A 122,354-nucleotide genomic window follows, 5' to 3' on the forward strand; every position below is an offset into this window, starting at 1 on the left:
TTCTAAACATATATATATAATTTCATGAGTCTCGCGGTGAGATTGTGTTACAATTCAGATAATACAAAATCATAATTAATAATAACCAGATGCATTTAGTGCTTTTCCAGTGTCGCAAATGTCAAATGAAATTTATTTCGTCTCATGACCAGGTAAAGAGATTTTACATTGGGAATGAAGAGATATTTGCTTAAAAGAACGTTTTCGTTATTTTGTATATTCAATGACATAGACACTTTAATTTTAACTATGGTTTAGAGTTTGTTGGAAACTATTGTTATTTTTTATAATACTTTTTATTCAATTTTACTGAAAAATATATGTATTTATCTGGTGTCATTTAGGCCAGAACTGGCCAGGTGTTTGTATAAGGTAAATTGCCAAAATGTATTACTACATGTAACATATGACACAGTAATAAACTATTGTTGTTGTTGTTGTTGTTGTTGTTGTTGTTGTTGTTGTTGTTGTGCATCTAAAGATTTCCTCTACCACGCTGCTGCAGGTACAGAAGCTGCATGATGAAGATTAGACGGCAGATGTCGGAGGGTCGATGAACACATCGATAGTTGTGAATGTTACAATGGATACGTATTGGTCTGGGTGGTATTTAGACTGATAATAAGCAACTTGATTGCCACTCGGAGTGTAGGGAATGCATGTTAATAGACATGCATTCTAACGCCCACATGTGTCTATGACACAGAGGGTAGTCCGGTGGTCGTCAAAGGCACGGGTTCGGGCTCGAGTAGAATGTGTGAAGCCCATTTCATGTGTCCCCCCCTCCGTGATATTGCTGGAACATTGCTAAAACTCACTACCTGCCGTGGGAGCACTGAACACTTGATAGGTGAGTGAGTGAGTTCGGTTTGATGCTGCTAGGACAGTATATAGACTGAATCACGGTTTGGTGGCTTGGAGTCAGAAATGATGCAGCAATTTGTTTAAACCTCGGAGAGCGGTTCTGGTGCCAACAAACATAAAATCATTGGTATTTTCTATTTCTGAACTGATGGCCGTATACCGAGAATACTAACGTTACATAATATCAGTGTTGAAGCTTGTCATATACCCCATGCCTGATGAACAAGACACACACATACACACACAGGCACACACACATACACAGATAGAGGGACAGAGGCCCACATACAGAGATAGAGACAGACAGACACAGAGAGACGGAGACAGAGAGAGACACAGACAGACACATACAGAGATTGAGACAGACAGACACAGAGAGACGGAGACAGACAGAGAGACACAGACAGAGATTGAGACAGACAGACACAGAGAGACGGAGACAGAGAGAGACAGACTGACACATACAGAGATAGAGACAGACAGACACGGAGAGACGGAGACAGACAGAGAGACACAGACAGACAGAGAGACACAGACAGACACATACAGAGATAGAGACAGACAGACACAGAGAGACGGAGACAGAGAGAGACACAGACAGACACATACAGAGATTGAGACAGACAGACACGGAGAGACGGAGACAGACAGAGAGACACAGACAGACACATACAGAGATAGAGACAGACAGACACAGAGAGACGGAGACAGACAGAGAGACACAGACAGACACATACAGAGATAGAGACAGAGAGACACAGAGAGACGGAGACAGACAGAGAGACACAGTCAGACACATACAGAGATAGAGACAGACAGACACAGAGAGACGGAGACAGAGAGAGACACAGACAGACACATACAGAGATAGAGACAGACAGACAGAGACAGACAGAGAGACAGAGACATACACGGAGACAGAGAGAGACAGACACACACATAGACACAGGAGACAGAGAGAGAGGAGACAGACACACAGAGACAGACAGAGAGAGAGACAGACACACAGAGACAGAGAGACAGAGACAGACACAGAGAGAGAGAGAGGGGCAGACAGAGACACACAGACGAGAGAGAGACAGAGACACACACAGACAGAGACAGACAGAGAGACAGACACACACACAGAGAGAGAGAGAGACAGGAGAGACACAGAGAGACAGACAGAGCACGGAGAGAGAGACAGACACACTGAGAGACACATACACAGAGAGAGACAGACAGAGAGAGACAGAGAGACACAGAGAGAGCACACATACACAGAGAGAGACAGGACAGAGAGACACACAGAGAGAGAGAGAGACAGAGAGACAGAGAGAGACACACATACACAGAGAGAGAGACAGACACACAGAGAGGAGGACAGAGACACACACACAGAGAGAGACAGAGGGGAGAGGACACACACACACTGGAGAGGAGACCTGGCTGGACACACACAGGGACAGAGGGAGACCTGATACCTGAGAGGACACCACACACACAGAGAGGGACAGACACACATACATCACAGAGAGGAGACACATGGGGAGAGAGACAGACACATACACTGAGAGGAGGACACATACACAGGAGGACAGAGAGGACACACACATACACTGGGAGAGGGGACAGAGGGACACACATGCCTGAGAGAGGGACAGACCTGGGGACAGGGAGACAGAGGAGACAGAGAGAGGGACACACATGCCTGGAGAGGGACACACAGGACAGACACATGCCTGGAGGGGACACACACTGAGGGGGAGGACAGGAGAGACCACATGCCCTGGGAGGAGACACACATGTCCCTGGGGAGGGGACAGAGGAGGACACATCACCTGGGGAGGACAGGACGGAGGACATCTGGAGGAGGGGAGGAGGGACCTGCCTGGGGGGACAAGGGGGAGGACAGGGAGAGGAGGACACCACATGGTTTCTGGAGGAGGGGACAGGGGGGGAGGACCACATGCAGGAGGAGGGGACCTGGGGAGGGGGACAGAGGACACATGCCTGGGGGAGACAGAGGAGGACAGAGGAGGACACATGCCTGGGGGAGGGGACACAGAGGGGACCATACCTGGGGGAGGAGGAGGACCACATGCAGGGGAGGACAGGAGGGACACACATGCCTGGGGGACAGAGGGAGGACACATGCCTGGGGAGGGGAGGGGAGGAGGGACCTGCCTGGGGAGGGACAGGAGGAGGACACATGCCTGGGGGGGGACAGAGGGGGACCACATGCCTGGGGGAGGGACAGGAGGGAACCACATGCTGGGGGGACGGACAGAGGAGGGGGACAGGACCTGGGGAGGGACAGAGGAGGACCATGGGGGGAGGACAGGAGGGTCACATGCTCCTGGGGAGGGAGAAGGAGGACACCTGTCCTGGAGGAGGACGGACAGGGGACAGACCTGGGGAGGAGGACAGAGGGAGGGACATGCTCTGGAGGGACACAGGAGGACACATGCCTGGAGGAGGGGACAGGGGAGGGGACATGCCTGGGAGAGGAGGGGGACAGGAGGACTCTGCTCTGTAGGGGAGGAGGGAGGACGGGACAGGAGACATGCCTGGGGAGGGACAGGAGGACCTGTCCTGGAGGAGGGGGACAGGAGGACAGGTTTCATGCTGGGGAGGACAGACCTGGACAGGGGGGAGGACCTGGCTCTGGAGGGGACAGGAGGAGGACACATGCCCTGGGGAGGACAGACACCTGGGATGGATGGAGGGGACAGGGAGGACACACCTGGGAGGACAGAGGGACCATGCACATGAGGACACAAGGACAGACAGGGGACAGGAGGGACACATGCTCTGGAGGACAGATGGAGGAGACACATGCCTGGGGAGGACAGGAGGGAACACACATGCCTGGAGGACAGGACAGGAGGGACACATGCCTGGGGGGGACAGACAGGGGACACATGCTGGGGGACAGACCTGTCCTGATGGAGGGAGGACAGAGGACACCAGAGGAGGAGGACATGACAGGGGGAGGGGGAGGACACACAGAGCCCTGGAGGGGACAGAGGAGGAGACCATGCACAGGGAGGGACAGGACAGGGGGGACACATGCCTGGAGGGACAGGGGGACACATGCCTGGGGAGGACAGAGACCACAGACCACAGGGGGAGGAGAGGGAGGGACACATGCAGGAGACGGACAGGAGGAGGACAGGACAGACAGGACAGGAGGGACCACATGCCTGGAGAGGAGGGGACAGAGAGGGGAGCCTGCATGCCTGGGAGAGGAGACAGAGGAGGACACATGTCCTGGGGGGAGGACAGGACACACATGCCTGGAGAGAGACAGAGAGGACACCTGGGGAGGACAGAGACAGACCACCTGGGGAGGGAGAGAGAGAGACACATGCCCTGGAGGAGGAGGAGACAGAGGAGGACATACACAGAGAGAGGGACAGAGGGGACACACATGCCTGGACAGAGGGAGAGGACAGACATGCCTGGGGGAGGGGACAGGGAGACCACACCTGGAGGAGGGGACAGAGGAGACACACACACCTGAGGGGAGAGGAGGGACCACACACTGGGGGAGGGGACAGAGGGACACATGCCTGGGGAGACAGACCAGACCACAGAGGACAGGAGAGGGGACACATGCCTGGGGACAAGAGGGGACACACATGCCTGGAGGGGACAGTGGAGGGGACACATACTGGAGGGAGGACAGACCTGGGAGGAGGAGGAGGGACCACACATGCACTGGGAGAGGACACATGGGACAGACCTGGAGGGAGGAGGGAGGAGACCACACATGGAGGAGGAGGGGACATGCAGGGAGACAGACACACATGCACAGGGGAGGACAGGAGGAGAGACACATGCACTGGAGGGAGGGACAGGAGGAGACACATACAAGAGGAGGGGACAGGAGGGACACTATGCCTGGAGGACAGACACCTGAGGACAGGAGGGGATGCCTGGGGAGGACAGGACGGAGGACACATGCCTGGGAGGAGGGGACAGGACCATGCCTGGAGAGGGGACAGGGACACATGCACAGAGGACAGGAGGGGGACAGGAGAGGAGACCACACATGCCTGGAGGGGGACAGAGGAGACACATGCCTGGAGGAGGACACATGCACGGAGGAGGACAGACACACCTGGGGGGACAGGGAGGGAGGACACATGCCTGGGGAGGAGGACAGACCTGGAGAGGACACACATGGACAGAGGAGGGAGGACAGGAGGAGGGACATACATGCCTGGAGTGGGACACATACCTGGAGAGGGACACACACCTGGAGGACAGACCATGGGAGGAGGGGACAGGGAGAGAGGGACATGCCTGGGGGAGGGGACAGGAGGACACATGCACTGGAGAGGGACAGGAGGGGGGACATGTCTGGGGAGGGACAGACAGGGAGAGACACATACACAGAAGGAGAGGGGACAGGAGGGGACACATGCCTGGGGAGGGGACAGAGGGGACACACATGCCTGGGGAGGAGACAGAGAGGGAGGGCACATACACCTGGAGAGGGGACAGACCACCATGTCCTGGGGAGACACACACACACAGGAGGGGACAGAGGAGGACACATGCCTGGGGAGGGGACAGAGGAGACACATGCACTGGAGGAGGGACAGACACACAGGGGACAGAGAGAGACACACATACACAGGAGGAGGAGGGGGACAGAGAGGACACACATACACAGAGGGGACAGAGGAGAGACACACATACACAGAGAGGACAGACACACATGCAGAGAGGAGACACACATGCACAGAGAGAGACAGAGAGAGGACACATGCACTGGAGGGAGACAGAGAGAGGGACACATGCACAGGGAGGAGACAGACCTGGATGGACGGACGGACAGGAGGACAGACAGAGAGAGGAGACAGAGGAGACACATACAGAGAGAGGAGACAGACACACACAGGGGACAGAGAGACAGACAGAGAGACACATACACAGAGACAGACAGACACACAGAGACAGAGAGAGACACATACACAGAGAGAGACAGAGAGAGAGACACATACACAGAGAGAGACAGAGAGAGACACATACACAGAGAGAGACAGACACACAGAGACAGAGAGAGGCACACATACACAGAGAGAGACAGAGAGAGACACATACACAGAAAGAGACACATACACAGAGAGAGACACATACACAGAGAGAGACACATACACAGAGAGAGACACACATACACAGAGAGAGACAGAGAGAGACACATACACAGAGAGAGACAGACAGAGAGAGACAGACAGACAGACATACAGAGATAGACACGTACACAGAGAGAGGGAGACACAGAGAGAGACAGACAGACAGAGAGAGACACTACACAGAGAGAGAGGGAGACAGAGAGAGACAGACAGACATACAGAGATAGACACATACACAGAGAGAGACAGACACAGATAGACAGACAGACAGAGAGAGACAGACAGACAGACATACAGAGATAGACACGTACACAGATAGAGGGAGACACAGAGAGAGACAGACAGACATACAGAGATAGACACAGAGAGAGGGAGACACAGAGAGAGACAGACAGACATACAGAGATAGACACAGAGAGAGGGAGACACAGAGAGAGACAGACAGACAGACACACACAGACAGAGAGAGAAAGTTACTGGATCTGGTATCTGGTTTTCAAAATGACTAAACAGAAACATATGGCGAGTGACAGTTATGTGTAAAACAGAGGTTGGCTCTTGAAGCGCTCATAAAATGCCCATCAGGGGACACCACAAGTTTTATACACATGTCGTGCACAGAACCACAGATCGATTAAGTCTGCATTTATTTTGGATTGTAAAATATTAATAAGTGTTTGTTGACAACTGATGATAGGTTATTGCATCCCACCAGAGAATATGTTTTCACATTTGAACGTAACATTTCAATTTCTCCAAAATTTCAGTTGCTACAAGGTACAACCGGATTACATTTTGTTTTTTGTACGATATATTTCGTGAAGATATGGAGTCATGTTCTGGTGAACATAGTGTCCTTGTTATCTTTCTACCCTGTAGCTGACTGATATATAATACTGGTGTGCCATTAAAAAGCATATAAAAAACCTTTTATTTGCATGTTATATAAAGACGATTATTAAAGGCTATATATGTTACTTCTAAATGTTTAACGAGTACAACAAAGACGAGTGTTAAAGATCGTATATATTACTTCATGGCTGCAACAAAGACGAGTGTTATATCGTATATGGAATGCTTTTGAATGTTTGACAAATACAACAGATACGATGTTAAATAATGTATGTATAAATAAATCCTACTTGTTTAACAACTGGAACTACGCTTTCATCATTTCTGAACTAATCGCCTCCGTGGTGTAGTGGTTAGAGCGTCCGCCCGGAGTGCGGTAGGTCGCGGGTTCGATCCCCGACCGCGTCATACCAAAAGACGTTAACATATGGTACTTGTTGGTCCCTGCCTGGCGCTCGGCATTAATGGGTACAACAAGGACTGGTCGGCTCGGAGTCAGTATAATGTGTCTGAGTGGGGTATTCATGCTTCACTGCGGCATGGTATTTCAGTGGGCTAGAACTATAAAACCAGTTTAAGTCTGGGCTAGTACAAGCAGCCGCACATACACACGCATGCACGTCGTCATATGAGCGAAATATTCTCAAGCACGACGTTAAACCCAATTTCACCTCACCTCATTTCTGAACTAATGCTTCTGACAGTAGCCATCCGTACACCAGAAGCAGAGCGTTTGGGTAACATTTTAAGGACGCTTTGTTCACTGTGCATCATCATCATCATCATCATCATTCATCACGCCCCATTTGACAATGAATAACACTCTTTAGATGTCAGATCAGCGAGTGGTAGAGAGAAACGTTAAACTGGTGGACCTGTTCGGTGAAAGTTAAATACGCACCACCCCACCCAACCCCTTCCCCCCAAAATTTGTGTACGAGAAAAGGGATACATAGCGGAAAGAAGAATGCGGAATATAGTTAATCCAACTTCAACATCAGATGTGTGTAGAATGCACAACGGTCAACGATCGAGCAACACTTTTTGATTACCCAGGCCAGCTGGTATTGATTTGGAAGAAAACACGTGCTTAAGGAGTGGGGAAAACACTTATCATACACAAACACGCACGTATACGCACACGCACACGGGCACACTAACACAGACATACATACACGCACGTTATCTCTCTCTCTCAAACACACACACACTCTCTCTCTCGCTCTGTCGTTCTCTCAGTGGGTGGGTGGCTGAGCAGGTGGCCGATCATGCGAGCATGTGTGTGCTGTCGCTATGACGCAGTCAGGATCGTTCCAGCTACGGCACTTACTGAGTCGTATTACACCGCAATCATCCCCACACACCGACCGTTGATCAACACACATTTACCTGTTCTTAAAACGTTGAGGAACATATATGTTTTCGGATGTTTAAAATCATTATCTGGATGTGCTGGACGGTCGGGATGAAACGTTGTCATGGTAACAGACATTGTTGGTACCACGTTCCTGACTTGAAGGTTCTATGCAGTTTTCTTTAGTTAACGCGCCAAGGATGGAGGGCGAAATCTCAATGTTAATGTTTATTTTGAGTGCAATCTAGAAAGTGGTCATATGTAGCATCTGTTATATTTGAGATTGCGGTATCTCAGTAAAGTAGAGGTTCTATAGCTGGTACTTTTAATAGACTGAGTCCCATCCGGGATTCGAATACGCAGTCTCAGAGTCAGGCATATGATCGCCAGAACACAATGTCAGCGATCTAACCCACTCAGCCACTGCCAGGTATCAAATAATTAAACACGAGTATCAAATCCTTAAACATGAGTATCAATTACTCAAACACCAGTATCGAATTCTTAACACGGGTATCAAATACTTAAGATGACTATCGAATTCCTAAACAGGGATGAATTATCGAAACACCAGTATCGAAGTTCACACACGGTACTATTTGCTAGTGTTGGGGATTGGTTAAAATCTCATAATTGATGACAACCGATCAATCATCAAAAATAATTGGTTAGCGTCATTTATAAAATTTTCCTGTTTGCACAAAGGCATGAAGAAAAAACTTGTAGTTCTTTGGTTGGTTTTCCGCAAATTTCACATCTTAAAGGGATGACTAGTATGTCAGGAACATAAATTTCTTGGGGTCTTGAAGATAAATTTAATCATGACTTGGACCGAGCTTGTAGTGCTCATGAACTGTAACAGACAAAATTGTTAATGCAAAAGGTGTTCCAGAATTGTTTGTATTCGATTATGAGAAAATATGATCGATTGCTTGGTCGTTTAGTCACTGTGTCCAATCTTCGATTATTTCAATTAATCGGACCACCACTACTAGTTGCATAAAGACCATTATCCAATTCTAAAACATGGTACCAATCCCTTAAACACCAGTATTGAATTCGTAAGCACTTGTGTCAATTACTTAAGCACCAGAAGTTTGAATATTTGAGCGCAAAGTTCCTTTTCGCCGCGAAGTGCATATTGCATGCGAGCAGGAAGGAATATGACACTTCCTGCACTACACATTGTTTCTTCCTTGTCTGCTGGACTTCCAAAATAACACCCTCGATGTACAACGATGATGGAACGCCAACTAGACTGTGTAACCTTACAACGTTGTGACAATGCTATGTCCCGTTGGGTGTTGCTTTGAAAGTTCAAAAGCTTGCAATTACATTCGTTCTGAATACATGGCGCACTTGGGACAAGACATTTGTAAACCTGGCGCGTCCACTGCTGAGTCTCATAGTGAGTGAGTGTGTGACGGGCCAAATACTGTTTCAGTGAGTAATGTATTGTCTTTAAATATATCGAATACACAATTTCAAACGCATTTATAAACATTGAACATGCTTCCTCTTATTAACCCATAATATACTGGATTGTCTGGTCCAAACTCGATTTTTTTACAGACCGCCACCATATAGCTGGAGTCCTGTTGAACGCGGAGTTAAACAACCAACCAACCAACCAATCAACCAACCAACCAACCAACAAATACTCAACAAATTGTGTTTTTGCTTATGTAATACTGCAATGAAGTCAATAAGTCAATACAGTTTTATTTCATATTCCGGTGAGTCTTAAATTATGTACGAAAGCATCATTGTCCAATCATAAAGTTAAATACTCAAATGATTCACGAATTGTGGCCTTTCAAAGTGTCTTATAATGTGCAAGAATTGAATCCACATTGGCCTTTTCGCAGCCATCTTCCTCTGCATCATCTGTCTGGTTTGAAGGGTGCAATGGTTCAAAACCATGCAGTTATCAGCGGTGGTACGCTTAGTAGCTTGTTGTTGAGGCTGCTGTCGGCTTGTCTACAGCATTAAAAACGTCATCATTTTGATATAAAATGACATATCTAAGACTTTTGTACTGCCTGGAATTTGAAGAGTTAAAGATATGCCTCAAGGACTGCCCGGCCTGTGGTCAGTGTGATGTGTCTGAATGAGATGACTATGTGGAATCATACCATTATTATGTCGATACATAGACAAAACCTGTTCAAAATATTGATAATACTACCTAAAATTTTGATTAACGTTTCCTACTGACTGACTGATGTTCTCATTCTGACGAGAAGCATGAATTCGCCCAGCGCACCTAATTGGATCTGTACAACGTTAAATTTGATACATATGAAGTTCATCAATGTTATTAGAAGCAATCAGAAAGTTATTATTTTAGATTGACTTTATTACCTTACGACTGTGCTTGAGTGCTTGACTCGGATGTTATTAAATCGAGAGAGTAGTCCCTATTGGATTAGTATTATGAGTTTCAGCGAACACCTCTAGTGTCATGTTAACGCAGGCCGTGTGTGTTTTCAGTCTTCGATTTCATCCAAAACCTTCTTGGATGCTGAACAGCGAGGACATCCATAACAAAACAAAACAATGCTATACGGAGATATATAGTAATCTTGCTGGCTTCAGGCCGTAGTGAACCTTTAATACAGCTGACATCACATCTGTGTCTGGACATTATACTATTGATTACTACAAGCCTTTATATTGTAGGTTACCATTGTTGAGTAAAGGCCTCCCTGCTGAAGGTGCACCATTGTTGAGTACAGGCCTTCCTACTGAAGGTGCACTATTGTTGAGTACAGGCCTTCCTATGTTAGGTGCACAATTGCTCACTACAGGTCTTCCTATTGAAGGTGCACTGTTGCTCACTACAGGCCTTCCTATTGAAGGTACACTATTGCTGAGTACGGGCCTTCCTATTAAAGGAGTACTATTTCTCACTACAGGTCTTCCTATTGAAGGTGCACTATTGCTCACTACAGGCCTTCCTATTGAAGGTGCACTATTGCTCACTACAGGCCTTCCTATTGAAGGAGCACTATTGCTCACTACAGGCCTTCCTATTGAAGGTGCACTATTACTCACTACAGGTCTTCCTATTGAAGGTGCACAATTGCTCACTACAGGTCTTCCTATTGAAGGTGCACTGTTGCTCACTACAGGCCTTCCTATTGAAGGTACACTATTGCTGAGTACGGGCCTTCCTATTAAAGGAGTACTATTTCTCACTACAGGCCTTCCTATTGAAGGTGCACTATTGCTCACTACAGGCCTTCCTATGTTAGGTGCACAGTTTCTCACTACAGGTCTTCCTATTGAAGGTGCACTATTGCTCACTACAGGCCTTCCTATTGAAGGTGCACTATTGCAAACTACAGGTCTTCCTATTGAAGGTGCACTATTGCTCACTACAGGCCTTCCTATTGAAGGTGCAACATTGCTCACTACAGGCCTTCCTATTGAAGGTGCACTATTGCTCACTACAGGCCTTCCTATTGAAGGTGCACTATTGCTCACTACAGGCCTTCCTATTGAAGGTGCACTATTGCTCACTACAGGCCTTCCTATTGAAGGAGCACTATTGCTCACTACAGGCCTTCCTATTGAAGGTGCACTATTACTCACTACAGGTCTTCCTATTAAAGAGTACCATTGCTCACTACAGGCCTTCCTATTGAAGGTGCACTATTGCTCACTACAGGCCTTCCTATTGAAGGAGCACTATTGCTCACTACAGGCCTTCCTATTGAAGGTGCACTATTACTCACTACAGGTCTTCCTATTAAAGAGTACCATTGCTCACTACAGGCCTTCCTATTGAAGGTGCACAATTGCTCACTACAGGTCTTCCTATTGAAGGTGCACTGTTGCTGAGTACGGGCCTTCCTATTAAAGGAGTACTATTTCTCACTACAGGCCTTCCTATTGAAGGTGCACTATTGCTCACTACAGGCCTTCCTATGTTAGGTGCACAGTTTCTCACTACAGGTCTTCCTATTGAAGGTGCACTATTACTCACTACAGGCCTTCCTCTTGAAGGTGCACTATTGCAAACTACAGGTCTTCCTATTGAAGGTGCACTATTGCTCACTACAGGCCTTCCTATTGAAGGTGCACCATTGCTCACTACAGGCCTTCCTATTGAAGGTGCACTATTGCTCACTACAGGCCTTCCTATTGAAGGTGCACTATTGCAAACTACAGGTCTTCCTATTGAAGGTGCACTATTGCTCACTACAGGCCTTCCTATTGAAGGTGCACTATTGCTCACTACAGGCCTACCTATTGAAGGTGCACCATTGCTCACTACAGGCCTTCCTATTGAAGGTGCACCATTGCTCACTACAGGCCTTCCTATTGAAGGTGCACTATTGCTCACTACAGGCCTTCCTACTGAAGGAGCACTATCGCTCCCTACAGGCCTTCCTATTGAAGGAGCACTATTGCTCACTACAGGCCTTCCTATTGAAGGAGAACCATCGCTCACTACAGGCCTTCCTATTGAAGGTGCACTATTGCTCACTACAGGCCTTCCTATTGAAGGTGCACTATTGCTCACTACAGGCCTTCCTATTGAAGGTGCACTATTGCTCACTACGGGCCTTCCTATTGAAGGTGCACTATTGCTCCCTACAGGCCTTCCTATTGAAGGTGCACTATTGCTCACTACGGGCCTTCCTATTGAAGGTGCACTATTGCTCACTACAGGCCTTCCTATTGAAGGTGCACTATTGCTCCCTACAGGCCTTCCTATTGAAGGAGCAATATTGCTCACTACAGGCCTTCCTATTGAAGGAGCACTATCGCTCACTACAGGCCTTCCTATTGAAGGCGTACTATTGCTCACTATAGGCCTTACTACTGTAGGTGCACTATTGCTGACTGTAGACTTTTCTACTGTATGTGCATTTTGCAGACTTCAACAAATAATATGTCTGCCATTTTCTAATTCATCTAACACCAGGCTGCTGGATATATTTGTCTGGAAAAAGTATGTCTACCTGGTGATATTAATAGTCGAAATCATGGCAACATTGTCACTGACAGAAAACAGTATAGACTTAGAGACAATCTGAACAATGTGATATCTTATTATGCAGACACTCAATTCTCAATTGTAGACCCCACAAGAACATAGCTAATGACATGACATTCAATTTTCCACTTGGCTTACATTATATAAGGTATATATATCCTATCTAATCATAATTGTCAGTAATGTCCCCATCTTCTGAGACCACGCTCCCATTTTTATTGATATGATTAACTGCCTACATATGTAAACAACTGCCGATCATCTGTACAAGTAACGGTAAATGAAGAAATGAAACGAAACACGTGACGTGCTTATTACAGCGCTAACCTAATATCGTAGGCACTTGGGCGGGATATCGGTTTAGACAGGGCGTTTAGACATGTTGGTATATTCCATGAGTTAAGTTAAAGGTGTTGATCTAAATCATCACAGTTGTTATTGGAACTAATTAAAGACAGCCATCGTCCAAATATTTAAAAAGTCCAAAAACTATGTAGTCGAGACACGTGAGACTTTATTGTAATTATTTATATGACGCTAATCTGTATTCTATGTAATCCATATCACTTCCGCATTGTACATTGACTTGTCAAGCAATTAATCACTGTATATGACATTTACAACCTAATTGGTCATCCCCCTAGGCTGTGTCTGCCATCACATCAACTGGTCAAGGAAGTGCTATTGTTTTCTATCTGTCCATTGTTGAGTCGTCGCCTGTCCATTGTTGTCAAAAATTGTATATATATATATATGCTCACATATACACTGTGAAAGGGGACGAGTACGGTATTCCGACTGTCTGTTGGGACGACCGCGAGCAGGATAATGCCGCTCGTAGGAAACGCCCTGGGGTTGAGCAGGTACTCCGCTCACCTTATTTATGTCTTGTGTATTTGTTTGTCATGTAACTAATGAGGTTGGGCTCAGCGTATTCCTTCGTCTTGTCAACATATTGTATGTACACTTCATCTTAAACACGAGCTAATTCCCCAATCGACCATATATACGACGCGTTGGCAAAATAATGAAATACCAGCAGGTTATCAGGACCATCAGCACAGCCATGGACAGGTCAGCTGGTGTAAGTAACCTTTGGGTATGGTCGGTTGGCCACTGAAGTTTAACATTGTGGAGACCGCCTCCGTGGTGTAGTGGTTACAGCGTCTGCCCGGAGAGCGGAAGGTCGCGGGTTCGATCCCCGACCGCGTCATACCAAAAGACGTTAAAATATGGTACGTGTTGGTCCCTGCCTGGCGCTTGGCATTAATGGGTACAACAAGGACTGGTCAGCTCGGAGTCAGTATAATGTGTCTGAGTGGGGTATTCATGCTTCACTGCGGCTTGATATCTCAGTGGGCTAGCACTATAAAACCAGCTTCAGTCTGGGCTAGTACAAGCAGCCGCACTTACACATACACACGCATGCACGTCGTCATATGAGCGGAATATTCTCCAGCACGACGTTAACGCCGCACTCATCAATATGGCGGCAGTCTGTAAATAATCGGGCCAGGATTCCAGTGTTTGACATCACAAGCAACGATCTCCACACCTGGAACACGATGACACAGATCAACCAAGCTAGTGATTGTACCAACAACTTCACCCGATGACATATTTAATAAGATATTTCTGAGCATATGACTCGGTTCGCATCGCTATTGGAAATATTCCAAATTTGATACCGCCTCTGAAAAGTAGACACATTAACTCTCAATTCAAATTTTAATGTTTACAGACCTTATTTGTTGAAATGGTATTATGGATTACTTCACAGAATAGTTACGACAAAACTTGTCACATATATAACTTCTTGTATTTATGTATCAAGAAATTAGATTTACGTTTGACAAAATCTTCACAAATCAGTTTTGTATTGTGTGTGAACTGTCATTAATACTGCCAATAAAGAGGGTGTAAGTTTACAAATGCCAGTGCTGGCATCATTATCGCTATCCTGATGGGTTTCGGAGAAATAATTATGCCTCCCTCGTTTAGGAAATACCTGTGTTCGTGCTCCTATGTCGTACTCATATTAATATTCTTCTAATTTCATTTGGAAGAAACAGATATTTCAAATCTGAAACTCTAGCTCTGTGATTACTTATTTCATTACATATATTACTGATACAAAATATACGTCAATATTTGGTGACTAGTAAACACTTATATATCCGTATATTTGATGAGATTTGATTCAGACAGGATCTAATTTGGGCGACAGGACAGAAGCAGCATGGCGTCAAGTATTCGAATGTTGCTGTCACAGTGTATGCGGTCACTGGGATTATCATGTGGCGTTTGCTGCTATATCAAGCGGTTTGAGTGAGTGAGTTAAGTTTTACGCCGCACTCAGCAATATTCCGGCTATATGGCGGCGGTCTGTAAATAATCCAGTCTGGACCAGATAATCCAGGGGTCACCAGCATGACCATCGATCTACGCAACTTGGATACGATGACATGTGTCAACCACGTCAGCGAGCCTGACCACCCGATCCCGTTAGTCGCCTCTTACGACAAACATGGGTTACTGAAGATCAAATCTAACCCGGATCTTCACAGGTCATGATCAGGGTCAGCAGTATGACAGTTCTTGAGTACTGCTTGTCTTTTATCACCCATCCATTTACTCACAAACATCCCCCAACCCCTTTCACCGCCCCCCCTCTCTCTGTCTCTCTGCCTCTCTTCCTTGCTCCTGTTCCTCTCTCTCTTTCTTTCTCTCTCTCTCCCTTGCTTTCTCTCTTTCTTTCTCTCTGTCTTCTCCTTGCTCTCTCTCTTTCTTTCTCTCTCTTTCTCTTCTCTTCCTTTCTTTCTCTCTCTCTCTCTCTTCTTGCTTTTTCTCTCTCTCTTTCTTTCTCTCTCTCTTTCTCTCTCTCTCTTCTCTCTTCTCTTTGCTTTCTCTCTTTCTTTCTCTCTCTCTCTCTCTTCTCTTCTCCTTGCTTTCTCTCTCTTTCTTTCTCTCTCTCTCTCTTCTCTTCTCCTCCTTGCTTTCTCTCTTTCTTTCTCTCTCTCTCTCTTCTCTTCTCCTCCTTGCTTTCTCTCTCTTTCTTTCTCTCTCTCTCTCTTCTCTTCTCCTCCTTGCTTTCTCTCTCTTTCTTTCTCTCTCTCTCTCTCTTCTCTTCTCCTCCTTGCTTTCTCTCACTCTCTCGATTTGTTTTTCCCCATCAGTGTTGTTATCTTGTCTCTCATTTTCGTGGGCCCTCTATCCCTTTCAACATTATGTTAATGTTTCTAATTCGATATCTCTGTCTCTATCTGTTTATCTGTGAAACTCTGTAATAGTCGCTCTGCCTCTGTACTTCTCTCTGTGACTGTCTCTCTCTATCTCTCTCGCGCTTTCTGTTTCTTCCGGGGGCCGTGGGGTAGCCTAATGGTTAAAGCGTCGGCTCGTCACGCTGACGACCCGGGTTCGAATCCCCACATGGGTACAATGTGTGAAGCCCATTTATGGTGTCCCCCGCCGTGATATTGCTGGAATATTGCTAAAAGCGGCGTAAAACCCAACTCACTCACTCACTGTTTCTTCCACTTTTCCCAATTATATTTCACTCCTAAACGTCTCACATGCCTCACTTCGTACCTCAATTTTACATCGTACCCTTTTCACCATTATAGTATAAATTATTACATTTGTGGCATATCTGCACTCCGAATTCATCGTTCATTCTCCTTTTTCTTCCTCCCTTTTCCGTCGTTCTCCGTCATGCGTTGGCGTCCTTAACCACTCCTGTTAATGAAGTCAAGTCCCAGGCTCAGGTTCTACCGTTACTTTCGAATATACAAGTATACTAGAATCAATGTCAGGCAGAGGGCAAGACACCAACACGCGGGTGATTTAGACGACAGATTGGAGGTTCTTCACCGGGTAATACTATCTATCTGCACTTATTTCTTTCATCCATTCCGAGCTGAACCACCTGAAACATATCACTGACAGATGCCAAATGCCAAACATATTTGATGTCAAAACCTCAGACGTTTCTTCCGATCAAAAGAGTCCATATTTTGTAATTCTATTGAAAACCAGGTACAAAAATTACAACTTGTCTAGTAGCGTCGGATGTCGTTAATTCGTGTCAATCTCTAACATTTTAGAACGGACAGAAGTGTTTCCAAATATAATTACAAGACTGTTAGAGAGTACCGTCTTCCCTCGCATGGGCTATTCGGATCCGCTCTTGCCGATATAACAGAGAACACAAACTATCCCAACAGTATCTGGCATTAACACTTTCAGGTTTCATTAAACCTAGTTATCTCCCTTTGTATAACCTGTGAAGATCCGGGTTAGAATTGGTCTTCAGGTGAGGTGAGGTGAAATTGGGTTTTACGTCGTGCTTGAGAATATTTCGCTCATATGACGACGTGCATGCGTGTGTATGTGTATGTGCGGCTGCTTGTACTAGCCCAGACTGAAGCTGGTTTTATAGTTCTAGCCCACTGAGATACCATGCCGCAGTGAAGCATGAATACCCCACTCAGACACATTATACTGACTCCGAGCCGACCAGTCCTTGTTGTACCCATTAATGCCGAGCGCCAGGCAGGGACCAACAAGTACCATATTTTAACGTCTTTTGGTATGACGCGGTCGGGGGGTCTTAGGGAACCCATGCTTGCCTGTATACCTTATACAAAGGGATTGCTGGATTGTTTGTTGTTTAACGCCGCATGTGTCCGAGTCCAACCCAGTGATTAACAGCATGAACATCGATATATGCAATTCGGTGTCAACCATGTCAGCGAGCTTGACCACCCGAACCCGTTACTCGCCTCTTACGGCAAGCATGGGTTGCTGAAGATCAATTCTAACCCGGATCTTCACGGGTACAAGATGTATGATACGCTGGAGCATGTTGATAATACTCTTGTGCATGTATGTTGTTTTGAGCAGATGGTAAAGCATTTCATGATCTTCCATAGTCATGAAAATCAACACAACACGTTCATATGATCTCATCCTATACCTTAGAACAGCCTGTAAAACATATAATGTTGCCCTATCGTCGGCAACATCAACGTAATACAACACCTCATTGTATAGGTCTTATGTCTTGAAGTCTAAGATAAGAACGGGTCCAAAATAGACAGCAGAAGATTGGCGTGGTACCGAGAACATGGAAAGAGACCACTGTTGGTATCCATGTGATAAAGAATTGTTTCAGAAATAAAAGCCATGGCATCGCGTCCAATATGTCGCAAAAATTCTTCACGGTGGAAACAAGAAAACTTCTGTTTAAAGAACGTTAATTATCTGTGAAACGCTTTCGTATTAATATTGATATGGGAAATAAACGGAACTGTTTGTTTTTCAGTATTTATTGCAGATGCTGTTTGGAAAACAGACAGTTGGAACTGACTATTCTTCTCACTTTTGTGTTTCCTGTTGGCGATGGCTGCAGGAGGCAAAACTTTCGGCCTCGGTGTACTTGTCTTACTGTACGCCCCCGAGTTCTTCCCACAGGCACTTTGTCTTTTTCATACCATGCTTTTCAGCTGTTGGGTAGAGGAGTAGAGCCTTGGGCAAGTTGGCAGAACCAACAGAATCTATTTGTGTTGTTCACTCACTAACTCACTTGTCTGTCTGCCGTGCAACCGTATTGCATTTAATATCAACCCGTTTATGGTTAAACGAAATATATGGAAACATTTCACACTAATTACAAATTACGAGATTGGAAATAGGTTTGGCACCGGCGTTCATACATGGCCCTGTTAAGGTATTGTCGTTTTGATTTGTGGAGTCTTCAGAACATTCCAGTTGTTTTGAAGGCAATCCAGAAAACATGTGTGGCTTCAGAAGCTGATGGTGAGTTTTGTTTGTTTTTAACGCCATAATCAGCAACATAATGGTCTGTAATTAAACAAGTCTGCACCAGACAATCCATTGATTGACATCCCGAGCACCGACACATACAACTGGGAAAAATGATGCGTGTGAATCGAGTTTGCACCAGAAAAATCCAGTGATCAACAGCATGAGCACCGACTCATACAACTGGGAAACAATGCTGTGCATCAACTAAGTAGACGAGCCAGACCACCGACTCCGTTAGCTACCTCCTGCGACAAGTATGGATTGCTGAAGACGAACTCAAACCGGGCGAACTCTTCACAAGAAATGGGGTATTCTGAAGCAGAGACAAAGTCAGGCTGCCCTTAAATCTATTGACCCTAAGGGTCCAAGCCTTGCTGAGCGTGTATAAAACTGCGACCCGGATTTCGCAGCCTACTCATCGTAAAAGAGTCAACGATATAGCCAGGATACGTTTACAACGACTTGGATTCAAATCCAATCTCATATGTCCCCTTTGAATATCGTTTTTATGATTTTTCAGCTAATTAGATATATATAGAGAAGTGTCCATAATGTGGCACTTCAAAATAATTGCCACAATGTCCTCTGTGGATATGAAGAAATCACGTTACCAAAAAGAGCGATGCCAACTTCTTTATTCTATCATATGAGACGTTTCTGTATAGATCTTGACAACCATATAAGATTTACCGAAACGTCACAATCCTGTAGAATAAACGGTTTGCAAGCCAAGTTACTCGGTAACGTCTAAAATGCCAATCAAACAGATCAAACTATACTATGGCGTCATATTCCATACAATGTTTCTCATATAATCAAACATGACGTCATGTTTCGGGTTAATAGTTAGTGCAATCCATTGAAACTATACACGTATTTTCGGATGCCTCAAATTTTATGGATGACATATAGAACGCACCCACGCAAAGTATCATTCGATCTGAGATATTCTTTTTTCCTTTTTCTGATTCAGGTTGGGGTGCATTACGAACAACGCAATGCATTGCTATTCGCTTCGTTCTAATTCAGTTCAAGATATCTCAGTTCCATTTCTCTCGAGATCAGCATAATCCCAAATGTGTTAGAGTCAGTGAGTGAGTTTAAATTTACGCGGCTTTAACAATATTCCAGCAATATCACGTCAGAGGACACCAGAAATGGGCTTCACACATTGTACCCTTGTTGGCAATCGAACCCAGGTCTTTGGCGTGACGAGCGAACGCTTTAACCACTAGCCTACCCCACCGCCCCACATATATTACAATAATTCTATTTTAAGCATATATGATACCGCATATATTAGTTATACGAGGGACGGTAAAAAAATAGATATAAAAATCCATCCAAGATCCGTTTCAGTGTGTTCATTGCTTAGCTGGAATATCGATTACACAACAATGACTTAGTAGGTAATAATAATTCATAAAATGTACTAAGAAGATTGTTCAGTATTACCGATCGAGAGACTAAGAAGTCGCGAGTGAAACAACAGTAATAAATCTGCAGTCATGGACAATCTGAAAACTGAGAATCATGCAGTATTTAAGTTTCTCACCAAAGGAGGTGCTAATGCACGGCAAATCCACAAACAGGTGATTGATGTGTACAGGGAAAGACGCCAAACATTCTCGCAGCTCAGTGGAAGAGGAGTCGGGCAGAACGACCTCCTGCTGTCCTTACACAACGACCTCCTGCTGTCCTTACAGAACTCAACCAACTATTTGATTGTGAACGAACAATGAGGCCAATGCAGTGGAAGAACAAACATCCCAACCCTCAGCTGTCGAGGTTAATAGCTACGGTATTATGGTGTTCGAGGTGTATTTTACCTGTGTATTCCAACCACAGGAGCCTGTTATGCTGACTTGATGCTAAACGAAGAGTCACAATAAAGAACAACAGAAGAGGAGTGTTGACAGCTAGAGTTCCTATCGGCTGTAATGCACCGGTACACACATGTCGACATGCACTTGCAGCCATTTGCGAATAAAGATTCGAAAAGTTGAATCATCCACCCAACAGTCCACAGCTGCTACCAGAGCACGTGGTTGTTTGAATTAAAGATGTTTTCTATAATCACATTACTCTGGAATACGATGCGCCAATGATGGTGATCTCAAGAAATCCATATGTGCAGTCGCCTTTCAGAGAGATGGGTTCCATGATATCAACAGTCTGGACACATGGACAATGTCAAGACGCAATACTGACAAATAAAAACAGGGTATTTAACATGCTGCCATTAAACATTAAGAGTTTTATGGACTTTTTGACCGCCCATGTTTTAACTGTTACTTGGTTTGCAACCAAATGAAGTCAGCATGAAGCTGTCCCTTGCATATCAACATTCTGTTGTCTTTTCAAAACTTGAGCAGAGCACACCAAGAATTTGTGTTCGTGGATTCAAATCTCGGTTCGACCCGACAATGTTTCCAGGCATCATACCCCTGCTCGTGTGCTTCACAAAGAGGAAACCGTCTGGCCCATGCATCTCGAGTGACTCTTCTCCAGCAGGGGCGGTGGGGTAGCCCAGTGGTTAAAACGTCCGCTCGTCACGCTGAAGACCCTGATTCGATTCCCCGCATGGTTACAATGTGTGAAGCCCATTTCTTGTGCCCCCCGCTGTGGCGATCATGGCAATCTCAGTGACCTGGGTGCCGTTGTACAAAGCGATATTAGCAGAGATATTGTGTTAAATTTGGGGTAAACAGTTACAACGTCAAATGCCAATAACAGAGAATAAGTCTCGATTTTCTGACGAAACACATTCCATGTCTATTAGACGGTATCTCTCTCATGCATATATATCTGGGAGCAAACATGTAATTGAACATAGAAGGGATACATTTGTTTCCCACAACCAAAAAATGGCCTCAACAATTTTTATCCACTTAAAACAAGAATTTATATCATTCAACAGAATCTCACTATTTCCGGTGAAATACTAAACTACCTTTTGATGACCTATTGTTAAAGTATGTTATTATAATATAAACCTATTTCGTTTCATTTTCTCGCATTTCAATCTCTAAATATATTTATTTACAACCATCGCCTTCAGCAGAAGGTGAAGTGTGATGGGTGAGCTAAACCATCCTGGTATTCACCAAGATTGAATGATGAGATGTTCTAGTCTTTGTTTAAAATGACTTTACCATCTTAAACTCTAAATATATCTTCATGCTTTAGGCGAGGATATTAAACTTAAGACAATGAGAAATTTAAACATGAATGTCATCTAAAATCGATTCGTCGGAATGGATGTCGAAAAGGACCCGATGAAAATATCCACAAGAAAATATCTTTGAAAGAAAGACTTTGTACAAGGGAGATATGGCTGCAATATTAAATATTGCAATATTAGAGCTGCAATAAGGTATTTTATTTTGCAAGCATATTTTTCCGACTACCTGATTGGTCTAGAGGCGGTCACGTACCCGTCGACAGAAAAGCATATTGACTTCAACCCAGGTCAGACCAAAAGTCATATTGACCTGAGTTACTATGACGTCCAGCTATGACGTCATTCACGTCAAGCTATGACGTCATTCTATTGTTTACAGGTCACAGTATTGTTGACATAACGTTATTGGTTTGCAGTGAAAATATAATTACTTTTCTTGACTAAATAGACATGTTTTGGATTTTAGAAGCTTTATTTTCGGTAATTACATAATAAAACAATTATAGACTGGCGAATCGCGGGTCTATAAAAACAGGCATTGACTTTTCACCAGTTTATAATTGTATATTGGTTAATACGTAGAACAATGTCGCCAGTCTGTAAACCGTCAGTGGGAAAGCCGTAACTATCTATATAGGAGGAGATGCAGCCTTAAAGTCGAACAAAGCCGTAACAATCTATAGGAGATGTAACCTGCGGTCGAATCAAGCCGTAACTTATATCTGCTTCAGTCAAATCAAGCCATAACATATATCTACTTCAGTCGAATCAAGCCATAACATATATCTACTTCAGTCGAATCAAGCCGTAACATATATCTACTTCAGTCGAATCAAGCAGTAACATATATCTACTTCAGTCGAATCAAGCCATAACATATATCTACTTCAGTCGAATCAAGCCATAACATATATCTACTTCAGTCGAATCAAGCAGTAACATATATCTACTTCAGTCGAATCAAGCCGTAACTTATATCTACTTCAGTCGAATCAAGCAGTAACATATATCTACTTCAGTCGAATCAAGCCGTAACATATATCTACTTCAGTCGAATCAAACCGTAACATATATCTACTTCAGTCGAATCAAGCCGTAACTTATATCTACTTCAGTCGTATCAAGCCGTAACATATATCTACTCCAGTCGAATCAAGCCGTAACTTATATCTACTTCAGTCAAATCAAGCCGTAACTTATATCTACTTCAGTCGAATCAAGCCGTAACATATATCTACTTCAGTCGAATCAAGCAGTAACATATATCTACTTCAGTCAAATCAAGCCGTAACTTATATCTACTTCAGTCGAATCAAGCCGTAACTTATATCTACTTCAGTCGAATCAAGCCGTAACTTATATCTACTTCAGTCGAATCAAGCCGTAACTTATATCTACTTCAGTCGAATCAAGCCGTAACATATATCTACTTCAGTCGAATCAAGCAGTAACATATATCTACTTCAGTCGAATCAAGCAGTAACATATATCTACTTCAGTCGAATCAAGCAGTAACATATATCTACTTCAGTCGAATCAAGCAGTAACATATATCTACTTCAGTCGAATCAAGCCGTAACTTATATCTACTTCAGTCGAATCAAGCCGTAACATATATCTACTTCAGTCGAATCAAGCCGTAACATATATCTACTTCAGTCGAATCAAGCAGTAACATATATCTACTTCAGTCGAATCAAGCCGTAACTTATATCTACTTCAGTCGAATCAAGCCGTAACATATATCTACTTCAGTCGAATCAAGCAGTAACATATATCTACTTCAGTCGAATCAAGCAGTAACATATATCTACTTCAGTCGAATCAAGCCGTAACATATCTCTACTTCAGTCGAATCAAGCGTAACTTATATCTACTTCAGTCGAATCAAGCCATAACATATATCTACTTCAGTCGAATCAAGCCGTAACATATATCTACTTCAGTCGAATCAAGCAGTAACATATATCTACTTCAGTCGAATCAAGCCGTAACTTATATCTACTTCAGTCGAATCAAGCCGTAACATATATCTACTTCAGTCGAATCAAGCAGTAACATATATCTACTTCAGTCGAATCAAGCAGTAACATATATCTACTTCAGTCGAATCAAGCCGTAACATATCTCTACTTCAGTCGAATCAAGCCGTAACTTATATCTACTTCAGTCGAATCAAGCCGTAACATATATCTACTTCAGTCGAATCAAGCCGTAACATATATCTACTTCAGTCGAATCAAGCAGTAACATATATCTACTAAATCAAGCATATATCTACTTCTTCAGTCGAATCAAGCCGTAACTTATATCTACTTCAGTCGAATCAAGCAGTAACATATATCTACTTCAGTCGAATCAAGCCGTAACTTATATCTACTTCAGTCGAATCAAGCCGTAACATATATCTACTTCAGTCGAATCAAGCCGTAACATATATCTACTTCAGTCGAATCAAGCCGTAACATATATCTACTTCAGTCGAATCAAGCAGTAACTTATATCTACTTCAGTCGAAAAAGAGTAGAAGGTTAGACATGGGGGCAGTAGGGTGGGATTTTGTGTGTAATTAGACATTTTTTAAACAATATTGTGTAAATAATTATATCCTCGACACTTTAGGGTCCTGAAAATTACGTAAAAGTGTGAAAACGGCAAACGTGTTTGATTCCTCTTTTTAAAAAGGTCGCCGGAGACACAGTCCGTCTCTCAACAGGTCCGTCCCTATTACTGGACGCAGATTTCAAGCAAAAAGCATCAAATCCACATTCTTGAAATAATATTCGCTGCGAAAGTAATGTATATCTCGTGTCGCCTGATTTCAATATTTGCTGGTCTATTAATGTAGATTAATCTCAGGACACTGGAGACGAAGTGCTGACAATATGGTGGTCATTTGGGATTCATTTGAATAAAATATAGAAACACTAATACTTTGACGGATGAGTCACCTGTCCAAGATCAATAGCAATGTTTATTAAAAAACACCCTACATCACCTGATAGCTCACACTGTAGAGTGTTTGCAACTGTATCCTTGTCTGTAGTTCGGTGTCAGCTATAACAGTTTTTTGGAACTGATCACAATTCTCCTTGTTGAGTGAGTGTGTTTTGTTTTACGCCGATTATTCCAACAATAACAGGGCTGAGGACACAGGAAATGGGCTTCACACATTGTACCCATGAGGGGAATCGAACCTGGGTCTTTGGCGTGAGAAGCGAACGTTTTAACCATTAGGCTACCACACAGCCCCTCTCTTTGATCGTGCTGCAGGGAACGTTTACAAAGAGACGCAACTTGAATAGCGAATGTCGCTCCTACCACGAGCACCCATTTATTTATTGATTTATTGATTGATTTATTGATTTATTGATTAAATTATACCCCTTGCCCACCCATTCCCCCCTGTACACGATTTGAACAAACGACGCACCTGATAAGTCAATAAAAGTGCACCTGATAAATATCTGAATCCATAATTGAATTTGCAAAATATACAAGAAATTATTGAAGCGGTGCTTCATTTATTCCACAAATGTACAGTCTAATGTCAAATTGTAATTTGTGAGATTTGCTGCTATTCACATCCAGTGAAATAAGAATGTATCGTTCAGTTTCTTTAGTTTAAACAATTTCGTCAAAACCATATCCAAATCCAATATTCTCATACAAATTGAAGAACATTGATGCTCAAGCCTGTGACAGTCATGCATTTTATAGTACATATTAGGTGGAAAGGTCTCAAATAAAATGGCCAGAATGTTATGGTACGTCTGATCAAAGGTTTATCATAAAACATTCATTGACAAAACCTGACAATATACCAGGTCGCCGCGCCATAACAGTGGGATGGTATAATAACTCCATTAGCAATTACCAACATAAACCAAGAGCAACTGGCAACATAATGTGTCCTCGTAGACAGGAGAACCTGTCGAAGTCGTCGTCATTCGTCCACGAGTGCTTGCCCTAGGTTTCGTAAGGTCAGGTGTTGATTTATCTGCTGTCGCACTCCTCTTTCCCAGCTCATCCCAAAATCTGTCGCTTTTGGGGAATGGGAAGACCAGTCCGTGACGTCAGCATGAGCCCTACGTAAGTACTTGGGCTTCAGAACAGCAGTGTGGGGACAAGGGATGTCATGTTGAATTTATAATAGGTCAGTCAAGGGTCGTGTAGTTGCAAGAAAGAAGTCTGGGGTCAAAACTTGGTCGCGATACTGCATGGCAGAAGGAATCAACTGAACGGCAATCAATCGACAGTTAGCCTCAAATGCTCCCTAGAAACCACAGGGCCTGTGAGTCTCGAGAGGCGCAACTTCCAGTACTAAGCTGGTTCCCGGCTCTCTATGCGCACGTCAGCTTGCGATATGCGTGACGGGGCCCAGCCTACTTCCTGTACCAGATTTCCGGTGACAAGTGTATATTCAAGAACCAGTTCTGGTTCCAAATTGCGCGACCGCCAAATATGGCTTCACTAGACCAGACCAAGTGTACAACCATGCTTGGCTGTCACAGCTGTTGACAGTCGTAATAGTTGGATAATTTGGAGATGGTTAGGACGGAAATGTGTTATACCTGCAAGGATTATCGGTTCCTTGCTGTCAACTGACAACATAAGACCATTTGAAAAGGTATGAAACGTTGTTTGTCACCGGAAGTACTAAGGTCTCGCGAAGTCCCATGACCTACTTACGGGCCTTATTGCCCTGGCTCTTCCAAATCGGTCAACCTCACGAACACATCACTTTGCGTGACGTGTCGCCACCTGCACCACATGAGTTCCCTGCCATCGGCAAAGTGTAAGATCCGTGACTCGTCTTTGACGACAATTCTATTCCACTGGCTCTGTTTGATTCTAGCATGTCTGCGGATCCGTCATAAACGTTGAATGAAATTGCAATACATAGTTCATGCCAGGTGACCACATACCTCCCTGCAAGTTTATGTTTTGTTTCACGCATTCTTTATGCTTTATGACCACACTTGTTCACGTCAGTCGCCTGACGATGCTCAGACAGCCAGTCATTGACGTGCAGACACGCGAAAATTCGGGTTAGAATTGATCTTCAGTAACCCATAATGGGATCGGGTGGTCAGGTTCGCTGACTTGGTTCACACGTCATCGTACCCTAGTTGCGTAGATCGATGCTCTTTTACTCGATCATTTACAGCCAACCGCCATATAGCTGGAATATTGCTGAGTGCGGCGTGAAACTAAACTCACTCACACATTGCCGTGCACATGACACAACAAGAAAGTTAAAGAAATCCCCCCTCAGAATACTAACCAATTGTATTGGCGTCAAGTTTCTAATTTTGTTGAATATATAACGTAATCAAGTAATGACTATTAACAATAGCGAAACTAATTTAGGTATACCTGTATACCTATGAGTGTAATTATATTTGAATAATATTCAAAGCAAGAACTTTTCAATTGTGGAATTGCTGACTGAACAGGTATTAAATTGTATCAATTTAATTTCTCATTCTGACACCCAGTGTCAGTTGAACTCAGATTAAACGAATAGAAACCAAAGTATCATATAGTTATAATAATCAGTGTCGGATTAGATATGCTAGACAGAGTCTCCAGTGTATCACTGTGATCAGGGTAGCCGAACATCCTCTTTAGGACAAGTTGTTTATGGAGAGTACAATTGTTTAATTGATTAGCCTATATTTGTATTTACAATCTGTGTTATAGTGCGTTTGGCTCAAAAGCGGATCGATGAATTGCCATCTAACTCAAAAACTAATAAACATATAATACTCAATAAAACGCTGATCATAATCAAAATATTAGACCAACTCTGTGATTTGTTTGCAGAATTTATGTCCTAAAATTAAAAAAGTTGTTTAACAAACTATCATTAAAATATTGACACAGTTCACTATTTGTTACGAGGGAGGAGTGCAGAGAAAGGGACAGCCAGGTGTTAGAAAAGCACGTGCACAAGTGCCGACAAAGTTATTGATTCATTAACCTGTGCTGTGTCGTCTCCATCCTTTCTCGCACACCCGGCTGTTCCTTTCCCGAAGTAAAAACCCGAAGTAACACAGGTCTTCGACTTTTACCAGACGAAACCCATTATCACGGGTATGGCTCCTGACAAACATATAAACATGATCCTAGACTGGAAACTCGAACCGAAGACCATAGATTTCTGGCAAGTTGCAAAGAATACACACTGCAGGGCGAATTGTGGCGACATCTGAGATGACCACCGAATGCCATTGATACAAAGAAGTGAAAAATCGACACCAGCAGGACATTTTTAAAATACCTTCTGCACATGTAATATTGTTTGCATTAAAGAGAAGAAATGTTATTACAGTCAAAATATTATTATTTTTCATTTATATTTTCCCATCCATAATCATATTGAAATTAGCTACAGCAACCAGTTTGTAAATATTTTCCCACATATATACTCCTGAACTTACCTTCTTAAAATAATGTAAGTCCCTGCCTTTTCTTTAGTGAGCTCCAATCCTAGTCAGAAAATGTCCCTGAAGCTGAGGTGGTTGAGGAAAGGTGGACGCGGGGTTCAGCTCAGTGAGCTGATGCGTGTCTTCGCAGTCACTGCCACAAAAATAATGTTATCACATATTTTTCGTCTACATGCATTTGAGAAAACTTTTGATGAATATTGTGTAATACATTGTTATATATGTCATCTCTTTTACTTCAACCCTGTGGTTGTCTTTAAGGCGTCACAGTGGGTCGAATGGTCGGGTTTGACGGCATGGTTGAAGTCGTGACGTACCCGACGTGACGTACCCGACATTATCAATGACTTCTTTTTTCTGGTCCATCCTGGATTATTTGCATTCCGCCATCATATAACTGGAATATTACGAAATTCTGAGCTAACAAATGATCAGAAAATATATTTTAAATTACAACATAATGTTTACAAACAACGTGAAAAGTAAGTAAGTGAGTGAGTGAGTTTAGTTTTACGCCGCACTCAGCAATGTTCCAGCTATATGGCGGCGGTCTGTAAATAATCGAGTCTGGACCAGACAATCCAGTGATCAACAGCGTGAACATCGATCTGTGCAATTGGGAACCGATGACATGTGTCAACCAAGTCAGCGAGCCTGACCACTCGATCCCGTTAGTCGCCTCTTACGACAAGCATAGTCGCCTTTTGTGGCAAGCATGGGTTGCTGAAGACCTATTCTACCCCGGATCTTCACGGGTCGAACGTGAAAGTACGTCACGTACACGAGGTTGTTTATCGCAGTAATTTGCTTAATACCCTCTGCACTATTTTCGAGCAACATATTTTATAATCAAAGATATTACTTGGTCGCACATTACGTCACTATTCGCCAAGGATACAATATATGAAGCATTCGTATTTAGACTGAATATTACATAACAACTGTATCATGAGACGTCAACGTCACATACGTCATAGACGTCAACCCGCCTCGTTTATTCACCGAAACAGATACCATTATTGAGTAAATGGCCAAATATCGGTGAGAATTATGTGAAGATATATATATGAATATATACACAAAGAACTTAGTTAAGCATCCCCTGACATATCTCACGATTGAATGAGCCCCGATATATCTTAACCCTTTGGAGCATATCTGGGACATGATTGGTCGTCGTGTGCAAAAAAGGATCCTCCTATGCAGAAACTGGCCCAAATGAAAGCTGCTTTACATGAGGAATGGCGTGCGCTGTCCCTTCAGAGGATCAGGAGGCTGACAGGGGGTATGATGAGGAAAGTGTTGGCTGTCATGCAGTCACATGGAGGTTACACTCGGTATTATAACCTTAAATCGTGTAAGACACGCAAAATGAGCATCAGCATTAAACATTCCAGGACCGTACATGGTTTTGTATGAAAATCAGTGACTTTTTTAAATGAGCAATTATCATCCTAAAATCAACATGGATTCCAATTATTTTGTCGTTTTTTCAAAGAATCATACAGGTCAGAAAATCGGGGTAACCACGAAACGTTTTACGTACGTGTTGAAAACCTATCATGGTTAAAATACAGGGGTGCTTGATTAAGTTCTTTGTGTATATGTATGTGAATATATGTATCACTGAAACACCTTTCTCGCCCACTCACGTGAAAATGTCACTTGGTTCGCAATGATTCAGATCAATAAGAACTATGATATGATTATTACACGAGTTACACAAGTATGAGCTGTTTTGGTGAATTCACGAATAACACGTCTCTACATATATACATATTAGTCACGTTTCAATAATGTTCTGTTTTTTGTATACTTTATATTTTATTATCGCTTGACTGTCAAAAAAACATTCAAGGATCATGGTATTGATTTTTCATGTTCGGTCAGTGAAATTAACCAGAGCCAAAAGGGAAGTTTCATGTCAGAGACTGTACAAGTGTGTGTGAAGTAAGCATTGAGCCCAGCACTGGTTATATGAATTGGTTTCCAGTGCGCCGTGCGTGTTGTGTGGGAAGGGCGAAAATATGGGATTTGAAATATCATGTGTAGATGCAAACGGGATATTGTCAGTGTGACGTCATATCCGGTTTCTCTATTATACGTCGCAATGCCTCGTGATATGTTTGAATGAGTGAGTGATTGTGATGTGTCAGGAAGCAATGTGAGTCTTTTTCACCTTTACGCAAATACGTGGTATCTTCTCTGGGACGCCAGAAATAGGGTTCACACGCCGTAACCATGTTGAGAATCGAACCCGGGACTCCGGCGTGGCCACAAGGCAACCCTACCATACTATATAACAATGCTTATATCAACACCGCTCCAGTTTTAATGAACAATAACATAACATTGGAGAGACAGAGAGAGAGAACGAGAGAGAGGGGAGGTGTGTGAGAGAGAGACACAGAGAGAGAACGAGAGAGAGGGGAGGTGTGAGAGAGAGACAGAGAGAGAGAGGGGGAGGTGTGAGAGAGGGAGACAGAGAGAGAACGAGAGAGGGGAGGTGTGAGAGAGAGACAGAGAGAGAACGAGAGAGAGAGGGGGGAGGTGTGAGAGAGAGACAGAGAGAACGAGAGAGAGGGAGGTGTGAGAGAGAGTGACAGAGAGAGAGATTCTGATATTACCTGATGATGTAACTTCTATGTTGAATGCTGAGTTTGAGAATCTTTGAGCATTAAGTAACTAAGTAAGCAAATCAACTCAAGTACACATTGCCAAGAAGTTCGAATTATGTTCCAATATCTCGTTTATATCTAAACCAATGCCAAGAGATAGGAATAAGTATCTTCGCCTCGTCCATCCACCCGAGTTGACTATCAAGGTAACTCATATATCAAACATACTCATTATCCGAACTGTCCACAGAAATTCCAAATGCCCAAGATACCAATATGTATGGCAAGAGGGATTATTCCAATTTTCCGAATTTTCACATTTCATCATTATGCCTTGCAATCTACTATCAGCTCCAGCTCATGGCAATCCGGGGTAGACTAGTGGTTATATCGTTCGCTCGTCACGCTGAAGACCCGGGTTCGATTCCCCACATGGGTACAATGTGTGAAGCCCATTTGTGGTGTCCCCCGCTGTGATATTGCTGGAATTTTGCTAAAAGCGGCGTAAAACTAAACTCACCCACTCATGACAATCCGATACGTTTGGGTACACACAGGTAATATGCATTTGAGTGAGTGAGTTTATTTTGACGCCGCGCCCAATAATATTTCAGCCATATGGCGGCGGTCTGAAAATAATCGAATCTAGACCAGACAATCCAGTGATAAACAGCGATCTACGCAACTGGGACACGATGACGTGTCAACCAAGTCAGCGAGTCTGACCACTCGATTCCCTAAGTCGTCTCTTACGACAAGCTTGGATTACTGATAATCAGTTCTAACCCAGATTTTCACGGGTAAAAATGCATTTGGACCAAGGCTTTACGCTGTAGACTACTTCCTGCCTGTCCCAGAATTATTCATGCGGACATGTCCCTACCACAGACCTGTCCATATCCCTCGATGCAATATTCATTAAAAATGCAGTTCTATAAAAGCTATATTCACCATGACCAATTAGCCTAAAAATCTTTAACGTCCTATAATGATATTTAATCAGCCATCCCTTAGAGCAACTGGTAACAATAGCTGTTTATAATTAGAGTTTAAATGAAATCCAGGCCCTTATAGCTATTGTTTTATTTTCACAGAGTAAATAATTATAGATACAATCCTCATTTGAAGCTCATTTATCAAAAAGTATAGAAACTAACGAGAAATGACCTGTGGCTATTTGAACGATCGCCATACCTCGTATCTACAGTTTCAAATCACAAAACTTTCAACAAAGATTTTCAAACGTTTTATTAGTATTTAAACATACCGAAATGACTGCCATAAAATGAAATTAAAAGACATATATTCAAGTTATAAAAATTGGAAATGTGGCTTCGAATCTGGGATGGGTCTCAAAACATTAAGTGACGTAACATGATCCAATTCCATGAGTTACGTAAATTTAATATATCTATTTAAATAATGACTGTCAGTCAAGCAGCTTGACTATTACTGTCATGGCCAGCAGCGTACTAGTCTATTATCAAAGTTGGACAATGGCCGGTTGGCGACTTCATTATGACAATGTGGATGAGTTGTGGGCTACTTCAGGCTGACCAGGCATATATCGCAGATGCGACGGTCTGACCAAGATTCGACCCTTAAGGATTAATAGAAAATACTTACTCAGGACGTGACTCTCGGACAGTGGCTAGGCAGGACGGCTGGCGATCGCCTCACCAATGCCGCCTGACCATTGCCGTAATACAATATGTTATACATATCAATTCATGAGTGCAGTGTTGTAGACCCGCTGATGGACTCCCGTGTATTTGAAGGGAAAGTTATCCCAACTAAATATCCCTGGATGTGTTTTAAGGAATGTGTCAGTGTAGTAAATGTGTTTACACGTGGCAAAAGTGCATTATTTTTATTCCAGTGAATTGCTCTTTTCACAAACACAAAATACAATGTTGCGCATATGGAAATTCAAGATGGCCGCCAGTGGATGTCTTGAGATGCATCGTACAGTGAGCTGATTGGTGAAGAAGAAACAAGCTGAAAAGTCGGGTAAAATTCTAATCACCTGACACTAAACCTTTACATTAATAAAACCAAAAAGGTCTATTAATAAACAACAAAACAGCAGGCCTGGATTATAGCAACGAACAAAGGCGTTTTGGAAGTTCTTCTCACGAAAATCAGAAAACACAGATCATCCCAACACCCACAGCTGCCATTGTCAACCAGGTACCTGTGGCTGTGATGAATGAAGTGTCAGTTGGTGATACAAATGCCAATTACTGCAAAATATTAAAAATAAGTAAATCGTGATGATGCACTTTTAATACGATTGTCGTGAACAGAGACCGTACGCTGTGGGAATATTAGCCTCTAGTGGCTTACTGACGGACCCAATAGACTGCATCTTTCATCACTTAGAGAAAGCGAGATTTATTAAGTTTGAGAAGGTTCTTCTTTGTCTGAAACAAAGTAACTTCTTTGGATAAAGACTTCTGTATCTTTATCTTTTTGTGACGTCGTTTCAGGGGTACTTCTTGCCCTGCACAGGTGAGCTCTGAGTTGAGTGAGTGAGTATGGATTTTTAGCAATATTCCAGTAATATCACGGCGGGGGACACCAGAAAGGAACAATTTTTCCAATGCGGGTAATCGAACCCGGGTGGTCGGTGTGACGAGCGAACGGTTTAACCACTAGGCTACACCGCCCCAATCTGAGTTGAATGTCGCTGGGTAGGTAGACGAGTCTGATAAAGATTTACAAGTTTTGTAATTGTATGGATTCTTGAGTTTGACCGTTATTTCAATGATAGATGTTCGTATGGAAAAAAATGACTCTCTCGTTGTTTGCCAGATTTCATCTTAGAATTTGGGAAATAAATGGCAATGTGTTCTTTCATGCTTGTAACGATGAGTGGGTGAGTGAGTGAGTGAGTTAAATTTATCGTCACATCGGCAATATTTCAGGCATATCGTGACGAGAACAATTAATTTTATACATAGTAATTAATGGTAAATTGTAAAAACCTGTCAACGAAGGACAGTAAAATAACTAGACTACCACAGATTCGAATTTAAACCTAGTAATTAAATCTAAAACAGTTTAACTATAGATGGCAATACAAGGTAAAAACAGGCTATATATTGCCAACAACTGAAGGTAGATCACCATACTAGGGACCATGGTTGTAGCGATGGGTTGTAATGCCTCTCGAATGAGTTATGTGTACTCTAGCCACTTTTCTAAGGTCTGTTTCGACCTAAATGTACCGGTGGCATGCTTTGTCTGAGGGGATTGCCACATCTACAATGGCTGTCGTCGTGTAGTCTATGTTATGATGTCTGGTGGTGCCGTGGTATGAGATGCCAAGAAGATGGTGGATTGGAATCTTTACCTGGGTTAATGGCAACCTTTGACAACACGCCATCACCATACTGACGAATCCCACAAACCACCGCACCTCGCCTGATAGCCAGTGCAGAGATACAGTTGACCTGAAGCATGATAGAACCATTACCATGACATGGCACATGGGCAGGGAAAATATGGAACCATCCAACACCTGAAGGTATACAACATGGTATCAGCCAAATTATATATAGCTAAAAAAACTAACCATTAAATATTAATCATTTCCAAGACAACTCTACTTAACGTCCAATGTACGAATTCGACTGTATCAAAAGCATATGTTTATTAATCGCTATCAAACAATGATGACAGCAGGTGTTCGTGGAAAGGATGACACACGGATGACACACGGGTGACACAAGGATGACACACGGATGACACAAGGATGACACACGGATGACACACGGATGACACAAGGATGACACAAGGATGACACAAGGATGACACACGCATGACACAAGGATGACACAAGGATGACACAAGGATGACACACGCATGACACAAGGATGACACACGGATGACACAAGGATAACACACGGATCACGCATGACACAAGGATGACACAAGGGTGACACACGGATGACACACGGGTGACACAAGGATGACACAAGGATGACACAAGGATGACACACGGATGACACAAGGATGACACACGGATGACACAAGGATGACACACGCATGACACAAGGATGACACACGCATGACACAAGGATGACACACGGATGACACAAGGATCACGGATGACACAAGGATGACACACGGATGACACAAGGATAACACACGGATCACGCGTGACACAAGGATGACACAAGGATGACGCACGGATGACACACGGGTGACACAAGGATGACACACGGATGACACAAGGATGACACAAGGATGACACACGGATGACACAAGGGTGACACAAGGATGACACACGGATGACACAAGGATGACACAAAGATGACACACGGATGACACACGGATGACACAAGGATAACACACGGATCACGCATGACACAAGGATGGCACAAGGATGACACACGGATCACGCATGACACAAGGATGACACACGGATGACACAAGGATGACACAAGGATGACACACGGATCACGCATGACACAAGGATGACACAAGGATGACACACGGATGACACACGGGTGACACAAGGATGACACAAGGATGACACAAGGATGACACACGGATGACACAAGGATGACACACGGATGACACAAGGATGACACACGCATGACACAAGGATGACACACGCATGACACAAGGATGACACACGGATGACACAAGGATAACACAAGGATCACGGATGACACAAGGATGACACACGGATGACACAAGGATAACACACGGATCACGCGTGACACAAGGATGACACAAGGATGACGCACGGATGACACACGGGTGACACAAGGATGACACACGGATGACACAAGGATGACACAAGGATGACACACGGATGACACAAGGGTGACACAAGGATGACACACGGATGACACAAGGATGACACAAAGATGACACACGGATGACACACGGATGACACAAGGATAACACACGGATCACGCATGACACAAGGATGGCACAAGGATGACACACGGATCACGCATGACACAAGGATGACACACGGATGACACAAGGATGACACAAGGATGACACACGGATGACACAAGGATGACACACGGATGACACAAGGATGACACACGCATGACACAAGGATAACACACGGATCACGGATGACAAGGATGACACAAGGGTGACACACGGATGACACAAGGATGACACACGGATGACACACGGATAACACACGGATCACGCATGACACAAGGATGACACAAGGATGACACACGGATGACACACGGGTGACACAAGGATGACACACGGATGACACAAGGATGACACAAGGATGACACACGGATGACACACGGATGACACAAAGATGACACACGGATGACACAAGGATGACACACGGATGACACAAGGATGACACAAGGATGACACACGGATCACACATGACACAAGGATGACACACGGATGACACAAAGATGACACAAGGATGACACACGGATGACACAAGGATGACACAAGGATGACACACGGATGACACAAGGATGACACACGGATGACACAAGGATAACACACGGATCACGGATGACAAGGATGACACAAGGATAACACACGGATGACACAAGGATGACACAAGGATGACACACGGATGACACAAGGATAACACACGGATCACGGATGACAAGGATGACACAAGGATGACACACGGATGACACAAGGATGACACAAGGATGACACATGACACAAGGATAACACACGGATCACGGATGACAAGGATGACACAAGGATGACACACGGATGACACAAGGATGACACAAGGATGACACACGCATGACACAAGGATAACACACGGATCACGGATGACAAGGATGACACAAGGATGACACACGGATGACACAAGGATGACACAAGGATGACACACGGATGACACAAGGATAACACACGGATCACGGATGACACAAGGATGACACACGGATGACACAAGGATGCCACACGGATGACACAAGGATGACACAAGGATGACACCCAAAGAAACTCACAACATTCATACAAGTCAGTTGATCGGTTGAAAAAACTGGGAATATAACTCAAAATATGGAATTGGGATATCGATGTTGGAAATGATGTTTTTTATATCTTTTCCTGGAAAGAGTATGGCCAATTGTATCTGAAATGTAGACAGAACTGTCCACTCATACACAGCTATACACTGTTAGGAGAACTGTGTCCTCTGTCCTCTGTCCTCCCTCCGTTGTGACACAGATGGTCCAAGAAAGAACCTCAGCTTCTGCGAAAATGGTCATAGCCATGGGCCAATATACCTGCCGATCGTCAAGCCTGAAGACACACGGTCCATCAGGCTGTGTCTTCCTTCAAGACAAACAGAAGAGCTCGCCTTGAAGAAAAACATAGTTGGAGATTCTGTGGAGAAAGAACAGGGAGATGGCAAAAGTCAAATCAGACAACTTTAAACTGCAGCCCTATGGTCGCACCTGTCTTTCATTGATCTGTGTCAACAACCACGAGAGGGCTTGCATACTTCAACCTTCATATGTCATCGTTCGCGAAGTAAGTCCTTACTGTGTCCATACTGGGATGACCATTCAATGCTGGAGATGTTTAAATAAGTATAACAATGTTTGCCATGGACAACCAAATATCTGTTCAAATCCCTGGCTCGACCATACTCGTAAGTTTCACAATGGTTAGAGAAGCCAAATACATTTCCAAATAATTATATCAGGTCGTAATTTACCTAAACACAGTATACCCTGGTTATAATGCCACCGTTTGTCAGGGAGAAAATATGGCATTATAACCAGGTAGGCCAGTTAGAGGCCCTATGCAGTCAACAAGGTGATTGAGCTGATGTCTCCTGTAATGAGCCTTGAATGACTGGATAATCCCAGCGTCTAGGGGCTGCAGGTGACTTGTTGTAGGTAGCAGGAAGTGTATTGTCACACGTGTTATCCTATCTGGGATTACAAGACTACTTAAAGCATTAATGAGTTTGGTCAATTAATTTGAGCCATGTCCATTAACCAATTAAGATATTATACTACATGCAGCCAGTGTAACTGGCATTATAACCAGGGGGAAATGACTTTGTTCCAAAAGACAATGGCATATGGCATTATATCCAGTTTGGCATTATAACCAGGGTATTATATAGGCAGGAAATCCGTTCTGGCAAAAACATGGCATTATATCCTGAGTGGCATTATAACCAGGGGCAGTGTAACCGGGGTGCATTGTACTTAATGTTAGACCCATTGACTAAAATTGAAAGGAACAAAGTGACAAAACTAGATAATAACTTCGGTCAAATTGGCCCAGACAACATTTTGCCGTCGAAGTATTTATTCTTTTCTCTAATCATTTCCATTTCTCATTTCGATATCCGTAGAGTATTATGTTGTGTACTCGAACACCTTTTGGACATACATTAATTCGCAGTGTGTAGGTTTGTATGTAGGCAATAAATATATGCCCTTTTCTTTTCGCTATGATTAACAGTGTTATTTATCATGAAAATGATATTGGTTTTTCAGATGTTTCGTTTGATATCTAGCTATTCGTATTATCACCCAGGGCTAGTTCTATACTGTTAGTAGATGGACACTGTGATGAATTTTACAATGTTTGTTTCATTTTGTGAAATGTTTTCATATTGTATTTCATCTCGGAGGTATTGTTCAGTTGAGATGTAAAGCATAAACTTTTATGACTCGATGAAATAGCAACTCGATGTTTGGAAACCCTCGGAGGTGATGATATATACTTTACCAGTGATGACGCACGACACTAATGAACACTGAATGTCTTCGGTTCATATTTGGGCAGTGTGGTAGCATAACTGTTTCAACATTCATTGATAACATTGTGGGCAGGTTCGATCCAGCCAAGCCATTTCGGGTGTTGCTAGAATGTTCCTAAATTGTTGCTATAATGTTGCCAAAGCGGCATAAAATATATTCATTCACCAAGTGTGTTATGTGGGGGTATTATTCGTTAAGTAGTAATGTACGGTAAGGGAGTGGGGAGGGACACGCAGGTGTGTGCTATTTTAGACACATGCTATATTTAGACAGAGTTCTGGATTGTTGGGGCCGAGGTGATACAGTGTCGTACAGTCAGACAAGTTCAAAGTCATGGGCTCTACATGGAACACTATATCAAAGTGACAACATGCCAAATTGACAGAGCGTCCTACAGTCAAACAATTTGAAAGTCATGGGCTCTACAAGGAAGATGAGGAAGTGACAGAGTGCCAAAGAGGGAGAGTGCCCTACAGTCAGACATAGTCATGACTTCTTAGAGGAAGACGATATCACAGTGACAGAATGCCAAAGAGGGAGAGTGCCCTACAGTCAGACATAGTCATGACTTCTTAGAAGAAGACGATATCACAGTGACAGAATGCCAAAGAGGGAGAGTGCCGTACAGTCAGACATAGTCATGACTTCTTAGAGGAAGACGATATCACAGTGACAGAATGCCAAAGAGGGAGAGGCCCTAGTCAGACATGCCCTACACAGTCAGACATAGTCAGACATGTCATGACTTCTTAGAGGAAGACGATATCACAGTGACAGAATGCCAAAGAGGGAGAGTGCCGTACAGTCAGACATAGTCATAATGCCACTTCTTAGAGATAGTCATGACTTCTTAGAAGAAGACGATATCACAGTGACAGAATGCCAAAGAGGGAGAGTGCCCAACAGTCAGACAAAGTCATGACTTCTTAGAGGAAGACGATATCACAGTGACAGAATGCCAAAGAGGAGAGTGCCCAGTCAGACAAAGTGCCCAACAGTCAGACAATCTCGAAGTCATGGGTTTTTAAAGGAAGGCGATAGCACAGTGATAGAATGCCAGGATCATGGGGCGTCTGACAGTCAGACAATGTCAAAGTGGTTAGTTCTTTAAGGAAGACGATATCAAAGGGACGGAATGACAAAGAGACGGAACGCCTCACTTGCACACAATGAACGTTCGTTCAGTCAGATAATGTCAAACCCATGAGTTAACTAAAAATATAGGAGTGACGAAATGTCACCCGAATTGTCGAAGATGTCGAAGTAATGAATCGAGTTCTTCCAGCCGATTGAGACTTCATTATAAGAACCTGACATGTACACAAACATAGTAACACACACCCGGTACATGCGGAGTCACAGTAGGCAAGTAACAGTGTCCCTCTTGTCATCCATTAGTGAATGGGTACTTGGAAGGATGGGTACCTGGAAGGAGTCACAGTAGGCAAGTAACAGTATCCCTCTTGTCATCCATTAGTGAATGGGTACTTGGAAGGATGGGTACCTGGAAGGAGTCACAGTAGCCAAGTAACAGTGACCCTCTTGTCATCCATCAGTGAATGGGTACCTGGAAGGATGGGTACCTGGAAACATGATATAATAGCTGCACTGGTAACCATCTAGCTCCGCACTGTCAACTTGTGTTGTGTACTCATCAGCGAGTTCAAAATTGCTCATTAGCCGTGATAATTTGACGCATTGTAAATAGACTTATTATCTACATTCAGGGTTTATAATGATAGCATTATAATGAAAATATTTGATTAAATGTAATTATAATTAAGATATTTTATGATAGTCTGTAATTAAAATAATGCAAGTTCTGAGAATAAACAAGTCCAATTCAAGGTAATGTAATCACGTCTTCTTACATCATGAATTTCTCATGCTTTGAGACCGTAAACAATCGAATCTGCATAATACGCCGTCGATCACGACAACAGGGTTTCCACGTGGGCCGGTCGACGTGTACCTATTGAAATTACGCGTAAAATACTGACACGATTGAAACTGTATCACACCCCCTGTCTTCCTCTGTTAAATGGAAATGGATTTTCGTTGCACGCTAAACGCCTACACTCTATAACGACTTCAAGATAAGGAACAGACAATCAGACAGCGTCCTGTGAGAATTTGAAGCCCACATCCAAGGATGAGGTCATTTTATATCCCCCTCATTCCGTCGAACATGCATCTAAGGTATATCCAGCGCAGTTATATCCAAGTATTGGAGCTCAGTTGAAGGAGATATTCATCAGACCAACGAATATCAGTCTTACTGTAAGCTTCGCTGCTGTTCAGATGAAAATGAATTTTCATTTGACCACAAATCTGTATGCATTACGACAGTGTGTAGACAAGACGATAGGGATATAGGATTATCGTTTTACTGTATTAATATACGGCTGAATGCATTTATGCTGTCCTCATTGCTCGTGATATTGCATTGCGAAAGGTCGTTTTATACAATTCAAAATGTCAACAACAGAAACTGATCATTCCCGAAATACTTCGAATAATCATTCTCATTTTCGGCTAATATAGATCCCATTGACAGCAACATTTTATACTATTACTAAAAGAAGGAGTGTTCATTAAAAAGGGGTGACAACTATTGATATTTTGACTTGTGATACAACGTTCTGTCTTGTTCCAGCTTCCAACATGCCAATTGCACGTACATGACGTGACAACCCGTGAAGATCCGGGTTAGAATTGGTCTTCAGTAACCCATGTTTGTCGTAAGAGGCGACTAACGGGATCGAGTGGTCAGGCTCGCTGACTAAGTTGCGTATCTCAATTGCGTGTATCGATGCTCATGATGTTGATCACTGGATTGTCTGGTCCAGACTCGATTATTTACAGACCGCCGCATTATAGCTGGAATATTGCTGAGTGCGGCGTAAAGTATACTCACTCACTCATGACATGATTGACGCCGCATGTCCAACTACGTGTTACTGAGTTGAATATAACATCTGAACAAATTTCATTCTGTATTTATCACTGAAATGTACAGCAACACATTGTCACATTTCGTTGTAAACTTAGAATTTTACCCCGACCATGTTCACGTACACATCATGAAAGTCGCCTGCAATAACTTGACTTATTTGCACAAAATTCATCACACGTCGTGAATGGAATTATCATTTTCTAAATCTATATACAATCCTAGAACTTGGTTCCCAAAACAATATCTGGGCGGTGGGTAGCCTAGTGGTGAAAGCGTTCGCTCGTCACGCCGACGGCCAGGGTTCGATTCCTCACATGGGTACAATGTGTGAAGCCTTTCTGGTGTCCCCCGCCGTGATATGGCTGGAATATTGCTAAACAGCGAAGTACAATCATACTCACTCCTTCATTCATTCCCCAAAATGGAATATCTCCTACCTTTGTAATAACAGATGAATGGATCATTCACGGACAACGGGTTTGTTTAGTGGGTAATCCCGTCCTGCAATACCTTGTGTCCACCACAATACATATACAAATGTAAGTGTTTGTCTGTTGATTCTATCCGTACTCTGAAGACAAGCAGGTCTTGTCCAGACGATCAAGTGACTGACCAGGCCATTCTAAGAAACGATTTCTTATTTAGTGATTGTGTTTCACAAGTCAAAATCATCAGAAACTTTATCTTACCAACATCATCAAGTTCGAGATGATTATGCTACCCTATTTATAGCATGCAAAGAACTATTACTTGTTCTTGATATGGGATCACCTATTTTAATACGCCCAGACATATTATTCCGGACAACTAAAACCGAATCAAGAGTCGTGATTTTAACAGACAGTGGTAGGAGAGAAGCTATGTCTCTACCTTAGACCAAACGTAATAAAACTGATGAAATTAGAAACAATTCATCATGTAGATGAGCAACATTTGTAACGCACACTGCAGCACAGGCAACAGAGAACAGAAGAGACCAAAGTCCGGGATTAAGGGTAATGAGCCGTGGCTTCATTGTATTTCTTGTCCATCAGAAAGATTAGATTCTTGTTTTATTTACAAGCCGCAGTCTAGTCTTTCTGCAGACCTTGCGGAATAAAGTTGAAAAGGAGCCTAACTTTAGTGTAGAGGATTGGGCAAATCTAGATGGTCTCAGCTCTTGGAGAAAGCGAGCATTAATCTGTGATCATTTTTTTTTAATTTTAAAAAGAGTACACATATAGAAGTAAACAGAATCAAATACATCGTAGGAACAATGAAATAAGTGAGCGTATGGTGACGTTGGATAGGACACACGTAGCTGTAGTCGACGTTTGTGCTGAAACGGAAGAGCTGCACATGCCGTACACTCCGTTGGTGGGGCATTAAAGGTCACATCGCCAGTGATTCAAACAGACCGCATAGCCGCACTGTAGGTGACACAATACTAAGATTGTCGTCAGTTCAACACGATAATGCAATTGGGAGACAACTCAAAAAACTGTCGCAAGATACTTTGACAGACCATCTCTGCTTTATGGGCACGACACAACACTGCTCAAAGTGTTAATGACAGGCCAAGGTCAAATCGTAACCACCTTCTTTCAAGATCCCAGTGCGCCATTTTCGAAATTGAACCACCACAACCACAAGCATAGCAACCAGGCAGTTCGTAATCGGTTGAGGGAGGCAGGAACTTTCGCTAGAAGACCTGTGCAACGGAATGTTCTAACCCCACCTCTTTAAGTGGACCATCTGCAGTGGTGCCAGCAGAGGGCGAGTTGCACACGCGACATGTGGAGGACCGTTTTGTTCTCAGATGAGGCTCATGTTCTAATGTAACGTGTTCATGGACGCACATGAGTCGACAGATATCGAAGGGAACTTTATGCTCCAAACCGCGGGCAACAAGTCGTTCGTTTTGGTGGTGACAGTGTGCTGGTATGTGTGGGGCTCAGATCATCAATCATGTGGTTGGATTAATCAGATATGGAGACGTAATCCTGCAAAACAACCTCATTCCGCACATAACGCCAAGGGTGCTGTTCCATCGTGACAACGCCAGACCACATGTTGCACATTTTTTGTAGCAGGAGTTGCTACATCGCTACAACGTTCACGCACATTAACTTGGCCTGTTTGTTCACCGGATGTAGCCCCAATTTCACATCGACGGGATGCACTGGATCAGTGTCTGCACTTAAGAATCCACCACCCCAGATACGTCCTCAACGTGACACGGCACGACAGCATGTTGCAGAACATTACAGAATGTGTTGTGCTTCCATGCACCACCGCTGCCATCGGAACTCCTGGTGTCATGACCACAATGACATTGTGCCCACCCCTATATCACTCCCATACCTCTATACACGTTTCAGGTGTTTGTTTTACCAGAGATACATGTCTAGTTTTATCCCCTTCTCATTGTGTCGTGATTGTTTTCTTGCTTGCATCATGTCTACCGATTTTGTAGTTGAACTTTGAAATTCAGTGTGAAGTTTCTTTCTCAAGAGTATTTTCAATGAGGAGCCTCTATTCCTTGGACAAATGTCGCTCTATACAAGTAGCCGCTTTCTTATATCAGGAGTAAAGCTTTCAGACGTCAGACCAAAGGCAAACTCTTATATGTCAATGAAAATAAAAAGATTGGCTTGTGCTATCAGTAGAAAAGGACATGTTGACCCTTTCACGAACACCTTGGGTCATCACTGATATTCGATTCGTTTATTACCGTTATCTGTACAGATAATTGGTACAATAACATAGGTTTGCAGACATGGTGACAGTGGAATAGAGATAAAGGAGGATGTACAATTACTGTTTACTAATTAATTCCTTTGTTAATAAACAAGCCTTATATAAGTATTTACCTATTCAGTGGTCTAGATCTGTTCCTATAATTGTCATTGCCATTTTTACTCAAGCCCAGTGGAATTTGTTCCGGTGATTATGGAGGCAGCCATTCTCCGGTATGGACATTTCACATATTCCAGACTTTTACTTTAAACATATTTTATTCGAAAATGAAGGGATTGGACACAAGTTATCCAACTTAGGAACGCCCTTTCCCAGAAGTTACATATGTCATATTTACAATATAAAAACATGGACAACAGGGATTTGTGGAAGGAATTTACAAGGTATTTAAAGAGGATGTGTATAGTATATACAAGAATAAACCTACAAAAATCTTTCAGTGAGCTTAATATATCTATGTTCATGTTCATTTTCATATAGTGATAGTGTAACATGACCAAATAACAATAAATCTAGATTAATGGGTATGCGATGTTTAACGACAGTATTTACATTTGCAAACAAATCTTTACGTTGCGTTGTGTACAAAGAACATTCTTAAAGATAATACCATGAATTTCCACAAGAATAACCACAAGTACAAGAAGCATCTGATCTTAAATTAATTCTGAATAAATCGTATTTAAGCGGACTTGTATTGTACCTTAGTTTTGTGTGAATAATGTTCAGTTTCCTTGTACCAGACCAAAAAAAGTGGGGCTGCATTTATTTTATTTTGAATTTTCAATTTAAACCCTGCTAAGGAATTCTCCGGTATGGACATTTCACATATTCTAGACTAACCAGGGAGCAGCACTGGATTATGGAGTGTTGTCTCTCGAGTGATAATGTTGACAGTCACTGCTCCTCACTGTTGGGTATTACTATGTGTAGGTGAACGACTAAGGATTCGAGGTAGCATATATGCTCCTTTGTCGTTTTAGAAGTTGAGGAGATGAAGAATGAGGACAATATTTTTGGATATTCAACTTCTTTATTCTGTACTTTATTCTATAATCACCCAAATTACTTTCCATGTACCACTTGCTTGACAACGACATTAGAATATATGTGGTGGTGGTGGAATTGGGTTTAACGTCGTGCTTGAGAATATTTCGCTGATATGACGACGTGCATGCGTGTGTATGTGTATGTGCGGCTGCTTGTACTAGCCCAGACTGAAGCTGGTTTTATAGTGCTAGCCCACTGAGATACCATGCCGCAGTGAAGCATGAATACCCCACTCAGACACATTATACTGACACCGAGCCGACCAGTCCTTGTTGTACCCATTAATGCCGAGCGCCAGGCAGGGACCAACAAGTACCATATTTTAACGTCTTTTGGTATGACGCGGTCGGGGATCGAACCCGCGACCTTCCGCTCTCCGGGCGGACGCTCTAACCACTACACCACGGAGGCGGTCTTAGAATATATGTCGAAACGTCGCCTGTACAGAATAAACAAGTTGTATATCCATAAAAATTCTCCTCATTCAACATATATAGGCTTTTTAGTGCCCTGCAATGCATTATAACACACCCTACGACTTAAACATTTTTTCAGTTACAGATTAATGTGGTGGAAAGTCCCAAGTCCTGTCCCGAAAATCAACCTGTACGGTGGACGGTGCTCACAGAATGAACGTGGCAGCTTGCGACCCCTTCCAGTCTGTAAGCAAATAGTACCGCCACACCCTAACTGTTGCCGGTCTTTGAGAAGGAAATCACGCAGCCATTTTTGTTAGCGTTACGTTTTACACCTGATGACTACAATGTTCGATGTTAAGGTACAAAAGTACAACATTTTTTCATTTGTACCTTTTTTGTTGTATTTCTTAAAAATTATTTGTCCACTTTTCCATAGTGGCCGTTCTTAAAATTCGACATAGGAGGACAAGCGTAACTGACCTCGGGTCGTTATCCCGGTTTCAAAAGAAGCAGCATTACAGACGCTTATTTAAGCAGTTTCTTCATATTTTGAACGAATTTTGCCCCATCGATTGTGTTAAATGTTTAGCAGTGACATGAACGACCAGAGGAAGAACAACATCAGTAGTTGTGCGTATTCCAACCATTTCCACAATTATTATGTAAGATTAATTCCAAACCTTTTCAAAAATTATTATCAAATTTGCAAAAAGGTGGTATTATGTGGAACTTGGAATGTGTTTTTCCTCGAATATTCTCTACATGAATACCACATACGTATTCTTGTGATTTTTACAAACTATGTTGCACAGGTGTTTGATTAAACGTCATCGTGGATCAAGGCGTCGTTTATGACACCTGTAATTAAACACTTCGCTATTTATACATGTACATCTATTTTTGCAATAACTGATTTTAAAAGGTTTAATTCACAACTAGCACTGCATATTGTGGGACTATTACTGCAACGTATTTCGCAAAATAGTTGAACTTAATCAAACCCTTATCTTTCTATAGTTCATTTTAGTTTCTTTAGTGTATTTCCTTCTGTAGTTATACTTGTGCAACCATCATGGATGATTTTACTGTTATAAATATCTCAGCTGTTGCAAACGTCTATTAGATATATCCCAGTAACAGTTAAATATCCTGCTTCTTCCATAAATTTCAAATCCAGAAACAATGCCTGTATTTTTACATCAGATGTACCTGTTAATCTCAGTATGCAACTCTACTACCACCGTAAGACAAATAGGAAAATATTTAACACAACACGTATGAAAACATAATGCAAAAATATGGAAATGTAGTTCCCAGGAAGCGAAAGTGATCTTCAACAAGGACAAGTTCTCATAATAAGACTGTCCCTGTACATCAAAACACTTTCAAATGTCAAATAGCTGATTAATTCATATCTTCTGGTACCATTCTTTTTTCACCTTAATTATTTTTCATTCAGCTGCTCGATCCACTTTGCAATCAGTACTATAGGATATTTCTTTCAGAAGATATTCTTACTGATTAATAAATGTAAATAGAGGCTCAATGAGCATCGACCTACTTAACTGGGATGTGATGACCTGTGTCAAATCTGTGACCCGATCCCGTTATTCGCCTCTTACGACAAGCATGGCTTACTGAAGATCAATCCTAATCTTCACGACTATGTCTAGTTTGGGATTAGGTACAAATTCTCTGATTACCTTTGTTTCGGTGATCATAAGTTTAATGATACGGTTCTGTTTTTCTGCCCATCATTGAAAAACAACCATGAAAAAGTGTTTTAGAAAATCTTTAAAAATTTATCATTCATTTGGATTTACTGAAGCGTACATATCCTTCATTTTATGTTTCGTTTGACGCTAGGATTGACCATTTAATGCGACACTAAACATTGAATGTACCAAACTGACAAGCAGGACTTTATTTATTTCTCCCCACGTCGGGTTGAGATAGTATTGGCAACAGACTTCTGTAGTGTAGGCAAATGAATGCCATTCCGCGACAACTCCATTAACTAAAGTTTTTGCATTTGTTTCCTAAATATTACGGCTTAGAGCAAAGAAATGAATATTTGGTAGTTTCTCGGTAGATTCCCAGGCGCACGAACGTACTTGTATTTCAGGATTAATGGAATACGTATTTACAAAGGAAAGTATATGTCGTTGTCGAAGATGAATCCTATATTTCATTAAGTAAAGTCTGGGTCTGTTCAATAAAGGCGGGAAAGCAATTTTGCAAAGGATAATCATAAGATATTTCGGTAGGAAGCAGAGTTAATTGTACGATAAGGATTCCGAGTATATCATAAGCATGTGTTTATGAGTCACTGTAGTGATGGTACCAAGAGTTGGCGATAATGTGAGAGTACCATGCCCCAGCTGACAACGTTGTGGGAAGGATGTAGATTGATAACGTCAAGCCACAACGTTATGGGAAGGATGTAGATTGGTAACGTCATGACACAGCGTTGTGGGAAGGTTGTAGATTGGTAACGTCATGCCACAACGTTGTGGGAAGGTTGTAGATTGGTAACGTCATGACACAACGTTGTAGGAAGGTTGTAGATTGGTAACGTCATGCCACAACGTTGTGGGAAGGTTGTAGATTGGTAACGTCATGCCACAACTTTGTTGGAAGGTTGTAGATTGGTAACGTCATGACACAACTTTGTTGGAAGGTTGTAGATTGGTAACGTCATGACACAACGTTGTCACAACGTTAGTATTACGTCATTTTATAGCGTTAAGCTACAACGTAGTGACAACGTTGCCATTTACGCTGAGGTAACGTTATGCTTTGGGCTCCTGACAACGTTATAACAACGTTTCTTATAACTTGGTGTCACGATAGAGTTTTCTATAGAATCTTTCACTTTGAGATTCTTTCTTCACGTTTCAGCGAAAGCATAACGTTGTGACAACGTGAAATTGTTTGCTGGGACCCCTTCGGCGCCATCCATCTCATACACATACACGTTAAGTGTACAAAGAAATATCCTCGACGTGTCTTCCATAAACTGAACTGAATTTCATTAAATTGAATTATTTGCAATAAAACTCTCTAAGGCTTTGCATGCAGTAACCCATATCAAAGAACATTTGAGACGCGTCTTTGAATGTCGTAGAAAGACAAAGTTTGTCAATATTAAACCTTTGTAAAATATCGACACCAATTGGTGTAGCTGCTGACCACAGAGGGAAGGTTGACCAGTTGGAAGTGGAATTATTAAAACGACAAAACCTCTTCCGTGAAGCTAAGATTAAAACAAACACGAACACGTATAGCTCTAGTGAAAATAGGGATTCTTCGTAGTCACTGATGTGTCAGATTTGGAATCGAGGCAGTTTGAAAGACATGTCCTTTTTTCTCTTTGGATTCCAAAGCTCAGTGGGAAATTTCATATGTATCGACATATACTTGTGTCGACATATACTTGTGTCGATAATCTGAAATTGTTCATGAATCTTCAAATACCCAATTAGACTTTACAGTTTTACTAACCTAAGCTACCAATAATACACAGAGATGTTTCCTCGTCCTACAAGTGTACTGAATATTTCTTGGTTATGTTAGCAAATGTATTTTTATTTATGAAATGGTAGTTGCCTGCATGTTGAAGAGTTCATGATGTCCCGAAGGAACTTCCGAGGACGGCAACTGAAACCATATGATGAGGCAGTCCTTTCGAAAAGATTAAATATTCATGATATTTGACGAGATGTACGGTGTATAGCGAATCAATTTCCAATGTAAAGGGCATGCACTGCGATGGAGTGACGCTTTGTACGTGGAGTCCATGCATGGTGTTAACATGCCGTGTCCATACAAAACCTGACTGTTCACACTAGTATGGAAGGCCGTATCCGCCATGGTACAAACTATATTTGTAGCGTTCACTCACTTCCGTACAGTACTGAATTGAAGGAAAACAACCAGTATGGGAATTAAACGAGATGTAAATGCTTTTATGAGGCATATTAAAACAGGTATGTTAAAAGAAAAATCCACAGAGAAAAAAGCATCTGAAAAACCGTTAGAAATACTCGTATACCGGCAACTACCGAGAGTTTTTGACAAGCGTTGTTACCATGTGACATGAGTTATAACAGTCGAGACTTGACTTCATCTGTTACTTCATCTGTTATGTGTTCGGTAGATTACAGAGCCTTGGCAGCATCAAGGAATTCAATGTTGATCTATCGGGGGGAAATCTAAACACGGAACAAGGGACGCAATCTGGTATATTTCTGAATTAAAGTGGATGGAAATCTGGTACATTTCTGAATTAAAGTGGATGGAAATCTGGTACATTTCTGAATTAAAGTGGATGGAAATCTGGTACATTTCTGAATTAAAGTGGATGGAAATCTGGTACATTTCTGAATTAAAGTGGATGGAAATCTGGTACATTTCTGAATTAAAGTGGATGGAAATCTGGTACATTTCTGAATTAAAGTGGATGAAAATCTGTTGAAACCCAAAAACATTATTGCATACAGTTATTTTAGCATAAAATGTGCCCTATGTAGTCTGTCGCTTACCATTGACAAACATTGCCATTGGGCTGTCTTAATGCCAAAAAGCGGAATGGGACTAAAACTGAATTTGAGTTCTAAACCGATGGCTTTTTAGTACTTATTATTGTAAAATAACGGTTTCTTCGCCCTATGCTGCTGTTTAAACAATTATAATGATATAGAGTTTTCAGGTACTGTTATTTAGCTTTTTTTGTTATTCGTTTGAACATGGGCTTCATATAGTGAGTGAGTATGGTCTTACGCCGTCTTCAGCAATATCACGGCGGGGGACACCAGATATGGGCTTCAGATATTGTACCCATGCGGGGAATCGAACCCGGGTCTTTGGCGTGACGAGCGAGCGTTTTAACCACAAGGTTAGCCCACCGCCCCGCACTTCTTATATTAGAGACACATAAGGAATGAAATTTACGGAGAACTTATGAAAATGTCTGAGTATAATAGATTCGAAAATACCCGACAGTTTCAATTTCAAGTTATGTCCAATCACATTTTATCGCTTATAAGATCAGTCTTTTATTTCAAAGCCGTTTGATATAAAGCCAAATTATATCTTGTGCCTCATCACCACGGTAAGAAGAGAGACGTGATGACCGTCATGATGTTTCATTATTAACATTTTAACAACCATTCAGTTTGTTTTGTCGTCAGCGTTCAAGAATATTAAACGAATATAAATCAACCACACGAGATATTCATGTTTCAAAAACACCCAGAGTGAGTGAGTGAGTGAGTGAGTGAGTGAAGAAGATTTATAGTCACATCGGCAATATTTCAGCCATATTATGATCATCACAGTTAGAGAATTAAAACAAGCATGTAACTTTTAAAACTGGACATAATTAGTAAGATGCTACAGACAATACAATATAAACACGGGCTGGAGATCACTAGTAACTGAAGGTAGATCACCATGCTTGGGACCATGGGGACTTTTTGCTACCTGCATGGACCCTAGCCGGATATTACATCATCCCTTTAGCCGTTGGTGATTGTAGGTACATTTAGCCATAACTTAAAATAAAAAAGATGCTACGTTTTAAAACATTCGGTAGGCTTAATTTACCATGAATGTTTTGGGACTTGCGTACCCTCACAGGAGGACGGTATATCAAAGAGAAAGAGCGGATAACTGTTATTCAACTATCATATGATCCTGACCCGCCTAGGGGAGGCAACTCGGAGCTTGAGGCTTGTATGATTTAGAAACTTCAATTTACGTCTACCGATGCATATTACAAAGACAAATATAGTCCCTTTAGGCTCTGGTGGTTGTTTTTGTGTGTTTAGCAAATGAATGCAACATGATCTGAACCATTCTACAATAATATAGAAGCAATGTTGTAATCAATACCATTTGATGTACTGAAGATAGATCCAGAAGATGATATGTCATCTTATCAGTACGGTTTCGAAAAACTGTTAACAATAGACACTGTCTTGCTAAAAAATAAGAATTCGACCCGACGTCAGGAAAAAGAAGTTGTAGTGTACCTTCAAAGCAAATTACATTGGCATTGCATGTCAGCCAGTCCAAGAGCAAACCTCCTTCATGACCATCAACTCTTTGAAATCTGACGTTGTTGTGTATAGGGAATGTAAGTATTTTTTATTTATTATTATTTACTTTTTAAAGTAACATAATATAAAACACAGTTTTGTCTTCTGAAAAATATGTTATATGTCCATCGTATTGCGTGAAAGCAATAATTTGTCATAAAACAGGTATCCAGTGTAAACCGTTCGTTATTTTCATAAGCTTAGAAACAGTGTCTGTTCATTTGGTAAATAACAGTTGAGTACCTGTGCATGTCTACATACAGTTTGTCGATGAATAGGTTGCTCTAAGATTTGAAGTAAAAGAAAGACTAATAAAAACATTGTCTAATATTTTTCGATTTTGTAACAGGTAAAAGAGATTGATTACTTAGGAATCCGAAAGCGCAACTTTGCAACACATTTTCAAGGGTGGATAAATTGAAGTCTTCATTGTCGCACTGAGGAGTCCAGGGATCTAGCACATTTATAAATAGTACGTTTAGTTTAGTTGTGTCTATAACATTTTCATTTTTCTTTGCAAAATATGCCATTGTGTGATAAATGCACACGCAGCAATTTTGCAAAAGCTAAGCAATTCGAGGTTTTAACATAGACAGTGATTAAAGAAATGGGATCTGCCATGATGATATCCTTAAAAAAGAAGTACACATAAAAAATGAAACTGTTCATTATCAATGTCTGTCTGTCTATGGAATCCTAGAAGGGGCATTGTCACGTTGAAGACTGGTCGCCTTGTCGCCCTTTCATTTTCTAAAGCAACGAGGAAACATTTGTTTTTATTTGAAGATGAGCAAACTGCAAGCTCCAGCATTGCAGCTTACAATAGTAACTGGAGTATGAAAAGAATTGTTTCTATGTCTGTCTAAGCGTAGATCAATTCACGTACTACCCATGCGCGACATTAATAGAAATGCTCGACAGCCAACTATGCGACATTTATATATTAATCACCGTCGGGGTGTCGCGCACTTTAACCCATTTTTTACACATTTTAGATGGAGCGACAATGTGACATAGTTTAACCTTCAAAACTGCCGCGTTGCGTTGTAGCAATACCGCCCTTTGGTATAAAAAAATAATTTTTAAAGTGCGACAATGCGACAATGTGTTAAATAGCCAAAGTGTCGAGTTAACTTTGTTTAATTTTAACACTTTTGCTTGAAAGGCGTCCGCAGGTGAATGTCAATACGAGACGTCATGCTGTCAAATATGTTCCTTCCTTATCCTTTTCAAGGCATCTAGTTTCAATGAAAAGATCCTATGAATAACATCGCAATCTTGCTTAGGATATTCTTGGTATAATCATGCATATATAATAACATTTTGAAATTTATACTTTAGTTTCTTTCAGATTCAGATTGAGACCAGTCTTGGTAAAATGTAGATATGTATACCTCTGTGTCATGGAAGTAATGGCACTGTACGTTTAGCTCATACCCTAACCCGTGAAGATCCGTGAAGATCCGTGAAGAACTCACCATCCAGCATGCCCAAATGGCCTATAAATCATTAACGTCCTATAATGATATTTAATGGTCCCCATATTTAATCAGCCATCCCTTTGAGCAACTGGTAATAATAGCTTGTTATAATTAGAGTTTGTATAAGAGGCCCTTATAGCTATTGTTTTATTTTCACAGAATAAATAATTATAGATACAATCCTCATTTGAAGCTCATTTATCAAAAAGTATAGAAACTAACGAGAAATGACCTGTGGCTATTTGAACGATCGCCATACCTCGTATCTACAGTTTTAAATCACAAACTTTCAACGAAGACTTTCAAACGTTTTTATTAGTATTTCAACATACCGAAGTGACTGCCATAAAATTAAAATTAAATACGTATATTCGAGTAATAAAAATGGAAAAAATAATGATAAGCCGAAAAAAATCACAATGTGGGTTCGAATCTGGGATGGGGCTCAAAACATTAAGTGACGTAACTCGATCCACAATAGAAATTACTTCAACTTTCCAGTAGCCTCTACACTGAGAAACATCCCTGCAGCTACAGCCTTTCCTTACCCGTTAAGATCCGGGTTAGACAGACGAAATAGTTTATTTATGTGTCACGTGAATGTACATGTCAAAAATGGCAGTGGTAAAAGAACATAGGAAAATACAAACACCAGGCCAGATGGCCAATGAGACACACTAGACAATATGTGCATAAAATGTATAAAATATAAGATTAAAACATGAAGGAGTATCGCACATATGAAAGAACTCGGGGTAAAATAAGTTATTGGGATGATAGCTTACGCCGATACATACGGCTAACTGAAGCGGCCAGTGAATTAACAATATTTTCTGTTTGCAAGAAGAATGTAGCTGTTCAGTGTTTGATAACTGAGCAAAATTTGGGTGTAGGATACTAGATTTCAAATCCTACCGAAGAATAATAAGGACAGCTAACTCTAGGGGGTCCTAGACTACGACACAGAGGAGGTAGAGAAGAAACCTGCTCCCGAGCATCTGCCGTTATCAAGGACATAATATATCATCTATTTTTGATAAATACAGTAAACTACCTCCATACTCATCTATAGGTATCACTAATTTCAACCCGTGAAGATCCGGGTTAGAATTGGTCTTCAGCAACCCATGCATGTCTAAGAGGCGACTAACGGGATCGGATGGTCAGGCTTGCCGACTTTATTGACACATGGCATCGTATTCCACTTGCAATCGATGCTCATGCTGTCGATCACTGGATTGTCTGGTCCAGACTCTATTATTTACAGACCGCCGCCATGTAGCTGGAATATTGCTGAGTGCGGCGTTAAACAACCAACCAACCAGTCATACCGCACGTACACATAACCAACGGTATATCAGAAGTTTTCACAATATACCAGATTTCGATGTATTATGAACTGCTGTAAAGACCGCTCAGTGAGTGACAACATTGTTATTGTGGTAAACCTTCCTGATGAATGATTTTCAGGATTAAATATACAGGTAATTAGTAATACACATCCAATATGTAGTGCTATTCATAGAGCAAGCACATGCTCGTCGGTGTCCCGAACACCCGGTGTTATCAGTGGATTTCTCAGATCTATTCCTGGAATCTTCATCGCTAATTAATCTTTTACGAGACATGAGACACAAGCCAATCTAAAATGGTAGATCCCTCACACTGACGTGATGTATTTAGGGGGTGAAGTGCCTGGACTAAAAGTACCTTCAACAACAGTATTTGAATCATTCAGTTTAAGACACGTGAAAATCTGGGTTCGAACCAATGCTTGTCATAAGAGTGGATGAAGGGGATCTGCTTGACAAGCTTGTTGACTTTCTTCATTCATATCCCAATTGCGTGGGTCGATGCTGATGATGTCAAACACTGGTTTGTCTGATCCAGACTCGATCGATTACAGACCGTTATCATATAGCCGAGTGCTATTAGAATGTACATTGCAATAAAACATTACGTTTCCGCGAAAAATGTTCAAACACCCTCCCTAATACAACCGATTTAAATAAATACCTCGAATCATGTTATTACAACTATGAGCACGACGTAGTAGGTAGTGTGCAATCAACAGTGCGTTTAGAAAAGATTTGTAATGTCCATGGAAAAGGGGTTGCCGTTTGTCATATAGCGGTGGTAATCCCTTCACGTCTCGGCTGCCCGACAGTCCCAAGATTATTGTGACTGAGGGAGAGATTATTGTGACTGAGGGAGAGAGTGCTGAAGTCAGATCCAGTTTACGTCGTTTTAATCTGTCAGTTAATTTTCCGTCAGCTAGATGATTTTCAGTAGTGTGTTGATCTTCACTATAAGGACTGATAGTTGGGAATTCTAGCCAAGTTCAATCGTCAATATTGTGAATGTTCAGAATGCAAATTATGCAACGTCGGAATGCACAAGCAATTTAAGTTACACAAAGTGATGAACGGGTTTCAAATATTGTTCAGTTTATGATTTATAAATAGTGTTGAAAATTGAATATAGACATCCAGTGCCATACCAAAGGTGAACCAGATGCCACGTGAGACTAATATCAGTTATCATTCCTTTCTTGCGGTTTGTCAGTTTCAGTTTAATAATTATCACATCGGTTGCTAGATTGGTGTAAAACATGCATGAAGAAGTGGAATATAAGTACAACCTGTTCACATTAACTTTATAACTCACGAACTCATACAGCTCCTTCTCAACGAGTTCCACGGTCAAATACATATTACCCCGCGTGGTATACCTCATAGCAGATCTGAGATATGAGATGGTGAAATTTGGGATTAAACAGCTTCGAAATCTGATACAGATTGTAGTGCGCAGAGGATTTCAAATGTCTCTATACATAGGGATTTAATAAGTTTTCCAGAAAGTATTACGATAATTTCGATTGGCATTTATAAGCTCGTAGGGCGGGGACACACGACACCAAACGCGGGGAACAAATCTAGGCTTTATTATCGTCGGCATCACTGGCTAGCGTTCATTTCGTTTGAGCCTTTGGGGGAGACGGTAGCTTTGAAAGGGGAAGGAGGTAAGTACAGATCTGTTGTATGAATGTAGGTGCATAGTTCCTGACTTTATGTAGCAATTTCTTTAAAGATTTAATGTTAAGAAGGGTAGGTAGATGTGACTTGGATTATGTTGTGAATAACATGTACATTTCAAAGGGTGTGAGAATTTAATATTTCACACGTGGGTGAAATATCTCCACTCTGAATTATTCAATGGTATGTCATCAATTTCTGGCGATGTTGTCTTCAAATGTACATATGATGATGTCTTTGTGCCGTTTTACTTGTAACGATCGATAATGTGTTCAGATGAACCTCCAAAGAGGATTATGGTTTCAGTAAACGATCCTCAATTGGGATTCTTATTGATAATACCAATCAAATCTTTAAAGCCAAGGGCGAAACACCGAGAACAGTATTTTTATAAATGTGTCAAAAGGTTCACATTGTCTCCATCGTTGATGTAACGATTCGAACCCACAAACTCAGAGTCAGACACCTAATCGCAATCGTTGATGCTGACTAAATCGTTAATGCAGACATGACCTTGTAGACTATAGTAAATTTCTTTATCAACACCTGAATTAAAATGCAGGCAATATTTCAATCAATTTATGACAGGGCATTTTAGGACATCATCAATACGACAAACTGTCACCCGTACTCCATATCTTCACTTTGTCCGCAGACAGTCAGGCTTTCACATAGCGCATCACTTACAATACCACCCGTTTAGTAGTATGTATTAAGACAAATTACGATGTCGATCTTGGGCCGATCAACTAAATTGATCGGGTGGTCATTTTCGGTGACTTTCTTGATTGCATGTCAAATAATCTGAGTAGAATGTGGATTTGTCTTCTTCAGACAAGACAGTTGTCCCACCACCTTTATACGACTAGAGTATTCCCCAATTGTGTTGTATATATATTTGTTTCTTTAGTTGAGATACAGAATCATTGAAAACCGCCAACCATGATGCATTCATCATATTGATAACTAAAGCGACAACAGCATGTCCGTGACGTATGGACCAGATATTGAAAGCTACATCTATACCTTCAGTATCCTCGCCTTTATCAAACAACTTATGAATAAATCATGCGAAAACAATATTTGACATCTTGATTGATGTAACTCAAACGTGAAATGTAGCTACGAATGGCTGAAACTACTGGACAAGTGTTCAACATGAAGGAAACTTAACTCATTGAAAGTTGAAATCATCCCTCTGGTTATGGTCTTGTGGAGGGTGGTTTGTCACTCTGAATATTCATACGTCAGATCTTATGTGAGACAGAACCGGTCGTGTCAGTGCTCTGTTTATATTTCTAGCTCAAGTGGGTGAATCAGTGACCATGAATTTATTGTTTGAACATTATCGACAAAACGAAAACAGATCCCCACAGTGCCTTGAGTTTAAGTTAAAGGTTCTGGCCAACTTTACTTGTTAACCTGAGAAGAACTTCCTATTCACGGACAAACAGGAAACTGGCACATTAAGTACCTATGTAGATGTTATCCTAGAGGTTCCCACAGATGGAATCAGTGAGGACGCCCAGTTTTTCACATGTTGTTTTCTTAGTAAACCTCAGTTGGCTTTGCTTTCATTTTTGACAAAATAACCCGAATCTTTTATCTATATGTATGGTTTCCAATTTTTAGTAACTTTTGTCATGTGGTGTAGTGTTGATACAAACAATTTTGTTGAAAGTTTAATCATACAATGTTTTGGATTCCAGCAAACCCGTAGAGAGTTGTATCCATTGATTTATTTGTATTTTGTATTCCCCTGTCTTTTATAACTTCCTTGTTCTTATCAAAGATTATGGTTAATCTTTTAAACAGAGACTTTTGTCTAACTTGTGTAATGATTCTTATGGATTATTGGAATCCAGTTCAAAAGAGGAATGGATATGTCTTCATTAGGACAATGATAGCACTGATGCGCGGTTTGAGCTCGTTTCCTCCTCAGTTAACTCTTATATATATTACTTATACTGCCAGTAAGGTGTAGATGTGTCTTGTATAATATATATATAAGTAATTAATAGATATAGAGAATGATTTCTTGAATCTACACATCTTGTTGCTGTGAAATCCCATCTTGTGTCAAAATATCAGATGCAGAGAATTTAATGTCCATGTCAACCAATACCTATTCAATCTTTAACGACTTGGGAATATCCATTTACAAACATTACGTTCGTAAAATCCTAATTAAGTTCATAAAAACCTTAAAAGGCAGTTGAGAATGGTTAGTATGTGGAAAAATAATTAGTATTGAAACAAACACCCAGGGGTGGTCATGTTAGTGTTTCTCCCAAGGCACTGATTACAAACAATACACGAGCGTTTAATCATACGACTCAACACGAGTAGCGATTATTAGTGCTTGATACTCGAGACGCACATATCTACATTAATCTGTTCTTCAGGACATCTGATAAAATCAGAATAGTTCTTGCTTCTTTTAATTGATAGCTAGGAAACATTGATTTTGTCAATACTTCTTTCCCGCACGCTGCATCTTAATAAACGTTTCATATTAATCTAAAGGATACGTCCATATTTCATAAAAAATAATTATTTTCCGTTCAAAGGAACCAAAAACACGAAATAAAATATTAATGGATCGGACGAGTACAGTCGTCATTTTTCTGCGCTTAGTGTGTGAGACATTGAGTGGGCATTGTTTTAACTGACTGACTGACTGAGTTTGGTTTTACGCCGCATTGAGCAATATTCCAGCAACATCGCGGCGGGGGACACCAGAAATGGGCTTCACACATTGTACCCATGTGGGGAATCGAACTGGACTGACTGAGTTTGGTTTTACGCCGCTTTTAGCAATATTCCAGCAATATCGCGGCGGGGAACACCAGAAATGGGCTTAACACATTGTACCCATGTGGGGAATCGAACCCGGGTCTTCGGCGTGACGAGCCAACGCTTTAACCACTAGGCTACCCCACCGCCCCGCATTGTTTTAAGCCCTTATAGCAATATGGTAGCCATAGTTCCGTGCATATATACTAGTTTTCATTTTAGTTCATATTTTATCATTTTACATGCGATAAAATATGTGGTTAACGTTTTACTTTTCACAAATGTTTGACGAATGATGATGATTATGGTGCTGATGATGTTGATGATAGAACAGATGATAATAAATGTCCTGATCATCAAGACAAAACAGCCTACAGAAATATTAACGTAAATGTTAAACGCTCCACATCTATAGCCTCCTTTAAAAGGTTTATAATAATTTATAATAATAATAGTACTATAAGAAAAGAATAATTTCCATAGTGAGTGAGATTAGTTTTACGCCACTTTTAGTAATATTCCAGCAATATCACGGCGGTGGGACATCAGAAATGAGCTTCACACGTTGTATCCTCGTGGGGAATATTCGGGTCTTCGGCGTGACCAGGCTTACCCACCGCCCCAATAAATAGAAGAAACGTCTGCTAAAATGCAAACGATTCGGACAGTATCATGGGCACGGGTCTCTGAATCATTATCAAATATGGGCGTTAGCAAACATTATGTCGGGTAAACGGCTTTGCTGTCCCGCGTCACAAACACACGCCAAGACAAGTCATGTGTGAGGTGAGGTGAAATTGGGTTTAACGTCATGCTTGAGAATATTTCGCTCATATGACGACGTGCATGCGTGTGTATGTGTATGTGCGGCTGCTTGTACTAGCCCAGACTGAAGCTGGTTTTATAGTGCTAGCTCACTGAGATACCATGCCGCAGTGAAGCATGAATACCCCACTCAGACACATTATACTGACTTCGAGCCGACCAGTCCTTGATGTACCCATTAATGACGAGCGCCAGGAAGGGACCAACAAGTACCATATTTTAACGTCTTTTGGTATGACGCGGTCGGGGATCGAACCCGCGACCTTCCGCTCTCCGGGCGGACGCTCTAACCACTACACCACTAAGGAGTTACAAGTCATGTGTCAAACACGAAAGCATATGGTAACAATTAAGAGGGGTAACATATTTCAATACATGTTATTTCAAAGGTTAGCTTTGCAATGCTTTGAAATATGTATAACTCGAAACGAATATCATATTTCAGCAAACCGTTGTCATCATCATCATAATCATCATCCTCAACATGAAATATACTTAATGGTAAATTCTGGCAGTGGTCTTTCAATCATTTGCAAGAAACGGTTCTATTTATTCAATTAACAACATGATTCTGAAGCAGGAAAAGGTGCAACATGTTTCAGTAAGTCTTTGAATGGCATGTAGATATGGTAAAAGTAAAGAGGGGGGTTTGTGGGTGGTACCTTCTATTGCAAGAGGAACAAGACGTTTCAGAGTTTATTCTTACTCCTTCATCAGGTGAATTCAGAAGTTCACATCCATAAATTTCCCCCCTTTAACTTTCTTATTTGTTAGGTTTCAATAAACTTTTGTCATTCATTTCTGTCATGTTTCTACTGAGTGCGTGTTAATAATGTAAAACCATTTATTTCATTCCCTTAAATATTATTTATATATACCTAACCCTTGGGATACACATGATAGAGTATGAATATATTGCCGCGTCGATATCTCGAAAGTGTTGCGTGTATTCGTCTTCATTGTTGGGAAGGGTTGAGCTGTCGGGGACGTTTGAAACTGTGGCAAGGGAGACAAAATTCGTGTGCAGAGTTAACTCCCGTGTACTTGCCAGGATCCGCTGCCTTGGGTTCGAATCTGGGATACAAGCTGGTTCTTATAATTGATTCTGTTCACACCGTACTTGTACTCGTGGTTCAACGAGTGATGTTGAGACGTCGTCAAATATCGGAAATACTTTTCAAATAGAACTCCTAATCACTCACTCACTCTTTACCTCCATGTTGAGAAGAAAATATGGCCACAATTCGCTGTGCAGAATTAGGATATACCGTCCTATTTGATGTGCATGGTCAGTCGGCGCTGAACTCTTAAGAGTTTCATCATTGAAGAACCTTGACGCGAATCTTTGGGGTACTTCCACAAGTTAAACTGAAATAATGTTGAATAATGATAAACCGCTAAGCATCCACTCGCCCATTATTTGTGTGATGTCAATCATATGTCAAAAGACAAAGCAGGATTGTACTGACACCAGGTGTTCCCGAAATATCCTAGACAATGAATAAGGTCGTGACCTTCAGGGGTCAGATCTGGCCGTTTCGTCTGAGGCGACGATATTGTCTCGGCAAATTTGCGTATCGTCGGCGCTGCAAAAAAACTACCATAGGTGGGCCTAGTTTATATTGTCAGTCAAAGTTAATATCATTCCGTGTTCCTGGGCATCACCTAGGTGATGTCACTCTGGGGTTTACCATCCACATCACCTTGACCAACCGTTATATAACTAATGCTCCAGCGATGTTGACAATCTCACTGAAAAGAGTTTCAGAGACTTGCAGATGCCCTTGCTTGTAATTCGCTATTACTCACCAACGCTGATGCTCAACCATATGCACATATGCATGAGGCCGTCCAAGTGTTGGGCATCTTGTTAAAACACGTCAGGGTGTTGCGTGTTGGGCGCAGACACGTGCGAACACGGACCCACCGACATGATCAGGAGATACCATAGCATATCTGACGGCGGATCATTGAAATATATTTTATTTCTTCAAAACGTTGCATAATTCATATGGGTTTGTATTCTGACGTAACACTACTGAATTCAACTGTTGCTGCAAACGCGTTAAGCTTTGACGCTGGTGGGTTTTTATACCAAACACAAATAATCAATTATTCATACATGTGCATGTGCTCTGCCCGGAGATATTGTTTGTGATACCTGTAATGACAGGAGAACTTGCGTGTGTATGTGGACCATGTGATAAATAGCTGTCAACAACGTACACAGTCATCAGTCAATCGCGACAGCAAACTGTAATATATGCAGTAATTGTCACTCCATCATCCTCCCAGCTTGTGGTGTAGAGTGATCGCTTACTCCGATTCAGAACCTCCTCACACATTAAGATGACCGGCGTTGTATAAAATAAAAAAGTCAAAGGGGCTGATAAGATTTGGGCATTTGTAATGTAAAATTTAGGGCACCATTATGAGGACCATAGAGATTAGTCAGGGTCAGTCTGTTATCCTCCATATAAATATAATGATCGACTATGACAATAAATAGACTCCCTCTCTCTCTTTCGCTTAAAACCCCACCCTTTCATTCCTGCATACTCTGTCTGTCCCTCTCTCATCCATACTCTTACTCTCTCTCTCTCTCTCTCTCTCTCTCTCTCTCTCTCTCTCTCTCTCTCTCTCTCTCTCTCTCTCTCTCTCTCTCTCTCTCTCTCTCTCTCTCTCTCCACACAAAAACATCAGGTGTCAGGCAACAAACATATATTTTCTATTCAAATTATACCAGTGGCGAATGCTATCGGTAGCGCTGGACCTACTTCCCACGAGGACACCCGGTGTCGTCACTAATGTTCTATGATCCATTCGTACCATTGTCACCGATCTTTTTGCCATTTATGCCCTACGGAATCTGTTTCTACAGATATACATTACAATCTGTGTGTCATAATCATATCTATTACCTCACGCACGTATGCTGCTTATTCAGAAACTGGCGTACTTGTGCATGTTTCTAATTCAGGAAAAACATACATGCGTGTATTCCATCAAGACCTAACAAACGTATGCATCTTTCCCATTCATGAACAGCGTACGTTTGCATGCATTCCATCAAGAGTCACGTGTCTTACACTGAATGATACGAATACTGTTGTTGAAGGTACTTTCAATCCAGGCACTTCACCCCCTAAATACATCACGTCAGTGTGAGGGATCTACCATTTTAGATTGGCTTGTGTCTCATGTCTCGTAAAAGATTAATTAGCGGTGAAGATTCCAGGAATATATCTGAGAAATCCACTGATAACACCGGGTGTTCGGGACACCGACGAGCATGTGCTGCCCTACGAATAGCACTACATATTGGATGTGTATTACTAATTACACATATATTTAATCCCGAAAATCATTCATCAGGAAGGTTTACCACAATAACAATGTTGTCATTCACTTAGAGGTCTCTACAGCAGTTCATAACACATCGAAATCTGGTTGAACTTCTGATATACCGTTGGTTATGTGTACGTGCGGTACTGGTTGGTTGGTTGGTTGGTCGGTTGGTCGTGTTACGCAGCACTCAGCAATATTCCAGCTACATGGCTACATAATCGAGTCTGGACCAGACAATCCAGTGATCAGCAGCATGAGCATCGATGTATGCAAATGGAATACGATGCCTTGTGTCAACCATTCCTGACCACCCGATCCCGTTAGTCGCCTCTTACGACAAGCATGGGTTGCGGAAGATCAATTCTAACCCGGATCTTCACGGGTCCCTTCCATCACGATCTAATATGCCTATGCCTACACCCCATTCAGGAATAACGTACGCGTGCATGCATTCCTTTCAGGCACTAACGTACGAATGCACGCATCCCATTCGAAACGAGGTTGGTATGCGTATATCGTATTTGGGTATTGTAGATGCTAAAAGAAGCAGAAAATAGCAAATGACACGGCGGGAAAAGGAACACTGGTGTATAATAGTGGTGAGTGAGTATGGTTTAACGCGGCTATTAGCAATATTCCAGCAATATCACGGCGGGGGACACCAGAAATGGGCTTCACACATTGTACCCATGTGGGGAATCGAACCCGGGTCTTCGGCGTGACGAGCGAACGCTTTAACCACTAGGCTACCCCACCGCCCCCTTATAATAGTAGAATTAAGAAGTACTTGAGATTTATTGCAATCTGATTCATATACCAACCTGCCATTCCTCTCGTGTGCTTTAAAAAGCTAATAAAAGAAAATAGAGTTAGAGCGTGTTTTCTACTAAATTCATGAATAAAAACAATCTTATAATGAAGATGAAAGCGGAATTAAAGCAAGGAGTAGTCATGTAAACATGATAACTGGGGGAAAGAAAATCTAAATAGTAGTTACAATTTGTTTTAAAAGGCAAACGTATCAAACAAATGTTTCCATTAAAATTCATTTTAGATTAAACCAAAGAAATGTGGTGATACGATTTTTCAACAATCGATGATGACAAAGGTGCTACGTGCATTTGCTTCCCAAGAGTCCGCGGTATAAATTTCACATTCAGCTCTTCTTGGTTGTCCCGACATTTCCGTGACCAACTCAAGGTATCGATAACCATGTTAATGCACTCTTCTGACATTTCTGAACTTTTTTGACAAAACACATTTCAGTCTGAGATAAAATACCAAAACGCTTTCCTCGTATAATTTCATAAGACATACTGCCCAACGCCTGTTGGTTTTCGTTTATGCAATCAGGATGCTGTCTGTAGTGTAGAACAAAGGTCATGATCAACCCTTTCATTTAAATGTCACGATCTATGGAACCTATTTGGGTGAATGAAGATCTATGTATTGAACGAAAATATTTTCAAATTTTAAGTGTTTGGAGGCACGGAATCTCCTTTCTTTTGACAGTCGACTTGAGATGGATGTAGTTCTTCGGGTGTAGTTGGAAATATATTTGTTTTGTGTAGCCAACAGAGGATTTCATTAGCAACGATTATAGGAAACACATGAGAAGGTTTGAAAACCTACTCCCAAGAGCAGATTTGTTTTGGGTTTTATATTTTGCATATTTTGTGGGCGTCGAAAAATAACAATTCGGTTCAATCTACGGAATAAGATAGATTATATTTCTTTAATCGCATTGAATGATAAGTTATAGGTTATTCAAGACATGTTAGCCTAACTTTGAGCAAGTGGATGTTTGTCAATCGCGTCACTGTTGCATGTTAACTTTATAAATCTTTCCGAGGCATTAATAGCTTACAACATACTCAGTATTGTTGTACAAACCCTGTAGGAGTGATATTTCTGTGATATTTCTGTGTACCCATATAAGAAATATTACAAATTGTGGTGGGCAGACAGGGGATTGGGAATTTGATCATGTCAGTTGGAGTACTGTTATTTAAGACGGTAGACTGATATGGAACAATTCTGAATTGAAACTGATTAAACCCTTGGGCGAATTTCGTCGACAACAGGTCTGTATCATGATTTACCTAATGATAGTTCTCAAAGACATTGATATGGTGGATGGGTGCACACATTCCTCTAACATATTTGCATTTGTTAGCAGCGATATTACCTTTGAAAGCGTAGACATTCTCCGTTTGTAACATACTTGAATATTTGGTTTTGTCTTTGAAACGAATGTATCATGAGAACGTATTATACTGGTCTGTTCTGCTTAACAAACTTTCTTTAGATGGTACAATCTAATTACTTGAAATTTTTGTATATCAAATATCACAGGTACATATTATGCATGTGTATGCATGCATGCATCACAATGACATACATGATGTGTCTGTCCAACGTGTTTGTGACTGTTGTACTCAAACCTCTGTCACTCCCGGCATATATCACAATACACAAATGCATGTGTATGCATGCATGTATCACAATGTTTGCGATCACCACCATTATTGATAGATCAATACATTTACGGGCTGATCAATACATTAACAGAGATGTCGACACAAGATGTGGCTGTCCCTGTAGAAAGTGACTGTGTATCAGTGTGTGAGTTCAGTTTAACGCCGTACGACGTGTCACATTGATGCTCGAGGAAAACACGAATTGATGCAGGTCTAGAGGTCTATCACATTGACATTTCTCCCCATTTCCCCAACACCCTGTATAATCTCTAATAGATGGTGATTGCGTGCTAATGATAAAGTCGATCAGTACAATAGACTTTGCATTTCGTGGATTTTTCTTGCAATGTAGAAATACTTTTGTCCTGCTATTTACATAGATAAGTCAAATGTGTATTTTATCCAGAATACTTAAATCGCCTACGTTCACAAACCATTTTCCTTTATAAAACACACAAAATCGAAACTGTTCCTTGTAATGTGCAACCGGAGTGGAGTTCACCTCAGGTACCGGAGTCACGCTCTATGCACCCTTCACGTACATCATTCGTTGATCGTTCATCACTCAAGAGTGTTGGACAGAGCTGAGTTACCTGTCTGCCATAGCAGCAGGATCCGAATGTAATTGTAGGGCCGGACACTGGCGGGTAATTGGAGGAAGCACACTAGACATCAGTCAATTAAATCTCACGTAATCAACGGGATCAATAGACGAATGTAATTTCGCAAGCATGCTATCCAATGCATAATCGCCTGCTATGTATCGAACGACAATGATGTTTGAGCAGGCTGGAACCTCGACAACTGTTCTCTCTACCAGTTTCCTTCGATGAAGGATATTCTTGTCATCAACTACGTATTAAGGAGATAATATGTACTTTCAGAATTTCTATTTTAACCTGGGGGCGGTGGGGTAGCCCAGTGGTTAAAGCGTTCGCTCGTCACGCCGAAGACCGGGTTCGATTCCCCACATGGGTACAATGTGTGAAGCCCATTTCTGATGTCCCCCGCCGTGATATTGCTGGAATATTGCTAAAAGCGGCGTAAAACTAAACTCACTCACTCACTATTTTAACCTGGGGGCAGTAGGCTAGTAGCTAAAGCGATCGGCACGCCGAAGACCCAGGTTCGATTCCCCACATGGGTACAATGTGTGAAGGCCATTTCTGGTGTCCCCCACCGTGATGTTGCTGGAATATTGCTATAAGCGGCGTCAAACTAAAATCTCTCACTATCTTTTGATGTATTATATTCTACCTCAGTTTGAAAATTGTGTGTTTCTGACTCACCAATCAGATGTACAGTTTAAAGGTGAAGGTCATTAATCCGGATGATTTAACGGTAGTCATTTTCGGCACATTACCATAGTGTAAATCTCACTCAATGTACCTAACACGAATTAGGGTTAAGGTGCCGACAACCTCTTGTCAGCACTATCGATATATCGATATTGTCCGTAGTTCATTGGAATTTCATGTTTTTATAGGCGAAAAGTCATCAAAGGGCACAACCGTCCTTCGAAATAATTTCGCTTGAAAGAGTAAAGAGGAGTACATGTTGAGACTGTTTCAAACTTTGCTAAGGGTTTTCGTATGAGGCATTTTTATAGTGACAAATAATATACATTCTGATTGGATGTTCAGAATGTCACATGACAGCATCACGTGGATCCGTGACCAAGGTGAAGGACGCAACCGTGTGGTACATGTGCTATCACATCCTGATAGTGTGTCTCAGTGTATACTCTCGATCAGTGCTTGTTAGCTCCTAGTATAGTAGAAATCACGGTAATCAGGTTACATAACAATGTGCCTAAGGTGAGGTGAGGTGAAATTGGGTTTAACGTCGTACTTGAGAATATTTCGCTCATATGACGACGTGCATGCGTGTGTGTGTATGTGCGGCTGCTTGTACTAGCCCAGACTTAAGCTGGTTTTATAGTGCTAGCCCACTGAGATACCATGCCGCAGTGAAGAATGAATATCCCACTCAGACACATTATACTGACTCCTAGCCGACCAGTCCTTGTTGTACCCATTAATGCCGAGCGCCAGGCAGGGACCAACAAGTACCATATTTTAACGTCTTTTGGTATGACGCGGCTGGGGATCGAACCCGCGACGTTCCGCTCTCCGTGGGGACCCTCTAACCACTACACCACGGAGGCGGTCCTGTGTACCTAAGGAGGGTTCTAAAACATCATATCGAAGTGAAGGAACGGCCACGATAAAAATAAAGTGTTATGTTTCTTGAGTATTTATTTCTTCGAATTTGTGCTGTCAAGTTTTCCCATCCCAATAAAAATATTTAGAAATGTATCTTCCATAATATTGAAGCCTATTATCTCTGCCTTGAAGGAAATTAAGAGATCCTCTTTCAGTAACTTGTAAACTCAATAACCACATTTCGAGATTTCAGTTAGCAGCTTGTTAGCATATAAATTATTACAACGTTCAGACAAATCATGGTAATACTGACTGAGTTTGGTTTTACGCCGCTTTTAGCAATATTCCAGCAACATCACGGCGAAAGGACACCAGAAATGGGCTTCACACATTGAGCCCATGTGGGGATTCGAACTCGGGTCTTCGGCGTGAAGAGCCAACGTTTTAACCATTAGGCTACCCCACCGCCCCAAATCATGGTAATAAAGAACATGCAAACCGACAAAGTTTTAAAAGAATTAGTCCTTGTTCTAGGTATGTTTGTTGAGGTATATATTGATGATCAGCTCTTTCATTCAACATCTTTGTTTGTTAGTTGTTTAACCGTGCAGTCAGCAGGTTACCAGCCTGTGAATACTCGAGTCAATCCAGTGATTGACATCATGAGCATCGATCTGTGCAATTGGGACACGATGACATGTGTCATCCAAGTCACCACGCCTGACCACCCGATCCCGTTATTCGACTCTTACGACAAGCATGGGTTGGTGAAGACCGATATTAACCAAGATCTTCACGGATACCGTCCAACATCTGTCTGATATAATATATAAAACTGATCAAAGTTAATCCTATTCAGCCACACATGTACACACCTGATCACTGTGAGAACACAAAAACATCCCCGGCCAAGTGGAAATCCCACAATCGAGGTGAGGTGACGTGAAATTGGGTTTAACGTAGTGCTTGAGAATATTTCGCTCATATGATGACGTCCCACAATCGAGAGGGATGAATAGTTCAAGACAGCGTTAAACCGCACTGATGTGTATTGATGATGATGATGATGATGATGATGATGATGATGATGATGATGATGATGATGATGGTGAGAGGAACATACCTTTTCACTATTTGGATATCTGCATTGCACACACATTTTAGTTATAGACATTCCTTTTCACTATTATTTTTCATTATCACAACTCATAAGTCATCATGTTGACGAAGGTAACTTAGTGGTTAAAGCGTTCGCTCGTCACGCCAAAGACCCGGGTTCGATTCCCCACATGGGTACAATGTGTGAAGCTCATTTATGGTATCCCCCGCCGTGATATTGCTGGAATATTGCTATAAGCGGCATAAAACTAAACTCACTCTTGTTCAAGATAACTTCCCACTGACATCAACATCATGAACGACATGACTTCATTGTAGTTCAGTGTGCGGTGCCAGTTTATGGCAGATCCTAAACGTCATACCCTGCACAAAAAGAAACGTATGATATCTAAACATTCAGACTTAGCTCCATTTTGGAAGTATAACAGGAATGTTGATGATGGCATGTGTTAACAGAATACCATGGATCATCTGTCGTCGGAACGTGTTTGGCGATATTTTGAGTATGAAATATGTATCGTAATTCGTTTTGAGAATATCAAACTGATGCCAATCTAATATCCCATGGGTGGTCATGATAACTGCATACAAATTAGCTATCTGTTCCCCGCCATCGGTTATGTTTCAGAGTTAAAGAGAGAGGCTAGCAACGCACTTCGTGTTCTATTTCAGATATTACCAATCTATCGTGAGGGCTGGACATTAATAAGCACGTAAGGGAGGATTGATATAACTTTAATCTGTCTTCGAGTATGATCTTATGATATGGCCATTTTCCAGAATATGAACAGAGTCTGCATACCATATTTTCAGCACCTTTCAAAGAAAATATTTGGAATAGCATTGGTCTATCTATTGGGATTACACAATCTGTTGTGGGTACACTCTATAGCTGTCTGTACTGTGTGTACTTGTCAATAGTGGGTGTACTTCGTCTATATTGGGTGTACTTCGTCTATATTGGGTGTACTTCGTCTGTATTGTGTGTACTTCGTCCATATTGGGTGTACTTCGTCTATATTGGGTGTACTTCGTCTATATTGGGTGTACTTCGTCTATATTGTGTCTATTTCATCTATGTTGGGTGTTCTTTGTCTATATTGGCTGTACTTCGTCTATATTAGGCGTACTTTGTCTAAAGTGGACAAACTTTGTCTATATTGGGTGTTCTTTGTCCGTCTATATTGGATATAGATTTTGGATATGTTTGCTTTTTGGGACCATGATCATGAAATTATATCGAGATATCTGAAATATCGAGACATGCGTATCGAGTTAAAAGAGCTTGAATAATGATAAATTATGAAGGATTTTGCCGGGACCGAGATGTTATATCGAGACAACCGAGATATCGAATTATCCGAGTCCGACACAACGGTGCTCAACTGTACTTTGTCTGTATTGGGTGTACTTTGTCTATATTGGGTATCTTTGCTTGATTGTTATCTGTTTGTCTGTATTGGATATAGTCTCTGTCTATAGTTCATATACATTGCCGGTCTATACTACGCATTCTATATGTCTGTCTATATTGGACATACTTTGTCTGTATTGGATATAGTCTCTGTCTATAGTTCATATACATTGCCGGTCTATACTACGCATTCTATATGTCTGTCTATATTGGACATACTTTGTCTGTATTGGATATAGTCTCTGTCTATAGTTCATATACATTGCCGGTCTATACTACGCATTCTATATGTCTGTCTATATTGGACATACTTTGTCTGTATTGGATATAGTCTCTGTCTATAGTTCATATACATTGCCGGTCTATACTACGCATTCTATATGTCTGTCTATATTGGGCATACTTTGTCTGTATTGGATATAGTCTCTGTCTATAGTTCATATACATTGCCGGTCCATTCTACGCATTCTATATGTCTGTCTATATTGGACATATTTGTCTATATTGGATATACATTCCATTTATATTTAATAGACTTTGTCTAGATATACGTTGTATATATCGGATATGCTGTATTGACTATATTGTGCCTGTATAAATTGAGTATACTGTCTCTGTGTGTCTATATCTGATGTACTCTGTCTGCATTGGGTCGTTTATGGTTACTTGCTAGTTTTAAATCTGAAGCTGTGATAGTGTAGTTATTTTAGTATCCTTTGTTGAATGATTTATATCGTTAAAGACTGTTTTTTATTAATCTTTACTTTTCATAGTCACGGTATGGCTGAAATATTGCCGATGTGACTTTAAATGTTATTCACCCACTAAACTACATTTGATCAAACCCGTGAAGATCGGGGTTAGAATTTGTCTTCAGTAACCTATGACTTGGTTGACACATGTTGTCGTATCCCAGTTGCGTAGATCGATGCTCATGCTGTTGATCACTGGATTGTTTGGTCCTGCCTCCATATAGCTGGAATATTGCTGAATGCGGCGTAAAATTAAACTCACATCTCATCGTATCTGTTTTGTCTGTATTTGGTATACTCTCTTTCTATATCGAGTCGAATTTGGCATACTCTTTGCCTCTGTTCGATATACTATCAGTCTGGGTCTATATTGGGTCTATAGATTGTTGGTCACTATGAAATTCTTTTACCTACGAGGACGATTGCAATCTTTCAAGCGATATGCATTAGCTGAGCACTCTATGCACTGTGGCAGCCATTAGCCGATTTTTTAGGTGTTTGACTGGGGTCAGTTCAACCGAGAGCATTGATATGCATTGGGTTGAACTGACCCAGTCTTTTTCTTTTTGCCAGTCTGAGTTATATTTACTGTCGTCTTTCATGTTGCAGTTTTATCAAATTGGATGATATTTGGTTGTCTGCGATCTCAGTCTGTTGAAACAAACAAGCCTCAATTTACCTGATAGCACCGTGAGTCGGTCTTCAACGTTCCCAATTCTGACGTTATGGCGTTCCTTCTAATGTCCTCGTAAAGGGCGGTGGGGTAGCCTGATGGTTAAAGCGTTAGCTCAGCACACCGAACACCTGGGTTCGATTCCCAACATGGGTACAATGTGTGAATCCCATTTTTAGTGTCCCCTGCCGTGATATTGCTGGAATATTGCTAAAAGCAATATCACTCAGTCCACGCCAACACTGGTGGCACCGGTGGTAACGAAGGCGTTGCTTACACATATAGAGTGAGTGAGTGAGTGAATATGGTTTTACGCCGCTTTTAGCAATATTCCAGCAATATCATGGCGGAGGACACCTGAAATGGGCTTCACACTTGAGGGGAATCGAACCCGGGTCTTCGGCGTGACGAGCGAACGCTTTAACCACTAGGCTACCCCACCGCCCCTTACACATATAGAGCTTCACGGGGCTGTAATGAATGTTATATGTAGCATTACACAACAACTTCTTTTTATTCTTTATACGACGTTTCAGAGCTAATTCCTGCTCCTTCATAGATAAACGTTTTATCTGTTGGACGAGGCCTCACTTTATATAGTTCTTTGCCCATTACTAGTCAGGCGGTAGGATAAGGCGAGGTTCGGGGATGTAGAAAGGCTGTCTGAGAGAAAAACACTGTGGGGTCGAAATACAGAAGTAAATATCCCCATAAATATGGTATTTGCAAAATGTGAAATACCTGACGTTCAATAAGGAATGATTCATTTTATTGTTTCAGAATATTCGTAATTGGAATGCAAGTTTTTGTCGCCCTAGTGTGTTTGCTGCCCTCCCTCAGCTTATGGGCTGCAGATGGTGAGTACTGTCCCTCAGAACCCACTAAATTTCACCCTCAGCGTGGTCTAGATATCGTGCATCACTCGATTACATACTGTATTGCATGGTGTTGTGTGAGTGAGTGAGTGAGTGGTGTGTGTGTGAGTGGGGGGGGGGGGGGTAAGTGAGTGAGTGACTCTATGATATATTTTTTAAGATATTTGACACCAGAATTAGTCGAATGTATTTGTATGGAGATGAAATATGGGGAGTTGATACATGTATAGAAGTCGAAGCTGTACATATGTGTTGTTGTAAACGGTTTTTAAATGTCAACCATGTAATCAGGGGAGAATTATCCAATGTACATTTGTGTACATAAAAAAAACTGTTAAATATTGGTAAAAATGCCCGATTCTAGATTTGTAAAGTCATGTTATAATATGTTTTAAACTCTGTAAATGGTAAAACAAACTGGGCATAAAAAAAATAGGCATAAATATTCTTTACTCTTTTGGACTTGGCTTAATGTGGGAGAAACAGCAAAAATGTATATAATGTTGATAAATTGATATCAGCATTTTAGACTGAGAGAAAGCTATGAACAAGAATGGCGCACATTGCTTGTAAATGCTCTCACATTTTCAGTTTATTCTTGTTTTAAAATCTCGTTTGGTGTTGAATTTACCATAACAGATTTATCAAATTCAAAATTCCTATCGGCCCTCGCTAAATTCAGATGTTCTTCAGACCGCCTCCAAATTCAGATCGATATATTTATTAACCCAGACCGCCTCCAAATTGAAACCGGTCCATATATTTATTAACCCAGGTCAATGAGTGAGTGAGTGAGTGAGCGAGGTAGGTTTCGCGTGGCTCTTAGCCATATTCCAGCAATATCACGGCTGGGGACACCAGAAATGGGCTTCACACTTTGTACCCATATGGGGAGTTGACCACGGGCACGGAGGCTTTAACCAATAAGCTACAATATCGCCCCGTCTGCTCTGGGAAGTCTGATTGGTTGACAACCTCAGATGATAAGTTGATGCTCGTACATTTCGTTTGCGTTTGCGTTTGTTGACCGACGTTAGTAGACATTTTGTGACGATGCACGTTGATAATTTATGCTATTGAAACTCTTGACAAAATTCATGGTCAGAACTGGACGAAGGTTTAAACTGGGTTCCATCACTTCATATCACGTCTTGAGGACGCAAACTAGTTCACGAACGGATTGCGCTTCGTGTGATAATCACGTCACATCGGTTTGAATATCAACATATGGCTTGGATATACTTACAAAGTGTCACTTTAGTTAGCAAACTCCCCCACTAAGCCGACTGATGGAGTTTATTATGATTAGGATACCTTTAGTTTGATGTGTGAATACCGATTCCCAAATTTTGACCACAAAACTGACCCGTGATGGAACTCCGTTTGTGGACAAGAAGTCCCGCACTGTTGCTTACACTGGTCACATATGAAACGGGGGACTAAATAACCCGAGGGTCTACGAGTCAATGTGAAGAGTTCCCTCCCTTCGATGTGCCAGAATCCTGTGACCATTGGTTCGAGAAACAGATTTGCCGCGATTACGATTCTTTGTTTATCTAAGCTCATTGTTTAGGAAGCTTCTTCCAAATTCCAATGTGGTATCTTATTAAACCATTCTCTCAGAAAGGATACCTCTATGCCTGAGCGATCTGACCTGCTTACGATCGACTCTGAGCCAATTATGACCGGTCAGTCGAAGGATGCATGGGTGTTTGGGCCAATCATATCATTTCTGAAAGGATTGGGATAAGATTTATATTCCCTGATTCAGAAATGTCTGACTTACAAAACTAATACAGTCTCATACACATATTCCACGCATGGTACTCGTGTTCAACATGACATTGCGCTCTAATACGAAATGGCTGACTGATCATCACAAGTTTCAGTTTGTCAACGAAAGTACAAACTGCCAAAACATATTATAACTAGTGGTGGTCCAATTGATTGAAATAATCGAAGATTGGTCGTAATGACTAAACGACCAAGCAATCGATCACACTTTGTTATAATCGAACACAAACAATTTTGGAACACTTGTTTGCATTGACAATATTTATCACAAGGTTGTTTTGTTTGTTGCGTTTCATAAGCACTACAAGCTCGTTCCAAGTCATGGTTAAAATTTATCTTAAAGACTCCAGGAAATTTATGTTCCTAACATATTAGTTATCCTTTAAAGACACGAAATTTGCCAAAACTACCGAAAGAACTACATGTTTTTTTCTTTATTTTGTGTGCATTAACAAATATAACCAAGACAATTTGATAAATAACGCTAACCAACTATTTTCGATGATTGATCGGATGTAATGAACCAATCATCAATTATAAGATTTTAACTAATTCCCAACACTAATTATAACAAATGAACTAGTTGACGGTATGCTATTATATACTTCAAAATTAGAACAGATATATAAAGGGAGGTAGTGAGAGAATTTAGGTTTACGCCACACCAATGATCAACAGCATGAACATCGATCTGTGCAATTGGGAGACAATGACATGTGTCAACCAAGTCAGCGAGCCTGACCACCCGATCCCGTTAGTCTTACGACAAGCATGGAACATGAAGATTAATTCTAACCCGGATCTTCACGGGTAAGATATATTGAGAGCTTTAACACTATATCATTGCAATAGTGAATAGAGTGATATAAAAATAGAAAGTGTTGATAGAGTTACAGTATTTGATGATGGTGTGGCTGCATGCTGTGTGGCTGCATGCTGTGGAAGGAACAAGCAAACTACCACTAGCCTCAGAAACACCGACTGACAGACTGAGTTTAGTTTTACGCCGCTTTTAGCAATATTCCAGTAATATCACGGCGGGGGACACCAGAAATGGGCTTAACACATTGTGCCCATATGGGGAATCGAACCCGGTTTTCGGCGTGACGAGCCAACGCTTTAACCACTAGGCTACCCCACCGCCCCGCCTCAGAAACATACCTGATAGGGTAGAGAATACGTTACCGGGGCGATAATGCAGAGCCTGTCTCTACAAAGTGACATAACTCTTCATTCTTCATTCCGACGCCTTCTATCATGCGAGCATTGACCAGTAACGAAGTAACCGAGGCTTTTAGGACCTTTCTGTGTTAATGAATGTTAGGAATGACAAGTCTTTATGGATTATCAACTTCTTCATTGTGCAATAGCGACGTTTCGGTACAGATAATAATAATGACATTTATATTGTTCTCCACGCCATGAAGGTATGCTCAAAGCGCATAACATAAACTCTGTCAAAAAAGAAACGCAACCCCTGTCCTCAGATATGAAAAATTCGTTTGAATGAAGTTATTGCTTCCAAACTAAATTTTATTCGAATGTATTGAAATGATACACGTAATTAATGAAGATTACCATCCAAACAACTGCATTTGTACGCATAAGTGTATTTTATTGCTTATTCCGTCACAACGCATGAAATGACCCTCATGGTGACTTCGCACAAAAAAAACACATGCAAATCATGAAAATGGCAGTTAATGTAGGGGTGTATAAAAGCCCATGTGCTTCCGTATTATATTCATTCATTTGTCGCCGAAAAGCTGTGTTAAAAATGCCACGATTGAGTGCTGCCGACCGAAATATCGCCATTGGTCGTGTTCAAGCCGGAGAAAGTTTTGGAACTGTTGCACGGCACCTAAATGTTCACAAAACAACGATATCCCGACTTTGGAGCCGCTACAACAACTTCAATTTGACCAACGATCGCCCGAGAAGTGGAAGGCCAAGAATCACGACCCCCCTTCAAGATCGGTACATCCGGGTCCATCACCTGCGTAATCGGCATGCCCTACCAACCGTGAGTGCAACACAAATACCAGGTTTGAGGAGAGTGTCAGCTCAAACGATTAGGAACCGTCTGAAAGAAGCGGGTTTACGTGCCTGTAGACCAGTTGTTGGACCTGTACTACGCCCCCTACATCGACGCCGACGACTCAGGTGGTGCAACAACGTAAGGATACGGACTTTACAAAACTGGAGGCGAATCTGGTTTTCTGATGAATCACGTTTTCTTTTGCAACGTCACGACGGAAGACAGCGTCTGTATAGGAGACGTCATAAACGTTTTGCGCCCATCTGCGTCCGACAGGTGGACAGATTTGGCGGAGAAAGCGTCATGGTTTGGGGAACCATCTCATACAACCAGAAATCAGACTTGGTGATCGTTCCAGGGAACCTGACAGCCCAACGTTACATCAACCACGTGTTAGAGCTTCACCTTCTCCCGATTATTGACCAACAGACACAGATTTTTCAACGGGACAACGCCCGGCCTCATACTGCACGTGCAACAATGAACTTTCTGCAGAATTCCAACGTCAATGTCTTGCCATGACCCTCTAAATCACCAGACCTCAACCCTATTGAACACCTGTGGGATACTCTGGATCGACGCGTACGTCAACGTCAGCCGCCGCCACAGACGCTGCAACAGCTCGCCGTTGCACTGCAGGAGGAGTGGAGAGCCATTCCCCAGGAAAGAATCCGGCGTCTTATCCGTTCTTGTCCAAGGAGATGCCGTGCAGTGATTGCAGCGCGTGGTGCTCATACGAGATACTGAGAAAGACGCCCCCCTGGTGACAAACTGGTGTCTGTGAGATGACTTTTGAAATGACAATTTTAAACATGCCCATCTGGGTTATTATTCTGCCAAATTTCAGACTTCTGTCTTAAATAATAAAAATGCCGTGTCGTCCTAAAACTTCAGATCAAAATCTCTAAAATACAGGGGTTGCGTTTCTTTTTTGACAGAGTTTATTATTTCCCCGGATAAACCAAGTTGCCTGTTAGGCGCTAGAAGGTTATAGTCACATGACTTATCCCACTGGTTACCCATTTTCTGCTAGGTGAACGGACTCAGTTTTGAACGGACTCACCTGCCTAAGGGGAGGTGCCATGTGCTTCGTTGTGGGGCAGGACTGAAATCCTAAAAACTCTCAGAAGTCAAGCTGCCAAATACCGTCACCCATCCGCGCCCAACGTTGCTTAACTTCCATGCACAGGGCCACACACCACCACATGAGAGATGCTTGAAAACGGTATAAGTGAGTGAGTGAGTGAGTTTAGCTTTTTGCCGCTTTTAGCAATATTCCAGCAATATCACGGCGGGGGACACCAGAAATGGACTTAACACATAGTGCCCATGTGGGGAATCGAACCCGGGTTTTCGGCGTGACGAGCGAACGCCTTAACCACTAGGCTACCCCACCGCCCCAAAAACGGTATAAGTATCTATCCCGAAACGTTGATCATCCATAAAGACTTGCCATTCATATTACTTACAACTTCTAGAATGCCTCTCAAACAGTGTGTTAATCTATCACCAGTCTGCCTCAGCAAGACGTCAAGCAACGACGGCGTTGAAACATGAGGCAAAGAACATGAACATTCTTCTTGTCGTTCCTGTAGTCAGTCACAATATTGCCAATATACCAATCCATTCACGGATTCGTTAAGTCCTAATGGCGTGTATTCGATCTTTAAAGTCCCTTAGCCTACGTTATCAGTTGCTGTGACATATAAGACGAAAACAAGAGGCGGTAAACTACAATAATGTTATTGGCACCTTTCTTCAGCATTGTATTCGCACTGAGACTGCTTATATACAGATTCCACTTTTGTCGACAGACAGGCAGGTAAAGTTACCTGTAATCAAAGACAGGAATGGATTTAATCATACTTACTGTTGTGTAAAATGACGTTGAGACAGATGTTCTTTCTGACGGTCGTAGGACGAGGCTGTGACGGGAAGACGGAGACAAGAGCAACGACGAAGACTGAACTTGTGACTGAACATAAGGGTAGCAGTGTGACTAGAATATGACTGGGACACTGATGAGGACTGTGACGAGGCTGAGACTGTGACGAGCCTGAGACTGGGACTGTGACGACGCTGACACTGGGATTGTGACGAGGCTGAGACTGTGGCAAGGCTGAAACTGGGACTGGGACAAGGCTGAGACTGGGACGGGTACGAGGCTGGGACAAGGACTGAGACGAGTTTGAGACTGTGACAAAGCTGAGACTGAGACTGTTATGAGGCTGAGACTGGGAAAGATGCAAGGTTGAGACTAGGACTGAGACGAGTTTGAGACTGTGACAAAGCAGAGACTGTGACAAAGCAGAGACTGAGACTGCGATGAGACTGAGACTGATGCAAGGTTGGGACTGGGGCTGTGACAAGGCTTAGACTGGGAGTGTGGTGAGGTTAAGACTGAGACTTGGACTGGGACTTGGGTGAGGCTGACATTGAAAGTGGGACTGTTATGAGGCTGAGATTGTGTTTAAGACTGAGACTGTAAGGAGATTTAGACTGAGATGTGACTGAGATCGAGACTGGGACTGTGACGAGACTGAGACTGCGATTAATTCCACCTGTCAAAGACATTCCCTGGTTGTTTTGTCCCATATCCTCCTCAGACCAGCCACACGCCCTACAGCCTCGGTGGCAGTAGAATTTCGATGACCCAGATGAAAGACCCGGTAGTGATTCGACAACTTCACGGATGATCTTAGGTTGAACTGAAACGGACATACTCATCCCATAACGGGATATGGTGCTCTGATGTACGCAGAAATTACGTGCAACTACGATACTGCGATTTAAAACATTCAGTTTCGGTATTGTGCCATATTGTGCCATATTTGCACATGATTGTAACAATTTGCACATGATTGTCACAATTTGCACATGATTGTCACCTTGTATGTTCCTTTCCATGACAGTTTCGGGCAGTCTTATAACATTATTGTATAAAGCTACAACAAGTGTAGCCGTGCACTATACCAGTAAACGTGACAAACATAGCATCGTTCAATCAAACATATTTGTATTGAATGAATGAACAAAACAAAAGATCGTGGAGCAATTTATTAGTGTGTAATTTTGTTTCCAAAATGACATCTTGTACATTCACGTGCCGAATCTACTGTGATGTATAATTTGCTGCAGTTAACACAGTATGATTTTCTCATTATGCAATACCACAATCACAATGGCATATCATAGCAGAATACTCGTTAAACAAATCGAGCTTAATTGGACATCACAAGAAATAATGTTTCATGTCTCAGACATGATAACCAAGATGTAGTTGTTACGGAAATGTCATGAGACATCATTGCGTTCCAGCACATCTGTTCATAAAATAATATAATATATTGTATGCAGTATACCCACCCGCACCTTATTCTACAATTACTGTTCACTAACAGCATTCAAGCAGTGAAAACGATTTCCTGAAAATTCAATCCGATGTTAAAACCAATAAATGTGCACTTAATGCTCCAATCCTTTTAACAAGTTTATATAAGATATGATCATTACGCTCTGAAAAGTATTTCGCCAAACATTTGACATTTGTTCAAGCTAATCAAATATATACAATATGATAGCCAGTTGTCTGGAGTAATCACTTGTAACGGGCACCGCTCTTGTTACCTAACTTGCTCTAAGGAACAAGACAATATATGCGGAGCCATTCTGACATATCAACAACTCGAATGCCGGTTTTGTATTTGTTCAAGAGTTCAAATTGTGCCATAGAGGAAAAGACTGGTTGTTTTAGCTAAAAGTTTCATAACTGAAAATGTATTTCTGCTTTATGACTAGGTACGGTCAATTCGATCGAATTCACATTTGCCTGACCTTTGATTTTTACCTACATTACTTACACCACAAATCGATTGTCAAAGAAAGATTTCATGAATATTCATTCAAATAAACTTCGACAGCCTTTTGTTTATCCTTTGTTCTGCAGCTGTGTCGTAAAGCCCGGTTTTTCTTTTGCAAAACAACATAAAGTAACGGATACAAGTTCTTTTTCCAGAATCAGTCATGCTCATGTTTCGCTTGCTAATGATAAAAGACTATTTTTGAGTCTGTGTGTGTTTGTGTGTGCGTTCCACTGAGATACCATGACACAGTTTAACATGGACACCCTAGTCAGACACTGACACCTAGCTGGCAAGTCATTGTTTTGCCCACCATACTGCCGAGGTATAGGTATTATCTTATAACGTGAGACGGTGGGGTAGCCTAGTGGTTAAAGCGCGGTTTATACACTGAAGACCCGGGTTCGATTCCCCATATGGGTACACTGTGTGAAGTCCATTTCACGTATGATATTGCTGGAATATTGCTAAAACGGCGTAAAACTAAATTCATTCACTCTTTTAACGTCGTTTGGCATGACGCAATCGAGTCTCTCCAGACAGGCACTCGTACACTATACCCTGGAGGCGTATTTGAAATAAGATAGCAGGATATTCTGTGTCGCAAAGATTTATCTCATGTTTTCGCTACTAGTGCATCAGTGTGGAGACAAAGTATTGGGAATAGGAAACAGCTGGGTAACAAAGTGTTTTGGTTGTAGAACATGGCCAGCTACGTTAATGAAGCCGGGGCGGTGGGGTAGCCTAGTGGTTAAAGCGTTGGCTCGTCACGCCGAAGACCCGGGTTCGAATCCCCACATGGGTACAACGTGTGAAGCCCATTTCTGGTGTGCCCCGCCGTGATGTTGCTGGAATATTGCTAAAAACGGCGTAAAACCAAACTCAGTCAGTCAGTCAGTCAATGAAGCCAGTGTTGTAATCAAGAAGAAAAATACACCCATACAAGTATATAACACCTCAGCAAATCTAGATAACCTGTGTTTTTGTTTTGGGTTTATTTGGTCTTTATTTATGTATTAATTTAGGGGGTCTGTTTAGGTGGGGGTGTATTCTTGTTATATATTCTATATGATTATATGTTGTGGCTCATTTGAACAATATTTATTAAGATAATTCCAAAATTTATATTCCGAAAATATTTTTCATTTAAGAGGTAAATTGGTAATCTGGAAATAACGCAATAAACCTCTTTATATTCTATGTTTTCAACATTTTGAAAGAGATGAGTTCTTGAGATATCTCTGTTACAGGTCAACCCGAGAACCACATCGATCTCCTGGGGGATCCGGACAGATACAATGATAAAAGTAAGTAGCTCGACTCATCATCTATTGTTAATTACATCACCTATTGTTAATTAAAGCACTGAGAGGGAACACATGCGTTGCGACTGTCAATATTTGTAACAGAATTGCTAGAACAAACTATCGAGCTATCATGATGTCATAAAATTACGTCACAAAAATCTGAAATGTGAACAAATTGGACGTGTTCAACGTAAACTTTGACCTTTGAACGTATCTCCGTAGTGACTCACTCACTCACTCATTCACTGGGTTGATAAATATATCGACCGGTTTCAATTTGAAGGCGGTCTGAAGAACATCTGAATTCAGCGAGGGCCGATAGGAATTTTGATTTGATAAAGTAGGAACTACTGGTGTCGCAAATGGCTTTTGTAATAGCTTTAGGGACGTAATAAGCTGCTTGATTGTACAAGGAATTCCGACTGAAATATCGTGCGGTGTTTTAAAATATTTGAAACTAATGTGTGAGAAATGTGAGGGGTAGAGTGAGTGAGTGGTTATATATATGCCAAGTACATCAATAGTTCATTCATATGGACACCAAAGAACCATATCTGGATTCGAATATGTATGTTCATCGAGACGAGGGAACGCATTAACCGGTTGGCTGCTACAAAGTACTTTGAATGGCCTTACGTAACTTTTAGCAGTAATCGAACAATATTACGATTCATTGGGTTCACAAATAGTATAGATGTTGGAAAACGAACATCGACCTTTGGCGAGACGAGCGAACACCTCCATCACAGGGCCACCCCACCGATTTGCGATCTTTGGGATTGGATGAAATAAAACGGTACTGTTAAATGTTGCAGGACAAAACTATGGCGTTTGCTGCAACGGGAGACGGAGGGCGGGAAAGAGGTAAGTATTGCTTTTTTACTGATTTATTTATTTCATATATACAAGAGAAATGTGGTAGGGGCTTATTGAACGACGTTGGTTGTTTTCAGGATTTGACCAGATGGTCATTGCAGATTTTCAGTGATCCATCTATATAATGTCATCAATATTTTGACTTTTACCTTCGGCATCTACATCTATATTCGAGACTGATTATTCTCAGGACTATCTATATTCCACAAATTGGTAATCGTCTACCAATATTAATTTGACACAGCGGATTACAAGTAAAGTATGGTTACAATTGCAAATTCGATTGGATAAATCATCACCTGACTTCTACGTATGATATCATTGTGATACTGTGATGTAAATATGAGATATCAGCACACCACACCTCGCGGCATATATCCCAGACAACCTCCTGATATTCCAGGGCTATAATTGATACACACGAAGGAGAACTTTAAATATCACTAGCCTTGTCCTTGCTGAGATTTCAAACGTAATCGACGGCCATTCGTTCTTTCTGTGAACGAATAGCGGTACAGTAGCACTCATATTTGTATATCATAAATCAAAATGCAAATTACGTCGTGTTTGTGTTTGACTTTCTTGAATAACACAAACTTCATACCTTTTCAGGAGTTTTAATGCTGAATCCAGATTACTGAAACTTTTACAATGTGAGTATTATCCCGGGATGGACCATTACTACCGTGTCCAACACATCAATTTTCATTCACTGCACATCTATCGTATAAATGTTCGATCATAACCGGAGTTCAAGATTTTGAGGCAATTGGACAGTTCGATTATCAGGAACACCATTCTGAATAACTATGGAACACTACCTGCCAAGAAAGATACAGGAGTTAAAAAGAAGCGACAAAACCTGTCCACATCCATGAGAAATCTCGATAAACATTGTTTATGGGTACAGATAGACAAACGTCGACATAAAGTTCGAATCTAAGATTCGGCCTGGTTAAGGGTTCTTTTTGTTCCCACCGTAGCCATACTTCTATGCTTCTCTCGAAGTTAAGCCGACACGGCGAGATGTCCTTGGGTACAGATAGACAAACGTCGACATAAAGTTCGAATCTAAGATTCAGCCTGGTTAAGGGTTCTTTTTGTTCCCACCGTAGCCATACTTCTATGTTTCTCTCGAAGTTAAGCCGACACGGCGAGATTCAACAAATATATTTATGAAATATGTATTAAAAGGAACTTTCATCTGAAAATAATCTTTTGTCATCAGATGCTCTTCAACAGCCTCGTGTAAGACAAGAAGAGGAGAGTTTGCTGGAAAGGGAAGTTAATTTGGGAGGTAAGCTTTGTCTGTTCCCAGTCAACAATGTCCCAGCTACGTGACGTGTACATAATAGATCTGAACCATACAATCCAGTGACATTATGCGTATAGTGACCACCATAGGTTGCTGACAAATATAGACCTTCACTTGGAAAGTGAGTGAGTGAGTTTGGTTTTTACGCCGCTTTTAGCAATATTCCAGCAATATCACGGCGAGGGACACCAGAAATGAGCTTCACACAATGTACCCATGTGGGGATTCGAACCCGGGTCTTCGGCGTGACGAGCCAACGCTTTAACCACTAGGCTACCCCACCGCCCCTTCACTTGGAAAGATCCACATGAGTTCAACTGCACGGTTGTATGTAGTCCGATATTGCTAAACCTGTCAGAAATATTTTCTGTTTAAAAACTGCACTTTTGCGATATATATACAAACAGTCAATGTTTATTGACGTAAATAATTTAACACGCATGGTATATTTAGTTGTAGTAGTTGCTCTGTGCCATTTACGGAATACTTGGTTGTCATTAAGTTGTCCCGTTGTCCCGTTGTCCCGTTGTCCCGTCATTACATCCCACTCTCCCAGGTAAACTTAGTGATGTGCATAGTCATCGTTGCTTATTTGTACCCTCATCCACAACTGAACAGGCTAACAGAACAACAAACAGAACAGAAATTGCAAGACCTGTTCTGGCTACTATATGGGCCCATCTAATAGTGGAATAATCTCAGGACCTTTGTTGTGCAGGCACATACATATACCTAGCTATGCTAACTGTGTGAGTGGCGAATGGTCCAGGAAGGACAGACCATGCTTATCATCTTCTCCAACACCTGGTGCCATTACTGTTTGTAGTGATTCATTCATGTTATTTCCATTGCTGTATAACCATTTACACCCAACTGAATGCTATTTCGTCAGGTAATCGAGACAAGCGTTTACGTTATATTTGCTCACAATATTCTCTCTTCGACAGATCGTCACTGCTGCAAAACACCCAACCAGTAAGTACATTACGATCTCCCTCACCAAACAGGTGGAATACTCACGTAATTAACTGAAATTGCATATAAAACTACGGATGGTAATTTGCTGTTGGGCGTGACCGGCAAGTGTTGCATACAGGGGAGTTTTGTTTAACGAACTTGATGGAAAATAGAATTTACAGAGGTGTTTAATTAGATAAACGAGGTTGCACTCCACACATGAATATTGTGTCCTCTTTGACACTGTTAAAGGCCATATACGTTACTATGGTAACCATGTAGGTTTTGTCAGATGTTGTTCGTTCTCCAAGTAAGAAAAGAAAGGTGGTGATACTCTCAAATCCGGAATATTTTAGATATCATTGATCATTTATGCTTAGATTGTGATCGAACTTTTCTTTCTAAAGAGCCATCACCTCCAGGAGATATACGTAGATTTATTCAGTGCACAAACATCACGCCCTGTTCTGCTGCAAGTGGTTTGGCCCAAAACACCCCTGCTTGTATAGACGGGATGATATTCTTGTTATATGCGAGAACTGGAACTTGTATTCATTGTAAGTAATCGGCATTTCTCCATCGTGCAGACTCCCTCCTGGGCACCGAGTGGGGCGCGAGTTTGAATCCGACCAGTTGCAAAAAGGTGATATTTTCAATTTATATTTTCTATATGATTTCATTATCCATACCTTATTCTACAAGATTTAAAATATTCACAGTTTTATTACCGGTACATAATTTTACATTCTTTTTCAGCTACCACACATCGCTGTTCTCACATTCTCCACACGTTATTCTACAAGTATATTCTCTATACACATTCTTCAACACTCTGTATTGCCCAGGTTTTTATTCTCCCTTAATAACTTCATCATTTACATTGTATCCTCCACACATTTAATCTCCACTTTTCTCTGTCCACATTATGTTCTCCACATATTTATCCACTATATTCTCGCCACTTCTTCATCCACATATATATGCTGCACAAATTTATCTTCTTCACTATTCACACTTTATATATATATTTTCCACAAATTTATCTGCTTCGTTCTTCACTCTTTTATCCACAGTATATTCTCCACACATTTATCTTCTTCATTGTTCACACTTTTATCTACAGCATATCATCTACATAATTAACTTCTTCATTCTTAACACTTTTATCTACAGTAGATTCTCCACAAATGTATCTGCTTCATTGTTTACACGTGTATTCCCAGTATATTCTTCACACTTTCATCCACAGTATATTATCAACAAATGTATCTGCTTCATTGTTTACACGTTTATTCCCAGTATATTCTTCACACTTGTATCTACAGTAGATTCTCAACAAATATATCTTCTTCACTATTCACACTTTCATCCACAGTATATTTTCCACAAATTTATCTGCTTCGTTCTTCACACTTTCATCCACAGTATATTTTCCACAAATTTTTATCTGCTTCGTTCTTTACTCTTTTATCCACAGTATATTCTCCACACATTTATCTTCTTCATTGTTCACACTTTTATCTACAGCATATCATCTACATATTTAACTTCTTCATTCTTCACACTTGTATCTACAGTAGATTCTCCACAAATGTATCTTTTTCACTATTCACACTTTCATCCACAGTATATTTTCCACAAATTTATCTGCTTCGTTCTTCACTCTTTTATCCACAGTATATTCTCCACACATTTATCTTCTTCATTGTTCACACTTTTATCTACAGCATATCATCTACATCATTAACTTCTTCATTCTTCACACTTTTATCTCCTGTAGATTCTCCACAAATGTATCTGCTTCATTGTTCACACGTTTATTCCCAGTATATTCTTCACACTTTCATCCACAGTATATTTTCCACAAATTTATCTGCTTCCATTGTTTACACGTTTATTCCCAGTATATTCTTCACACTTGTATCTACAGTAGATTCTCAACAAATATATCTTCTTCACTATTCACACTTTCATCCACAGTATATTTTCCACAAATTTATCTGCTTCGTTCTTCACTCTTTTATCCACAGTATATTCTCCATACATTTACCTTCTTCATTGTTCACACTTTTATCTACAGCATATCATCTACATCATTAACTTCTTCATTCTTCACACTTTTATCTCCTGTAGATTCTCCACAAATGTATCTGCTTCATTGTTTACACGTGTATTCCCAGTATATTCTTCACACTTGTATCTACAGTAGATTCTCAACAAATATATCTTCTTCACTAGTCACACTTTCACCCACAGTATATTTTCCACAAATTTATCTGCTTCGTTCTTCACTCTTTCATCCACAGTATATTTTCCACGCATTTACCTTCTTCATTGTTCACACTTTTATCTACAGCATATCTTCTACATACTTAACTTCTTCATTCTTCACACTTTTATCTACTGTTGATTCTCAACAAATTTATCTGCTTCATTGTTCACACATTTGTCCACAGTATATTCTCTACATATTTATCTTCTTCCTTCTTCGATTCCCACTTGTATCCACGGTATATTCTTCAGACATATATCTTCTTCAATCTTCACACTTTTATCTACAGTATATTTCACACATTTAACTTCTTCATTCTTCACACTTTTATCCACATCATATTATCCACACGTTTATCGTCTTCACTATTCACACTTTTATCTACAGCATCTTCTCCACATATTTAACGTCTTCATTCTTTACACTTTTAGCCACAGTATATTCTCCACCAATTTATTTTCTTCGTTCTTCTCCACATATCTATCCTCTTCATTTGTCACACGTATTGTCCACATTTTACTCCACTCACACATATCACTCCATTTTCCTCACTCAATTTTTTCTGCTTTTTATGCTTCACACAGTTATCAGTTCAACTCTATTCTCCTCCCTCTGTGTCCATTCTCTGTTCTTTACATATATATCATTGTACACATACAGGTTCTACACGTCTGTGTTGCTTGAGGAAGTATTCCCCTTGCATATGTCTTATGTCCTTACCTTGAAACCTGTGTCGTTTTAATAATTACATGTCACACAAATATGGGCATGTGAAGATGTGATAAATAATTTGTGTATGTTACTACATTTACAACTTCTTTAATATGCTGTACATTTCCTATTTCAGAAATTATGTGGAAAGCTCTCCTTTCGCAAGAACATTCGAATTCTGAAACTGATGACGTCATGAAAAGAGGTCCAGGTACGTTCAACTTAATACGTCAGTATGATTCGGAGATGTGACGCATTAGTATGCCGTGTTAATTTGAAGCATTAATATTATTAAGCTATAGCGTGTGATGAGATGACACATGACGTATATAAAATACGTCGATGAGTGAGATGCATCAATACGACAAGTTAATATTGACACTCCGCATATACGTACAACGTATGAGGCAACAAACAGGATTGGGTTGATCGCCAAACCCTATTAGGAGACTCGCTGACGTGGTTGACGCATGAAACGTAGGTCGATGCTCATGATGTCACTTGACAGTTCGGTCCGCATTGTATTGTTTAATTACATTAAACAACAACCTTACTGTAAACAGTTGGAAGTTTTCTGAAGTTGAATATACTGAAGTTATATCTAATATTCATAATTCGACACACGCATTGTCTCAAAGCAATATAATGACAATAAGGAACTGTTTGTAAGAATTGCTTCATCTTAAATTTTATTATATTGAATTAATGCAGCAAAAGAGACTTTCCTCTGTATATCTGTATATCCAAACTGCAACTACCTGCTTATGCCATGTAATAAAATCTCATGTATCTATGCCATGCATACTATTCACACTTTGCTAAGGATCAAATTAAATCATTGATTTAATCGAAAGCTATGATGTAGGATCAAATTTGGTTTAAATATCTCTGCCTATTGTAAGCATAGATCCCAGGTTTCAGTTTGTGACTGCATCTTGTGGATCCCATAACTGCAATTGACAGGTGTTGTGTGTTTGTCTATGACCCGTACCATGATTTGCAAAATGGTTGATTGGTGCCATGAAAACCATTTTTATGGTTACTTTGATATCAAGTGAACACGGTTAGCTTAAAGTGGATTTCCTAAAGATGTGTTACCATATCATTATTTATCCAGTTTTAACTGGATACAATTTCAAATAATAAATCTATGTATTAATCAATATGTCGTTTTAAAATTGGCCGTGTGATCTTTGTAAAGATGTCTCTTTGCATTTTAGTCGTGACTATTGTTGGATATTTCTGATAGGATAAATGAACATAATAAAGCGTTCGTCACATTTTTAAAACCATGAATCGAAACTATTTCAATGATTTATTTTTTCTTCCAGTTCCAGTTGGTGTTAGTTTTGGCGGATGAATATACTACACATTAAGTTTTCAACTACGGAAAATTAACCTTTGACCTTAGAGAAGCCCTTCTAGCCTGTAGCTCGCTGTACAAAAGCCAAGATCTTTGCAAGCCAATTGAGGATGTTCTGATGAGAGACCGGGAAGGTGGTTAGGGATGTTATGTGTGATTAAAAGTTACTATTATCAACAATGGGACTTGTTTTTAATTTTGTGTAATACTTCTACGCACTTTTGACAAATGGATCTAGTTCCATTACCAAGTGGATGCCAGGCCTTGTACTGTTATCAACAATGGAATATGTTTTTAATTTTGTGTAATGCGAACTTTGACAAATGGAACTGGTTCCATTACCAGTTCAATACCTAGCCTTGTACAGACCACTTATACCGTACCCGCTAGTGTCATGTACAGTAACAAATAAAACTACAACATTGTAGGGTCGTTACTTTAAGGCGTTCCTCGCACATCTAGTTGACATGTCATGATATAATTGAAGTACTTCCATATCAAGCTGACATGCCGTGTTATAACTGAAATACTTCAACACACTGCTCACATTCTGTGCTATAACTGAAATACATCAACATCAAGCAGGCAGGCCGTGATACAACTTAAATACTCCATCTATCTGATATGCCTTGATAAAACTGAAATATTCCCACATCAAGCTGACATGCCGTGTTATAACTGAAAGACTCCCACATCAAGCTGACATGCCGTGTTATAACTGACATACTTCCACTTCAAGATGACATGCTTCCACTTCAAGATGACATGCCGTGTTATAACTGAAAGATCTGACATGCCGTGTTACATCTACATGCCGTGCTATAACTGCTGACATGCCGTGCCGTATAACTGAAATACTTCTCACATCAAAATACTCTCCACATCAAGCTGACATGCCGTATTATCAAGCTGAAATAACTGAAATACTCACATCAAGCTGAAATGCCGTGTTATAACTAAAATACTCCCACATCAAGGTGACATGCTGTGATACAACTGATATACTTCAACATCAAGATGACATGCCGTGTTATAACTGAATACTCCCACATCAAGCTGACATGCCATGATACAACTGAAACACTCTCACATCAAGCTGACATGCCGTGTTATAACTGAAATACTCCCACATCAAGCTGACATGCCGTGTTCTAACGGAAATACTTCCACATCAAGATGACATGCCGTGATATAATTGAGATATTCCCGCATCAAGCTGATATGCAGTGGTATAATTGAAATACTTTCACATCCTGCTGACATTCCGTGCTATAACTGAAATACTTCTACATCTTGCTGACATTCTGTGCTATAACTGAAATACTTCAACATCAAGATGACATGCCTTGATAAAACTGAAATACTCCCACGTCAAGCTGACATGCCGTGCTATAACTGAAATACTCCCACATCAAGCTGACATGCCGTGTTATAACTGAAATACTCCCACATCAAGCTGACATGCCGTGCTATAACTGAAAGACTCCCACATCAAGCTGGCATGCCGTGTTATAACTGAAATACTTCCAAATCAAGCTGACATGCCGTGTTATAACTGAAATACTTCCACATCAAGCTGACATGCTGTGCTATAACTGAAATACTCCCACATCAAGCTGATATGCCGTGTTATAACTGAAATACTCCCACATCAAGCTGGCATGCCGTGTTATAACTGAAATACTTCCACATCAAGATGACATGCCGAGTTATAATTGAGATATTCCCGAATCAAGCTGACATGCAGTGGTATAATTGAAATGTTTTCACATCCTGCTGACATTCCGTGCTATAACTGAAATACTTCCACATCAAGCTGACATGCCGTGTTATAACTGAAATACTTCAACATCAAGATGACATGCCGTGCTATAACTGAAATACTTCCACATCAAGCTGACATGCCGTGATACAACTGAAATACTTCCACATCAAGCTGACATGCCGTGTTTTAACTGAAATACTTCCACATCAAGCTGACATGCCGTGATATAATTGAGATATCTCCACATCAAGTTGTCATGCCGTGCTATAACTGAAATACTTCCACATTAAGCTGGCATCCAGTGATACAAACTGAAATACTTTCAATATTCACATCAAGCTGACATTCCGTGATAACTGAAATACAAAATGAAATATAACATGAAATACTTCCACGTCAAGCTGACATGCCGTGTTATAACTGAAATACTCAACATCAAGCTGACATGCCGTGCTATAACTGAAATACTTCCACATCAAGCTGACATGCCGTGTTATAACTGAAATACTTCCACATCAAGCTGACATGCCGTGTTATAACTGAAATACTTCAACATCATTCTGACATGCCGTGCTATAACTGTAATACTCCAACATCAAACTGACATTCCGTGTTATAACTGAAATACTCCCATATCAAGCTGACATGCCGTGTTATAACTGAATAATCCCACATCAAGCTGACATGCCGTGTTATAACTGAAATACTTTCACATCAAGCTGACATGCCGTGCTATAACTGAAATACTTCCACATCAAGCTGACATGCCGTGTTATAACTGAAATACTTCCACATCAAGCTGACATGCCGTGTTATAACTGAAATACTCCCACATCAAGCTGACATGCCGTGTTCTAACTGAAATACTTCCACATCAAGCTGACATGCCGTGATATAATTGAGATATCTCCACATCAAGTTGTCATGCCGTGCTATAACTGAAATACTTCCACATTAAGCTGGCATCCAGTGATACAAACTGAAATACTTTCACTTCAAGCTGACATGCCGTGATACAAAATGAAATACTTCCACATTAAGCTGACATGCCGTGATAGAACTGAAATACTTCCACGTCAAGCTGACATGCCGTGTTATAACTGAAATACTCCCACATCAAGCTGACATGCCGTGCTATAACTGAAATGCTTCAACATCAAGCTGACACGCCGTGATACAACTGGAACACTTCAACATCATTCTGACATGCCGTGCTATAACTGTAATACTCCAACATCAAACTGACATTCCGTGTTATAACTGAAATACTCCCATATCAAGCTGACATGCCGTGTTATAACTGAATAATCCCACATCAAGCTGACATGCCGTGTTATAACTGAAATACTTTCACATCCTGCTGACATTCCGTGCTATAACTGAAATACTTTCAAATCAAACTGACATGCCGTGTTATAGCTGAAATACTTCCACATCAAGCTGACATGCCGTGTTATAACTGAAATACTCCCACATCAAGCTGACATGCCGTGTTCTAACTGAAATACTTCCACATCAAGCTGACATGCCGTGATATAATTGAGATATTCCCGCATCAAGCTGATATGCAGTGGTATAATTGAAATACTTTCACATCCTGCTGACATTCCGTGCTATAACTGAAATACTTCTACATCCTGCTGACATTCTGTGCTATAACTGAAATACATCAACATCAAGCTGGCATGCCGTGATACAACTGAAATACTTCAACATCAAGATGACATGCCTTGATAAAACTGAAATACTGCCACGTCAAGCTGACATGCCGTGCTATAACTGAAATACTCCCACATCAAGCTGACATGCCGTGTTATAACTGAAATACTCCCACATCAAGCTGGCATGCCGTGTTATAACTGAAATACTCCCACATCAAGCTGGCATGCCGTGTTATAACTGAAATACTTCCACATCAAGCTGACATGCCGTGTTATAACTGAAATACTTCCACATCAAGCTGACATGCTGTGCTATAACTGAAATACTCCCACATCAAGCTGACATGCCGTGTTATAACTGAAAGACTCCCACATCAAGCTGGCATGCCGTGTTATAACTGAAAGACTTCCACATCAAGCTGACATGCCGTGATATAATTGAGATATTCCCGCATCAAGCTGACATGCAGTGGTATAATTGAAATACTTTCACATCCTGCTGACATTCCGTGCTATAACTGAAATACTTCCACATCAAGCTGACATGCCGTGTTATAACTGAAATACTCCACATCAAGCTGACATGCCGTGTTATAACTGAAATACTCCCACATCAAGCTGACATGCCGTGCTATAACTGAAATACTCCCACATCAAGATGACATGCCGTGCTATAACTGAAATACTCTCACATCAAGCTGACATGCCGTGTTCTAACTGAAATACTCTCACATCAAGCTGACATGCCGTGTTCTAACTGAAATACTCCCACATCAAGCTGATATGCCGTGATACAACTGAAATACTTCCACATCAAGCTGACATGCCGTGTTTTAACTGAAATACTTCCACATCAAGCTGACATGCCGTGATATAATTGAGATATCTCCACATCAAGTTGTCATGCCGTGCTATAACTGAAATACTTCCACATTAAGCTGGCATCCAGTGATACAAACTGAAATACTTTCACTTCAAGCTGACATGCCGTGATACAAACTGAAATACTTCCACATTAAGCTGACATGCCGTGATAGAACTGAAATACTTCCACGTCAAGCTGACATGCCGTGTTATAACTGAAATACTCACACGTCCAGCTGACATGCCGTGCTATAACTGAAATACTCCCACATCAAGCTGACATGCCGTGCTATAACTGAAATGCTTCAACATCAAGCTGACACGCCGTGATATAACTGGAACACTTCAACATCATTCTGACATGCCGTGCTATAACTGTAATACTCCCACATCAAACTGACATTCCGTGTTATAACTGAAATACTCCCACATCAAGCTGACATGCCGTGTTATAACTGAAATGCTTCCACATTAAGGTGACATCCCGTGATACAAACTGAAATACGTCCACATCAAGCTGACATGCCGTGCCATAACATCAAGCTGATATGCTGTGATATGACTGAAATACTTCCACATTAACCTGACATGCCATGATATAACCTAAATACTTCTACATCAAGCTGAGATCCGTGATACACCCACATTAACTGACATGCCCTAATATTATTGAAAAAGAAAAAAAACGTGGAAATACTTTTAATCCTTTTCATCTTGCCTAATCATGACTTTTGCTTCCACATTTGGACTTCAGAACATTCGACTATTCCAGAAAACGTATGTTTGGATGCTCTGAGAACATTTCATGTTCATGTCATGATAAATCTCTGTACTTCTACACAGCAGCCGTAAATCAAAATAATCTAACTGGATCGGCCCATCAATATAGGTTTTCCCTTAAAGATGATGTATCTAGTGCCACATCCTGAAATATTTATTCATCATTCCATGATACATGAGGGTTGACCATGACTTACTATAGTGAATCACCCTGTGGCCGTTCAAAGTGAGGCAGAGGTACCTGTCTAGTATAATAATGTACATTATGTTCTGGTTTACAGTTTATATTATTATTAATACTTTGTGTAGGAGCTGTATAAGCATAAGCTGTAATAGTTTGTTTACATTTCATTGAATACGTTTACATCATATAACTGAAATAGTCCCACATTAAGATCACACGTCGTAAAGAAACGTAAATACCGTACAAAGAGGCGTAAAATCCCTCGTTCTTTGCTTTTAGCTACACAGATATGGGAGTCGTGTTCATATTTAATCTCGTCGTCCTCGGATCGTTACTTGGGTTCGTTTCTTTCACATTCATAAGGACGAAAAGAATAAATGAAAATGGACACATCAATTATTTAGCATTTTTTTCTGTGCCGAGCTGACCTCATCAAGAGAATCGATCTTGCAAGACAAACAAGAAAGTAAAATCAGATGTCACTCTTTCTATTTGATAAAAGGAAAATAATAATACATTTTACACAAACATTGCGGCTGAACATGTACATATTTTACATGCGTGTGTATGCGCGCGCGTGTGTGTGTGTATTCTGTTCTCTGATCATATATCAACAGAACTAGTTGCGCTATTTACAAATTCATTCTCTTTCACTTCCTCAATGGATAAAATATATACACGTATATTTACATATTTACACTATGTACTGCTCACATTCTATCATCACAATCGCGTATTATTGACGTGGCCATTTCTCTTCTCGGACAAGTCACAATTTTCTCTCCGTCCTAATTCACTCTCTGTCTCAGAAATCTCACTTTCGGTATCTCCATGGTAACCTTTGTTGATATTTCCGTTTCCATATTTGGATGAGTCCTTCGTGAATTGACTATCGATAGGTGGTTTCTCGCTTAGTTCGGCATTGGGATCCTTCTCGGGGGTCACCTTGGCCCATTCTTGTTCCTCCCCTTTGGCAAACACCACGAACACTAGCCCCCCGACAATGTTAAGTCCAGCCACCAGGAAGAACACGATCTGCCATTCTTCTCGTGTATGCTGAAATGTAAGGAGTGAGTGAGTATGGTTTTACGCCGCTTTTAGCAATATTCCACCAATATCACGACGGGGGACACCAGAAATAGGCTTCACACATTGTACCCATGTGGGGAATCGAACCGGGTCTTCGGCGTGACGAGCGAACGCTTTAACCACTAGGCTACCCCACCGCCCCTGTAAGGAGTGAGTCTATGAGTCACCTATACCATCGCGATCGTCACGACACCAGTGCTGATTTTTGGAAATCGATAAAACGATAAATCGATAAACCAAGACGAAGCTAACAACAGTGTGAGCGTGTACGTAATATACGTGATGTAGACTCTCTGAACTACGTCATAAAGTTTCATTCTTATACCTGACCGCGCCGTAAATCATATATTGTCCGATGGCATTGCACACTAAGAGTAATATTGTTTCCAGTAACTTAGGTAGCTTATGGTTAAAGCGTTCGCTCGTCATGTCGAAGATCTGGGCACAATGTATGATGCCTATTTCTGGTGTCCCACGCCGTGAAATTGCTGGAATATTTTAAGGGTGACGTAAAACACTATTCATTCTCTCTCTCCCAGTAACGGTGTCGAAACTATTTACTTGTTAGTTGCCAATTGAACATTGTGATCAACCATAATAAATATATCTTACTTATCCCTCAAAAACGTATCGTAAATTAACCATTCCGTACACGACATCCAGAGGGATGATCGTATCCTTGGTGGCGTGTGGTCCTGTGCACAGAGCGCAGGTCACGAATCAGTTGAAGTTAAGCAACATCGAGCTCGGACAGTCCTTGGATGGGTGACCGTGTTTGGCAGCTTGACTCCTGAGAGTTTCTAGGACTTCCGTCCTGCCCCACAACTAAGCACATGCGTGATACATGTGGTCTCACCTTAGGCAAGTGAGTTTGTTCAAAACTGCCTCTGTTCACCCAGCAGAAAATGGGTACCCGGTTGGATAAAGTCATGTGACTATAACCTTCTAGCGCCTAACAGGCAGCTTGGGTTATCCGGGGTAATAATAATCAGGGTGTTAGCGCTTAGAGCATGCTTTGTTGCGTGGAGATTAGCGCATTATAAGACTTCTCATTATTATTATTATTATCCTTCGGGCGTAACACATTTCCCAATAAGCAGCAAAGGGAGGTAACTCTCCCAAATACATGCTGTTGGTATATACTCACCTCCTTAACAATAGCAGCTGTAATGAGAGGGGCGGACAGAGCGGCGGCGAATGCGCATGTCATGGTGATTCCCATCAGAACACTGGCGTACCTGAAATATAGCCAGCCATCAACCACATTGCTATGCTGACTGTCCTTAAACGATATTAACAGAAGCTGCGGGATAGTCTTAACTAATCAGATCACATCGGCCGTTTCCGTTACCAGCATAATACCTCGAGCAGCAATAGAAACGTGATGCTGACCAATCTCACCTTGTTTTGAGTGGTGTAAAAGAACACGTATTCTTCCTTGACCTTTGCATGAACGAATCTCACCTTGTTTTGAGTGGTGTAAAAGAACACGTATTCTTCCTTGACCTTTGCATGAATGAACCTGACGGACTATGACTTATAATCACGTGTGGACAAGTATGTAACATATGTTATATTTGGGATTACTTTTTCAGTGGACAAGTATGTTTCAGCTAGTCAATTACATGTGGAGTTTGTTGACTCTAATGGCTGGTTGAATCAAATTTGATGCTCCCTTTGTTCGAGTTACAGAAGGATCGGAAGCATTAAGTCGTACCTTGGTGCTATGTCGAGGTGGTTGATTCTGAAGGCGACAGATGTAAAGTTCTGGAAGGACAACCCGACTATGAGAAGCACCACTGCAATAGTCCGCTGTTCCTTGTCCAGGAAGCCGATGGTGATGGTGCAGGCAGCACATACAAAGTTGCCTGCAGCACAAATAAGGCGTTAAGTTTCTTAGCTCCGTTAGTTATATTACCGTCTGGTAACAATTATTACAAATGGTATTCTTGCAAAATTACGCTTTTGGTATGAATATTTGCCTTCCATTGCGTGTTTAATAAACTTGAAAGAAGAAAAATATAAAATTGATGTCATAAACAGTGTGGCTATGTGTACTGAGTGGACGTCACCAAACCAGTGGTTGATAGAATGAGTACTGATCAAGGCCGCCGGATAGGCATCCAGCATTACATACATAAATTCATCATCCGTCTGGGCTGCCATTGCCGCGCCGTTCAATTATACTTGAAAACGAATGAGAAATATTGCGATCTTGAGGTGTACGCTCTTAAAATCACTGGATAATCGAGGTTGCTGTTTCCGGAGTCAATAGGTGTCATATTTAAACATAATTCAATACATGTACAACATCGAACTATTTCAAACAAATTGGATTACCGGTGAACTGGAATATCTTTCTGACTGTAGCCGTTGAGAATAGGTGTCTCTGCAGCAGCCAATCAGACGCAAAGCCACACAGTAGACCGGATATAAAGCGCCCAACAAACGGCATAGATGCCAGCATGCCATTCTGCACAAAACAACATGAACATTAACAGCCATCGGCGAGGGTAACAAGGTCAAGGTCATATATCTGTTATTCATACTGGTTACGCTTTTAGATTGTGTCTTCAAATTGGAATGGGTGAGTTTAGTTTTACGCTGCTCTTAGCAATATTCCAGCGATATCACTGCAGGGGACACCAAAAATGGGCTTCACACATGTAGGGAATCAAACCCTAGTCTTTGGCGTTACTAGCGAACGCTTCAACAACCAGGCTACCCCACCGCCCCTAAACATTGGTAGACATAAAGCACATCTCACGTGTGTTGGTATCAGTTCGTGCACATGTATCTCTTTACAAATGGCAAAGCACGTATCGCATCCTCGAGTTTTCAGGCATGTTATCTCCATCCTAAATACCTAAATACCTAAATACCCTGGACCTTTTCCTCACAACAGTTGCGTTTTTAAGCCGAATCGAACTCAATTAAGCTTAAAATAATTAATGAAGGTATTTCTTTTCATCAAATAAATTCTGTCATCTACGATTTTGAAGCCACGATATATAGCCATGGTGACGAATAGTCCCCGTGTACAGAAGACTGCGTTTATAACGGATATAACGAACTGACGGATATAACGAACTATTCTTTTTTGCCTCCACCACTTGCTGTATAGTTTAGTCGAAATGCTTACAACAAACTACGGTTATCACAAACTGAAATTAGTGAGTGAGTGAGTTTAGTTTACGCCGCACTCAGCAATATTCCAGCTATATGGCGGCGGTCTGTAAATATTCGAGTCTGGACCAAACAATCCAGTGATCAACAGCATGAGCATCGATCCAGGCAATGGGGAACCGATGACATGTGTCAATCAAGTCAGCGAGCCTGACCACCCGATCCCGTTAGTCGCCTCTTACGACAGCATGGGTTGCTGAAGACCAATTCTAACCCGGATCTTCAGGGGTTGAAATTAGTGATACCTATGACTGACTGACTGACTGAGTTTGGTTTTACGCCGCTTTTAGCAATATTCCAGCAACATCACGGCGGGGGACACCAGAAATGGGCTTCACACATTGTACCCATGTGGGGATTCGAACCCGGGTCTTCGGCGTGACGAGCCAACGCTCTAACCACTAGGCTACCCCACCGCCCCAGTGATACCTATGAGATGGGTATGGAGGTAGTTTACTGTATTTATCAAAAATAGATGAAATATTATGTCCTTCATAACAGCAGATGCTCGGGAGCAGGTTTCTCCTTTACCTCCTCTATGTCGTAGTCTAGGACCTCCTTCATGTACGTAGGCAGATAGGCCATCACCCACGACGTTACCCACGAGTACGAGATGTGAGCGATGATGATGGACCAGAATGGCAGTGAGGTGAAAATCTTCCGCCACGGAGGATTCGGCATCTAAAAGTATACATGTGCAATGTCAGAGCTTATACCAGTGAGATTTACCTGGTAAGATCCCGGAATGAATATACACCCAGCAAATCAATGCTTGTTGTAAGGGGCGACTCAAAGGGAATGTTCCAGTGTGACATGTAGAGTTATCTGCCCCTTGTGCCACCTGCCGCCAATCCACTCGCATTGGGGACAACACACAGCCGCACAATGATCTCCCGACGTGCTGTCCGGGCACACATCTTGTACAAGTTGGGGTTGGAACCACAGGCCCTCGTGTCTTTGCGAGGATTAAGGTTTATTTTTCTTTTTGAGATGACCCCCGACTCAAAATGCTTCACAGTGCAAAACATCATGACTTATTGTACCATGAAGCATTTCGAGTAGGGGTCATCTCAAACTTGTAATGGTTTTTTTTCTAAATCTTTAATCCTCACAAAGACACGAGGGTCTGTGGTTGAACCGCTAAGGTGCAGTGATGAAACCCCACATCATAACATCCACCGCCATATCCGCCAGGGGGTTTCAGGTACATTTCTTGGCGTTCATTTCGACGTCTCCAGACAGAATTACGCCTATCAAGAACTCGCGAAGTGAAAACAGATTGACAGAGACAAAATTCCATCATTCAAGCTTAGCCACGACTCTGAAACGTTGAACGCTTTGGTCATGCTGCCTTCTACCATTTTCCGACATACCATCAGCATCACACCTTCATCCACAAACTTAAACACAGGAGTGAATAGACCCAAGATGTCGAATCAGTGTACAATGCACGGGTTATGAGTAGAACTATTGGGAAATAAGATATTGAGAGTTCAGAAGAACAGATAATAAGTCACATATGTAAATTCAGCGTGAGTGAGTGAGTTGGTTTCAACGTCGTTTTGAAAAATATTCAATCTGTGTCACAGCTAGTCAACTTATTGTGGGAGGAAATTCCGAAGTATTGCAGTGACCTTTAGCACTATGGTACAAACTAACCTACAAACAAAATCGGCAATAGACGGTTCCTGGCGTATTCAAGGGACGCAACTCTACACAGATATCTGCGACACCTTAGACGACCCATCTTGATACCCAGAGGCGCTGTTGCAATGACTTTATGATGTCATTGAACACTACTTACCTTTTTCATTTGACTCGAGGAATTTCCACTGTAGATGATTGAGCGTTCCTTGTCTGAGATTCTTGGATGGGAGTCGGGCGTGTCATACACAGTGAATATCCATGGAACCAGCACGAAGAAGGCGTAACCTCCTGCACAGACATCCAGTAAAGTCCGTTAATAACCAACACACTTATAACGAATTGTTTGTGGTTGTTTTGGGCTTTTTTTGGTCACGACCACTTGCTGCTTGAGTTGAAATGCTTCTACAGATATACGGTTATCAAAATGAATAAAATTAATTAGGGCTGCGCAATATAACCGGTTTACCGGTATTTACCGGTTCAGACATGAAAACGATACGTATTGCGATACGCTGATCGAAAACTGGTATTTTGACTTGCATTTGGAAAACTTCGTAACACTCGGAAATCTTCGGATATGTCCTTGTTTCATTTGTGCCAAATATTATTCATATTTTTATTTTATCATGATTAAAAGTTGTTATTAAAGCATAATCAAGCCTAGTGATTTTGTTGTGTTTTTGCTCTATAAATCAAGAATTAACTCGATTATAAGTAGTTTTTTGTTTAAAAATACTTCATGTAATATATTGCAATACATATCGCAATACATGCTTTCGCATCGCAATATATCGCAATATGAAACTTCTCTGCAATACCCACCCCTAAAATAATAATGTTCACTTTGAATTCGTTCTAAAGTCTGTTTGCAGTGAAAACGTACCGGTGAATTTCACTTTAAACAAAAATGTAAATCGAATAAAGTGAATTAAGATTGCGAATCCTCATAATTCTACCTTACAAATTGAACATTTAAATCTTAGATTTTTATTCAACTTATGAAAAAAGTTGTTTAACAAACGATCACAGTTTCAAATCGCTTATATTGGTTTGTATTACAAGGGGGTAAGCGCTGTAGTTGGAACAGTGAAACAAATGCACGTGCGGTACGAGATGCGCGTTTATGTGCATACCCCCTTGTAATACAAACCAATAATACCGATTTGAAACTGTGATCGTTTGTTAAACAACTTTCATCCAGAGTTGAATAAAATTCTGAGATTTAAATTTTCAAATGGCAAGGTAAAATTATGAGGATTCGCAATCTTAATTTCACTTTATTTGATTTACTTTTTTGTTTAAAGTGAAATTCATCGGTACGTTTTCACCACAAACAGACTATAACCGTGGTATACGGTATTGACAATGTGTACTATTTATGCATTGACACAATGCTAACACAGCCTCAACCGAAGACATATGCTTAGTTTTAGCCTAATGGTTAAAGCGTTCGCTCATCGTGCTGAAGACTAGGTTCGAATCCCCGCATGATAACAATGAGTGGTGCTCTTTTTGTGTTTGCTGCTGTGCTGTCGCATACTCACTCACTCACTCCAACGAACACAACACAGCTAATTTCAGCGCCTTAAACGACTGGGTCACTCGTGTCCCATGACATCCTCCCAACACACTCACTCACTTACCCACCCACTCACTCACTCACTCACTCGTTAACCTTCGACCTTCGTGTTGTAGACCATCTGCAAACCTGTGTGATTTCCGTGTTGAGTCCAACTCTAACCTAAATTGACTTCCATTACACAACATAGCCTCCAATCTGATAAAACGAGAAGCCGATATCATTCGTGTATTGGTGATCTAGCTTCGCGTGACCTAGCTTCGCGTCTTCGCGACCTGCTTTTTCAGATACTGTCGACCTTAGGGAGATAGTGGACGCAATCAAACAGACTTACCAAACACGTAGAAGGTGAAAGGCCATCCGTTGTCAAGGTCGATGTCGCATAGAAACCCGGATATGAAAAACGTTAGGATACCGGCGATGGCAACTCCTGAAGTAAGAAAAATGAAAAATATAATGCACAAATGGTTTTTATCTACTTCACTTCTTAAAATCTTAACTTAAGCACGGATCTCGAACTACAACAACTACTACTACTACTACTACTACTACTGCTGCTGCTGCTACTACTACTACTACTACTGCTGCTACTACTACAGCTACTGCTGCTGCTGCTGCTACTACTGCTGCTGCCAGCTACTACCGCTGCTACTGCTACTGCTACTACTACTACTACTACCACTGCTGCTACTGCTGCTGCTACTACTTCACCACTGCTACTGCTACTTACTGCAACTACTTACTGCTGCTACTACTACTGCTACCACTACTGCTGCTGCTACTACTACCGCTGCTACTACTACTGCTGCTGCTGCTACTACTACTACTACTGCTGCTGCTGCTGCTGCACTACTGCTGCTGCTGCTGCTGCACTACTACGCTGCTGCTACTGCTACTGCTACTGCTACTACTACTGCTGCTGCTGCTGCTGCTGCTGCTACTACTACTGCTGCTGCTGCTACTACCTACTACTACTGCTACTACTACTACTGCTACTACTACTACTACTGCTGCTGCTACTACTACTGCTGCTACCGCTACTACTACTGCTACTTGCTACTTACTGCTGCTGCTACTGCTGCTACTACTGCTGCTACTACTACTACTACTACTGCTACTGCTACTACTGCTGCTACCCACTACTACCACTGCTACTACTACTACTACTACTACCGCTGCTGCTGCTACTACTACTGCTACTGCTGCTGCTGCTACTTTCACTACTACTGCTGCTACTACTACTACTGCTACTGCTGCTGTTACTACTGCCACTGCTGCTGCTGCTGCTTCAACTGCTGCTACTGCTACTACTGTTGCTGCTGCTGCTGCTACTACTACTACTACTACTACTACTACTACTACTACTGCTACTGCTGCTACTACTACTGTTGCTGCTACTACTGCTGCTGCTGCTACTACTACTACTGTTGCTGCTACTACTACTACTACTACTGCTTGCTGCTTACTACTACCGTTGCTGCTGCTACTACTACTACTACTACTGTTGCTGTTACTACTACTGCTGCTGCTTCTGCTACTACTACTACTACTGTTGCTGCTACTACTACTACTACCGCTGCTACTACCGCTACTACCGTTGCCGCTGCTACTACTACCACTGCCACTACTACCTACTACTTGCCGCTACCACTACTACTACCACTGCCACCACTACTACTACTCGCTGCTGCTACTACCACTACTGCTGCCGCTACTGCTACTACTACCGCTGCCAGTTGCCACTGCAACCACTACTGCCACCACTGCTGCTGCTACCACTACTGCTGCTGCTACCACTACCACTACTACCACTGCTGCCACTACTACTACTACTACCACCGTTGCCGCTACTTGCTCACTACTGCTACTGCTACTACTACCCATTACTACCGCTGCTGCTGCTGCTACTCACTACTACTCACTACCGCTGTCCACTACTACTACTACTTGCTGCTGCTGCTGCCACTACTACTACTACTACTGCTTACTGCTGCTGCCACTACTACTACTGCTGCTGTTGCTGCTGCTGTTACTACTACCGCTGTTGCTGCTGCTGCTACCACTGCTACTACTACTACTGTTGCTGCTACTACTACTGCTGCTGCTGCTGCTGCTACTACTACTGTTGCTACTGCTACTGCTACTACTACTACTACTACTACTACTGCTGCTGCTCCTACTACTACTACTACTACTACTACTACTGTTGCTGCTGTTACTGCTGCTACTAATTATACAAGCTAAAGAGATGCCTTCCTCGAACATGAAGCTAATTTAACAAACTGTTATGTCAAACTGAGTATTCAACTAAGCACTTCAGTATAGCCAAGTGGTTAACGCGTTCGCTCGTCATTATCGGGTTCGATTCCATGTTGGAATCTTGCTAACAGCATCTCACTCTACCTTCCACATAATCAATGCGCCATGTTAATAGGGATCCCAAAATCACCTGAGAAAGAGGTCGTTGTGAGCTGGCTCTTTTCATACTTCGGGGCCCACTTTGCCCATAGCCCTTGAATTGCAGGATCAACGGTGCCCTGTAACAGATAACTTTGGTCATTTACCGTTCCAGTTGATAAGTGAAGGCAATTCTAAACTTAATTCTGTGGATAGTAAAGTGAGTGATTACGTTGGGATTCATGCCTCTTCAAACAGGATCGCAGTTATTTCACGCATGGCAGTTTAATGATCCTATAGATTTCCAGGGCTGCCATTTTGGTAAACTTAATAATAACCCATAGAATCATTTGCGATCGCAGATTACCTGCCCTTGATTTGCATTAACATTTCACACCAATCACACGTCTACGTGAAGAAAAAGAGACGTGATAAGGGAGATAACTCCTACAACCAAACGGTTTTCAAAATCAGTTTTGATGGACATGAAGACACCATTTTCCCCAAGTCTCAATTGAGAGGGCACCTTTTGCCAGTCTGTCAGTTTTCAAATATATGAATTTATCTAAAAATCGATAAAAGCCCGTGGGATTGGCCGCCACGTTGATACCGCAAATCCAACATTGGGGCTGGTTTGCAACGCAGTTTCTGATTGGTTGTCAGACCTAATAGTGCAGCCAATCAAAGTTGCATGTGGAAGGCACAGACAGGTAACTTATGATTACGTGAACCACAGGAATGGATCCAGGTGTTAGTTTATGTTTGCCTAAATGCTAGCTATGCGGATGCCACTTGATATGGGAAAAGGTTGTTATCGACGTTTCTAGTCAGATAACCCAAGATAACGTGTGTGATTGTGTGTTTGTTGTTTCACGCCACACTGAGTGAGTTTAGTTATACGCCGCACTCAGCAATATTCAAGCTTTATAGCGGCGGTCTGTAAATAATGGTGTTTGAACCATACAATCCAGTGATCAACATCAAGAGCATCAATCTACACAATTGGGATATGATGACATGTGCCAACCAAGTCAGCGAGTCACCATCCGATCCCGTTAGTCACCTCTTACGACAAGCATGGGTTGCTGAAGACCAATTTTAACCCGGATGGGTTGAGACAAGCATGGGTTGCTGAAGACCAATTCTAACCCGGAACCCGGATCTTCACGGGTATGATAATTTGTATGAAGTTGTATTTTTGAGAAAGGCGTTTTTAGCAGGAACATGAACTGTTTTAATATAGTGATTTGAACTGCTGTTTGATGAAAAATGAGGCAGTATTTTTCAAAATTGACGTTAGAATGTATTATTATAAATATGGTATGTCTTGGCGCTCACCATGAAGAACCCGACAACTATTCTCAATCCAACCATAGCGTCTGCATTCCATCTCGCAGCAATGGGAGTCAGTAGTGTTGCTAGGGAACCAACAAACACCGACATGGCGATGACTTTCTTGCTGCCAAACTTTCCCGCCAAATATCCGCCTACTACGGGTGTGAAAATGAAGCCGATCGTGTATGACGTCAGTATCAAGCCTTCGAACTCAGAGTTCCAATCAAACTCGGCGATCTGAAACTAAACAAAAACAGTGAGTAAGTCAGTTAAGATTTAAAGTCACACTGGCAGTATTTCAGCCTATCGTGACTAAGTAAGTTGTAAATTTATGAATAAATAAAACCAAATTTAGATAATATACCTGTCTGCAAAGGACAGTAAAACAACTAGATCACAGATATTCAATTCAATTTAAAATATTTAACTATAAATGACTATACAATATAAAAACAGGCTATAGATTGCCAACAATAAACAAAAATACAACCACACTGATGCTATATTCGTAAGTGATTAAGTAACATTGACAACGCCGTCACATTAGGGTGTTTCAGCAAGATATGAGAGAAAAATCCAAAGTGATGCAGAAGTGTTTTGTTTTGTGGATGATCAAGGATCATCTTTGGCGAAAGTTTTAGATGCGAACCCATCATCAGCGGATCATTTCAGAGACAAGGGACGCAACTCGGGGCACGCGTGTCCCTATATAATGTCCTCAGGTATCCAAGTTTTAGAACTGTTTTCGGTAGCCGTAAATTAATAGTTAAAGTAAATAATAGTTAAGGTATTAAAGAACTGTTTTCGGTAGCCGTAAATTAATAGTTAAAGTAAATAATAGTTAAAGTATTAAAGAACTGTTTTCGGTAGCCGTTAATTAATCGTTAAAGAAAGTATAGTTAAAGCATTAAAGTGATACTTTCAGATATGCATGCATTTACCTTAAAATTTGTCAGGTTATTTGCAGCAAAGTTGGTTCCATTCAGAGTGACGTTACCAACGAAACTGGTGTTTCCTGACTGCATGCACACAACCGACATGCCAATAAACTGTCGCAGTGCAGTCTGGGACAGTCTGGCCATGCATGTCAAGTAGGCGATGATCCAGCGACATGAACCGTACTTTTCAAAGAACGACTGCGCCTTGACTTCAGCCAACCCCTTGTTCTTGTCGTCACCGACTCCCGCCTCGAGAGCTTCTGGTAAAGTAAGATGGTGGCCATTTTGAATAAATGATATGAAAAAGTGATTCTCTGAACGATAAATAGGTCTACTTAAGTCTTTGACAGGGGCAGATACAGCTTTTTGAAAACGGGGGAAGGGGTTCACACACTTGAGAAAGGGTTTCACATTTCACTTTCACCCGTTTTCACGAGAGTTTGAATGGTCATTTAATATACTTTCAGGACAAAAAAGATCAGGATCCGCATATGTTTAATAACTGTTATTGTATTTCTATAAATAGAGCCAGATAAAACTGTTACATTTTTACCCTTTTGAAATATTAAATAACGAAGTTGTGGAAGCATGGAAATGCTTATATATAAGAGTGACAATTCATAACAAACAATTAAAAATTGAAAGAATATGTTATCTTGTCGGTTAACACAAGATCTGTGTTTCTTTTTTGTGATTCATCTCCAGAAACGTAATAAAATATGACATGATTTCTTTGTAATACTAATGAAAATCTACGTTGGGCCGTTTTACGTGTGTTGCTGCTGGAAGTCCTAAAGACAGGATGGTTGAATAGGTCCACATCATGACAATGTCAGAAGGATTCCAAACACTTGGGTTTAACACGAATAATGCAGATCAATCGACAAAATGTGTCAATACATTGGTCGTCAAAAAACAACAGCTGTTTATGGTTAAAGGTACAAATGAATGGTACAAAATTATACTTTCACAGTTACTTATTTCATCTCGATTTCCATGGATAGCTGTTCTCCTCAAGGCCCGGTTCCACAAAGCAATCTTATTATTGTTATGATGATCGTAAGCCTATGTTAAGGTGTGGGGATTACGACCACCGTTAAGATGGTTTTGTAGATTGTTTCATGTACATGTACTTGACGTAAGATACGGGTATGATTTGGTGACTGTTTTAATAATAATCGTGTAGAGGTATTATTTCTGTGTTGGTACAAATGTTTTCTTGTCATCAACAAAACAACGATGCTTAGTCAAAATTACAAGCATCATCCTGTCTATAATTTACCCAGTTTGCACAAGGGTAGGATAGAATATACGTCCATTGAACAACTCAGAACACACTTGTTTTAAGACCATCCATATTGTATGTTTCTCATCCTCAACCTCGCCGGCAAAATAGAAGGTGGACGAAAAATATAAATGTATTTAAAAATTGAGTGACCTGTTTATGAGTGTGCAAAAATAACCATATTTTATTTATCGCATCTGGTCCGATCCACAAAACGTTCGTAGCACTACGAATATCGTAGTAGTATCGTAATATAAACCTATGATACACTATAGAGTTACGACAGTTCGTAACGTTATGAGCGCTACGAACGCTTTGTGGATCGGCATCCTTGGCATTAATTGTGTAAATTAATTGAGTAAATTAAGGCCAAGGGTCCCGATCATCAAAGCGTACGTAACGTTACGAACTGTCGTAACTCTATAGTGTATCATAGGCTTACGAATGTCGTAGCGCTACGAACGTTTTGTTTTGCGACGGGAAAAATGAAATAAGAAAACATTTTTATTTCACGTCAGAATGAATATTTAGGACAATGGGGAGGGGAGAAACAAAACACTAAATACGAACAGGCTAAACACAAGAGTTAGTAACAAGTTAACAGAACAATACCAGGAGCTGTACATCACCAATCATGATCGATGTTCGATCAGCCTACCTGGTTGTCCTTTCATCGTGGTCGTGATCTTCCATTTGTGGGAGTTACAAAGATTATTAACACTGCCCTTGGTATGACTGACATTAACATTGGACTTAATTGGGGACATATTTGAGAGGTCACAAGGAGCTGCTCCTAAAATGGACACAATATAAACATTTCCTCTTACGCTGACAACAAGCTTGGCTTATTATGCGACACTCGAAAGGGTAAGGGCCAATTTTCAATACGTGCATTTCAAAACATATCTTTCAAAAAGTCAACGTTTCAAAAGTTTATATTACGTAAGTTTTAAAGCATTTTGAAAGTCAAATGTGAAGTTTAAAAATATTGCGGAAAGTTAGGTGTATTGAGTTTTAAAGTATCACGCGAGGATTAACAGTGCCGTGTGAGTTTAAAACAATCACTTAAAGTGTAACGGTATCATGCAAAATTTAAAAAGTGAATTCTAAAATATCGTACTCATATGACTATAATGATGGTCAATGGCCACACGTATAGATATGCAGCTTGGCAGTGTACATCTCAAATGCCACGGAACTGTTGACGTACGCGGAATGAATCCAACTCACTCACTAACCATAGCTTTAACACTTACAGTAAAGGAGAATCGTTTAATGGGAAAAGTTTGAATTGCTTCATTCAGAAAGAAACTGAATCGACTCGAACAAAGTAATGTTTGAGTATGGGTTGGTCGACCTGTGGGCCATTCATGTCGATGGTGCACGACACCAGATTGAATCGTCATGCGGCGTTAATGGGCAACTTGTCATCTAGTTTAAGTTTCATTTCCAAACTGAAGGCGTAAATTCGTCAACCAGACGGATAATGTCACATAAGCCATTATCTTTGTTATTTTCGTCACGTCCAGACAGGGAGTCGTTTCTGAAACGCCAAGAGCATTTATGGTACATGATGTGTGTGTGTTCTTATTTCACGCTGCACATGGCTTCTGTCTAACCTGGGATATGAAACGAACCATCGAGATGGTGGCAGTGAAAAGGCGGAATCACATATTTATTAATGCTTCTTTAAAAAGGATTTGGGGCGGTGGGGTAGACAGTGGTTAAAGCGTTCGCTCGTCACACAGAAGACCCGGGTTCGATTCCTCACATGGGTACAATGTGTGAAGCCCATTTCTGGTGTCCCCCACCGAGATAATGCTGGAATATTGCTAAAAGCTGCGTAAAACCAAACTCACTCACTCACTCACTCACTCACCCACTCACTAAAAAGTATTACGGAATTACAGCTAGTTGTGATAAGCATGCACTATAAAGTTGTTCTGAGCCAAAATATACATTATCAATCAGTTAACACAGTATAATACTTCACACGAGAGATATACACCGGGACATTATTGCTGAGAGGAGAGACGTGTTCGGCTGCTGAACTTTACCCCCAAAAGCGGAACCAACAGTTTAACAGTTTAGTTTATCTCATAGTGTTGGTGACAGGGGGACCGAGTGTCAGTATTATCGCAAGCTTGTCTGTCGGAGAATTATTTGCAAATGTATGTATGCTGGATCTAAATAATGAAAAAAGATCAGTAGAGTGAGTGAGTGAGTGAGTGAGTGAGTGAGTGAGTGAGTGAGTTAACATTTAAAGTCACATCGACAATATTGCAGCCATATCGTGACTACGATCAGTAGAAAAAGCACTGTCATGCGTAAATGTCAGTTAAGGTAAAATGCGTATGTGTGTGGTGGGTGCGTGCGTGCGTGCGTGCGTGCGTGTGTGTAAGTGTGTAGGTGCACGTCCCCGATCCGAACAACCCTTGTTTTATTCTCTTGATGTCGATCAACGGAATCAACTGGAGTATAATCATTAATGTGTTTTACAGTAAAATGCCCAGGTGATCGAACCACAGACCTGGCCTCTGTCACGGCAAGGGGCGGTGGGGTAGCCTAATGGTTAAAGCGTTGGCTCGTCACGCCGAAGACGGTTAACGGACAAGAAGTCGACCTTTTGAAATTTCGCAATGGACACGAAGTCGACCCGCGGTTAACTTTGATGTTGAAGGTGTTGCTAGAGTCACTCTAATTCGCTAGTAGGTGTTGTTTTAAGATTTTCCATAACCGGAGCATCCCGTAAGGCGTGAACATAGTTCACTCAACATGTCATCAATGTTATCATACATATGAGAGTGAATTTCACAATGATGAACATATTTAGGAAAGGAACTCGCGGTAGAATGCATTCAATTTCGAAATGGCAAATGCACAGTTACATCTCGTGGTGGAAGATACCTGTGTGTTGGTGGATTTATGAGTGAAGCGAAACTGGATATCCTGGAAGTGCACGGAAAAGAAGTGTAATTTCACTGCGTCAACTGTCAATGACATTGTGACGATGGTGAAAGGTGACCATGCTCATCCCCATGTACATGTTGACATAAAGGTAAGCATCTTGTCAATGCCTAATATCAATATGTTACTAAGGAAAAAATAAAAGTAAAATAGATATATCAGATCTGAATACTGTACGTGACCATGTTTTGCTTATCGTTTAATGTATTTTGTTAACAATTCTAACAATTTATATATAGCAGTAGAGTGAGTGGTGTAACGTGGTCTGTGTAAAATAATGTGTAAAAAGAAATAATAAATCTACTTTTATTATCTTTCAGATGAACCAGACAGTTTGCAAATGGTGCATCTCACCTACTTCATGTTGGATGATTTTGTATACGAAGTAAAATGGACGAAATATAGTACTTTTCTCCTGTTGTCTGTGCTCCCAACCGCATAATCCGGATTATCGCCTTGTGAAAACACTGGATTATTTCTTTGTCTTTTCTAATCCCCTGTTAATTGGTATAAGGTCAAATGAACAAGACGTCGACCTTTTTTCTTAACTGAACCGTGACATTTCACTCAAGGGTCGACGTCCTGTGCAGACACCTCCTGTTCAATAGGTCGCGTGGAGCTATACACACAAATTAAGCCACAAATACCTTACCTTTACTGTTAAATCCACAATCACACAGAGCGAATACATACGGTGTTAAACAACAACACGGTGGACTACATTTCTCCATACTAACATTCACTCTTAAATACCTTTGCCACCATGCCTCGGTCAAATTAAATGATATAATTTTGTTGAAATAGGAGTAACTAAAATTCCCAATGTAATGAGAAAATTCCATCATCTAAGATAGATAGAACAGTCATAAATGTAGGCAGTTAGTCAAACATCCCTCTGTGGCCGACTCTGGTTTATTGACTGACGAAATGTAAATATTTGGTTTAAATTTAACTTGTATCCATGGTAACAAGAAATATTGAAAATATGTGTATGACGACCAAAACGTGAAAAAAGACCGAATTCACCTCTGGATTATTACAGAAGAGACATTTTATGACGAGATATATGACGTTTATGAATGGACATCTTTAACTATCTTTAAATTGATTACACAATGTCATTTAGAAAGTGGTCAAATGTAACATTTTAACAACTTTAAATTGTTTCTGTGCAGTGCAAATACTAACACATTGAATATGCAAAACTAATATAAGTCTGTAAATAACACACAGGTGATATGAAGGTCAAATTATCGAATTGTATTAAGTCTTGAAAATAATAACACAAAATGGCTGTATACAACAAACGACAGATGCAGTAATTAAATCATGATTCAAACTTACTGTCAGTCATAATTCTCAGACTTCTGGACGATGATTCTTCTATATTCTTTTGCTGTTCTGGCAAAATAATATCGCACAGATTTTACGCATTTCTCTATGACGGAACTCAGAGGGGTATGCATTTATATATCACAAATGAACACTCATGATTGGGTGCTTCGTGTGCATTCCGTGTCGCGTGAAGCATTGAGTGCTCCACTCGTGCGCTCGACCAATCACTCACCATCCTGGAGATGGTCACTGTCACTGAATCTATGATATCAAAATTGTGACATGCCGTGAATTAGGTTCGTGTGTTCCAGTTGTTACATCAACACAACACACTATTTTATAGAGTTTCATCATGCCCCTCAAGGATTCTTGTATGAAGAAGTGAGTTGAAATATGAGGCTTATTTACCCCGAGGTGAGGTGAAATTGGGTTTAACGTCGTGCTTGAGAATATTTCGCTCATATGACGACGTGCATGGTTGTGTATGTGCGGCTGCTTGTACTAGCCCAGACTGAAGCTGGTTTTATAGTGCTAGCCCACTGAGATACCATGCCGCAGTGAAGCATGAATATCCCACTCAGACACATTATACTGACTCCGAACCGACCAGTCCTTGTTGTACCCATTAATGCCGAGCGCCAGGCAGGGACCAACAAGTACCATATTTTAACGTCTTTTGGTATGACGCGGTCGGGGATCGAACCCGCGACCTTCCGCTCTCCGGGCGGACGCTCTAACCACTACACCACAGAGGCGGTCTATTTACCCCGAAATGTGGGATCGATTGCCCACATTGGTATCAAAGGTATCCAAACTTTTAAAGTCAGGAAAAGCATTCATAGTTATTCAAAATATAACACTTTTGAAAAATGCATTTAGTGTTCCTCCGAAAGTGTCCTGGTCATATTCTCAGAGTTTGAACTATCAAAGAAAGATGGAGGTAAAGAATGCGAAATCTACTGTTGGGGAGGATATATGTACAGATGGTAGATATCGAAAATTGTTCTTTACACATATAATTTGTCAACTTATATTTATGTTACCATCATCATAATAATCATTAACATGATTATTATTAACAAAATAAGTTTGTCCTACTCACGCGAATGTCTTCTCGCCAGTATAACAATGTCTCTACGTTGCTATAATTAAACACCAAATATGCACAGTTGATTGACATCATATAAAGTTGAAATGTCTCTGAAGACGAAACGAAAATGTCGAGGTAAAGAATAACAGCATCATGCGAATATCATGAAATATTTGAGTCTGACAGGTTTTTAATTCATTGCGCAATGACTGCCTTAGGTTTGATGTCTCACCTGTGAAATATTTGAAATGACAATGTATTATGTATGCATTTAAATGTTGTGTTTAAGCACGCGGAACTGTAAATGCACAAACAAACAGAAACAGCATTTAATATGACATCAGCTTCACAGAGTCCGTTCAACAGAAGCAGGGCATCACTTGGCAATCTTTACACGAGACTCCCAAAGTCGAGTTCTTTGTCCCCAATTTGCACCGTTTATGGTGTAACGAATTCCTCAGGTATATCAGCATGATTCCTACCTATGATTGTAATCGAGTCAGAGCCGCTTCCATTGCATGGTTCAAAAAAAGATGAAAATACCCCTATCAAAAGTGACGCGTTCTGTGAATTAAATAAAATATGACGCCATGTCTATATTCACAATAAATGTGTGCGATTCCGACTTTATCATGATCATACTTTTATAAATTACTGTAAAAAGGTGAGCGTATCCTGTCCCACTAACTGCACCCGTTACAAATACATACACAGGCAAGTCAATCATTTACCTGAAAAAAACCCACCGGAACATATAATACAAGTCAAAATACAGGATTCAATCGCACATCATACAAAAAACCTGATTACTGTACAATAAAATGCTGTTTGCTGTTGCAGTGCTTGGCAATAAAAATCCAGGGTACGATAAGCCGCTACTTGGTAAAATATCTCTGTTTCATAGCTGGCAAAGAATTATCAGTGTTCGTGTATCCTTAAGCAATGTCTGCCGTTCGTGTGCAGGAGACCGTGTTTCACTTGTGAACCATGGTCTTGTACACTGATGATGAAGATGAGCAGGTTATCAACCTACAGCCATCAGTAGCTTTGGACTACAACAAGGTCAGCAAAATTATAAATAATAATACGTCCATTTATAAATACATTGAGCTAACCTCCACTGAGCCAATGAGATAAAATGATCAGGCAATGAGAGAGTCCAAACATGGAAGCTTGATAGAAACAGTGAAACAGATATATACTCACCCCCCCCCACCCCAACCCCACACCCTCTCCAATAAAAAAATTGAAGGGGTGACAACCATTATTGGCATGAGTATATATTGATTGTCGATTTGACCTCTTCAAGCGACCGGCTTTGCTTCAGATGAACTGCGTTCCATTTTATGGTGGTTGCAAAAGATTTTCAAATTCAAGGCAGGGGTATCAGCCCTCAATTTGCTCTCTGATCTTAAGGGCCGGGATGGCATGTACATTTGGACCAGTTCACACAAATACTTTGTGTTTGTTGTTTAACGCCCCACCCAGGAATAATCCAGTAAGATGTCGACAAAATATAATCGACTCTGTACTAGAACAAAAATGAATGATATTATGAAATCAGAGATGAATGTGTTGAATGAGGCACCTGCGTCGTTCCTGACTCAAGGAAGCAGTCCTGAAAGCAATAATAAAGTGGAATGTATTTTTATATGTCCAGTCCTCACTGGGCAAGTCACTAAGATGAAAGTCTGGTCGCAGTAGTGTCGTGCGTATACAAGTATATCCAACCTGCTACATACTGTTACCTGGAACATAAATAGTGTACCTTGTGTCGGAATATAAGTTCAAACAAGCCAGCTTCTCAAAGCGGAGTTCTCTCCACCATGGGGATAACGAAGGCGGGCGGATTGAGGAATGTCATTCTATTTTACAGAATTCATTGTACGAGCGCCTCGTTTAATATGCTACCACTCATTGACATATGAAGTTAATATATTAGTATTTATCCAGTCACGTAATGATTCCTAAGTGCATTGAGACATGCTTCCTGGGAGTAAGCATCTCTGGGCTGCGTGTAGAAGGGCCAGAGGATCTGAGCTGATGACGAGTCTGGTCAGCCTGACTGGGCCTGGATCACCCGGACCGTCCCTCTTTGCTGCATTTATATATTCTTGTCTGTAAATATTAGTAATAGATGGATGTCCAGCGTTGGCACGAATACTGTAATTTAATCGGCATGATGGAATGGCAAGTTCCTTGTATTATATCAACGACCCAGAATACGTAGAGGCGGCATGACATATTGCAATTGTATATACAGCTTCAGATCTGTCCAGGCCAACTGCCCTGAACGTGTCCATTTGATGAAACTAATGAAAATATTCATATCCTTGAATTTAACTTTCTGTCCACTTTGAAACAAATGCGATAGACAATATTCAAGAAAACATGACAATTGTGGACCTCGCTTCCGAAATGTCACGCTTGCATCCCAAGTACCGAATTGTCGGACTCCTTAATGGTCTTGGTGCCGTAGATTTAGTACCTCCCGCTCTGCTTCCTGACATTGAGAGAGTCCCCAGGTTTGCTGCCATGAACACAGGCCTTCTGGTTAGTACTGTGCTGGTAGGGAGTCTTCACATCTTCTTGGTGGGTTCGACTAGGCAGCGCTCCTGAGAGAAGTCCCGCTGGTTGTCTAGGTGGTGTAAGTGGTAGGACCCTTGGCTGCTGATGAGCTTAGCAGGAGCCTGTAGCAGGATGAACAGTAGCCACTCTGCTACTTTATCTTTTATCTGCATAAGAACATATCATCTTATTGAATTAAATCTTGATTTCGTAAAGTCGTCTTTGTTGTTGTGTACTGCTAACTTACAAAGCTGTTCATGTCCCTATGTTGATAATCCTCCCCAATAGTTCCGTCATAAGGCTGCATCATATCTCCCACGGATTTGTGGACCACTCGTTCCTCTATCACAGGTGAACACACACGGCCGTTATGCATTTTCAACCAATGAATAAAGCCACGAATTGGTCCAATGACAGAAACAGACCCTCAGGAATTGCACTCATGTTGCATCGGCTTACTGTCACGTACAACATCGTCTAGACATAGCCACCACTACTTGACACACTGTCAATGTCTGGCAACAGTAGGATTGGTAAAGTTACTTGAGTTACATGTGGACATGATTTACCTGACATAAGTTAGACACACGTCACTATGACAGCACCTTATTGTGATAATGATTGACGTGCGTCTGACTTCACTGTGGCGGAACATGGCAATCAAACTAATCAAGTATGCAATCATTTGAAATGCAAATAAGCATTAAGATTCTTTGCAGTCAGTGATGTATGAGTGGTGAACTTACCTATGCTCAAACCATGAGCAGGTTTTGAAACTAATATATAGTATGACCAGAAATTATTGAAAATTTTAGGAATATGTCTAATTGGATTTCTAGTATAAATAACCTTGACCTGCTATCAAGTGCTTGGTTTCATTCAAGAGAGACAACTCCGTTAATCCTTTTTCATTAGTTTGTGAGAGTTATTCCCCTTTGTTTACTTGCTAGCAGACGACATTTTCAGTGATCCTCAGTATGGATGTGTTAGAGAAGAGGAAGTTGATTTTAGAGTATTATAAAAAGGACATCAGATCAGCTAAAGTGATTTCAAGTAGAACAAGCATCCCTTTGTCCACTGTTTATCGTGTTTTGAAAAATATCGCAAATGGATATGGCATTGAGCACCAGGAAAGGCGCAGGTAGGCCCAGAAAATTGACTGTCGGTGACAGGAGGCGGCTTGGAATTCTTGTTTCTAAAAACAAACGAAGGAGTTTAGAAAACTTAAGGCTGGATATGATTGATAGAAGAACTGTGGCTGTCTGTAAGGAGACAATTAGAACTGAGCTGCATGCAATGGGTTGGCAGAAAAGTCGAGGAATTCCATCACCGATCATGAAACCTGAACAAAAGGAGCAAAGGTTGAACTGGTGCTTACAGCATAGAAATTTTAACTGGGAGAATGTGATTTTCTCAGATGAAAGTTCTGTGTGGCTGTTTCCTAATACACTGAAATTCTGGACCAAACAAACTGAAAAACCTTTGTATCAGCGCCCAAAGTACAGTCCGAAATTTAACGTGTGGGGTGGCATATCTGTGTTAGGGGCAACGCCCCTCTGTGTATTTGAAGGGAATATGAACAATGAGCGGTACACAGATATTCTCGAGGGTCATTTACTTCCATCTTCTCACGTGTTCTATGGAAAGTTTTGGATTTTCCAGCAGGACAACGACCCAAAATTTCGTTCAAAGCATTCACAGGTCTGGTGTCGGACCCAAAATATGACATTATTAAATTGGCCAAGCTATAGCCCTGACCTAAATCCAATAGAAAATGTTTAGGGACTTCTGAAGGAAAGTGTCAATAAGAAACATCTGACAAATATTGCTGAAATGAAAGAAGAGGTGGTCCGATATTGGGACAGCATGGACCACGACTTTCTAACTTCTTTGATCAGTAGTATGCCCCGCCGCATTGAAGCCTGCATTGCTGCCCATGGTGACTTGACCAAATACTAACTGTTCACCTGTCTTTGAATCTGGAGTTATGTTCTGCTAATATTCATTTAATACGTTAATGAGTGAAAAAAATATAAAAATTACAATCTTTAAATTCTCAATAATTTCTGGCTGTACTGTAATGTCTGCTTTTCGTTAATTTTGTCACTTAAAAATAATAGTTTTCAGCAACCCATGCTTGTCGTAAGAGGCGGCTAACGGGATCGTGTAGTCAGTCTTGCTGACTAGGGTGACACATATCTTATCCCTATTGCGAAGATCAATGCTTATGCTGTTGATCACTGGATTGTCTGGTCCAGACTCGAATATTTACAGACCGTCGTTATAGAGCTGGAATATTGCTGAGTGACAACGTTAAACAACAAACAAACAAACAAACCACGAAATAGATTATTTCCTTGTTAAAGACAAAAATAGCTATTGGTACATAAGAGAAGGTTTGAAGACCTAGAGAAACACATGACCTGAACATGACACAAGAGAATTCCCTTTGTGCGCAACCTCAGTAATGGCATTGTTGCGAAAGCATCTGGATAATCATCACTTGTATTTCTCTGGAGGTGACATATTGGTAGCACAATTACTGTACAGCAAGCCCTTCGTTCATATGATGCGTGGTTTGTTACCACGTTCCGATGGAGAGTGGATGGATGACTAATCAGCTTGATTCCTGACTCTCTTATCTGATTCATGTTACTCTGAATCAGCAAGACCATCCGAGACTATCCTTTGGTCTCAGAGACACTGGTCGCCTTGTTGGTCAAAGACTTCTGGAGTCTTGTCTTCCATCAAAAGAGTCATTCTTTGCATTAAGAACCGAATGGTGTATGTTGCTAGTGTACCCTTCAGTTAGGTAGTTCTATGGTTCTATTATGAACCACAAACATTGCCAGCTATTTTACCTCAGTATTGGCCAACTTAATCTGTGAGATCCACGGAGTCCGGTATCATTACATAAGCTCCTATCATTCACGGACTAATAGCATCGTCAAAATACGTAACAGCACCATTGCATTGCCCATTTCAAAGCCAGTATCCTTTGTGTACTCATAGCGCTACGAAAAACACAATGACAGTTCCTCTTCCCACATCCATGACGATCCGGGTTATGGTTTTCAGCATCCCATGCATCTTTGGCAACTTCAGTATCCCATGCATATTCAGCAACTTCAGCACCCCTACATCTTCAGCACCCCATGTATCGTTAGCAACTTCAGCATCCCATGCATCTTCAGCAACTTGAGCATCCCATGCATCTTCAGCAACTTGAGCAGCATCCCATGCATATTCAGCCAGCATGTCATGCATCCTTCAGCAACTTCAGCATCCCATGCATCTTCAGCAACTTCAGCATCCCTACATCTTCAGCATGCCATGCATCTTCAGCATCCCATGTATCTTCAGCAACTTCAGCATGCAATGCATCTTTAGCAACTTCAGCATCCTATGCATCTTCAGCATCCCTACCTCAGCATCCTTCAGCAGCATCTTCAGCATCCCTACATCTTCAGCAACTTCAGCATCCCATGCATCTTCAGCAACTTCAGCATTCCCATGTATCTTTAGCAACTTCAGCATCCCATGCATCCATCCCTACATCAGCATCCATGCATCCTCAGCATGCATCTTTCAGCATCTTCAGCAACTTCAGCATCCCTGCATCTTCAGCTTTCACAGCATCCCATGCATCCTCAGCAACTTCAGCATCCCTGCATCTACAGCATCCCATGCATCTACAGCAACTTCAGCATCCCATGCATCTTCAGCAACTTCAGTATCCTTACATCTTCAGCACCCCATGTTTGTGGAAAGACACATTCAGCAACTTCAGTATCCATACATCTTCAGCATCCCATGTTTTTAGAAAGACACAAACTCATTCGAGATCTGAAAAGGTTGACCTAAAACCAGACAACAGAGGATACGGGGTCCTGTGTGGCATCGTCCGTTGCAGTCAAAATGTCTTTTTATAGCCGATTAGCCGATCAAATTAGATGCAGTTGCTGACATATATATGAGACGTTTTTGGTCTCCTTTCTATATGGCTTTGGTTTTTTTCTTGCTGTTTCGTCTTTTAACTAATATATGGATATCAATGGGGCAGTGGCGCCACTGTCTTCAAGGGGCGTTCTTGAACGTTTGAAACATCAAACAAGACAAACTGTCAATCAGGTTTAAAAAACCACTTCCTTCTTTGGTGGATCCTGTGAAATGATGTGTCCCAAACAAAGAGCAAATGTGTGATAGTGTCCATTGTTCCAGCAGGTGTTTTTGCTTCACTGTTTTGCATTATTCTATAAAATGAACGGTGCGTGTAGCCCTCGTGGTGTAAGTAGGTTACATGGGTTGCTGAAGGCCAGAACTGACCTGGATCATAAGATCGAGTCGCCTGAAGATTGTTTCTTCGTTTTGTTGTTTAGCACTTTAGCAATGTTCCAGCTATATGGCGGCAATCTGTCAATAATCGATCCTGGACCAGACAATCCAGCGATCAACAGCATGAGCATCAATCTACGCAATTGGGATACGATGACATGTGTCAACCAAGTCAGCGAACCTGACCACCCGATCCCGTAACTGACATTTACGACAAGCTTGGGTTACTGAAGACCCGGATCTTTACGGGCATGTCGCCTCAAGAGTACCAATTGTTTACATAAACTGTAATAATGTTCTACGAGTGACACGCCCTATGAGGAAAGATTTGTGCTACAGAATATACAGGCCAAACGGTTACTAAATTCCTTCCGTTAGCTTCATAGCTGTGAAGATTTGACCCCAACCATACATTTCTGTGAGATCAATATGGCCTAATCTAGACATCAACAAAGTTATCTAACATGTCCCAGCCCAGTTATCAAGCACGTCGAAAGATTGCTAATACAATTTAGACGTGATCACACAAACTTTCACTCGTGTCCGATAAGGATTGTTTAAACGTATTTGTATTCCTGTCATACCTCCAGAATATGTCTCTTAAGTGGGCCACACGCATGCCATAGACTGCAGGGTTATCCTCTGGAGGTGAGGTGAGGTGAAATTGGGTGTTACGTCGTGCTTGAGAATATTTCGCTGATATGACGACGTGCATGAGTGTGTATGTGTATGTGCGGCTGCTTGTACTAGCCCAGACTGAAGCTGGTTTTATAGTGCTAGCCCACTGAGATACCATGCTGCAGTGAAGCATGAATACCCCACTCAGACACATTATACTGACTCCGAGCCGACCAGTCCTTGTTGTACCCATTAATGCCGAGCGCCAGGCAGGGACCAACAAGTACCATATTTTAACTTCGTTTGGTATGACGCAGCCGGGCTCTCCGGGCGGACGCTCTAACCACTACACCGCGGAAGCGGTCGTTATCCTCTGGAGGTATATTTAGTGGCCTGTACGGAATCTGATAACCAGACACGATGTTCATGCATGTTTTACTTCATTGTCAGTGTAACAGTACAATGCTATCAGTGAAGGCGGTACGTGCTAGAAAATCCGTCGTTATGATATTAATATGTCACATCCTGTGTGTTGTGTTCAGTATGTATATGTTACTTATCTGGAAGTATCCCGGAAATGGCGTAATCAAATTCTTTTGCCTTAGGTTTCTTCCCCAAAAAGAAATATATTGAGTAGATATAGATATTTAAACACCACTACTTCTTGCTGTCGGTGATTATAAATAAATTACACACAACGGATTGTTTAAACTCTCAACAATTTATTTCATATTATTTTTAAAAAACAACTAATTTGTCTATTAATTAAGGGTGCAGGCAATTAGGTGGAATAGCCCGTCAATTGGCCCTGTCCACGGATTTTCAATTTACTGGGCCGCTTACTCAGATTTGACTTGAATCTCATCTCTGGCGATCCTCAGAAATGTATACTTTTTAAGTTTTATTAGAATATTTGATATGAAAGACACTTCAATCGAATTCAACTGGATAATCAAGTTTGGGGATTAATAGTTGCAA

At 41.3% G+C, this 122,354-nt stretch overlaps 2 protein-coding genes and 1 long non-coding RNA gene across 3 annotated transcripts; 1 reads left to right on the forward strand and 2 right to left on the reverse strand.

Annotated features, from left to right (window-relative positions):
* Nucleotides 1–45,006: 45,006 nt before the first annotated feature.
* LOC124260573 lies at nucleotides 45,007–62,940 on the reverse strand. The gene is made up of 3 exons (XR_006894126.1): nucleotides 62,929–62,940; nucleotides 55,179–55,180; nucleotides 45,007–45,181 (listed from the first exon to the last, which is right to left on the reverse strand). It is a non-coding gene; the product is annotated as an uncharacterized LOC124260573 (long non-coding RNA).
* Nucleotides 56,696–89,933, forward strand: LOC124260572. Its single transcript, XM_046694895.1, has 10 exons — nucleotides 56,696–56,800; nucleotides 73,166–73,242; nucleotides 82,203–82,259; nucleotides 83,075–83,123; nucleotides 83,748–83,788; nucleotides 84,364–84,432; nucleotides 85,398–85,425; nucleotides 85,995–86,050; nucleotides 88,527–88,601; nucleotides 89,722–89,933. Exons 2-10 carry the CDS (start codon nucleotides 73,182–73,184, stop codon nucleotides 89,748–89,750), a joined length of 465 nt encoding a protein of 154 aa, XP_046550851.1. The 5' UTR covers nucleotides 56,696–56,800; nucleotides 73,166–73,181; the 3' UTR covers nucleotides 89,751–89,933.
* Nucleotides 89,934–95,730: 5,797 nt separating this feature from the next.
* On the reverse strand, nucleotides 95,731–109,137 carry LOC124260593 (sialin-like). Its single transcript, XM_046694914.1, has 11 exons — nucleotides 109,122–109,137; nucleotides 107,182–107,438; nucleotides 106,244–106,483; nucleotides 104,958–105,045; nucleotides 102,843–102,938; nucleotides 101,087–101,217; nucleotides 99,814–99,963; nucleotides 98,437–98,569; nucleotides 97,814–97,964; nucleotides 97,244–97,334; nucleotides 95,731–96,063 (listed from the first exon to the last, which is right to left on the reverse strand). Exons 1-11 carry the CDS (start codon nucleotides 109,135–109,137, stop codon nucleotides 95,731–95,733), a joined length of 1,686 nt encoding a protein of 561 aa, XP_046550870.1.
* Nucleotides 109,138–122,354: the final 13,217 nt, after the last annotated feature.

The sequence above is a fragment of the Haliotis rubra genome, unplaced genomic scaffold (assembly GCF_003918875.1).
Source record: "Haliotis rubra isolate DU_JTF1 unplaced genomic scaffold, ASM391887v1 Scf77, whole genome shotgun sequence".
Classification (NCBI taxonomy): domain Eukaryota; kingdom Metazoa; phylum Mollusca; class Gastropoda; order Lepetellida; family Haliotidae; genus Haliotis; species Haliotis rubra.

Excerpts from the sequence above, each read along its gene's own strand:
- LOC124260572 (XM_046694895.1), top strand. The coding sequence starts at position 73,182 with ATGCAAGTTTTTGTCGCCCTAGTGTGTTTGCTGCCCTCCCTCAGCTTA. Across the intron at positions 82,260-83,074 it reads GGACAGATACAATGATAAAA|GACAAAACTATGGCGTTTGC; the intron begins GTAAGTAGCTCG and ends TAAATGTTGCAG. Across the intron at positions 83,124-83,747 it reads AGACGGAGGGCGGGAAAGAG|GAGTTTTAATGCTGAATCCA; the intron begins GTAAGTATTGCT and ends ATACCTTTTCAG.
- LOC124260593 (XM_046694914.1), bottom strand. Across the intron at positions 102,939-104,957 it reads CACAACGACCTCTTTCTCAG|GAGTTGCCATCGCCGGTATC; the intron begins GTGATTTTGGGA and ends TTCTTACTTCAG. Across the intron at positions 96,064-97,243 it reads CAGCTGCTATTGTTAAGGAG|CATACACGAGAAGAATGGCA; the intron begins GTGAGTATATAC and ends CTTACATTTCAG.